This window comes from Dendrobates tinctorius, unplaced genomic scaffold, assembly GCF_039654945.1.
Source record: "Dendrobates tinctorius isolate UK_male_01 unplaced genomic scaffold, ASM3965494v1 ptg000032l, whole genome shotgun sequence".
NCBI lineage: Eukaryota > Metazoa > Chordata > Amphibia > Anura > Dendrobatidae > Dendrobates > Dendrobates tinctorius.
The window spans coordinates 43,340,347-43,484,525 of NW_027361700.1; the positions used below are offsets into that span (position 1 = coordinate 43,340,347).

The 144,179-nt window shown below is 44.6% G+C and overlaps 1 protein-coding gene across 6 annotated transcripts; it reads right to left on the minus strand.

Moving 5' to 3' along the window:
- Nucleotides 1-10,578: 10,578 nt before the first annotated feature.
- Nucleotides 10,579-80,324, minus strand: GPATCH8 (G-patch domain containing 8). 6 transcript variants are annotated; one of them, XM_073572847.1, is made up of 9 exons: nt 53,681-53,755; nt 46,703-46,720; nt 43,249-43,321; nt 28,851-28,895; nt 23,484-23,551; nt 22,872-22,958; nt 21,411-21,554; nt 15,560-15,690; nt 10,579-14,855 (listed from the first exon to the last, which is right to left on the minus strand). In XM_073572847.1, the coding sequence occupies exons 5-9, from the start codon at nt 23,508-23,510 to the stop codon at nt 11,297-11,299; spliced, it is 3,948 nt and encodes a 1,315-aa protein (XP_073428948.1). In that variant the 5' UTR covers nt 23,511-23,551; nt 28,851-28,895; nt 43,249-43,321; nt 46,703-46,720; nt 53,681-53,755; the 3' UTR covers nt 10,579-11,296. The 6 variants fall into 6 exon arrangements, with proteins under 6 accessions (XP_073428948.1, XP_073428944.1, XP_073428943.1 ...); XM_073572843.1 differs by lacking the exons at nt 28,851-28,895; nt 46,703-46,720 and adding an exon at nt 80,178-80,324 and having other exon boundaries at nt 10,579-14,852; XM_073572842.1 differs by lacking the exons at nt 28,851-28,895; nt 46,703-46,720 and adding an exon at nt 80,178-80,324.
- Nucleotides 80,325-144,179: the final 63,855 nt, after the last annotated feature.

The window sequence follows — 144,179 nt, forward strand, 5'->3', positions numbered from 1 at the left end:
AGAAAAACACTTTGAATAAGTCTATTTCTTTGAATCCAGTGATGTCAAATATGATTCCTGATTGCCCCATAAAATCAAGAATCAGTGGCTAATAATTTTCGGAGGCAAGGTCCATACGGGGTCACTGATGGGGAGCGCTAGTTCATCTTCTGACCTGGGGCATCTTTGTGGAAGTTCAGCAGCACCAGAGGAGGAAGAGGACGACTAGTCAGAGGCTGAAAAATAAAGAAAGGTGGAATCCTCTCCCTCACTGTTAATGACAGAGGCAAGGAAAGCGTATGCCTCCTCTACTGAATAGCGGTTTTGGGACGATCATGATTTTTTTTTTTACTTTATCCAGTTGTGTATGTATGAGAGAGTGCTTGGTGTAATTTTTTTCTTTTTTAAAGAAAAATATAAAATTTAAAAAAAGCAACAGCCGGGGAAATGTGTCACTAATAAACACTCGGTGGCTGATGGATGTGCGAACAGCGGTGGTGCAAAGGGGGATTGAAAAAAAAAAAAAAGTGAAACGAGCATGAGTGCTGATCAGTGAACTGTGCCACTAATACAATGCTCGGCGACTGCTGGCTATGCGCACAGAGTTGGTACAAAGGAGTGGTGGAGGGGGGTAAAAAAAAAGACAATGCTCGGCGACTGCTGGATGTGCGCACAGAGTTGGTACAAAGGAGTGGTGGAGGGGGGTAAAAAAAAGAGGGGAGAAAGGGGGATTGAGGTGTCTGAGGAGAGGAGAGATCAGGCAGAGCTCAGGGATAAAAAAAACAAACAAAACAAACAAAAAAAAAAACTTACAGTTGTCTACTGCTTAGACCCCCCCCCCTCCCATAGAAGAAAGAAGAGAGTAGAGGGAGATTGGGGTGGATGAGGGATATCAGGCAGGAATCTTCTTACAGTTATCTTGTCTTTTTTAGCAGGAGCAGTGAGCTATTGTGGTGTCACAGGCTTCTGTGGCACCACAAGGCCTAGCACAGCACAAATGGGACAGCATGGCCACCCTGTACAAATCCTCAGCTACTGTGAGGATGCACAGGGCAGTCACAGAGCGCTCACACAGCATCTGTGCCCTTGGATTGGTGCTATTGATATCATCGTCGATCGAACCAGAGTTGGCTGAGGTGACATTGGCATTACCAGGCACCAGCCTAGGATCCAGTGCTCTTATAGCTCCACCCTACGCAGGTCACAGGGTGTCTGTGCGCTGTGATTGGAGCGATAGATGAAAACATCTGATCACAGGTTGGGACATCAGTGTTTCAGGCAATTTGATTGGGATGTCACAGTGTAGAGGAATCATAATTATTCTCATTTGCACATGGAAACACGAGAAGCAATGGAATGAAACTGAAAGGGAGAAGATACAGATTACATAAACTTTTTGACAGTGAGGGTGATCAATGAGCAGAACAGGCTGCCACAAGAGGTAGTGAGTTCTCTTCCGATGGAACTCTTCAAACAGAGGCTGGACAGACATCTGTCTGAGATGATTTAGTGAATCTTGCATTGAGCAGGGGGTTTGACATGATGGCCCTGAAGGTCCCTTCCAAATCTAATATTCTATGATTCAATACCTAATAACTGAAGTGCAGGAGACCACTCAATTTCATACTAACACAACGTTTTAGCACCTTCCATAATAAGTCATTGTGTTGTGTGATCATTACTTTACCTTGGGTTGTGATAGAAACTATGGGCTCCGTAATTGTGGGATGCAAATAGGGTTAAAGCAGGAGCCTAGTTTAGTCCACCATCACTCAAGACAGTGGCATTAAGAGGTTTAACAGCCTCTATCAGTTGTAAAAACAGATCAGGACCAATAGTAGGAATTAGTCCTACCGGTAATGGTGTTTCCAGGAGTCCATCATGACAGCACCACCAGGAGGTAGTCCTTCTTATCCTTAATAGGGACAGAAACACAGATGAGGTTAAATAGCCCCTCGCCATCACCACCCTTTAGTGATTTTTCCTAAGCACCACACTAGGATGGATGCAACAGACATTTTTACTGAATTTTCTCTCTACATACATCTAGATCACATAGACAGGAAATCCAAGGGAGGGAATATAACGGGTGCTGTCGTGATGGACTCCTGGAAACACCATTACCGGTAGGATTAATTGCTACTTTCCAGGACGTCCCTTCTGACAGCTCCACCAGGAGAAATACCAAATAACTCCTGCTTGGAGAACTTTCCTCCCACAGGCAGTCTGTTGATTTGACAAAGCAACTTATAATGTTTGCAAAAAGTATTTAAATTTGAGCAAGTTGCAGCTCTGCAGATCTGATCCACCGATGCCTCTGCATTCAGTGAGTGAGCCTTGAGGTTTTCTGGCAGAGTTTCCCCCGCTGAGACGTACGCTGCGCTAATTGTCAACTGTATCCACCTATCAAGCGCAGATTTTGATGCTGTTTTTCCCCCTGTTCCTTCTGTGAGCTTTTGGTACTGTAAAACTGTCGCCCTCATGTCCAAGGAGTGGAGTGAGACTTCCTTTTTATTATAGGTTTGGCAGTGTATATATATATATATATATATATATATATATATATATACATACACACACACACACATATAATGCGAGCGGTGGGAAAGCATACGCCAGCTCCATATTCCAGCTTTGGGCCAAGGTGTCCACACCAGTTGGATTATCTCCTGGATTTAATGAAAAGAATTCCTTTGTTTTGCCATTTTTCCTGGAGGCGAACAAATCTATTTCTGGAGCACCCCAGCGCTGTCAACTGACAAAATACTTCCTCGTTTAGAGACCACTCCGATGGCTGAACCTTTTCTCTGCTTAGGAAATCTGCCATCTGATTTTTTGAACCCTCCAGGTGTACTGCCATGACTGATCTAACCATATCTTCCACCCAGTAAAATATTCCTTCTGCTATCTTTTGTAGTTGAAGGTGTCTCGGAGTTCCTTGATGAAGGATACTGTGGTAGAATTGTCCAAAAAAATTCTGACATGTTGATCCTTTAGCTGTAACTAACATCTTTGTAGTGCCTCCCATACTGCTCGGAGCGCTCTATAATCCGAGGAGCTGTGTGCACGGATGTGGGTCATGTTCCTTGCAGGTAACGCCTTTCTATGTGGGCTCCTAAACTCCTGTGGCTTGCATTTGTAGTGATGCTTACGCAAGGTGAGATTTTCCAGGGTCTTCCTTTCCTGAGGTTTGCTATCCTGGTCCACCAGGACAGAGACTGCTTTGCCCGCTCGGTTAATATCATCCTGTTGTCTAGTGGAGTCTTTGCCATCCCAGGCTGAAAGGACTTCTCGCTGTAGGCCTCTCGAATAGAATTGACTCCATTGAACGCTGGAGATGCATGAGGTAATTAGACCCAGGATTCTCATGGCTTTCCTGAACGGAAAATACTTCCGTTTCTGTATAGTTTCCTCCTTGATTGCTTGCTGTTTGTGCTGTGGAAGGAATAAGTATTCCTGCTCGGAATCTAGGAGTATACCCAGAAACACTTCTTTTTTCTGGTCTGAGGCTTGATTTTTTTAAAAAAATCTATTAACCATCCCAGACTTTCCAGGACTGTAATGGTTGTTAGATGCAACTCCATCTGCTCTGGCGAGAGTCTGCTACCAGGAGTAGGTCATCCAAGTATGTATCGATGAGGATTTCTTTTTCTCTTAGGAAGGCCATTATCTCCACCATGAGCTTCATAAAGATACGGGGCGCAGCGGAGAGGCCGAACGGAAGACATCGGAATTGAAAAGGATGCACCTTTCCCTGAACTTTTATTGAAAACCTGAGGTATTTCTGGTGCTAGGTATGAAAGGGCACATGATAGTAGGCACTATTCAAATCTAACGTGCTCATCACGGAGTCCTTTTTTTATCAACGGTATGACTGATTTCAGTGACTCCATTTTGAACTGTTTGTAATGCACCCACTGGTTTAGAGGTTTCAGATTGATTATCGTTCTGTGCTCCCCTTCTGGCTTTATTATGGAGAACCGACTGGAATAGTGTCCCTGATATTGTTGGAACTTTGGCACCTGAACTATGACCTGCAAGTCTATAAGTTCTTATATGTCCTTTAAGAGTGGTGGACCACTGGAGACTAGGAAGACATTAGACAGTATCTTCTGGGAGGTAACTGGGTGAACTCCATCTTTTACCCGTGAGCGACTGTCTGCAGAATCCACGGATTCTTGGAAATTTCCTGCCAGCCCCCCCAGGAAGTATTGAAGCCTCCCTCCAACACCCCTGGCATCATTATCTGCTGGGTCTTGGTCCTAGGTCCTGAAAGGAACCTCTTCCTCTGCCACCCTTGGGGTAGCTGCACTTGCCCGACTTCCCCTTCCCTCTATAGTCCTGTCTGGGATGAGAGTTTTCCGAAAGGTTGGCATCCTCTTTGGCTTTTCTTCCAGGAAGCCTTTTTATCAGACACCTTCTCAAGCAACTCATGCAGGACTGGACTGAACACGTATAGATCAGAGATGGGAATCGAGCATAATTTATTCTTTGACTGGGTATCCCCTGCCCATGATCTTAACCATAAAGCCCGCCTTGCCGCATTCAATAGTGTATTATTTCTTGTGGTGAACCGGACTGACTCTGCCGAAGCATCTGTCATGAAGTCGGTTGCCATTTTTAGTAATGCAGCGATCTCAGGATTTCTTCCCTGGGAGTCTTGTTGTTTACAGGACCTTCCAATTCATCCACGCATAGACTAATTGATCTGGCTACTGCAGTGGCTGCTATGTTCGTTTTGATAATAGCATAAGATAATTCCCAAGTTTTTTTTTGAAGGAGCTCCTCTGACCTTTTGTCCATCGGGTTTTTAAGGCCAGAGGAGTTTTCAAAGGGAATAGCTGTTTTCTTGGAGACCCTTGCTACTGGTATATCAATCTTTGGGACTGTTTTCCACACTTTGGTCTCCTCTGGATCAAAGGGAATACGGTATTTAAAATCTCTTGGGACAACCATCTTCTTCCCCCTCTTCCAATATCATCGCTATAATGTGAATATTTACTGTGAAGACACTGTTCCTACAGGTCCTTAGAACCCCAAACAATTCGTCCTGGACCATCAATGGTTCAGCAGTCCTCGATTTTCATGGTACTCCTGACAGCTTGTAAGAGTACATCCGTGTTCTCAGAGGAAAATAAGTATCTTGTCTTCTCCTCAGGAACCACTACAGAGGATCCCTCACCTTCTCCCATGACGGGATCAGAACAGCAAGACCATTCTCGTTCCTCTGAGCTTGGGTTCACGTCCCATCTGGGTCTTTTGGGTGGAGGGGCCTGGAACTTCAATAGAGAAATTGTACTCTGTAACTCTTCCGTAATCATGGTTTTCATGCTGGTTAGCAATGAGGCCTCCTCTTCTTTAAGTAATTTGGTACTGCAATTCTCAGAGATTTTTATCATAGCTCTCCTGGCAATCTGACATTATATATGGCACATCTATTAGCCTTACTTTTGGACACTGAGGTGGACGGCTTAGTTGTCTCCTTGTCCTAAAAGACAATATGAAAGACCCCTGTAGCTATTTGGATCTAGGGCAAGTAACGTGACTTAATATGCTTCACTCACATGATCCAAGGCTGGCTCTAAGGACTGGACGTCAGAAGGGCTAGCACTCTCCATAGTAAGGCAGGAGTGCTACCAAGCTGTCCCTAACCCTTATGTAGTCTGTCTTACCTGGCTTCAGGACATGATTTGTCAGCCTTCCGAGCCCCAGCTACTGCCAATTCCGGTGAGTGAGCCCTGCAGATGCTCAGCGGTATTGCGCGTACTCCACCTGGAACGCATGCTGGACTGCAGGAGGGAAACTATAGTATCCAGCGCCATCTTCCAGGCTGATCACATGATCCCATGTACACACCCCTGGAAGCTGAGTCACCAGTGCCGCCCAATGACGCGTTGCACCAGAAATTCACCCAGGGGCCCACTGTCAGCTGACTCCCCACACGAGACTCGGAAACTGACAGCTGACACCCAGAGCCCCCTGGAGAGGGATGCGGCTAATCCAGGGAGCACAGCTTGACCGATCCCTGTGGTGTGTCAGCGTGATACATCAGAAGCCCACCCGCTGGACATGGCTTCCGAAGTATAGAGTCCTCTAGAGAGGGATGCGGCTATCCAGGGGTATCTCCAGCTCGACTGGATGCTGATGGACACCTTCAAAAGAGCGTCTTCAAGGATCTGAGGTAGATAAAGCCTAGTCAGAGAATCCTCACACGTGTGCTCCTCTTCTGCGTCTGTCCCTGATAGGGACAGGAAAAACACTGAGGGGTGGTGGTGGAAGCTAGCTAACCTCTTCTGTGTTCCTAGTGTTGCTGGTAGGAGGGACATCCTAGAAATAGTAGATTACGTGCTGCCATATATAGCAGACATCAGCGGAATTTTCCAGCTATGGACGGGGGTAGAGCTATTGACTTATTCCTCAGCACTGTAAAGTAGCAGCATTGAGGAAGAAGGCCCCTTAAATTCAACTCAAAGTAGTAATGCTCCATCTCTGGAATTTGCAATGTCAGCATCAGAGATCAGTATGCTTCATGATCTTGAGATAGAGAAAGCAACTATAGGGCAAAAGAGAGGCGTGTTGCATATTTAACAAGGTCCTGTAACCAACCACTTCTGACATGGTCTTACTAAATAGATGTATTCCCTATAAAATAGCCAGTTCAGAGCTGAATGCAGTCCAGAAAGAAAATTAAAAGTAAACAATTCAGGCAGCACATTAACAGTCTCATGGATGTATGAATGCACCCCTATACCTACCAAAAAAATCTATGACTAAATTGACAACTTGATATTAACATTTTCCTTGTGTATATGGTGTGTCCCTATATTCTCCCTCTGTCCATTCAGTACCGACACTAACAAAGTATGCAAGTACAAAGCCAAAGTAATACCGCTATTTATTCCGTTACCAGGAAAACCAAATGCACGATAAAAAGCACCTTGGTGACTGCCGCCATGCCACACAGAGGCCGTGTTACATACCAGACACCAGAGATTAGCTAGCTCCAATCACAACAGCTTACCCCCTTCATTGCAGTGTCACAATTTTTATTTACCATATTCACTATAGGGTAAAACGTACCTGGCAATACGATTCTCTAGTACGATTACAGATACCAAACAAGGATGATTTTTACTTTTAAGTGGTGAAAAAAATTGGAAAATTTGTAAAAGAAAAAAATTAAATCCCTTTGCTTGTGTCGTGATTTTCTGACGCCCGCAACATTAACAATTTTTGGGATATAGTGCTGTGTGAGGGCTTACATTTTGCATCCTGAATGGACGCTTTCACGGATACCATTTTGGGGTCAATGTTTCAATCACCTCTTTTTGCTTTTTATGCCAATTTTGCGGCAGCCAAAAAAAAAAACAAAAAACATTTGGGAGTTTTTTTTTATTCTCGTTACGCTGATTGGATTAAATTACTTTATATTTTGATAGATTGTACTTTTACAAACGTAGTAATACCAAATGTGCATTTATTGTAATGGTGCAAAAGAAAAAGGTGGTGATTTGAACATTACACATTTTTAGTTTTTTTACTGTATTTAACCCGATCACGACGTGCCGCACATGTTGTGTTTCTCCCTTTGATGTGGGCTCCTGCGCTAAGCCTACATATTTCCCAGTACGTCAGCTGTTTTGAACAGCTGACTTGTGCCCCTAACAACCGCAGCTGGACTCGCGATCCACCAGCAAATGTTAACCAGTTAAATGCCGCTGTCAATCTGACAGCAGCATTTAATGAGATCGCGCAGAAAGCGCGTCACTAATCCCACCCATTGGCGCCCATTTCACATGACTGTGGGTCGCCGATGGGTTGGCATGACCCCTGTGGTTGTCATTGCCGGATTGCTATGAGCATTTCTGCGACACACAGGCGATCTGATCATCGCAGCATGAAAAAAAAGTTTTAAAAATATATATATATAAAAAAAAAAAAATATGAAAGTTCAAATCACCCCCCATTCACCACATTCAAAATAAAAACAAAAAATCCGATCGATAAACGGTGTAGAGGGAAAAAAAAAAAATATCAGAATTGTTTTTTGGTAGCCGCAACATTGCATTAAAAATGCAGTAATAGGCGATCAAAAGATCGTATCCACACCAAAATGGTATTAAAAACGTCATCTCGGCACGCACTAAATAAGCCCTCACCCAACCCAAGATCACGAAAAATGGAGACGCTACAGGTATTGGAAAATAACGCAATTTTTTTTTAACACTTTTTTCACCACTTAAACAACCTATACATATTTGGTATCTACGAACACATAATGACCTGGAGAATTATAATGGAAGGTCAGTTTTAGCATTTGGTGAACATGGTGAAAAAAAAAATCAAAACAGTTGTGCAATTGCACTTTTTTGCAATTTCACCGCACTTGGGAATTTTTTCCTGTTTTCGAGTGCAGAATATGGTAAAACCTATGGTGTCGTTCAAAAGTACAACTCGTCTCGCATAAAAAAAAAACCTCACATGGCCATATTGATGGGAAAAAAACGTTATGGCTTTGGGGAGAAGGGAAGCGAAAAACAAACGAAAAAGGGCTGCGGCGTGAAGGAGTTAATAGTCCCCGTAGGAGACTTGAAACTGTGATCATCTGATCACTTGAAACTGTACACAGCAGCGGAATAGCACTATGTATAGTTAAAAACACCATCTCGTATGAACACCAGCTATAGGCTGGCTCTTCACAGGAGAATCATGACAAGCACGGAGGTCTTCAGCAGACCTCTGGCTTTCATGACAACCCATTGCTGCCCCCGCAATCACGTCATGAGTGCATTTAATGAACTGCCCTCCTGCCAGCGTGTGCTAAATGCCACTTTCAGATTAAAAAAAAAAGTGCTTAAGCACCTACTTTTTGTGTCCAGTGCCATTCTCTGCTGACAGTCTTTCACGAATGTCACTTCAAGAGCATCAGTTTGTCTTCCAGCTAACAAGGCGGGACTACTAGTGCCGTGCTGATTGACAGATGGCTCTCCGCTACCTAATTGGGGGAAGCTGGCTGTCAATCAGCATGATGTCAGTAGCCCTGCCCTGTAAACAGGAAGAGAAACTGCTGCTCTGTTGACATGGAGTAGCTGAATATCTGGCAGGAGCGGTCAATTACCAATGCCAGGTACAAGACAGGTAGTTGACTCTGTTAGGCTAAGTTCACATTAGAGTTCGGCTGAGCTGCAGAGGGCTGCATACTTCCGCTTAGCTCCGCCTACTTCTGCATGCGTCCTGTGTACCTATCTTTAAAATTGGGTATGCAGGACATGCGGAGGCATCGTTTTGACGTGCCCGCCGAACGCACAGAAACGCAACATGTTGCTCAAGGAGGAGTCAATTCTGGCTTTACTAGCAGAGGAATACAGTGAGCATCATGTTGCCTCCATACTTAAAAATTCTAAGATGGTAGACCATTACAACAAGGTCACGCAGAAGACATTGGGGGAAACAAAGCTCACAGACCAGCAGAGTGCGAAAACGACTTTCCACTGAGAGGGATGACCGACATCTTATTCGAAAGTCACTCAGAACCGCAGGATGACATCAAGTGACCTACAAAAGGAATGGCAAATGGCAGCTCGGGTGAAGTGCACGGTAAGAACCGTTCGTAACAGGCTCCTAGACGCAGGGCTCAAGTCATGTAAAGCTGGAAAAAAAGTCATACATGACAAGCAAAGGAGAGCCAGGCTGAAGTTTGCCAAAGACCATAAGGATTGGACCATAGAGGACTGGAGTAAGGTAATCTTTGATTAATCTAATTTTCAGGGCTCTGGCAGTTCTCCTCCTGTTCCTACTTGCACAAAGGCTGAGGTAGCAGTCCTGCTGCTGGGTTGTTTCCCTCCTCTGGCCCCCTCCACGTCTCCTGGTGTACTGGCCTGTCTTCCTGGTAGCGCCTCCAGCCTCTGGACACTACGCTAACATTCTCAGCAAACCTTCTTGCCACAGCTCGCTTTGATGTGCCATTCTGGATGAACTGCATTACCTGAGCCACTTGTGTCGATTGTAGAGTCAGTCTCATGCTACCACGAGTGTGAAAGCACAACCAACATTCAAAAGTGACCAAAACATCAGCCAGAAAGCATTTGGACTGAGACGTGGTCTGTGGTCCCCACCTGTAGAATCACTCCTTTATTGAGGGTGTCTTGATAATTGCCAATAATTTCCATCTGTTGTCTATTTCATTTGCACAACAGCATGTGAAATTGATTGTCAATCGGTGTTGCTTCCTAAGTGGACAGTTTGATTTCACAGAACTTGATTTACTTGGAGTTATATATATTGTTGTTTATGTGCTCCCTTTATTTTTTAGAGCAGTGTATATCTATATATACCGCATATTATATACACACACTGCTCAATCAAAAAAATAAAGGGAACACTAATCCATTTGCAACAGGCTGTTTGTGTTAACTTTATTTGTTTGAGCAATATATGGATAATTATATATATATATATATATATATATATGACAAAGTCCATAATCATTAGTCTCGCATTTCTTTTATTACAAATGATCCACTAAAAATCATCAAGGTTCACAGAAATGGCCCAAGGCAGGATTATCCCTCCTGGATTAAATAACTTACACAGCTGATGTAACACAAACCGTTTGTTCTTTTTATTACACTTTATAATATTACATGTTTTCTGCAATCCTGACAGGTTTAATCTTTATTACTTTTTTTGTACATTGTATCATACATAAACCTCAACAAAAAAGGATTCTGATAAAATATACATGCCACAGCAGCAGAATTACATTTTGTTGCAAACTAGCTGAAAACTATAGTTTTGCCCTTCATATTATTATACAACTACAGCAAGAAAAAAGTATGGTACAAAGTGCAGATGTCTCACAAGACCCCCCCAAATCCATTTTGGACATGGAGGGGCCCACATCATTGTTAGTTGCATTGACATCTTTTCATTCCCCAAATCTGGGGAAAAGTCCAGTCTTATTTTTGCTTGTGGTAAGAGGTTGGTTTCATACATATAATACAGAATTTTGAGCAGTGAATAAAACTATTATTCACCTTCATGTGTAATTTTCTTTCATACAACTTGACCATTTAATTAATCTAGGTTTTCAAGACCATTTAAAACATAATTGGGCCTGGAAAATCAAATGAAGAACAGAAGAACTGGGAGATAGAATTATGAAAATGACCCAGAAGAGTTGGATAATTTCCTTCATTCAGCTACAGGTGACAAAAGGGCATCTTCCTTTACTGCCCACTACAGGCAAGTCTCAGCAGGCTCCAATCACCTATTGCACCATAATCTGTCAGGTAATAGTGCATACTCTAAGATCAGATCAAGTCCCATGGCTAGGTGGATGCTGCAGGTCTTGGCCTGAGAAGATGGGATGAAGGAGAGGATGTAGGTGTAAAGCGGTAGCAGCAGCTGAGGCTGGCCGCGGAGCAAGCAGAGTTGGGTAAAGCGCAGCATGAGGGACATGATGAAGAGTCAGAGGGCCAGCAGGGTGTAGGGCAGAGGCAGGAATTATGTGTATTGGATGACTAGCTAAGAAAGCAGCAGGGTGGGCTGGAATTAGAGAGTGGGTAAGGTGCGAAAGAGAGATAGGAGCTAAATGTGGCTGAGGGATGTGGTGGACCTGTGCTAAAGTTTGTGGGTGAGGTTGGATACCAATAGCCGCTGCAGCGGCCGCATGTTGGAGGATGGCATGCTGTACAGTGGTAATAGAGGCAGCAGATACTGGGGTTGGTGCCTGCTGAATATGTATAGGCTGGAGGGCTGGTGTAACAGACTGCAGGGCATGCGGGATAACTCCTGCTGGGAAATTCTTAACTTGTTTGGCTAACAGCTGCTGTTGAATATGCTGTTGAGCTGCTTGTTGGAGTTTGCTGTATTTTTCCATTTCTTCGGGAGTATAAGTGATGGGCTGGCTTTCTAAAGGTGCTAATGAGCCTTCATCTTCTTCATCCTCCTCTTCTTCCTCATCTTCCCCATCTGGCTGAATAGAATTTGGATCAACTGTGACAGCAGGATAAGTTGAAGCATGAAAAAATTCAGAATCGGGTGGTGGAGGCATCATTCTGCCATGGAGAGGTGGAAATGGAAGACTTCCGTTACCCAATAGGTTAGATGCAGTTCCTTCTTCGAGGTCTTGAGCAGGTGGCTCGCAACAAACTGATTCTTCTTGGGACAGAGGCTCCGCTACAGATGCAGGAGGTTCAGACTCTGGGACATTATTCACCTGGATGGAGGTCTTCTCTTCTTTCTCCTGTTCCCCTTCTAAGATAACTGACGTCCCCCCAGACTCATTGTCACCTTTCTGATGAACAGTGCCTTTAGAAACCACAGGCAGTTTGCCTATTAATGGGAGTGGAGCAGTTTTAGTACCAAGAGCAGGTGGCAACTTTGGACCAAAGTATCCCTGAGGTGGGTCTTTTACTTTTGAAGCTAATTTGGAGTTACCATCATCCATTGTGCTAGCTGCCTTCCCTAAACGTCGAGACTGGATTTTTTCTAGGAGTTGTTTTGCTGTTAAGGAACATCTCCCTGTATCTTTCTCAGTGCTACCGCGGGGGAGGTTAGTGCCACTTGCTCCTCTTGTTTCTGACCCTCGGCTGCTCTCTCTTCGGCTACCAGAACGTGAATAATGTGGAGATTGTGAACGATAAATCTTAGAACGATTAAAATCCCGTCTACCACTGCTACGGCTATCTACACTATCCCTCCCATGAGATCCTTTGCCAGAATGACTGCGAACACTTGTACTCCGATCCCTACTGTAGCTACGGCTGCGCTTCCAGCTGTGACCAGTTAGGCTGCGGCTCCTTTTGCTCCGACTCCGGCTACTACTACTAGATCTCCCTCTACCCCGACTTCTTCTTGAGCGACTTCTGCTCCTAGAACGACTACGGCTGTAATCAGATGACGAATATTTATGTCTAGTGGAATGTCTCTTAGAAGCCACAGAGTCTGAATCTGAACCGGGTGACCGTCGCTTAGATCGCCTCCTTGATCGACTGCTATAGTCACTGTAGTCGCTATCTGAATAACTCTGATCATGACTATATCGGCTTCTATCCGAAGACCCTTCTGAACTGGAAGAATAAGACCGTCGCCTCTTTCCAGATCTTGACCGACTTCTTGACCGGTCACTTGCAGACTCATACTCATCACTGTACCTAGACGTGGATTTTTTCCTACTAGCATTATCCTCACTATCATACTCTGCACTACTTTGGCGGTTTCTGGCCTTGGTGGGCGTATTTCTGAGAGAAGAGGAAGATGTTGGCTGTGCAGGAAGTAGAAGTGATTGCTTGGGCTCCGCTTTAACTTTTTTGTTCTCCGGCTCTTTGGAGGAAGCATGAAGGTCCGGTTTATTACTAGGATTACCCACACTGTCTTCTTTAGTCAGCAGCTTTCCTGGTGGCACTGTATCTTTTGAGCGACCTCCCAATGCAGGAGATGCAGTTTGCTCTGTATCTTCTACCTTCAATACGGTTCTGGAAGAAACTTTTGACTTCTTGTGCTTATGCTTCTTCCTTTTCTTCATTTTTGGTTCTGTACCTTCGTCTCCTTCTTTGTGTTTCCGTTTTCGCTTGCCACTCTTCTTGTGCTTTTTCTTTTTTTTCTGTTTATGAGACTTCCGCGTAGCTTCACCTTTGTTCCCATCTTCAAGGAGTTCAGATTTTACATCACTGGAAGTAGCAGTGGAAACTTTAGATTGTGCTCCACAAGTATGTACCACTGGGACAGATTCTTTTTTAACTGTGACATTCAGCTCTGTGCTTAAATCAGCATCAGTTGCACCATCTTTGCTTGTACATGGGTTATCTTTAGGCTTCTCCACAGCTTTGGATTTTCCATCTTTGTTTCGGGAAAGTTTAAAGTCAAAGTATAATGGGTTACAACTGTAGGAGATGGAAGGTTCTGCTTGGGTGAATATTAAAAGCTCAGAGGGCCACTGAAGTGTTGTGCTCTCATCCTTGCTTAAGACTGGGAAAAAAGGACCAGTTGGGTGCTTGGGCCTCTCCTGCGGTTCTTTTATTGGTGTGGGGGAACTTTTGGGAGGCTCTTCATTTGTAGCACTAGATGCTTCTTTGCCTACCACATCATCTTTCTTTTCAACTTTGGATAAATATGGAGAATTGCTTACAACTGGCTGAGACACAGAAGCCTTGCCATCGCCAACAGTATTCTTTTCACTTTTATTTTCATTCTGTTTGACAGCCTTGGCCTTGGTAACGATAGCAATTTTTTTCTCATTCTTCTGCTGCATATTTTCCACCTTTGTTTGATCTGTGGATCTCATGAAAAGCAAAAACTGGAAATTTGGCTTTACCTTACAGTGAGCAGGTGGCATATAGTGATAGTACTCTGGTTCACCAGCATGAGTCCCCCGTTCTTCGCATTTCATCTTCTTCAGTTTTGATAAAGTGCTTGCAAGGGATGCGCCATCATCTTCTTGAACTTCCTCCTCTTCCACTTTACTTTCATTCTCTTTGCTGAGCTCTCCATCTATTGACTTTACAGAGCATATAAGATCAGCTGGTACCTTCTCCTCTTCCTCCTCTGTTGATCTCACCTCTTCACCATGGTCCTTGAAGACAGCTGCAGAGGACTCTAACTTCAAAGATGTTTTTTTGGCAAATGAAAAGGAGAAACCTACTTTCTGAAGAGAGGATGGGCCAGAGGAGCTTTTGAAACCAAAGGTTATGGCTGGGGAAATGGGTTGCGTAGGAGCAGTGCTGACAGCTTGGGACAATGTTTCTTCCTGAACTAGTTTAGGACTGTCATGTGTGGTTGAGGATGTACTGACTGGAACATCATCGTCTTCTACAGAGTCATCATCAAGTGCAATAGTAGTTGTCTTGAACATGGGACCACTGCCAGGAGCACTGCTAGAACAGATTAAAAAAAAAAAAAATAAATAAATAAAATGAGTGTGAGCAATTGTGTGCTGTCCACATACTTGTTTAAAGTGAACTTGTCGCCTTGAAAACATTGTCCAATATGCAACTAGAAATAAGACATAGTAAGAGATGGTGAGTAGTTTGCAGTCTAACTTTGTGGCCAAGCATGCCTGGCTAATTCATTATTTACTACACAAAACTGGCATAAATTACAACAAAATTTACACCAGTCATGGCGTACATTTCTGGCAAAGGCTCATAGTGGTTGAAAAATATGCTGAATTAAGAAGAGTATGCCTCTTAATGAAATTGGTGCATCTTGTGCCAGTGTACTCTTCATTATGGCTGGATTACAAGATGGAAGTCATAATGAATCACGGCCATGCTGTAATATCCTAATATGTAGTTTTGAACTCTTCAGATACAATTTCAGCACTGAATATAAAATGAAGATAAATATAAAATTTTGACATAAAACAGTACTTTTGTAAAAAAAAAAAAAAAAATAATTATATATATATATATATATACACACATATATATATATATATATATATATATATATATATATATACACACACACATATATATATATATATATATATATATATATATATACATATATATATATATATATATATATATATATATATATATATATATATATATATATATATATATTTCCAATTCACCTTTCAGACTGCCTCCTCTGCTCTGCCAATTCAAGAAGGCGTCGCAGCGCTTTCTCCTGCTTGCGCTCATCTTTCCGTGACCGAGAAGAAACATTTCGGGCAAACTCCCTCTGTTTAAGGTCCTTCAGCCTCTGCATATATAAAGTGTGATACACAAAATAAAAAACTGCAACAATAAAAATCCATACACTTCTAATAAGGAGGCTGCAGCAACCCTAGAAATGATTAGTAAAAACACTGGGGAACATGCTGCGATTGTGGAAAACCAACCAGACTAATGAAGGGAAACTAGTATAATTGCATCACCAACCATTTCTTAGCACTACAGAGACACATCAGTTGCTTTTGACCTACAGACATTTTCCGCTTTCATGAATCATCAGCTGTGTTTTTCTTTATATTTATAAAGTAAATCTCTCAACATGTCATTTTCCTCAGTCAGCAATCCTTATAGTGAAATTCTCCTTATATGCCTCAGGCATGCCTCCTGGTCACAGATTTAGGTATGTAAAGCCAGGCTTAATCTCTCGACCAGGGTTTATCTGCTAAGCTGGCTGTGATGTCTGAGTTCTTCTGGGAAACACACCATCATGTGGGCATATAAATAAATGCAATAATAAAATGTGCCCACCACAAATGGGACAACAATGCCTGCAATGGTTAAATATAGGGTTTGTAAATCGTATCCACTAGCCATATTCTAAATTTCGATATGGTTAGGGCTAGTTTCACATTTGCGCCTTTGTGCGCAGCGCATCGTGTGCAAGTAGAAACGCATGCAAAAACCCACATGCGTTTTTGCATGTGTTTGCAATTTTATGCACATGCGTTTTAACCAGTTTCTAGCCATGTTTATTCTTAAAACGCAGGTGTACGCATGTCCATGCGCACGCCTGCGTTGCCATAGACCGTAATGCGTTGCTTTGATGCATTCCGTGTGCAAGCGTCGCATGCGGGTTTTTTTACGCCTTTGGGCGGACCCAAAATTGGAACAGGTTGCGCCCAGCGCCTCTAGACGCACATCTTGAAAAAAACACATGCGCACGAAAACGCAGACGAGCGCATGCAGATGCAAGACCATGCATACGCCATATTAAACATAGGTACACATGACGGATGCGCACGGATGCGCTGCGCAAAAAAACGCTAATGTGAAACCAGCCTTACTGATGTGAATCTGAATGATTCTCACATCAATGAACATGCACTTTTCCAGAAGGAGCATCAAACTTCTCATAAGACAACAGGATTTTTTTTTTTTTAAGAACGTTACGCTTCACATTAAAAGGAAAATTACGACAGCATTTTATATATTTTTTTGTATATTTACATAGTTACATAGGTTGAAAAAAAGACCTAGGTCCTTCAAGTTCAATCTTTTTCCACTAACTACATTTTCGTCACTAAATTATCTATAACCCATAATGTCAAGTTATGTCTACTGGGGAAATTTTCCAGCCTTTTTTTCACAGCTGTGTATTGTCTGCAACTACTACCTCTTGTGGTCGACATTGCACAGTCTGACTGCTAACTGTAAAGAGCCCTTTCCTATTTAGCTGCCGGAATTGCCTTTCTTCCACCTGTAATGAATGCCATACTTAGTATGGTCTTTGGAAGGAATAAGTTAAGTGCAAGTCCTTTATACCAGGGTTCCCCAACTCCAGTCCTCAAGGCCCACCAACAGATCATGTTTTCAGGATTTCCTTTTTATTGCACAGGTGATGCAATTATCACCTGAGCAATACTAAGGAAATCCTGAAAACATGATCTGTTGGTGGGCCTTGAGGACTGGAGTTGGGGAACCCTGCTTTATACTGACCACACATACAGTTAGGTCCATATATATTAGGACAGAGACAACATTTTTCTAATTTTGGTTCTAGACATTACCACAATGAATTTTAAACAAAACAATTCAGATGCAGATGAAGTTCAGACTTTCAGCTTTCATTTGAGGGTATCCACATTAAAATTGGATGAAGGGTTTAGGAGTTTCAGCTCCTTAACATATGCCACCCTGTTTTTAAAGGGACCAAAAGTAATTGGACAATTGACTCCAAGGCTATTTCATGGACAGGTGTGGGCAATCCCTTCGTTATGTCATTCTCAATTAAGCAGATAAAAGGCCTGGAGTTGATTTGAGGTGTGGTGCTTGCATTTGGAAGGTTTTGCTGTGAAGGAAACATGCGGTCAAAGGAGCTCTCCGTGCAGGTGAAACAAGCCATCCTTAAGCTGCAAAAACAGAAAAAACCCATCCGAGAAATTGCTACAACATTAGGACTGGCAAAATCTACAGGTTGGTACATCCTGAGAAAGAAAGCAAGCACTGGTGAACTCATCAATGCAAAAAGACCTGGGCGCCCACGGAAGACAACAGTGGTGGATGATCGCAGAATAATCTCCGTGGTGAAGAGAAACCCCTTCACAACAGCCAACCAACTGAACTACACTCTCCAGGAGGTAGGCGTATCAATATCCAAATCTACCATAAAGAGAAGACTGCATGAAAGTAAATACAGAGAGTTCACTGCACGGTGCAAGCCACTCATAAGCATCAAGAATAAAAAGGCTAGACTGGACTTTGCTAAAAAAACATCTAAAAAAGCCAGCACAGTTCTGGAAGAACATTCTTTGGACAGATGAAACCAAGATCAACCTCTACCAGAATGATGGAAAGAGAAAAATATGGCGAAGGCGTGGTACAGCTCATGATCCAAAGCATACCACATCATCTGTAAAACACGGCAGAGGCAGTGTGATGGCTTGGGCATGCATGGCTGCCAGTGGCACTGGGTCACTAGTGTTTATTGATGATGTGACACAGGACAGAAGCAGCCGAATGAATTCTGAGGTATTCAGAGCCATACTGTGTGCTCAGATCCAGCCAAATGCAGCTAAACTGATTGGTCGTCGTTTCATACTACAGATGGACAATGACCCAAAACATAAAGCCAAAGCAACCCAGGAGTTTATTAAAGCAAAGAAGTGGAATATTCTTGAATGGCCAAGTCAGACACGTGATCTCAACCCAATTGAGCATGCGTTTCACTTGTTAAAGTCTAAACTTCAGACAGAAAGGCCCACAAACAAACAGCAACTGAAAACCACCGCAGTGAAGGCCTGGCAGAGCATCAAAAAGGAGGAAACACAGCGTCTGGTGATATCCATGAGTTCAAGACTTCAGGCAGTCATTGCCAACAAAGGGTTTTCAACCAAGTACTAGAAATGAACATTTTATTTACAATTATTTAATCTGTCCAATTACTTTTGGTCCCTTTAAAAACAGGGTGGCACATGTTAAGGAGCTGAAACTCCTAAAGCCTTGATCAAATTTTAATGTGGATACCCTCAAATGAAAGCTGAAAGTCTGAACTTCAACTGCATCTGAATTGTTTTGTTTAAAATTCATTGTGGTAATGTCTAGAACCAAAATGAGAAAAATGTTGTCTCTGTCCAAATATATATGGACCTAACTGTATATTTATACATATAAATGAGATCTTTGAGGTGTCTTTTTTCTAAGCTAAACAAGCCCAGCTTTTCCATCCTCTCATATGAGAAGCCTTCCATTCCTTGTAATAATCTAGTTGCCCGTCTTTGAACTGACTAACCTATTTTTAAAATGTGGCACCCAAAACTTGATCCCATATTTCAGATGTGAGCTCACCAGTGATTTATAAGTGGTAACAATACATTTGAGATTGTGAGATCTCTCTCTTTGTAGTGACATCAGTTGGGGTGGCGAGGTGCGGTTTTGTCACCAATGGTTGCAGTGGAGGGATTCTGGGTAACCTCTCTGGTGTCATTCTTCACACCCTAAAATCTTGTCGGCTTTTGCAGCTGCTGCCTGACATGGAGTACTACTGCTCAGCTAACTGTAACCAGATATCCCAAGTCCTTCTCCTGTTCTATAGTAGTAGTAGTCCTGAGTATACTTCCATGTAAGGTTTATGCAGCAATAGGATTAATCCGTCATAGGTGCATTACTCTACATTTATCAACATTAAATCTCAAAAATGTCCATATTAAAGAACCACTCGCATCAAAATTTTATCATCTTAATATATTGCAATCATATTATATAGCACTGTGGACTTACAATAGCTCATTTTCCCTTCTACCCAGTTAGTTCTCTTTTCCATTAGGTCTATGACATCAGTGATTAAAAACTGACTAGCTGAATCCTTCTAAGCTCTATGTAGAAACAGGAGGTCAATTTTCTCTGCACAAGTCATAAGTCACTGCAAAATTCTATGACAGAGGGGAGGGGCAGATCAGCTGGGTCAGGAGTTGAAGAGGGGGATGATAAATGCAGGAATAAGATACTTCATGTTTCTACATAGAACAGAGAAAAGACGAATTAGCTGGGTAGAAAGGTAAAATGAGCAATAGTAAGTACACAGTGCTATATAATATGATGACTGCAATATATAAAGGGGATAAAAATGTTGATGGGAGTGGTGCTTCTTTAAGCAAAGTCTTAAAGAAAATCAAAGAAACAATGTCAATGGAGAATTAGGTCCTGCTACCTTCTTTCCTTGAAGGCTCCTCTCACCTGTCTAGGAAGAGCATTCAGGAGTATAGTTGGGATCTAGAGACACAAATCTAAAATATCTGTGGTATACAAAACCTACAAAAGACAAAATGAAACTGCTGTAATTAAATAAGTAAAAAGCAAAAGTGCATTTAAATCATACACAGTTCTTAGTAGAGTCACCTTGTCGATGGTGGGACGGCTTTTATGCTGTTTGATCAAATACAGTATTACTAATAACTCTGTATGATTTAAATGCACTTTTGCTTTTTACTTATTTAATTACAGCAGGTTTTTTTCATTTTGTCTTTTGTAGGTTTTGTATGCTTTTTGGCCATGTGAACATGCATTTATATGCTGCATGTGTACCAACTCAAACCAAGCTCAATTTTTGTGTAATATCTGTGGTATGAATTTCTTTGCTTTTCCTCTGCCAGATCTCTTGCCAATCTGATTAGTAACAGGTCTCTTATGTTATCCCTTTTTATATGGGATGAGTGGTGTAGGCTATTGCCAGACTCATCTGGTCAAAGCCATTTCAAACGCCCACACAATTGTGTGTTTGAAAGTAAAGCGATCCATACCGGAGATCCCTTTAAGAGAGGCCTGGGGTCAGAATCAGAGTACAGAGTGGATATGCCCTCACTTCTATACTGGGGATCCCTTTAAGAGACCCTGGGGTAAGAACCACTGAGCTGAGTGGAACGCTCCTAACTTCCATACCGGGGATCCCTTTAAGAGAGGCCTGGGGTCAAAACCAGAGCGCTTGATGGATTTGCCCTATCTTCCATACCGGAGATCCCTTTAAGAGGGAAGATTTGCCTATGGGATGGAGGATGTGTGATGGGTCTATGGGCATGGAAAGGGGGGGGGGGGGGGGGGGTTCATTTCTGTCATGTGCCCTCTGCTCCTTTCTGGGGGGCAGACAATGGCTGAGAGCTTAAGTTCTCGGGGATGCTAGATTTCTCCCACCCGGTCACTGTCTGCAGTGGTGTCGTCATGGAGTGGGGAAACACTTGCTCATAGCAACCAATCACAGCTCAGCTTCTTTTGAACAGCTCTGGTGAAATTAAAGAAGCTTCGTGATTGGTTGGTGAGAACACACATTATATATATATATATATATATATATATATATATATATATATATATATACACACAAACACACACACACACACACACACACACACACATACATACATACCTTTAGCAGCAGCCAGAGGGGTTTGGGGAGGACATATGGCTGTGTGAGAATGCTTAGGGGGCAGTGGCGTGATAAAGCTGTGAACTCTATTGATAGAGTGCGTCTTTCCTCACCTGTTTGTGTGCGTGATCATAAGAGTTTATGTGGTTGTCAAACTCCTGGTGCTTCTGATATTGCTTGTCACACAACTCGCAGTAGAAGTTAGCCCGCAGCTCTTCCAGGGCTTTAGCAATGGCTTTCTCCTTATCCACAAAATCCTGCAGACACATCTCCAATTAGTATATACATATTTAGAAAACCATATTAATCAACTACTAGGAAGAATAAAGAAAATCAAAAGCAGAGACCTTAATGCAAGACAGTGGATACAAATTAATTTAACTTTGATCAGGACATCAACAAGGTGGGAGTTGGACACATGACACCAAAATAATCTGCTGTCATTTCCTCCGACAGAGTGTAAATCAATGTACATATAGTTTAAATCTGGCCGCCGCTGCCAGAGTGCATAACTGATTGTTGGGGTGTGCATAGCCTATATTGATGACCAATCCTATGACTAGATCATTGGTATGTAAAGCATACACATTAGATGGCTGTTGTCTGGTTGAGCGCTCCACTAACAAATCACCCTGGGCCCCCATATGCATTAGAATGAAGTCTGAACACATCAATATCGGCAGGTTTGGACGACAATCTAATGTATATCGGTTGGACTTTACTTCTGGACAACCCATCACATACTTATTGAAGGTATTGAAGGAAGTGGACAACTAAAACACACCTGAAGGAAATGATGGGGCAGCAAGAGGAAAAATACACACGTCAACAACTGTTTAGTCCTAGGACAGAAGTATCTTCACAATATGCTGCTGAACTGGTGCACCATACCCGCACATGGCTCGGCTGTGTAAATATGTGATGTATACAGCCCATCAGTGGCTCTATTTCTTGACATGTAACATTGCTGTGTAAGTAACTTAAAGGGGTTGACCCATGAAAATAAATCACCAATTTACTACACATTTACCTGCAGCGCCATCTGATGAGTGCCCCAGCAATCATTTATCACCAATCCTGTACATGGTAATATATATATATATCAAAAAATAGGGCAGAACTACCAAAATAATACAATTGGTGCAGAACCTATTCAGCAGTGTCCAAACAACCAAATTAATAAATCAAGAAAAAAGTGGATACTTTACTGATCCTCAGGTGGTGACGTTTCGACGGTGACCTGTCTTTATCAAGCCTTGATCAAGCCACCTGAGGATCAGTAAAGTATCCACTTTTTTCACATTTATTTTGGAGTGCTGCCTAGCAGTATGTCTTTAGAATGTGGGAGGAAACCGGAGTACCCGGAGGAAACCCACGCAAACACGGGGAGAACATACAAACTCCTTGCAGATGTTGTCCTTGGTGGGATTCGAACCCAGGACCTCAGCGCTGCAAGGCTGCAGCGCTAACCACTGAGCCACCGTGCCGTATATATATATATATATATATATATATATATATATATATATATATATATATATATATAGAGAGAGAGAGAGAACAGAGACAATTACCTTATACTTTTGTCTTAATTCTTCAGTGTCTTCCTTCTCTATCTCCAAGACACGTCTTCGTTCTGTGGCATCTTCTGCATAGTCCAACTGAAATAGGAGGGGGATTATATGTTAAAATATTAAAACTTGTAACAATTAGAAAAACATAGAATTTGAATATTTTTTAAAACACAGCCTTAGTATCAATTAGGAACTATAGAGGTACACAGTTGTGGACCTTCATAAATTAGCCAGAGTAAAGAGCCAGTATAAAAAAAGATCTCATTCTGCAGAACCTAGTATGTCCTTGTAGAGCAGTCAATGGTCTAAACAGTTCTGCTGTAATGACTATTTTGCCGTATGGTGGCGCTGCAGAAAATTTTATTTTGAGGTTGCTGACGGTCTTGGGAGCAGAACCCTCTTGGGGGAACCATCCAACTACATAGGAATTTTCACAGCAGATAAGTTGCCTAAAATGTGATTTAGGTGAGTTTTTAGGCATTTTTCGGATTTTTTTTTTTTTTTTTTTATAACGAATTCTGTAGCTCCGCAGAATGACAATAACAGATTAAAGCCGGGTTTGGGCTAGTTTAAACCATACAGTGATTATTTTCCATTAACAAGAAAACATACCTCCATTTCCATACGTCCCATCCCCATTACGTCATATTTAACCACGATAGGGATAGGATCTGTCCTGCCTGGAAAAGAAACAGTTAAGGATGAAGGTTAAAAACAGTGAAAAGGATGAGGTGAATTGGTTATTCCATGGGTTTGGGTGGTTAGACAATTTTGCCTTGAAGTGCAGAGACCAGAAAGCTACAGTGGACCAAACAATAGTCATTCTCACAGCTTACCCAGTTGGCACCCATGATGGCATATAGTTCAATCAGGGGATGGCCTTTCCCTTCTGATATATACCATAATGAACTATTGGATTAACATTCTAGATACACAAAACAAAAGCCAAGTAAAAAAAGAAAAAGCACACGGACTCCGTGCTGCAAGCAGCAATACACTACAAGTGCATGATAAAAGGGAAGGAATAATTGACCCAAATATCCCTAGCTGATCGGCTCATGCGTGCCTGGTAAGCTGTGAAAAAGACCAGATGCAAATAAAGAGTTGACTCAACTAAATCAAACTAGCAGCAGATTGAATTTTATTTTGTTTTTCTCGCTTCGAAGAGTATCCGAAATCCACTCAGAACCAGCCAAAGCAAAAATGAGGCAACGGGGATGGGGTAAATTAGGGAAGAGCAGATAGGCAACTCACTACCACATCTGATCTCAGACTGGTGCAGATTCAGTTTTTTAGATTACATCACAATGGGATGTAAGTCTGGGACACGGGGGGAGGGGGACTTACCTGCATGGGATACCCACCTTGTGTAAAAAGACAGACTGTTAATGTGGTTGCCCAGGTACCTGGTATGCATGTGGCACACACCTGAATATTATACCATTGGGCTTGTTCTGAGTCAAACACTAAAGCTCAAGGTCCATTCAAAGGCATTACTAATATGCTGTACGTGCAGGCCTTGGGTAGAAGGCAGCGTTCTATTCTGTGGTGCAGTCCCCAATGTACTGTCAATAAGACACTCAATTAGGCTATGTGCACACATAGCAGAAAATTTCTGCTTAAAAACCGGACTCCCTTCCCAGAAACCACACTTTTTTTCTGCGAGTTTTCCGCACGTTTAGCGCAAAAACGCGCAGTTTATGCGTTTTTTTCCGCGCGGTTCCAGACCCATAGAAATGGCCAGAAATGCGGAAAAATCCGCGAAATTAATGAGCATGCTGCGTTTTTACCGCAAAGCGTTTTTTCGCGGTAAAAAACGCATCAATATGCACAAAAAGTGCAAAATGCATAGAAATGAATGGGAAGCTTATTTTTAGCGTTTTTATAGCGGATTTATTGGCAAATCCGCTAAAAAAAAAAACAGCTAAAAAAACGCTGTGTGTGCACACAGCCTTAAAGTGACTGTCAGCCTTGACATCCCTTAAGCACTAGGTATGGGAGGGTGTGGTAGTCAAGACACCTGTAATCAGAATTTGGGCGATTGAAGCGGGTTGACAGAGTATTAATACCACTCACTAGCTGTATTATATAGCTGGAAGACTAGCCACAGGGCAACTCAGGAGAGTACCCCAACACTTTTTTTTTTAAAATAACTTATGGGGGAACCCTCCACTTACTAGTAAATCTTGGCTGTGCCTTTCTGAAGAATCTTGGTCTGCTGGCTTGGAGGCAGCCTCAAGTGGCTAATGGGGATTGTCAAACTTCCAACGGCATCATATAGGGACAGAATATGCATTGGCTATGCAAAATTTATACAACAGCCGACACCTGTACGACAGTGCCCAATGCGATTCCACAGGGTAAAGTTGATTTGTGGCCAAAAGCTAAAGGCATTATCCAAATAGTTTTAAGTCGCTAAAAGTCAGGCTGTGTGTTCAGCACTGGACCCATGCCCTCATCAAGCAATTTGCTGAAACTTTTAACATGTTTTACTGACAAAAAAAAAATAAAAAAAGTTGAGATGTTCTCTGCCAGCAACGTGCACATTTCAACTTTACCTTGTGTGATGTACCCTATGGAGGTGGTGGTTGATCGGTCTGCTCTGGAGCAGGAGCTGGTGTCCCTGTTGTTACCTGTTATTTGCACACCATTGGGGGAGCATTATATCTGTAACCCCTTCCTTGCCATTTATCCTTGGTTTACGGTGCTATTTAGTGCCTTGTTTCCTTTTTATATGTAATCAGTATGTTTATTTCCTACACATGGGGGACACAAAATAGACAAGGTGAATGAAAGAGCTAAAGCTTCTTCGAGGCTTCCCTGAAATAGCATTTTATTAAATTTAAAGACATTCGCACCAGTCATACTAACATAACTTAACAGTGATTCAGGGTCAAAAATCAGATTTACTACTCCGATAGATGCCACAGATTTCGCTACTCCAAGCGTTTGTCTTTAATTAATGGCATTTGTGCTTTGTTAATATGGCATGATAGCTTGCAGCGCTGCTCATTTGTAGGCAAACTGCACTTAAAGGGAGTTCAATATTTTAGAAATATGGACACGAAGCAGATGGGAGACCACCGCAGTTAAAAAGTAAACTTCACCCAGTGAAAAAAAAAATTTGGGTTGACTTTACTCTTCTCATACCGATTACCATATGAGCATATAACACGTGGCCAGTTAGGATTTGGGACATGCACCATTGATACATTCTCGTAGTTGGGAGCCTCATAGCTCTTGGCTCTCAAGGTTACACTCGGATAGTTTGGCGTACAGGCTGTAGTCAGACGGCAGATATTACAAGACATAAATCTATAAGCCCAATGGTATAATTTAGAGAAAGCAGTGGCCACGCCATAAGGGAAAGGACTGAAGAGTGCGCCATGACTGAAAATGGTTTCTTGGGGAATACCATTTTTAGCTGGAAATCGCAAGCTTCCTATCATCTCACATTTACACCCATAATAGCCAAATCTCTTAAGCCCACCACCTTCCCATAATAAAAGGGTTGTCTCATGAGGACAACCTTGGTCCATATGTCTGATTAGGTATACGGATATCATAAAGGGCGTTTTCTTGCTTGAGGCTCCAGATCTGATGGACTTTTTGAGTAGTCCCAATATTTGTATTATCATTCTTCTTAATGATACAATATTGTAAATATAGCATTACACTTTCACAGGGAAAATGCCTGGCTTACCACATTAAAATCGCATTTGCCAGATGCCAAAAGCACGACCTGACAAAGTCAGCTGATCGCCCCAGCAGATGCATCTAAAACAAATCCCTGATGAGATAACCCTTTTGAGATAAAATTTATTAAAAAAAAAAAAAGACAATTTAATGAAAATGTTCAACTTTTTTTGTCCATTTTTTTTACATCTAAAAGTAACCCTTCTCACCCCATATTATGTAATTATAATGTATTGACTGGTGCCCACTCTCTTCGTGTCCAAAATAGTCACTGCAAACGCATGGAAGCGCTGTGCCTTTCTCATGCCAGAGATGAACACAGCATCACTCATCAGCACTGGGCCATCCCACACCAATGGAGAGGCATGGCTCAGACTTCCCACAGCAGTGCCCATGTCGAAGTAGTGGACACTTTGGACATGAAGAAACTGAGCACACTTCTCAAACTGATAAAGCAACAGCAGAGTAGAGGCTACTAGGCTCCACTGCACAATGAAGAGAAAAATCAGACTTTATAAGATGGACATGGGGCCTGTGTAAAGTAACGGGATGGGATGCAAATCTGTATCTGTGGCTAAGCATGAACGATTTCGACAACACTACTTGAACTTAACCACAAAAAAAAATATTTAACAAGGCAAATCAACTTCGTTTTTCCCACATTTGTTGCAAAAATGCAGGTGGTCAGCAGAAAGTAGCCTTTTTGGCAGTCCTAAATTTCTGATGTAGGATAGCTTAAAAAAGGGCCATTCATTATCATCTTAAACAATAACAGTATCTCCAACTGGTGCTGTTACTTACACCCATTCTGGAACAGGTTTTTTCCCCTTCTGTGCCTCTATTCCTAAGTTATAATCCCAAAAATATATACATTTTCCCTCTTCAGCCAATTAGGTGTATACCATAAAAATTTCTCTGTGGGCGTTTGCTTTTTCTCCTCTACCATTGCTAGCCAATCAAACCACGGCCACACCCACAGAGAAGTTGAGGTATATGCTCAATTGCTTGATGGGAAGCTTTGTACCTTTACTTTTGGGGGCATGATTTTGGAACTAAGGGGCAGAGAAGAAAAAGGAACACCGTTTCAAAATCAATTGAGTAGCACCAACTGGTGGACATGCTCTGTATAAATAAAAAAAAAAAATCTATTGAAATGTTACTGCTGTTGACTTCAGATTTTGTATTAGTCTAGCCTGATGAAGAGACCTGAGTAGTCCCGAAAGCTTGCAATGTATTACCATCTTTTCAGTTAGCCATTAAAAGGTATCAACTACTGAGGACTCTCAATCCTGAATATTTTGCTGTTGAGTAGACATTTTATTACAGCCAAGTTTTGAAAGAAAACAAATTGCAGTGTAGATTTCCCATTATGCTCAAAAAAAAAAAAAAAAAAACAACTCTGCATAGGTGAGGGCAGCAGAAAGGTCTTCTTCCTTCAAATCCATTTTAGCTGGATGCCAGGTACCGGACAGAGCTCTCAAAACTCTGCTACTAAGAGCTTAGCATGGGATACTTTTTGCACCTTCCATTTTATTTAAACTGTCTTTTACATGTGTAGTCTAGCTCTGTATCATACTATAAATGTCCAGGAACATACATTTTAAGGGAACAGGTTTTGGCTATAGTTTAAAATTTTGCAGATTCTTCTAAACTACAATGGTTTGAGAAATATGATAAAAGATATTTATAAAGCTATCGCATTCATGTATAAAATACATACAAAAACGAAAGTTGAACATTTCCATTATATGCATTATCTTAGTGTAAAATGAAGCCTTGCTGTCCCCTCAATTTTAAAGCCTGCTTTCCAAACACCTTTAGTCCTTTGCCTCTGTTCTGAGCCACAACCTGCATTTTATCATTACCCACTTATTGCAAATGCTAGTATTCAATCGTGTGGCGCAAACAAAAAAATTAAAATAATCAAAATCCACATTGAACAGTGTTAGAATTTCTAAAAAGTCACTTATAATTTATTTCCCACAGGCCTCCAGCTAACATTGAGAAAACTGAAGGGAAAGGGAAGAAGAGGAAAGGTCAGGAAGGGCGGAGGGCAGGCTGCAATTATTTATTTTAATGGAAACACAAAATAAAATAAAAAACGCCCCTTCAACATGTCCCTTATAATGGACAGGACCAGACACATGTGCATGGAAAGACAGAGGAAGAAAGGACGGTCCAAGCAATATATGAACGCTACGACAGAACAGAAAGAGAGGAAGCCTAACATTGGTGCACTGATGACAAAAAAGGTAGTCAGTCTGAACAGAAAGTTTCAATTACCACGGCTAAGTTTACCATCACCACAACAAGTCCTGGGGTATTATGCTGTAAAAAAGAAACACGGTTGGTTAGGCAGCGATCACGAGGTGAGGGGGTGGGAGGTGGCGAGCAGGAAGACAATGCTTCTTCAGGGAAGGAAGGGAAGAATAGCAAGAGGTTTCTACAGCTTGTGTCCTTCACCATAGAGGATGGGGAGAGAGGAAAGCCACAGAATGATGGAAAGATGGAAAAGACAGATGTCATGAGCTGCTGCACCCACAGGAGACCAACCTCCGGCAACAGTGACAGTCATCATTACTGGGCGAAGGCTGATAAACAGCACTAAGATAACTTGCTACAAAGTCAAGCCTCAGAAAGCAGATTACTTAATGTAGATCTGTCACCAGACTTCAGATAACAAACGGTATATGCACATCAAATAATGATCACACTGATCAGCGTGCTTAAAAATCCATGTCAGAATGACTGTATAATCATGAAATAAAAGCCAGAAAATTATTTTCAGGCAGAAACACTTAAAATAGATTGTGCAGCCATTCTTACACAGATGAGCAAAGTAAGTACACCAGGATCATCCAGTCAGAGAGCTATTTGATATGTGAAGTTTTGTATTGTGAAATCTGGAGATAGATCACCTTTAAAAGGAGTGGTCTTACAATGACAACTTCTGTCCATATGGTCTACTTGAGTATAATGACAAAAGGAGGCTTCCCCACCCACTCAGAGGCAGTACAGACAACCCGGCCACGCATTAGATCGGACATAAATGGATAGATGAAGCCAGCCTGGGGGTCATCAGTGGACAACTCTTCATATTATATGCCCAAGGCTGGAACACCACAGTTATATGGCTGGATCTCAGCATCTGTATAACTTGCTGACAAAACCACAGTGTTTGTACTGAACCAAACTCCGATCGTTACGCAATTCATAAGGGCTTGGGCGCTACTGATGTTAATATGCAGCTCTATTGGCAAGTATATTAGAAGTGTATACAGCCGATAAGTAATTGATGCCTCCACCATTCAGCACTATAACATTTCAAAATGTAAACTTAGCACCTCAAAGCATAAATGCACACACCTCATTATGCAGACAATGCCAAGGGCTGAGGCTTCCAAGATCTTGTCCAACATATCTCAATCACTTCCTCGCAGCATTGTCATGACACGCTAAGCACGAATAGCTGAAATGCCAATACAAGTGCCACACATTAATGTATAGAAAGCCGGCCAAAGAACAGGGTGTGTGATAAGAGTACACCTCACCAACCGCCAGATAAAAAAAAGAAAGAAATATGCTTAATCTAAAACCGCACATGTAGGACCAGACACTCCATGTTTTTATTTATTTATTTTTTTATTTTTTTGGGGGGGGGGGGGAATTTAATTTATACGACTGCTGAACGAACAATGATTTGGCAGATAGCCATCTCTCCCATAAGCAGAGCCTTTATTTGGGCAAGCATTCCTGATAAGTGTGGATGCACCTTACCTCCAAAAGAACAAAAGCAATCAGCCGTCCAAAATAGGACATATATAAATCAACATCTCCCCACTCAATCATTTGTCCAGCACCCCCATAACAATAGAGTCAGATGAAAAACTTGGATATTGGCAGGTGCCAATATGCGTATGGAGGGCTTAAAAAAAGAGCACATAAGCGCCAAAGATTCCCAGGGGACTGAGGTGTCCTGTCACAGACACATGAAGTCTATATACAAGTATACCATGGTAAAGTAACAACAGAAAGTGAATGTAAAAATGAAAGCAAAGCAATACAATCAAACCACTGGTTCTCCAGGCGTTGAGGGGTAAGGGCACTTTATTCCACCAGTAGTGACCTCTCCTGAATAAGCCCCTGCTGGGGATGTAACGCTTGGGGGGTGGGGAAAGTCACCCGTTTCCCTCCATAACTCAAGACTCCTTGGTATGGATCTGTCAGCAAATTGGTTTAGATTTTTCACTTGCTGCAATTACTTTGCTTTGTATATACTTGTATTAAATGCCTATATATTTTCAGGGGGTCCTGTGAATGGAATGAAAGGGTGTCTGTGATAGGGCATGTACTAGGTGAGCATCACTAGAGCTTACGCGCTCTTTATACTTGTTTTTAAGTGTCTGGTCCTATATGTGCCGTTTGTAAAAAAAAAAAAAAAAAAAAAAAAGCTCTGTGCTTTTATCATACATCCTCTTTTGTTTGGCTCTGAAAACATTTTTTCGTGTCTCACCCACAAGACATTTTATAAAATTGCGATCAGGTTGTGCCCGACTCCAGGAGGCTTCTGGTCCCAGGAATATAGTATTGTCAAATCATTCACTTCAATGTAAAGCAACAGGTCACTAATGGGAACTCCACCCTCTGGAAAAGAGGACCTGGCACTCCTGTTCTCAGAATCCAGTTACAAAAAAACTGATCAGCACCTCCATACAGAATAAAGCTAGTGTGAATATACAATATACAAACAGCATCCGTAACTGACAAGGTGTATACCAACACAGAATACGTGATCTGAACTACATTATTTCTAAATAAAATGTACTTACAAAAATGAAGGTTCTTAGCACATAAATTGGCTAATTCATGTGTGCCCATCAACCAGGGCAATGTGATCTTTCTTTGACGGGTACCTAACCTAATATTTATCATACCTGTCTCTCCAAGACTATAAGCATACATTTAAATTGGCAGATAGTGGTCAGTTTTTTATAGTTTACTATTGGAGGTTGTGACTGCCTCCCTTTCTGACTGTGCACTCCTCCCATCAGCCTTTAATTAGTGTTGGATGCTACCTGCCCATTTAAATGTAGGGTTATAGCCCAGGATACGCATGTTTGATATATATTAGGTACCCATCTAGGAAAGGTCAACTTTCCATGGTTGATGGGCACACATGAATTAGCCAATTTATGCTCCAAGAACCTTCATTTTTGCAAGTACATTCTATTTTGCAATAATGCAGTTCGGATCTTATGCATTCAGTGTCTGCATATATCTTAGCATTTACAGAATGCTGCTGTGTTGTCTTGTTTGTATCCATCTATCCTATCAAGCCAAAGCGCTAACGCAGAAGTTAATATGAGAGCAGGTCAAAAAGGTGGCTAGAACTCTGAAGGACCACACAACCATGTTTTAGGTGCCTATCTATTGCTTTCAACAGGCATCACGTGATTAAATGTCCTGTACTGTGTTACTGCCAGTTGTGCATGCAGTCACAGCTTGCTCTGCTCACCCTTAGGCTAGTTTCACATTTGCAGACAGAGGTGCTGTGGACTTCCTCAGTGAAGCTCCGCCCACTGCCGTACCTCCTGCGGACAGCTCCGCCTACGGCCGCATACATCTGCATGCGGCCTGCGTACCCTATCTTTAGCACTGGGTATGCAGGCCGTGCAACTGTATGCAGATGCCTCCGCATGCGTCGTTTTGACAATGTGGCGACCTGCGCCAAATGCAGCATGTTGGAATTTGTTTTGTTTGCCGCATCGTCAAAACGACACATGCGGAGGCATCCGCATATGTCCGCACAACCTGCATACCCAATGCTAAAGATAGGTATGCAGGCCACATGCAGAAGTATGCGGCCATAGGCTGAGCTGAACAGAGGAGGCGCGGCAGGGGGCAGAGCTGACCGGAGGAAGTCCGCAGCTCCTCCATCCGCAAATGTGAAACTAGTCTTAGTGAGATAGTTGTGAGTGAAGGGGGCTGGCTTGGCTATGAAAGTAAGGAGGTTCCCACACACCAATACGGTGCCATCATAGGAAACGCCAAACTGTGCCAAGCAGAGAATCAGAAGTAAGGCGACCAACACATGGCATGGAGTGGCTTCCCAGAGATGGGGGTACCTGACCTATTAGAACTACATCAGCAAGTTAAATACCTTACTATTTTTCCACGAAAAACCCCCTTTAATGTAGCGCCATTTTATCATGTAGACACGTTAAGTCATTGTTACACCATTATTAACTTGGTACGTGACCTCATATGTATAGGCTTTTTGCAAAATGTGAGAAGCTCAGGTGCTCGTTAGGAATCGAAATCTTCACCTACACAAGCTCCCATAACTGTCTTCCAGCTGGCAACCCTTTATGTCTGCAGACACCAGGTAACCTAACCCTGTGAGGCCTGTGTAAAAGACGAAAGCTTTAAATATATAATAGAAGTATTAAGTTACATTCAGGCCATGAATATTCCAGATGGGTCAGGCAGGGCAGCATTAAGCGTTACAAGGCAATGCACACCAGTCTATTACGCATATGGGGTATTAGGGGTGTCCTATTATATTGTAGGAAAACGATCTGCATCCTTCATCTGATAGATGCATTGACTAAAGTCCTATATAGGCAGTATTTCTACTGCAACAGTACAATTAGACATCTGACCATATTGGCATTTTCAGGGATCCATAATGGGTTTTGACATCGGGAATAGCATAGCCTTTCCAATAAAGATATTGCAACAGTGGAAAACCGAAAAATCCTATTGTAAGCCAATAGGGTCAGCGAGAATTCATCTTGATAGGCACAGCTTCAATGTGAGCGAAAACAGGATTTTTGGGTTGCTTACCGTAAAATCTGTTTCTCGGAGCCTTCATTGGGGGACACAGAGACCTTGGGTGTATGCTGCTGCCACTAGGAGGCTGACACTATGCACAAAAAAAGATAGCTCCTCCTCCGCAGTGTACACCCCACCGACCGGCAGAGAATTCCTCAGTTAGTGAGAAAGCAGTAGGAGAAGTAACAGAATAGGTTGACAACATAAACAACTCAACTGTAACCATTCAACCAAAGTAAGAACAGGAGCTGTAAAACATGGGAGGGTGCTGTGTCCCCCAATGAAGGCTCCGAGAAACAGATTTTACGGTAAGCAACCCAAAAATCCTGTTTTCTCGTTCGCCTTATTGGGGGACACAGAGACCTTGGGACGTCCCAAAGCAGTCCCTGGGGTGGGAAACAAACTTCCATCAGGCCAACGGACTCACCACCGCGGCCTACAGAATCCGTCTACCTAGGCTGGCGTCCGCCGAAGCGTAGGTGTGGACTCTGTAGAATTTCACAAACGTGTGAACCGATGACCATGTTGCAGCTTTGCAAAGCTGCAGTGCGGAAGCTCTGTGGCGCACCGCCCAGGAGGCACCCACTGCTCGAGTAGAGTGGGCCCTGATACCCGGAGGGGCTCCGCGACGCTTAACACGGTAGGCTTCCAGGATAGCCGATCTGATCCAGCGAGCAATGGTGGCTTTTGACGCCGGGTGACCTTTCCGCGCTCCATCAGGGATAATGAAAAGAGACTCTGTCTTTCGCAAGGAAGTCGTCCTAGACAGATAGACTCTTACCGCCCTAACCAGGTCCAGCTTGTTCAAGGACCGCTCTCGGGGATGAGTTGGATTCGGACAAAAGGACGGGAGCACGATATCCTCGTTGAGGTGAAACGAGGACACCACCTTCGGAAGGAACGAGGGCGGAGGCCGCAGAACTACCTTATCCTGGTGGAGAACCAGAAAGGGAGAGCGGCACGAAAGAGCTGCCAATTCCGACAGGCGCCGGACGGAGGTGATGGCCACCAGAAAGGCTACCTTCCAAGAAAGGAGAGAAAGGGAAATATCCCTGAGGGGTTCAAAGGGCGGACCTTGCAGAACCTCAAGAACCAGATTAAGATCCCATGGATCCACGGGCACCCGGTACGGCGGGACAGTGTGAGCCACGCCCTGAAGAAAAGTCTTAACCTGAGGACGGGAAGCCAACGTTTTCTGAAACAGAATGGACAGCGCCGAAACTTGACCCTTCAGGGAACTGAGGGCAAGCCCCGCATCCAATCCTGCCTGAAGAAACGCTAGGACTGAAGGGAGCGAAAAGGACATGGGCGCGACGTCATTGGTCTCACACCAAGTGAAATAGGCCTTCCAAGTACGGTAGTAAATCTTGGAAGATGATGGCTTTCTGGCTCGGATCATGGTCTGAATTACGTGGTCGGAAAATCCTGCTCGTTTCAGAACCTCGGTCTCAACAGCCACGCCGTTAAATTGAGCGGCCGAGAATTGGGGTGGCAAATCAGACCCCGAGACAGCAGATCTGTTCTGTCTGGAAGCTTCCAGGGGGCGTCCGCGAGAAGGTTGACAATGTCCGCGAACCAAGACCTTCTGGGCCAATTCGGGGCGATGAGAATGACCGGAAGTCCTTCTGCCTTGATCTTCTTCAACAGCTTGGGAAGAAGAGGCAGAGGAGGGAACAGGTAGGGAAGTTCGAACTGGGACCAAGGAACGGCCAGGGCGTCGGCGCCCACTGCCAGAGGGTCCCGAGACCTGGACACGAGTTGTGGGACTTTCCTGTTGAGGCGAGACGCCATGAGGTCTACATCCGGGGTTCCCCACCGAAGGCAGAGCAGATGAAACACTTCCTGATGTAGGGACCATTCTCCCGCCGCGAGACCCTCGCGGCTGAGAAAATCGGCGGCCCAGTTGTCTACGCCGCGAATGTGAACCGCGGAAATTGTCGGGACGGAAATCTCCGCCCAACGAAGAATCTTGGACACCTCCGCCAGGGCTGAAACACTCCGTGTTCCCCCTTGGCGGTTGACATATGCCACCGCTGTGGCGTTGTCTGTCTGAATCCGTACCGGCAGTCCCTTGAGGAGCCTTTCCCAGTGGACCAGAGCAAGATGGATCGCTCGAATCTCCAGAACGTTGATCGGTAGCGCTGATTCCAGATCCGACCATCGACCCTGAACAGTGTGGTTGCGGAACACAGCACCCCAACCGAGGAGACTGGCATCTGTGGTTACTATCTGCCAGTGAATGGGAAGGAAGGATCGACCCGATAGAATGAGAGGTGACGACAACCACCAGTTGAGAGACCGCTTGATCCGGTAAGAAAGATGGACAGGGCGATCCAGGGACCGAGGCGACCTGTTCCACTTCGACAGAATGGCCTGCTGGAGAGGCCTGGCGTGAAATTGGGCAAAGGGAACTGCCTCTATCGCCGCGACCATCTTTCCCAGGACCCTCATGGCTGTACGGAGGGATGGGAATCGCAAGGTCTGCAGCGATCGTACTTCCTGCTGCAGAGAGAGAATCTTTTCTTGTGGGAGAAAGACCCTTGACCGACGAGTGTCGAACAGAAGACCTAGAAAGACCAGGCGTTGGGTAGGAACCAGACAGGACTTTTTCCTGTTGACGATCCACCCGAAATTGGAAAGAGTGTCCAGGACGATTGACAAACTTTGGTGAGCCTGTTGGAATGAGGGAGCCTTGATCAGAATATCGTCTAGGTACGGGAAAAGAACGAGGCCTCTGACTCTCAACAAAGCCATCAACGCAGCCATGATCTTCGTGAAGACTCTGGGAGCGGTGGCAAGACCGAAGGGCAGTGCGACAAACTGGTAGTGGTGCTGTCGAATCGCAAAGCGCAGGAACTTCTGATGTCCGGAGAAAATTGGAACATGTAAATAGGCATCTTGGATGTCTATTGAGCACATGAATTCCTGCTCCTCCATGGAGGCGATGACCGAGCGAAGCGACTCCATGCGGAAGTGGCGAAGGCGGACCCTCTTGTTGAGCAGCTTGAGATCCAAGATGGGTCGAACTGCGCCGTCTTTTTTCGGCACTACAAACAGGTTCGAGTAGAACCCTGTGAAGCGCTCCGATTCGGGAACGGGCACAATCACCCCGGAACTGAGGAGAGCGGCGATAGCTGTAGAGAACCCCGGGATCAAGGCTGGATCCTTTGGAGGCCGGGATTCGAAGAAACGATCCCGTGGGAGAGAGACGAACTCTATCTTGTATCCTGAGGATACGACCTCCCTGACCCAGGCGTCCTCCACGGCGGCCAGCCAAACGTCCCTGAAGGAAAGAAGTCGATCTCCCAATTGGAAAGGCCCCTCGCGTGCCCGATGATAGTCATGCTGAAGTAGACCGTCCAGATCTAGATCTGGACGGTCTGCCCTGGGAGGAGTGGGGTCGCCAGGAAGGAGTGGGTCTGAAGGAAACTTTCCTTCTCTCCTGGCGAGCCTGCGGTCTCTGTTGGCTGGAGGAGTTGTCCGCCGTATTGAAACGGCGGAAAGTCCGAAAGGGTCGAAACTGATGCCTTAGTGGGGGTCTGCGAGGCTTGGACTGAGGGAGGAGTGAACTCGTGCCTCCGGTGGCGTCCTTAATAATCTGGTCCAATTGGGACCCAAAGAGGCGCACCCCCTGAAAAGTCAGGTTAGTGAGGGACTTTTTAGAAGACAAGTCCGCTTGCCATGCCTTTAGCCAAAGTGTACGTCGAATTGCAATAACGTTGCTTGACGCCTGAACTGCACAGGATGCAGCATCCAAGGAAGCGGAGAGAAGATAGTCCCCAGCATGGGAGATCTGATTGGCGAGATTGGCCAAATGCTCCGGTTGCGCCTTATCTAAGATGCCCTGCCGAAGGTCGTCTGCCCACGTGGCTATGGTCTTTGCTGTCCAGGATGAAGCAAAGATTGGACACACCGCCGCTGAAGCCGCTTCAAAGGCAGACTTCGCCAGGGATTCTATAATCCTGTCATTAGAATCCTTTAGGGACGCCACGCCTGAAAGCGGGAGAACCGTGTTATTGGATAGCCTGGACACGGGCGGATCGACCGAGGGAGAGGCCGACCAGTTGTCCGTGAGCTCCTTAGCAAATGGGTAGAGTATGCCGAGACGTTTTCCTCTTTGAAAGCGTCTGGTCGGATCCTCTCTTTCCTTGGTAAAAATTTTCCCAAACTGGGAATGGAAAGGAAAAACCCTGGAGGGAGTTTCTGCCCGTCTGAACGAAACCTCCTGATCTGAGGATTTCGCAGGGGAGTCAGCAATATCGAAGGTATGATGGATCGCAGCAATGAGGTCCTGCACTGTGACCTTCATGCTTGCATCCTGGTCTGAATCCAGCTCTAAAATCCCCTCAGATGACCTGTCCGAAAGCGCTTCCCCTGACTCGGGAGAGGAGGCCCGAGAGGGAGACTGGTGAGAAGGGCTATGCGGTGAGATGGGACTAGGAGAGGATTCCGGCTGGGAATCTTGCCTGGGTCTTTTGCGACTACCGCTGGCTGATTCAGATGGAACAATTTGGGACCTGCTTGGCCCTGCTGAAGAGTCCAGGGGCAACTTATCAAGAACGGCCACCAGGGACTGAGACACCCTGGTGAGGTCTGCCACTGATTGAGATAGCGAGGAGGCCCAGCCAGGCATGGGGGGCTCACTCTCACCTGGGGCCGCAGATGGCTCCTGGACGGCGTCAGGCTGAATTGGATTGCTACAATCCAGGCAGAGGGGAGTGGACTGGCCTGAGGGAAGTTTGCGATTGCACGAAGAACATGCAAAGTACTTGACTAAAGTGCAGGGGGGGGTGGTAGAGCGGGTACGATCAGACTTAGACATAGTGAAAAGCTGAGGTAATGCCGGAAGGTTGGGGGACAGAGGGCGGAGAAGGGTCAGTCTGCAGTGCAGAGCTACTCACGGTCCGGTGTCCCCAGAAGCGATGCTCTGCGACCTGTCAGTGGATGCAGGTCAGAGCGAAATCCGGCCGACAGACCTCCTGAAAAAAACAGCTGGAGAAGATGCTGTCCAGCGAGGAGCTGGTGCCCGGCTAACAGGCTGGGAAAATGGCGCCGTCCTGAGAAAAAGCGCGCCTTAGGAGAGGAGGGAGGGCGGAGCACCACGCAGGGTTAACGATTCACCGCCCTCTAGCCAATAACAGGCTGGGCAGGTGAAGGACAGGCGGTGGGAGGGCCTGGGAAGAGCGGGAGAGAAGCCCGCTTAGAAGAAAGGGGCGGGGGGCGCGGCCGCGACGCAGCGGTAGGCCCGAACTGAAGCCGGGGCCTAAATTAGTTGCGGCGGCCGCCTGTCAGCAGGGGGTCGGCGCGGAGGTCCGAAAAAGTGGGACGCCGCAGTCGCAAGTCGCTCCCAATGGGAAAAAACCCTGTGCTCCCTGTACCCAGAAAGGGGGGAGGGAAGGGGGGGGATGCCCAGCAACATTGAGCTGCCTATAGCCTTGTGGCGACTGCGAGCGACCGCAGCGCCTACCCCTGTGACCATTGAAGAGGTGACCGTCGGGAATGGGCAGCCAGGTAAATAAATATGAAGCCGGGGCCTAATTCTCACCCATCCACGATCCGTTACCTGTCTGAAGAAGTCTTGCGTCTCATCCAACCGACAGGCTCTGGTAGGCGAGTGGGAGGGAGACTGGCGACAAGGACCCCTGGAGTCGCTGGCACGTCTTGGTGTCGGCGTCCGTCTGGCTGGTCCTGCCGCGGAGAACTGCAAGGATACGGGGTGGCAGTACACGCCGTACTTGCAGACTCCATGTGGGAGTACAGATGTGACTTTTCACTCTGTATCCCTCCGTAGAACCTGAAAAGGAACGACGCACGACGAGGTAGATATGGGTCTAATAAAAGACCCGTGTCCACCTCCTACTGACACTAAGCTAAACTGAGGAATTCTCTGCCGGTCGGTGGGGTGTACACTGCGGAGGAGGAGCTATCTTTTTTTGTGCATAGTGTCAGCCTCCTAGTGGCAGCAGCATACACCCAAGGTCTCTGTGTCCCCCAATAAGGCGAACGAGAAAACCATAACACTAATGTGAGCCTTATAGTGCTGTGAATGGGAACTACAAATCATATGTAAGCTGCAAAAATGTGCATGCAGCTGAAGCAAGACCGCACCACTGTGGTAACATACCCTAAAAAGCCTGGAAGGACATCCTTGCCTTTACAGAACCAAAAAGAAGCCATTTGATTGTTCACAAGAAGGGCTGGATATGTGCCCAGAGCCTGCAGAGACAGTGCCAGGAAAATGTCACATGATTAAAATTATGAAATGTCTATTATTCGGCTGTTTCTTTAGCTGGAGGACTTGAGAAACCTTATCCAATAAGACCACCATTCTCATATCCTGCTGCTAGCACACAAGGACTTGGTAATGGTTTCTGTGTCCAAAGGTAGTGCATACTTAGGAAGTAATTACACTAAAGCCGCCCGATAGCAGCAAAGATTAAAAACCACTATGCACTTATAGCAGCTAATCCCAATTTTTAACTGTTTGCAGAGCGATCCTGGTAACAGTGCAGGACGACGGCAGTGGTCAACTGTACTGCGATCCTGGTAACAGTGCAGGACGACGGCAGCAGTCAACTGTACTGCGATCCTGGTAACAGTGCAGGACGACGGCAGCAGTCAACTGTACTCTGTATGGTGTTCTCCAAGAGGGTGTCGAAATTACCGCACACCCCCCCCCCCTTCCCTGTTGAAAATCATTTAGCAGAACACAAGCTGCCATTAAAGATGTTATTCCAGAAATCTTATTCACCACCTATCCATGGGATAGATGGCAAATGTATACTCTTAGGTGTCCAATGTTTGGACCCCCCACTAATCACGAGAAATGCGTGCCCAAGGCCTGATAATTCACAACGCTTGTAATACTAGAAGGTAAAAGGCTGAACAAAAATATAAAGTGATTTCTTCCGCAAATCATTTTTATTTTGCCGTTGAATAGAATATATTGCAGTAAATCGACGTGCTGCTCTGACTCTGACAATAGTGTGGTCAGTGTACGGGGTGATAGGACTGCCACCAGGGCAGGAAGACGCTCTCATACACAATACAACCAAATACTCTGTAAAAACACCCAAATGCCAACGCCAACTAGTCCCCACATCATGTGTAAGCATTGCTTGCTACTAGAAAATTACCCAACACAGACTCCAATGATTTCACTGCCATAAGTCACGTCAAGACATTTAGGCCAGTTCCCAATAACTACTTTGCACACATTTTGAGATCAGCCAACTTGCATATAACTCGCTGTCATGTAGCCAAGTTGTCCAGAAACTGCTGTGGAGAGTGACATCAGATTTTTGGAACTCTACATCATATAGTGTTTTTTGTTGAGCATTACATTTGTTTTGCCTTCTTTGCCAATTGCTTATTATAGGGGTTAAAGCTTCATTATCCCCAAGTATATATCTTTACAATATTTTGAGGATATCTTTCGTTCATAGGGTCGGTATTCGAGGGTTTATAGTGTTACCCTCCCCTCATACACCAATAATCTACATGTTACGTTTCACTATTGTGTTAAGCCTCTTTCACACTTCAGTCTTTTGACGTCAGTCGAAATCCGCTGTTTTTAGAAAAAAAACGGATCTTTTTTTGCGGAATCCGTTTTCTTCTCATAGACTTGCATTAGTGACAGATTGCGATGGATGGCTTTCCGTTGCATCCATGATTTGACGGATCCGTCGAAATTTCAGTGTCTGGATACAATGGATATAGTAACGTTTTTTGTCTGCGTTGAAAAGGCGGATCAGGTTTTTCACACTTTGACAGTTTGGAACTGACGTCAAAAGACTGAAGTGTGAAAGAAGCCTAAGTTCTTTGATCTGCTACTTATTATCCTGTTCACCTAGTGTATTGTGCTGTACTTCGTTTTCTTGCCGTGATTATTCCAGTCTTCCTTCAAATACTTACCATTCTGCCCTAGCCAACATCCCTAATCTTCAATTATTCGCATTACTTCAACGCATTTCACCGCTTATTATGATTCATCAGGGAGAATTTTTAGAGCAGACTGCCAGCATGACGGGATACAAGTCATTATGGAAATGGTGATGGCTGCATGATCGGCATCTTATTTAAACACTTGTTCACACCCCACATACAAAAGACCATGAATGGAGACGGTAAGTCCTATTATTCACAAAAGAAGATGATCACAGTTTGGACTGTTCAACCGGCAGTCAATTACAGGTACACTAATATGTTGATGTGGTAATGCATAAAGGGACTCTTCTCTGCACACTGTTCAAACCAAGTTCAGGGGCTCAGTGCTTCATGCCGGGCCAAACATTTAAGTGTACCTTCCCACCTGCTTGTTCTATGCCATATTCTCCTTCTTTGATTGGCATTATAAAGCCAGAGGTATCCGAAAGGGTGGAGATGGATGGAAAACAAGTACGGTAGGTGGAAAGGTGCATTTAAAGGGACTGTCAGCAAAGAATGATTGTTCACACAGGCACTCGGTGCTTCAAGGCGGGGCCAATCATATATATACACTGTCCCACCTGTTTTCCACTCTATTTCTACCCCCTTATTTGATTGACAGAGAAGGGAGGAGAGAGATGGAAACCAAGCAGGTGTGAAAGACGTATGTAAATAAATGGATGCCATGAAGCACCAAGTGCCTGTACTTGGCTTGAACAGTCATTCTGTGCTGACAAGCGTGCCTTTAAATGTTTGGCCAGGCCAAAGGGTCACTGAGCGCCTGGATTTGGTTTGAACAGTCAGTCATTCTGTGGTGCTGACAGTTCCTTTGATATGGAAAAGACATGTTGAGTATTTTTTATTTTTGCACTTTAATGATTTCAATTTTTTTTCTTGATACTTGAAAAATGTAAGAGCCAGATCGCTCATAATACACTACAATACTATTGTATTCCAGTGTATTTTGGCTGTCAGTGTAGTAAAATGGCAGTCCTGGGACACAATGATGAGATAGGTGTGAAGCTTTCTGGACTGTTGGGGAGGCAGTGGGAGACCCTCTCATTGTTTAACTTACTTGCCAATACAGATGGTACCTGCAAGGATGGGGATCAAAGCTCTGATCTTGGTTGCCGCTGCAGTAATCAGGTAGTATATTACAACCGATTACCACACCGTCCCTGGGATGTATTATTATAGCAAAGTCCTACCTACCATAATGTAATAGTAAATGACACAAAGGTGAGATGTTAAATGGGTTTTCCAGGACTGGGCTTGGCACCAGACTATCCGTATTTTGTAAATCAATTGATTGAAAGTACTGCACACTCCCTTCTTTTTCCAGGTCAGTGCAGTGTGCTTAACAGTGGCTGGGCAAGATATTGGAACTCAGTCCCACTGGTTGCAGTGACCCACAATAGCAAGAACAGCTGCTAGTCAGTGTGGACCTGCATAAAACAATGAAGAGGATATGGTGCTTGTTGAAGGTGGGAGTACTGCAAGTCAGACCCACATAGATCTAGTAGTGATGGCCTTTAAGGATAGCTCAACGATACTGAATTCTCAGAAATCCCTTTAAATAGATTTTATACCAATTCTTGCAGCTTACAAACGTAGACTAGATGCAGTAGTCACTGAAAAGTCATCACCGAGGGCATGAAACATAAAATGCACAGCAGACAACACTAGTCCATTTCCGCACCGGCTTTTGCACTACAATGTATAAGGCACGTCGGGTTTCATGTGAACTAGGCTCTCCAACAAGTCCCTGGTCTGTGATATTTAGCTCCTCTTGCAGTTGCAAAACAGAAGGGGGAAGTGGAAAAGCAAAAAAAGGCGAGAAGAGGAGAGTGCAGGAAGCACATGAAGACTGAATGATAAACATTTCAGAAGACAGCGAAATCTAACGTAGCACTTCACTTACCCTGAAGAGTTTTCCCCAGGCCCTGGCCAAGTTTCCATCCATGCTTCTGCAGCAAGCGATGTCCGATGTTATCCTGATGGATTGGGGAGAGAAGGAGGGGGAGAAAAAAAAACACGAAAATATTCCAGTAATAAAATTGACCCCCCCTTCCCTCCGTCATTGATTCTCCACCAGTGACCAAGTTTTGTGATAACTGGAATCATGCGATAAAAAGGATATATAATAAACAAGTAGCTTTACAATTTCAAAGCAAATAAGAAAAAAAAAAAGAAAGAAAATCTAGTGTATGGTGGCAAAACACTGTGCTCCCTACACTATGGAATTCTCATAAAATGGTGGCACTCCTAGTGACCCTCCAGCTATGTCAAACTGGGGGCAAGTCATCTGAAAAACAAGTAATAAAAGGTTGTGGCTTGTGGTGGGAACATACGTGGATATGAATCCAATATGGAACCGAGAAAACACAGAGCATAAGACAAACATCTATCCATCACCTGGACCGCAAGGCAGGTGCTATCCCACAGAGAGCCAACGAGAAGGTACGGAGGGGCTTAGTGCACAAATCTAGGCTTGATCTATATTCGATCACAGACATGCAGCCAATAGTGACGTGCCCTGGCAGGTTCTGCCAAGCCTGGCACTGGCAATGCTGTATAATCCTTTCTGCTGGTGACAAAACGAGGAGGGAAATGTAATCATCAGCGTGATCACGAGTGGAGCGCGGCTCTCGTTAGCACTCCATGGGACAGCACTCAATTTCCTGGGACATATCCACACAAACACGATTGTGGGAGAAGCCATAGTAGCAGAGTAGATTACGGAGGTCGATACCAGTTGGGTCCCAACCAGCTTCCTTCATTACAATTCTCTTTAACTCAGACGTAACTAAAAGCATGCAGCAAAACGATATTATTGAGATTTTGGAAGAAACCATTGTGTTAGTGTTATTTAGGTAGAGTAATAATAATCATGGGGGAGGAGAGGAGAAGTAAACAGGAGAGATACACCTGCAGGTCTGGCTTTATGAATGAGTTTCATGAATGATTGCATAGCATCTAATGCATCGGGTGAGACAGGACTAGAACGGGGTTAACAGCCAAGGACGTTCAAGTGCAAATGATAAAGCAAAACAGAGGCAAGAAGAGAGGTGGGGGGGGTCCCAGCAGAGTGTCTCATCTCCCCTTTTTACAAAATTAAATCGATCGCTAAAAGAGGCATGACCTTGAAGTGACCTTCAGTGTGGAGAATGGACAAATCGGAGGGAACAAAGCCCATTGGGGAAGACGTCTCCTTGAAACCTAAGTGTAGGTATCTGGCCATCTAAGACTAAGGACAGGGAGACATTGTGCTCATTACTGCTGAATGCATTTCGGCGTATGTAAGCTGCATACTGAGTGTGCAGACATCATTTCTGAGCAATGATGAAGGGGAGGCACTAAAGTCATAGGGAAAGGAGGAGGGAAACAACTGAGGAAGACTGAGGGAGGGGAGATGGGTGACTCATACTGCAGGGTGGAACATAGCAGGACATAGAAGGGAGTCTGGTTCTGCATTCCTATGCACAAAGGCGCACTGCAGCCCAGGACTAGGGAGGTGCTGACAAGTCCCCACTAAACACACACAACTCGGTTTGGAAATCATCTAATGGCTTAATGGTGCTACTAAATCACAGACCCTTCAAACAGATCCTACTGCTCAGAAAACAAAGCTGTAATCCTATAAACAGGCGTTCAGAATGGTGATACGGAGAGCAAAAATACAGTTATTACACAAGCACCAGGTTTGGAGCCCTAAGGAGCACAGAGCTCATATGATAGGAGAGCGCCTGAATAGGGGCGTTTGGAAAGGGCAGCAATAATGAGGGAAACCATTGGTAGCTCATACAATCTTCCTGCAGAGGCAACAAACGTCAAGAAAAATGCACATACAGGCCATGTTGTAAAAATCAGTCAACTATCAGAGGAAAGATGAATCAATTCCGCTCATCTAGTGCCATTCCTGGTTTGGAAGGTGGTCAACAGAACAAAGACAGATTGTAAGGGACCTGGAGAAATACTATAAATCTTGTATCCTGACTGCTCATACATGATGCCCGATTCACAGGCAGCTTGTGTCAGCGCACTGGCTACGTGATTTCAGCCAGCTATGTTTGATTCTGAAACACTTTAAAAAGCACCTGGGGATTGGGTGACAGGAGATTAGTCGCACCGGTGATCCCCAGCAGCTTCTTCCCCGCCTGCTGCCCTGGAGTGACGGTGCTCGCCATAAACACGCACATGAGGAGACCCAAGACCAATCCACAGGCAGCATGGATCAGCTGTTAGGTTCCCTTTAAAATGAAGACATCATCAAAAAATGAACCATTGTTTAAAGCAGTTGTTTTTATTTACTATTATGCTTTGCTTATATAGCGCCATCTTATTCTGCAGCGCTTTTACATACATTATCATCACTGTCCCTATTGGGGTTCATACTCCAAAGACATACTGATAAGAAATTTAGAGTGTGCGAGTAAACCCACACAAATACAGGGAGAACATACAAACTGTGTTAAGGTACATTTCGCACATTGTGTTTGCGCTTTTTTTCCTCCCGTAGCAAAAACTTTCCAGTTTTACAGCATACCAATTAGTTCAGCGCTTTTGCAGCATTTTACACCCATTCAAATGGGGCGGGGAAAAAAAGTGCGTCAAAAACGCATGCAAAAATGTGCGTATTTTTCCTGCCAATGACATCTACAAGGAGTTTACATGTGCTTCCCGTGTTTGGGTGGATTTTGTCTGGGTAATCCAGCCTCAATCTCACACTCCAAAGACATACTGATAGGAATTTAGATAGTAAGCCCCAATGGGGACAGAGATGACGTCTGTAAAGTGCTGTGGAACAAGCTGAAATTATATAAGCGAGAGAAGTAAACAGTAAGTAATTTTCTGATACTACCTTCCCTTTAAAAACCAGACTGACATTGCACTTTTCCTTACGGGGCACTTGAATGCGCTGCTCTTCTGTCCCCAAGAGACAGACCTGTCCATCAGATACATGGAGATTAGGAGAGCTCTGCAGTCTAAAGAAAGCTGCTCTAACAAGTGAGCGACACTTCATAAGAGGAGAAGATCGGCATTTCTAGATCAGCAAGTGCCACAAAATCCAACCCATTTCTTAAAATAAAGCCAAAGTGGACATTGGACAACATCTTTAATGCTTTATCTTTGCAGAGGATCTAGAAACTGCGGAGAAATTAGCAACTTCCCCCTTAATGAGCGAGTTGGGCATTTGTGCACAATATTGGTAAGCCTGTGGCAGGAATAGACTGCTGGGAGGAGGGGAGGCACTCTGCTTGGGCACAGGAAAGGATACTATGAATTTTCTACAAGAAAGGTTAAAAAAAGACAGACAAAATGGGGAAGCATTGCTAGTTTCCAAAAGAGAATACAAGTGGAGTGGAAATACGAACCTGGCTTTAAAAACAGGGCTGTCAAAGGAACAATTAAATGTAACACAGTAAGAAACACAGATTTGTTTTATTTTTGTATTTTTAAAGTTTTTTTTTTTTTCTTGCATTGTCACCAAGCCACTGCTTGCAAGTTAAAGGCTTAATATATCAGATAGGTGAAAGCAGGAAGGTGAAATGAAAAGGCATAGACAAAATAATTGTAAAATAAACAAATAGGTAAATCGAGGGATGAACTGAGTGCTGGGGATTACAGAGGAGAGGGGTTTGAAAGAAAAGACAGGAAAAATGGAGAAGTTAAAAGAAAAGATGGCACGGAGGGGTGATGGATGCACTGGGCAGACATTTGCGTCACTTACAGAGCCAGTCAAGAGCAAAGGCTGCTGGGAAAACATGGATCCAGCCGTAGCGCCTCCTGCTAACAGTACAGTCCCATCCCACCCACTAGTCAGTATTAGACCCAGCCGAGGAAAGGAATCTGTTCAGCAGCAAGGCGGATGTGGAGCTCGGACTGTGAAAAGGGCATAATGGTGGCACAGCCCCGGACATAATGACTTCTTGGTTATTGCGGGGATGGCAGATACAATGGGGATGCATTGTGTGCCGTCATCATACACGGAACCACTCAGTACAATAAATCTACTGTTATACAATATAGTAGTTGGATTTTCTAACAATACCGTACAGTAAGGGGATGGGGAATTTTACTTTCTGCAGACCATGAAGGGCAGCTGCGACTACTCAATAGTCACCAGGGAAATGAACTGTGACCATCAGATAAATGGCAGCTGTGTGGACAAGTATTTAGGCCAAGTGCTGGAAGGAGACATCAGACTGCAAGTGAACAGATGCCACCTCTATCTTGCACTCCTCACTCAATCCCCATCAGCTCTTGAGTGGGCGATAAGTTCGGCTTAGCGTGCTCTGTAGTAAGTACTAAATGCTCACTGTGGGATTCTCATGCATATTGCAGGGCTGAGAGACCCTGTTCAGCCCCTCAAAACCAAACCCTGCAGCTCACTACAAGTTGACACCACCAAGGCCGGACAGAGAGGAAGCAGTGGTGTTAGGCTATGCCAAATGGCACCCAGCTTGGCGCAGGTAACCTTTCTTACTGCCGGTTGGCTCACTACTTAATGTAGGCGCTGGTAAGAGCCTCTGGCAGTAGAAGGTTTAAAACCGGTCAAGTTGAGGCCAGTCGGTCTCAGAGTCCACAGATCCTGTCAGCTGCACTCAGAAGTCAATTGATGACCTCCCATTCATTCCCTCCAGCTGAGCAGATACAATACCAATTCCTCTGGGAGGCTACCCAGGAAGGAACAGGGAATGCTCCATTGGCTTACTGCTTTTTCAGAGAGTCCAATGTGATCACCAGCTTCTGCTATACCCAATGCTAGTGAGGCATTCCCATGAAGAGATCTGGACTTGTATACATACATATACTCAACTATCGCCATCCTTTCTAAGATATCAGAGGGGACTGCAGAGATCACACACTATATACATACGGAAAATTTACACATGGGTAAAGAGGGCACTATAAATCATAAGGATAGGCATGGTCTCTCACATTATTCTCTGGCTCTGAGAGCCCAAGGCTAGGATCTGTAGACTCCTGGAGCAGAAGCGCCATAGCCCAACCCTGCACTCTTCCTCACAGGTATTGCTGCAGAGGTTGGCTAACACTTCCACAAACACCCTCCCTGCATCAACACTATTGTACACCCCCTGCAGCTCAACACGTTACAAATGCATCTTACTGATGACATTGTACACAGATGTGTCAATCTGATATATGACTGGATACCATATCTTTAAAGGGGTGTTCTCAACTTGACTTGAGTACACCTCTCCCAAAGCTCTCAAATATCTGAATTGCTGCTGAGCATGCCAGCTCAAGACGCATATGTGTCAGCTGTGTCTGCATGTTCAACATCGATGCAAGCTGTTGGGATTGTGACAAAAAGCAGAGGTGATCAGACTGTGATCTGATCTCTCACTGTAGCTGAAGGGGGAGATCCTCACAACAGCAATTGACAACGCTGCAGAGAGCACCAGGAGCAGACTCATCTGATGTTCCCTACAGCCGATCAAGGGAGGAGATCGAGACACACCTATGATGGAGGAGGAGAGCAGTTGTGAAAACTTAGGCTGTGTGCACACGCTGCGGATTCTGCTGCGGATCCGCAGCGGATTTGGCCGCTGCGGACCCGCAGCAGTTTTAGCTGCGGTGTACAGTACCATTCAAATGAATGGAAAAAAAAAAAAAAAAACGCTGTGTAGAAGGTGCGGATTTTTCCGCCCGGTTTTCCTGCGGTTTTGAAACCGCAGAAAGAATTGACAGTCAATTCTTTCTGCAGAATCCGCAGCGGTTTCCTATCTCCACCATTGTGGAGATGGTGAAACCACAGGGCAAAACCGCAGGCTAATCCGCAGATAAACCGCAGGTCTTGTGACCTGCGGATTTATCTGCGGATTTTGCAAAATCTGCGCGGATGAATCCGCAGCGGATTCCGCAGCGTGGGCACATACCCTTAGACTGACTGCTCTCACTGCAGCTAACAGTGTTGCTCCTCTGGATTCTATAGAGATGTCTGCTGCCAGAGAGCCGAAACAGATCCGGAGCTATGGCTTATGAATGCGCACTCCCATGATCCTGGCTGGCCTCTAAGCTATGATGTAACATAGCTTATGTTCGGCCACCCTTCTGGCAGTCATTCCCCCAGGCAACAAGCTGTACAAAGTGAAACAAAAACTAATATCAGGAGAATGGTGCAACCTAGAAACTTCATATAAAGGGTGTAGTCTGATAGGCGTTTATAAAGGGCTTTAAAAGGTAACTTAAAGCGAATTATAAGAGTGGTCAGGGCTTAATTAAATTCCAGATACTTCTGCGTATCCTGCCATTTCCTGCTAGGTTTCGTTTTAGGAGAGTCTAAAATGGGACATCACAGGATGCTGGGGCTGCACTCACTTCTCTGCAGTGTCCATCACCCCTACTAGAACATGACGTCATCAGGGGGCAGCGCTGTGGTCACTTACCAGAGCTGCTGTCACCACCGCCCCTTGATGACATCCTGGTTCAGTAGAGGTGATCAAGAAGTGACTGCATCTTTAGTTGCGGCCATCAAAGTCACTACAGTCGCTTTCCTTAAGATGAATTGTCATCAAGGGGCAGTGATAGAAGCAGTGAGTGACACCAGCTGCCATCTGATCATAGTTCACTTGACAGCGGTGATAGAAGCTGTAGGTTGGAGCTGCAGTCACTTACCCTGCTACTGTCACTGCCCTCAAATGGATTATCATCAATGAGCATCACTGGTGTCAATCACTGCTTCTATCTCCGCCCCCCCGATGAGTATCCATGTTGGGAAAAGAGGCTGTGGTGTTATAAGCAGTGACTGACGACAGCAACTGAACGAGGTGGTCACCTCTATGGAACCAGGATGTCATCAAGGGGCTATGGTGATGGCAGCACTGCCCCTGTTCCAGGAGTGCTACCCAGCAGAGAAGCGAGGGCAGCCCCAGCTTTTTGCAACGCCCCATTTGAGCTGTCGCTCACAGGAAGAGTAAAAATACACATATAGCTATCACAAATACTATACCAAGCTCGCAAACTAATTGCAATGCATTGGTTCGATGCTCAGCCTCTGTCAATCAATGAATAAATCAGAACATATAGTTGAAAAAGGAGGCATATAGAAAGAGAAAAGCAAAAAATGAATTTGAAAATATATGGGCACACTGGCGGAATGTTCCAGGCCGACCGTCTGGTACATTGATGAGAGATAGGTTATGGCAGTTACTGATTCCAGGTTAGAATGTTACAGTACCCCCGGTACTGGTCAAAGGGGTTACTTCAGGTCAAAGCTCAGGGCCAGCTCTTGAATGTCAGTCAAGTCAGGATATATGTGGTATATTGAAATATGTCTGTACCAGTAGTTTGTTCTCATATGTTATCGAGGGGGAGGTTGGGGAGAGTGATTGGTTTATATTTTTATACTGAATAATAAGAGATTAAAATGTTTATAGCCTGGATAGTGCTTAAAATTAATGGATAGCAATACTGTGTTGGCCCATCATGTAATTATAAACATGTGATTGTTAATTGACTGTCATGTAATATTTTTATACATTTTCTCTTATCAATAAAAAAAGATCTGATTAAAACATACACATAGGAAATAGCAGGATAGGGAGAAGTACAGGGAATTGAATAATAAAGCTAATCACAAAAATAGTTAAGGCTTAAGAACACGTATTTATAAAGGGCTTTAAAAAGGTACCAGACCACCCCATTAATTAAAAAGTTGCTTACTTTCACACATTGCACTCAACTATGACAACTTCATAACATGAGAATAACCCTTTAAAGGCTGGTTGACAGTCAGGGATAGTGAAGAAAAACGGTCAACATAATCCAGTATCACATTTTTTCTGCAATCAGAGTATGTACTTTATTTTTCTTGGCAGGGATGTCATGTGTTACCGTTATTCTGCTTCTAGTCTGTATCTGAAACATTAAGCTGAACCGCTTAGAGTATAGATACACTGCAGAAAAAAAAAAAAAAAGAATCTGCGATTGTATTGGAAAGGGGCTTGCAGGGGTTTATATACTGCTGCCAAAACAATCCTATTCAGATAAAATTAACTGATGGAAGAAAATATTGCAACAAACCTGCCACACGAGAACCTTAAAGCAGTTGACCAGACTTGTATGACTTGCATTGATAACCTAAGACCGGTGGAGATGTAACCCTCGCACTGATTAGACAATTTTCAGTTCCGGCAGCAGCCAGAAGGGAAAAAAAAAAAGTGAACGGATCCAGAACAGTACAGCTCTGTACACTGTAGTTGCCATTGCAGAGACCTATTAAAGGAAATACGTTGTCAGGTTTTTGCTATATAATCCGAAACGCAGCATAAGTTAGGGGCTGAGTACGCGATTACAGAGATGCATCACTTACTGGGCTGCTTGGTGCAGTTTTGATACAATTATTCATTTCTCTACTGTAGATGTAGCAGTGGTCAGAATGCGGAGCTCTGTCTATCCCTGCTCACACCACTGATTGGGCAGTTTCCTGTGTACACTGTACACTGCCAGCAAGCTGTGAGTCAGTGGTAGGGGTGGCATTACACAGATTAGCTGGACTAGCTTGCACGTGACCTAGTCCGGCAGTGATAATATCCTTCTGATGAAACACGGATTGTATTACAACTAGATCACACAGCTTAGTAAGTGACACATCCATGGAATCTGCCCCTACATTATGCTGCTGTCAGAGTAAGTAAGAACCTGCTAGGAGATTACCTGATTTTTACACCAATGGACACTACACAGTATACAGAGCTGTGGTATTCCTGACCATTTAGTATTTGCATCGGGCTGTCGGAACTGAAAAAAAAACAAAACACTGTGGGTGCCAGATGTTTGACTCCCCCGACCAATCTAAGGTCATCAATATCACAAGCCTGGACAATCCCTTTAATGAAAGCTCTCCTGAACACACTGCTCACTTTCCTACACTTTAGACTCCACATTAAGGAATGTTTTTTTAACTACCACATTATTTCACCTGCAAGACTCTTTACATAAATGATAGCAACACCATGAAAGGCAGGTGGGTATAAGCTACAACGCCCACCCAGGGAACTAGCAATATTCATGATTCTGAAGTAGATACATTGCTAAACCTTGCCTGTGCCTGCAGCCTTGTGTGAAGCGGTGTCCTCCTCTGCAGCATTACCTTGTGCGCACTTTAGCTAGCAACATGCCAGCACATAGCAGAGAAAGGGGAGATAATATATACACACAAATATATATACATGGTGTTCACTGGACCATAACAGAAAGGAGAAGGGTAGAAGGAGGAAAGTAGTCCTAGAGTATTAACCCCGTCACTGCTGCGAGGAGAAGCAATACCTCACATTGCCAGACCCTCTAGCAGTGAGTGGTTAGAGGAAGAAAAAAAAAAATAAGAAAAGGAAATGTATAAATATATAGAAATATATAAGGAAAAAAAAAAAAAATTAAAAAAGGCAGAGCGTGCAATACAAACCAGGTCATGAGCAGCTTAGCTAATATTGGGATCAACTGCTGTGGAAGAGAAAGGCCAGATAGGGCCAAAGTTGTGTAAAGTTCTGTATTACCATCTACACAGACACACACACAAACACAACACAGACCTACACTTCAGCAGGGAGATGCACATTGTTCCTTAGCCAGGCATAAGCCTTTGTGTGATTTTAGTTTGGGCTACCCCTGTCCTCAATTAGAAGAGGAGGTGTGCTTCTAATACAGATAGATTTTTGCTAAAACCTAACTGCATGAAAAACATAAAATTGGGATTGAGGCCTTGCACAGTGCTGTGATAATAAGCTCTGGAGCACCTATGAACCAGAAGAGGACAAGGATTCAAACGTGACCGGAGATTCATACACCTTGCATTTGAGTCAGTGATCAAGAGGGTAAAAAGTCATGGGTTCAGACTGCGTGGCCCAGCTGAGGGCCAATGTGCATTTCACTTGTAGTGGGCCTATCATATACACAAGGAGGGAGCGGACAGTTTTTTGGGCTTAGCCACCTTGTAATCTCAGAAGGAACACAAGCCGACTTCAGACTGTGATAGGAGTTTCTGCGAAGGAGGTAAACTGTCCGCATCCGCCGAGGATAGGTGATAGACCCTTTTGTAAATAAAGAAGTGGATTTTGCCAGACTGGGCTACATATAAGCCATTTTTCCCTGGGCTATCCTAAATTATAAAAAAAATAACCAGCATGCCCCTAGCCTCTCAAGATAATGCAAAGTGTTTTCAATACGGAGATCAAATAGCACAACAAAATACAAATTAAAAAAAACAAAAACACCGATATTTGATTAAAGTGCTTAACACCTACATCTCCTAAATTCTAGATCTTATCTTGTGGGGCAAACAAAAAGGAACAATGCTATAAACGCCTGCCCAACGCGCCGCCTCTTACCGATTCTATGGGCTTGTCCAGGGAGGCTTGTTCAATCTCCAGATGTCCATCCTCATACTGGTCAAAGTGGTTACCCTAAAGACAAAAGCAAGACAATGGTAAAACATAGGTGGTCATTTGAATTCAGGCTAAACTATGACGAGTTGTCACAATTACCGTTTTCTGATCAAAGACTCATGGCATAATGAGAAGTCACAATTATCTGATTAGTCCAACTTTAAAATGGTGTGTTCACACAATCTTTGAGGATTTTTTTTTAGCTGAAACTTCAAAATATTCCTCAAAAACTACTCAAATAACTTAAGAGCTTCCGCTCCAAAAACTCAGCAAAAAGACTCCGTGTGGACATACCCGATACATGCACAGTCTTTCTGCTCAGTTTTCAGAGTGGAAACTCCAAGCTAAAGCGGTTACCCAGGACCATTTTATTTTTTTCATGGGGCTAAGAACTTACAGGCAGGGGTAGTTGCTAACTACTTGCCTGTTGTACCTGGCTAATCTCTGCCGCCACTGAGAAGTCATAGACCGCTCCTGTCAGCAATTCTGCAGCTTACGGTCACATCACGTCGACAGAGCTGCTGTTCTGTCGACAGGGGAGGACTGCCGATGTCATACTGATTGATCTGACTCCCCGTTGCTTAACTTCAGGGAGCCAACTGACAGGCATGACATCCGCAGTCACGCTCCGCCGATAGAGTAGCTTTTCCATGCAGCACAGTCGACAGGAAGCAGAAGTGGTACGTGACCGCTCTGAGATGGGCAGAATAGGCAAGTAGTTAGGAACTTATGTCAGTTCTTAGCCCATTAGCCCTGGGAAACCTCTACGTTTCGAGGAGTTTTACGATTTGGAGCGTTTATGGTCAGTTTATGCTGCACAAATTCATTCGAAAAACTGTGTGCATAAAGCCTAAAGGCTCAGTCAGAAGTCTGCGCAAATCCTGCAGAGTTAGGCTGCAATGCATGGACTAGCTGGGTCTCCTGACCAGAGGATGACAACTTCATAGAAATATATGAAGCCATTATACTCGGGTTAGGAGAGCAGCAGCCAGGCTGTACATTAATGGTCCATGCGCCGACCGATTGGCATGGACATCTGAATGAGCCATTAGGGGGCATTTACACCTGCCGATATTCAACAAGGTCATGTTTTTCCTGGCAACCAGGTGGCCGATCATCTAATTAAAACAAGGTATTTGATCTGCATTTTCTGAGTAGAAGTGGCTGTAATTTTACCATCACCCTTTATTAATAGTGAGAGAACACAGTCAACTTCTATTTTCAAGTGAACATAGAGTGAATGGACATTTGACCCCATTCTAAGTCTTAGTTTCTCAAAGTAGAAAAGACAATATGACTGCACTGTGTGAATAAATACAGTTAGGTCCGTATATATGTTGACAGACGACATTTTTCTAATTTTGGTTTCTAGACATTACCACAATGAATTTTAAACAAAACAATTCAGATGCAGTTGAAGTTCAGACTTTCAGCTTTCATTTGAGGGTATCCACATTAAAAATTGGATGAAGTTTCAGCTCCTTAACATGTGCCACCATGTTTTTAAAGGGACCAAAAGTAATTGGACAGATTAAATAATTGTAAATAAAATGTTCATTTCTAGTACTTGGTTGAAAACCCTTTGTTGGCAATGACTGCCTGAAGTCTTGAACTCATGGACATCACCAGACGCGGTGTTTCCTCCTTTTTGATGCTCTGCCAGGCCTTCACTGCGGTGGTTTTCAGTTGCTGTTTGTTTGTGGGCTTTTCTGTCTGAAGTTTAGTCTTTAACAAGTGAAATGCATGCTCAGTTGGGTTGAGATCAGGTGACTGACTTGGCCATTCAAGAATATTCCACTTCTTTGCTTTAATAAACTCCTGGGTTGCTTGCTTTGGCTTTGTGTTTTGGGTCATTGTCCATCTGTAGTATGAAATGACGACCAATCAGTTTGGCTGCATTTGGCTGGATCTGAGCACACAGTATGGCTCTGAATACCTCAGAATTCATTCGGCTGCTTCTGTCCTGTGTCACATCAATAAACACTAGTGATCCAGTGCCACTGGCAGCCATGCATGCCCAAACCATCACACTGCCTTCGCCGTGTTTTACAGATGATGTGGTATGCTTTGGATCATGAGCTGCACCACGCCTTCGCCATACTTTTCTCTTTCCATCATTCTGGTAGAGGTTGATCTTGGGTTCATCTGTCCAAAGAACGTTCTTCCAGAACTGTGCTGGCTTTTTTAGATGTTTTTTTAGCAAAGTCCTGTCCAGCCTTTTTATTCTTGATGCTTATGAGTGGCTTGGTCCCTTTAAAAACAGGGTGGCACATGTTAAGGAGTTGAAACTCCTAAACCCTTCATCCAATTTTAATGTGGATACCCTCAAATGAAAGCTGAGCGTCTGAACTTCAACTGTATCTGAATTGTTTTGTTTAACATTTATTGTGGTAATGTCTAGAACCAAAATTAGAAAAATGTTGTCTGTCCAAATATATATGGACCTAACTGTACAACCTCATCCTCAGGATAAGTGGAAGCCATTACTATAAAGTAGCCTAAATTGGAAATTCCTAGTCATGGCCGCTGGCCCACAAACAGCAACTCGTGTAATTGTACTCATGAAGTTGCCAACTTAAGATTGGCAGTGCTCAGTTGCTCATATACCCAGGACAGTTTCATGTCTTGGGAAGAACTTGATAGAAATATGGACCACCATGTTTGGCATCCTTGATCTCCCTTTCAGAGCTGTGACACAATTTTGGTTTTGCAGGAAGTCTGATGAGAATTTTCCATATACTCGCACATTTGATAAAGGTGGATGTTTTATGAATATTCTTCTGCAAAGGGCAGATATTGGTCAGATGTGAAATCATTTGAAGTGTGACATCTTTAAAGTGTTACATCAGAAATATACCAGAAATTGGTAATTCTAATTTCCTTTCTTTAAAGAGCAGGGTCAGTAACCATGCTCACATTTGCCCTCACCGTTTTTGCTCCACTAATCTTCACTCTCCCCAAACCCCTGCACCCTCGAACCAGATAACTATCTCCCCCTCTCTCTCTTACCCACCCACCTCGCTTCATCTGCAGACCTGCTCCTTAACCTAAGACCTCTCCTACTAAAATATAATACAAGTTTATCACTCTTTCACCCACCTGCTTTCCCTTTCTCTGCTTCTTCTCACTGTATTTCCCCCAATCCTGGCCCCCCACCGATCCTCACCCCTATCTTTCTTAAGGTACGGTCACACTTAGCGATGTACCAGCGATCCCGACCAGCGATATGATGCGGTCAGGATCGCTGGTACATCACTAAGTGGTCGCTAGTGAGCTGCCACACAGGCAGATCTCACCAGCGACATCGCTGGGGACGGGGGTCGCTACTTACCTGTCACACTAGGCGATCCTGACATCCTCCCGCCCAGCTCCACGCTCGTCTCTCCACAGGAAGCACCGCAGGAAGCTGATGACGAGAAGCGGTCCAGGACGTTCTCGCGCGATCAGCGATAACCAGCGGGGGAGCGGGTCGTAGGTAAGTATCAGACACAGCGATGTCGCTAGCAATATCGCTATAACGTCACAATTTTTGCTAGCGATATCACTTAGTGTGACAGTACCTTAACTCTAAGAGAAACTACCGCAATCCCTCACACTTAAAACCTGTGCCACTGACCCCCACCCTCCCGTTCCCTCTCTCCGAAGCATTTTGGAATGCCCGTTCCGTCTGCAACAAGCTCCACAACCTCTTTACCTCCCGCAACCTTTCCTTCCTGGCCCTCACTGAGACCTGGCTGACACTCCCTGACACGGTCTCCCCTGCCGCACTGAGTTACTGTGGCCTCCACTTTAACCACACTCCTCGCACTGGCAAAAGACATGGTGGAGTGGGTTTCCTTCTTTCAAAAAACTACTTTAACCCTATCCACCCCCCACCCTCCCTTATCCTCCCTTCTTTTGAGGTTCACTCTGTCCATATCTACTCTCCCTCTAATCTCCAAATGGCTGTCATATACCGACCACTGGGCTCAGCCACTGCCTTCATCGACCAATTCTCCACCTGGCTCCTCCTGTTTCTCTCTGCTGACATCCCCACCATCATCATGGGAGACTTCAACATCCCCATTGACACCCACCAGCCTCCAAACTCATGTCACTTACCTCATCCTTTGGACTTACTCAGTAGTCCTCCATAGCCACCCACACAGATGGACACACATTAGACCTCATCTTCACCCGCCTGTTCCCTACCCAATCTCACAATCTCTCCCTTCCCCCATCTGACCACCATCTACTCACCTTCTCATCCTTGTCCTCTTCACCTGCCCCCCCATGTCCAGCCACTAGCATATCCTCGCAGAAACCTCGCACACCTAGACACTCACAGACTCTCTTCTACCTCTGTCCTCCATGTTTTCACTCCACGATACGGACACCACCACCGCTTCCTACAAGGCCACCCTCACATCAGCCATAGACTCAGTCGCCCCTCTCATGCATGGCAAAGTGCGACGAATCAATAGGCAACCCTGGCACAACAACCTCACCAAAAAACTTCGACAAGCATCCAGGGTCGCGGAGCGGCGTTGGAAGAAAACACGCCTGCCAGACGACTTCACTGCTCTCAAACAAGTTACACTTGCCTTCATATCAGCCCTCACCTCTGCTAAACAGACCTATTTCACAAACCTTGCGTCTTCATTATCCCACAACCCAAAACAACTGTTCAGCACATTTAACTCTCTCCTCCGCCCACCACTGCCACCTCCAACTCTCCTCATCTCTGCTGAGGACTTTGCCACCAACTTCAAAAATAAGATCGACCAAACAAGGCAAACCTTTACTGTTTCACCACTCCACATACAAGACCTCTGCCCTTCTCTAATAACCTCCCTCTCCAACATCACTGAAGGAGAGCCTACTCATCTCCTTTCCAAATCACACCTCACCACCGGTGCACTTGACCCCATCGCTTCCCACCTGCTCCCCCTCACGAACACGCTCATTTCAGCCCTAACCCATCTCTTCAACCTATTGCTATCTTCTGGTACCTTCCCCTCTGCCTTAAAACATGCCAACATCACACCCATCCTCAAAAAAACAAACCTTGACCCAACTATGCCCAGCTATCGCCCCATATCACTGCTCCCATTTGCTTCCAAACTTCTTGAACAGCATGACCATGCTCAACTTTCCTCCCACCTCTCATCTAACTCCCTCCTCGACATCCTCCAATCTGGCTTCCGCCCCCACCACTCCACTGAAACTGCCCTGACCAAAATTACTAATGACTTACTCAAAGCCAAAGCTAACAGACAGTTCTCCATCCTCCTCGTTCTCAACTTGTCCTCTGCCTTCGACACAGTAGACCACTGGCTACTGCTACAGATTCTTTCTTCCCTTAGCATCAAAGACCTTACCCTGTCCTGGATTTCCTCATACCTTTCTGACCGCACATTTAGCGTTTCCCACTCCCATACTACCTCCTCATCCCGCCCTCTCTCTGTTGGGAGTCCCCCAAGGTTCTGTCCTGGGGCCCCTACTTTTTTTCCATCTATACCCTTGGCTTAGGACAACTCAAAGTCCCATGGCTTCCAGTACCACCTGTATGCAGATGAGATGTCACCTCTCCGCTGTCCAGAATCCCAGAGTGTCTATCAGCTAGATCCTCCTTTTTCACCTCTCGCTTTCTAAAACTCAATGCAGACAAAACTGTACTCAGGCTGTGTGCCCACAGTAGCGTTTTAGAAGCGTTTTTAGGGGTCAAACCACTTCAAAAATGCTTAAAAGAAGCTTCCCAATCCTTTTAATGCTTTTTAGCCTTTTTGTACCAATGGATGCTTTTTTTACCGCTAAGGAAACATTTACAGGCTAAAAACGCAGCATGTTCATTGAGGCTTAGTCTGCGTTTTTAGCTATTTCCTATGGTTCAGAAGATGCGCGGAAAACGAGTTTTTTTTTTTTTTGTTTATAGCAAAACCACGCGGAAAACGCTCAAAAAACCGCGCGTTTTCTGGGAAGGCGTCCGGTTTTGTGTCAGGTTTAAAACGCTACTGTGGGCAAATAGCCTTAATTTTTCCTCCATCTCACATATCTTCCCTACCCGACCTATCTATTATGGTAAACGGCATACGCTCTCTCCCGCACCTGAAATCCGCTTCCTCGGAGTAACTCTTGACTCTGCTCTGTCCTTCAAACCACACCTCCAACTCAAAAATATTTCCAGAATCCGTCCCTTCCTCAGCCCTCAATCTACTAAAACTCTTGTACAGGCCCTCATCATCTCCCGACTTAACTACTGCAACACTCTCCTCTGTGGCCTCCCTGCTAAGGCTGGGTTCACGTTGCATTGCGGGCAATGCGCTGACGGCATCCGTTAAGTAGCGTCACTATCGCTATGTAACGGATGCGTTAACGCCACCATTGCCCGCAATGACAGTAGCGCATCCTAACACATGCCAAAATCAGCATGCATTAGCGATGATGCGTTTCTTCATGACACACACTCGAACGCAGTGAGCAGCGTTCGGGGGTGCGTCGCTGTGCATAGACCTGTATGGGCTAACGCATGGTAACGAGCGGCTATCATGCGTTAATGCATACATTAGAACTATGGTCACAAATGATGTAAAAAGACATCTGAGTTAGAGCATCTGTTTAACGGATCCATTAAACTGATGCCACTAACGCAATGTGAACCTAGCACCACTCCAGTCTGTCCTCAACTCTGCTGCCCGACTAATCCAACTCTCTTCTCGCTACTCCCTGTCTTTCCCCTCTGCAAATCCCTCCACTGGCTCCCAATTCCCCAACGAATCCAGTTCAAACTACTAACACTGACCTACAAAGCCATCCACAACCTGTCACCTCCCTATATCTCCGAACTAATCTCCCAATATCTTCCCTCACGTAATCTTCGATCCTCCCAAGACCTCCTACTCCCCTCCACATTTATTCGTTTCTCACACAACCGCCTCCAAGATTTCTCCCGAATATCCCCCATCCTCTGGAACTCCATGCCTCAACAGGTCCGGTTATCTACCACCCTCGGATCCTTCAAACGGAACCTGAAAACCCATCTTTTCAGGAAAGCTTACAGCCTGCAATAACCATTCTGCCACCTTACAACCGCCCGAGCTGCTGCCTCATCACCATCAGAGCTGCCGCACCCCCGACTTTATGTCTCTTCCCCACTATCCCGTAAAATGTAAGTCCACAAGGACAGGGTCCTCCTTCCTCTGCACCAGTCTGTCATTGTACATTTGTTTACTGTTAACGATAGCTATAACTTTATATCTAATCCCTTTCTCATGAGTACAGCACCATGGAATTAATGGCGCTATATACCGTAAATAAATAATAATATTATTGAGGATTCCAAGTAACAAAAATATTTGAGTATCAATTTATTTGTACTATGTACTACCAATAGGACGACCTACAAAAGAAGGAACAACCATTGGCATGGACTAATTCTTGTGCACAAATCATGAGTGGGATTCCTGAGATGAGGCAGCTGGGAGACATTTTGCCTGCGCACAGCATGTGAGCTCTGCCTCCTACTCAGCAATTAAAAACAACACGAAAGAGGCTATTTTTTCCAAAAGACGTTCAGGACAAAAGTCTGCAGATGGTTTCAGAATGTTCACAATCTGGAGTCGATTGAGGACCCAAAGAAGAAACGACAAGAGCTATGGGAGAATACATTATTGTAAATGGCAACACCAACACTACAGGAGGACTAAGGCTTCAGGAAACCAAAAAAAAAAAAAAAGTTTTATACAAATGATCATAACTATTGTCAACGATCAAAACATCAGATCAGATCACAAGTGAAATGGGTGGGAGTTCACTTATGTACTGCGATTCCCTTTCACACAATTATTACACTTATGAGCTGGAGTGATTTGGGTAATAAAAGATCAGTAGGGAAATCAAATTCTGACAGATAAATTTGAAGAATGATGGAGAGGTAAGCGGGGGGGAAGAGAGTCATAACATGGTATCCTTGGGAGAATCCTCGATGAGCGCTCTATCCCCTCTTAGAAGCTCTTTGTGAATTATCTAACCCGCTTGGTGTGACTATATGGCAGCACACGTCATTTATTCATAGGCCCTTTATGTGCCACTGTTTACCACCAGTCACAGACTTTTAAAACAGCTCTCCTGTCTTAAATTCCCCTAATCCCTTCCAAATATTTACTATGTTCCCCTAAAATAAGACACTGTTTTATATTAGATTTTGTTCTGAAAGCTATGTCTTTTTTCCCCCATTAACATCAACATTTATTCATATATCATCACACACACATGTATATATACACACAGACACGGAAATATACACACTGCACATGCACATGTATAATACTCATATTACAAATACAGTGGTGTGAAAGTGTTTGCCCCCCCTCCTGAATTCTTATACTCTAGTATATACGGTAATATTAGACACAATAAAAATACAAATGCAGTTTTTAAATGAAGGTTTTATTATTGGCCTTTATTATTAAGAGAAAAAGAAATCCAAACATATGCCAAACGAGCGACATGGAGACAGCGCTCTCATTTTTTGGGGACACGTATAACAGAAAACATACGTGTGCCGCTTTATACAATCAGATTACAGTGAGTCATATTACAGACTATTTGTAACATGTCAGCAGGTGTGAGGCTTAACACTGAGCGCCTATAGGGCCTTGTCTCCTGTGTAGTGGGTCACATAATGACTACAGTAGCCATCGCCTAGACAGTTGCCATACATCAACAAAAAGCAATAAATAGGTGAACCATACTAAAGCCATCCTCACTGGTGTACCTGAATAACAAGCTAGGCAGTGTGTGTGTGTGTGTGTGTGTCTCTCTGGTCATTAAGGCAAGAACTGCAGTCATGCCAGGGATATACATATGTCCTCGACGAAACCCTCCCAGAGGTTACATGTTAGGCTAAGTGCACACGTACCGGAACTCTCGCGGAAATTCCCGCGAGAATTCCGGAATTCCAGTCCGCGGGAAAATCGCATTTTAAATTCCCGCGGAAAAACTAGCATTTTGCAAGCGTATTTAGCTTGCAGAATTGCTAGCGTTTTCCAAGCGATCTGTAGCATCGCTTGGAGAACTGATTGACAGGTTGGTCACACTCGTCAAACATAGTGTTTGACGAGTGTGACCAACTTTTTACTACTGAGGCCGCCTATGCAGCATCAGTAGTAAAAGATAGAATGTAAAAAAAAATAAAAAATGGTGTTATTCTTACCTTCCGACATCCCGCGCATCCGTTCCCAGTAATCCTTTGCGAAAATGCCCGCGATGACGTCCGTTCTCGCGGGATCGCGATGTCTCGCGGTTATTCGCGATGACGTCGCGCGAATGACCGCGATACTTCGCGATCCCGCGAGAACGGACGCCATCGCGGGCATTTTCGCAAAGGATTACTGGGAACGGGAGCGTGAAGAGAGGCGGGAAGGCTGCGCGGGACGTCGGAGGGTGAGAATAACAATATTTTTTTATTTTTAAATTCTATTTTTTACAGGGATATGGTACCCAAAGCCCGGAGGACAGTCTCCTCTCCTCCGGACCGTGGGTACCATCCGCAAATGTTCTGCTTACTTTCCGCATGGTGTGCACAGCCACATGCGGGAAGTAAGCGGAACAATGCATTCCTATGGGTGCGGGATCGCCGCGATTCCGCAAATTAATGGGCATGCTGCGGTTTTTACCGCAAAGCGATTCCGCCGCGGTAAAAACCGCAGCATTAGCACAGCATTGCGGAATCCCATAGGAATGCATGAGATGCTTATTTTTCGCGTTTTCGCAGCAAAATCGCGCGGTTAAAACCGCCGCGGAAACGCAAAAAAAACGCCACGTGTGAACTCCGCCTTACACTTAGCTCTGGTTTTATGATCTCCAAATGTGCAGCCTAGGCTCGGTCCTCTGCGCTCACATAAACCCCAACATAGGAGCGCCAGATCTTCTGAGGTTTGTGCTCTCCTTCGGCAATGCTCACATATTGAAGTTTAAAACTGGATGTAATGGGTATTTGATATAGCTCCAAGATGCAGAACAGCAGACACTGGCAGGTAGGCAGGTTATAGAGTGGGAGAAGGTAATGCAGAGCTTCATTAGCGCAGCATAGCAGATGGGCAGTGACCAGCACAATGGTGGGTCATGACATCTGAACTGTGACTTATAGTAAACCCCTAGGAGAGGACAGTAGCCGAGGTCCTCATGGGCCTAACATGTGCCTTTCACCAAGGCCTGGGGTGACCTGAACCTAATAGTTTTACTACATGGGTAACCAGGGACACAGCAGCAGCGAGCTACAGTAAGTAGGTACACCTGCATCATGGGGGAGTGGGGTAAATATACATTATACACCATTGCTTCCAAATCCTAATGGGGGAAGGGTATTGCAATATTATCCACCATTAAAACATCCACCGTTAGAAAAGAATGTAGTCTAAACAGCTGCGTTTAGACTTATTTGGGAGTGAAGGATCCCTTATCCAGGGGTTATTTTTTTTTTAGTAGAGTGGTGAAAAAATCTCATCATACAACAGCAGATATATGGACGTTTTCCTATAACGAGTCCGTTATACACAGTTATACCTGGGTCACGGGTGGGATTGTTTTTATATTATAATCACACTTTTCTCCATGACCCAGATATAAAGATGCATAACATAAGTACCTCCCATGACCCAGGTATAACCACACTATAAACCAGGTAAAAGATGTAACATATTACACCCTTTCGTGTAACCCAGGTGTAATGATGTATAATGAAGGGAACCTGTCGCTAGATTCCTTCTGGCTGAAGCCCAGGTAACGAAGCAGAGGCCGGCTGTGCAACTGCATCCAGGGATGTGCACTCACAAATTTGAGAAACCGGTCCATCAGCTGTAACAGGGCCACATCGGACTAGTCAGGTTTCTCCTTATAGTCCCCAGCAGAGACTTCAAACTAGGTTTTCTCTGAAACGCTCGAGCTGCTGTCCGTGGTTCAGATTAGATTAATCCAATGACCGGTTCCCTCAAACTGATGGGATGTATGTACAGGGGATTCATGCTGATTGAAGCTTCAAGCCTTGAAGTCACATGCTAATAAAGTGCAAGGGCTTCAGGGTGGGACATTGCACTTGCAGCTCTTCTGCTGAACCCCCTCATTTCCCTCCCACTTTCAGTGTCTGACAGGTTACTTTTGCTTTAACAACTTCCCTATAGATCTCACTTCCTGGGGCACCACTTGTGCAAATCGATACACTGAGCCTTGATATATCATGAGGGTCTTAATGAGCACGTGTCTCCTCCTCAGGCACTAAAGGAGTTTACGTGAGATCTTGGAAAGGGAAAGCTGGTCAATGAATCAACAGTGACATGTCCGTTAAGAGACAGGACGTGGAATAGGAGGGGAGGGCAGGAGTGCAAGTGCAATGTATTTGCATTTGATTTCAATGTCTTCAGTGAACACAGATTATCCCATTACTGAGATAATAGGAGATGACAGTAGGTGCTCATAAAGTTCTATAGAGAACTGTAACCGTTTCAGAACTTTCAAAAGATCGTGTGCCTCCTCCTGTCTACATAGAATGTTTTCAGAAGCATCTTCCACCTCCTATGTTAGTAATGGTAAAGTTGCTTATGCTCATGTATACTAATGATTTATGAAATTATAAGGATTGTTAATCTAGAACATATTTGGAGACTAAAAATTTTAGTTGGCTCCTATGAGAAAAAAAATTGTGTGTGATCTGGATCGCTGCAATGCGGTACATAGGCTGTAGACAGCAGCACAGAGTGAGAAAGCACAGTAAGAAAGCATAAGGGCATGTGCAGACGATAAGTAAACGCTGCATGTTGGACGCTGCATACTTGTGTAGCGGTAGCGTCAAACCCGCAGTGTCCAGATGTTACAGCATGGTGGATGGGATTTCAAGAAATCAGGCACTGCTCACCTGCGGAGACAAACAATTGGTGTTTCTCTCAAGTCTGCAGAACGTCAGTTTCTTTTGTCAAAAAGAATTTCACCCAGAGAATGTATTGGACAAGGTGAATCCGCACGGTTCAGTAAACACATGCGGATTTACCTGCATTCAATAGATTCAACAGCCCCCAATGTCCCACTTAGCTGCTCAGCCCTGTTCCTCCAAAACCAGCTTCTCCACCATGGCAAAAGATCAGCTCTCCAACCTCCTGCCAAGATCACATCTCACCACTTGCATGCTTGACCCGCTCCCGTCCCACCTCAACCCTAACCTCGAAAGTGTCTTCATCCCAACCCTAACACACCTCTTCAACCTTTCACTTATAAATGGTGTCTTCCCCTCATCTTTCAAACATGCCTCGATCACACCCATCCTCAAAAAGCCCTCCCTCTACCCCATCCTGTGTCTAGCTATTGCCTGATATCTCTTCTCTCTTATTCCTCAAAACTACTGCAACAGCACGTCCATCTTGAACTCTCCTCCCACCTCTCCTCCTGCTCCCTCTTTGGCCGGTTACAATCAGGCTTCTGACTCCATCACTCAACTGAAACTTCCCTAACTAAATTCACCAACGAACTACTAACAGCCAAGAGCAAGCGACACTACTCTGTCCTCCTTCTCCTGGACCTGTCTTCTGCTTTCGACACTGTGGACCATTCCCTCCTGCTACAGATTCTCTCTTTTCCTGGCATTACAGACTTGGCCCTATTCTGGATCTCGTCATATCTAACAGACCGAACATTCAGTGTCCCTCTCCCACACCACCTTCGCACCTCGCCCCGTCTGTCGGTGTTCCCCAAGGCTCAGTTCTAGGACAACTACTCTTCTCCATCTACATCTTTGGCCTGAGACTGGTCATAGAATCTCACAGTTTGCAGTATCATCTCTGCGTCAATAACACACAGATCTATCTGGACCTGACCTCCCTTCCTGACCTTACTTACCGCTTTCTCTCAGGAAGGAAATGTAACATCAACTGTTCTTCACTGTCCTATTAAGGGAATAGAAGAATCCAGGATATCTATAAACAGAAATAGAGTGAGGAAACTTAGCTAACCTAAATGAATTCAAGTCTCCAGGTCCAGATGAATTACACCCCAGAGTACTGAAGGAGATAGCAGAAGAAATTTTTGAACCCCTCTCCATAATCTTTGAAAATTCTTGGGAGAACAGGAGAAGTCCCAGAAGACTGGAGAAGAGCAAATGTTGTTCCTATCTTCAAAAAGGGGAAGAAGGTGGACCCATGCAACTATAGGCCGGTGAGTATGACTTCTATACCAGGAAAGATCTTTGAACAAATTATTAAACAACATGTATGTCAGTACCTGGATAAGAATGAAGTGATTAAACAAAGTCAGCATGAGTTTGTAACTAATAAGTCATGTCAGACTAACTTAATTTCCTTCTATGACAGAATCACTGATTGGGTGGATCAGGGAAATGCTGTAGATATAGTATATCTTGACTTCAGCAAAGCATTTGACAAAGTATCTCACACCATCCTTATTGAAAAAAATGACTAAGTATGGAATGGACAAGGCAACTGTTAGGTGGATTCAAAACTGGCTTAGTGATAGGACCCAAAGAGTGGTCGTAAATGGCTGCACATCCACTTGGAAGAATGTCTCAAGTGGGGTACCACAGGGCTCTGTCCTGGGCCCTGTATTGTTCAACATCTTTATCAACGATTTAGATGAAGAAATTGACGGTAAACTGATTAAGTTTGCTGATGACACAAAGCTAGGAGGGATAGCTAATACTAGAGAAGAGAGAGAGAGGATTCAAAAAGCTATAAATAAACTGGAGCAGTGGGCAGCAACAGTATGGTTTTTAACAGGGAAAAAAGCAAAGTACTACATCTGGGCAATAAACATGAAAAGCATATAGAATGGGAGAAATAGGGCTAAGCAACAGCACATGTGAAAGAGACTTGGGTATACTAATAGATCACAGACTGAATATGAGTCAACAGTGTGATGCAGCAGCAAAAAAGACAAATGCAATTCTAGGATGTATTAACAGAAGCATACAATCTAGATCACGTGAAGTCATTATTGCCCTCTTCTCCTCTTTGGTCAAACCTCATCTGGAATACTGTGTCCAGTTCTGGGCGCCACATTTTAAAAAAGACATCAAACTGGAGCAAGTTCAGAATAGAGCGACCAGAATGGTGACCGGTCTGCAAACCCTGTCTTATGAGGAAAGGTTGCAGGATTTGGGAATGTTTAGCATGCAAAAGACTTGATAGCTGTCTACAAATATCTCAAGGGCTGTCACATTGTAGAAGGATCATATTTATTCTCATTTGCACCAGGAAAGACTATAAGCAACGGAATGAAACTGAATGGGAGGAGACAAAGATTAGATATTACTAGAAAAAACTTTTTGACAGTTAAAGTGATCAATGAGTGGAACAAGATGCCAAGAGAGGTGGCGAGTTCTCCTTCAATAGAAGTCTTCAAACAGAGGCTCGACAGACATCTGTCTGGGATGATTCAGCAAATCCTGCTTTGGGCAGGGGGTTGGACCAGATGGTCCAGGAGATCCCTTCCAACTCTACGATTCTATGATCAAAATCCCACAATGTCTGCCTGCTATTTCATCTTTGTTTTCTGCTCGTTTTCTAAAACTGAACATGGACAAAACAAAAATCATCTTTCCCCATCTCACTCTACTCTTCCACCAGACCTATCCATCAACGACAATGGCTGCTAACTTTCCCCAGTCCCGCATGCTCGGTGCCTCGGGGTGATCCTCGACTCTGCCCTCTCTTTCAAGCCACATATCCAAGCCCTTACCTCCTCCTGCCAACTCAAACTCAAAAATATTTCCCGGATCCATGCATTCCTTGACCATGAAAACACAAAAAGCTCTAGTGCACGCCCCTATCTCCCATCTCCACTACTGCAACCTCCTACTCGCTGGCCTCCCCTCTATCACTCTTGCACCACTCCAGTCCATCCTACACTCTGCTGCCCTACTATTCCACTTGTCTCCTCTCTCTGCCAAGCCCTTCACTGGCTTCCTATTGTCCAGAGGCTCCAATTCAAAACCCTAACTATGACATACAAATCATCTACAACCTGTCTCCTCCATACATCTGTGACAGACTCTCCCGGTACTTACCTACAAGCAACCTTCGATCCTCTCAAGATCTCCTTCTCTACTCCCCTCTTATCTCTTGTTCCCACAACCGCATACAAGACTTCTCCCATGTTTTCCCCCATACTCTGGAACTCTCTACCCCAACATCAGACTCTCGCCTACCACGGAAACCTTCAAAAAGAACCTGAAGACCCACCTCTTCCGACAAGCCTAGAACCTGCAGTGATCCTCAGTCTACTGAACCGCCGCACGACCAGCTCTACTCTCACCTAGTGTATCCTCAATCATCCCTTGCAGACTGAGCCCTCGCAGGCAGGATCCTCTCTCTTTCTATAGGTGTGTACCTTGTTTAGCTCATGTTTATTGTACTTTATATTTGCCCCTTTCAATTGTAAAGTGCCATGGAATAAATGGTGCTATAAATATGAATAAAATAGATGGCAGCGCTTTGCACGCAGTGAACACTTCCACTGCCACTTCCAGATTGTGTGCACCCGGCCTAAGGACCACGAACAGCCACAAAGGCCAGGTCTACAAGGGCTAAAAGTGTAGAAACTGCCACAAGTTCAACATGAAAATCTGCTTTGAAAGTAAAGTATAACGTATTTAAGAGTGCTACAGAATAAGTCACATAAGGTGAAAACGCTCATTTTAAGACATTTTCCATGGATATCAAGCCATTGCCACAGCTGAACGTATCTGCAGTGTGCAAATGACTAAAGTATTGCAGCTTGCATCAAGCAGGGACACAATTTTGAATGCCTTTTCTTGCTCTAGACAGGACACATACAAAACAGCGCACAAATACACAGATTCGTTACAAACAATTCTTAGATGAAAATTATGTCGATTTACGCAAGACTACCACAAATGAAAAAAGAAAGTCAATACAAATCCCCCAAAAAAGGGAAAAAAATTGCAATATTACTTTTATTAAACAGTGTGGTTACACAAACATAAAACACATAAGGACAAAATTAAAAACAAACGGAGGAGCATTCAGTCCAAAAATATATAAAAATTCCCCGATACCTCAAGGGAGTACAATTTTCCATGACTGGTAACATGTTAAAAGTTTTTTGATTTTGCAGGTAAAACATCTAGAAATCAGACTGTGTGTGCGTGTCTCTATACACGAACCTTAGGGGGTGGCACTGACCTTATGCCACTTTGTTGTTTTGTTATACTTTTGAATAACTTTTCAACAATAAAATACTCATGTAGTCTATGTCCCGCTGGACTCCTTTTGTATTACCTCTATACTTTTCCCTAACTAGTAGCGGCCAAGGATCAGTCATTTTTTCTGGACATTACGTTCACAGATGGAATAAATGTGCACCCTGACAATGAAATCTAAGCTTCTGACTTACAGCCACAGCAGATAACGCTACTTGGAATGGTAGATCATCATCGATTACATACACGGCAACCTTTAGAGATAGCCTTGATTGGAGCAGGAGTGAAGATCTGACAAACATATGATGTTTATGGTTGTGTGCAAAAGCTTTGGCTCAATTATATTCCAAGAAATAAGTAGGTCAGTGGCTGCCGAATACTTCCGTGATCAGGGCTACACCCATAAGGAAGGACTTGGCCCCGGTGAGCATACTGACAAGAAAAATGATATCACACCAAGGCGGATTGGAAAGAAAAACAGGAAACGCAGAGAGCGAGAATGCTGCAGTATCAGACGCAAAAAGACTGGTAGGCGATTTACAAGGGAGCTGCAGGAACAGCAATGCACTAATAGAGTGATTAACTTTAGGCCTCTTTCACACATCAGTTTTTTGGCGTCAGTCACAATCGGTCGGCTCGAAGGATCCGTTGCAGTTTGTGAAAAACTGATGCGACGAATCTGTTTTTTTCTACGGATCCGTCGCGTCTTTTTTTCATCCGTTTCTTGACGGATCCGTTTTTTAAAACACAGACAGATAAGGGATAGACATATATATATGGCTATATATATATATATATATATATATATATATATATATATATATATATATATATCTCTATCTATCTATATCTATGGCTATATATCAGGGCTGTGGAGTCGGTAAGCCAAACCTGCGACTCCAACTCCGACATATATTGCTTATATTTAAGTGAAAAATGTATTGTAGTACAATGTGAACATCAGACATTTAATCATTTCTATGATCCAATAATCAACATATTTAGATAGAACATAATATCTATTTATTGGAATACAACTTTAGAACAAAAAAACTAATAAATTGTAAATATGTAATACACTGTATACATGTATACGGTACAGACCAAAGTTTGGACACACCTTCTCATTCAAAGAGTTTTCTTTATTTTCATGACTATGAAAATTGTAGATTCATTCTGAAGGCATCAAAACAATGAATTAACACATGTGGAATTATATAATTAAAGTGTGAAACAACTGAAAATATGTCTTATATTCTAGATTCTTCAAAGTAGCCACCTTTTGCTTTGATTAATGCTTTGCACACGCTTGGCATTCTCTTGATGAGCTTCAAGTGGTAGTCACCAGAAATGGTCTTCCAACAGTCTTGAAGGAGTTCCCAGAGATGCTTAGCACTTGTTGGCCCTTTTGCCTTCACTCTGCGGTCCAGCTCACCCCAAACCATCTCGATTGGGTTCAGGTCTGGTGACTGTGGAGGCCAGGTCATCAGGCGTAACACCCCATCACTCTCCTTCTTGGTCAAATAGCCCTTACACAGCCTGGAGGTGTGTTTGAGGCCATTGTCCTGTTGAAAAATAAATGATGGTCCAACTAAACACAAACCGGATGGAATAGCATGCCGCTGCAAGATGCTGTGGTAGCCATGCTGGTTCAGTATGCCTTCAATTTTGAATAAATCCCCAACAGTGTCACCAGCAAAGCAGCCCCACACCATCACACCTCCTCCTCCATGCTTCACGGTGGGAACCAGGCATGTAGAGTCCATCCGTTCACCTTTTCTGCGTCGCACAAAGACATGGTGGTTGGAACCAAAGATCTCAAATTTGGACTCATCAGACCAAAGCACAGATTTCCATTGGTCTAATGGCCATTCCTTGTTCTCTAGCCCAAACAAGTCTCTTCTGCTTGTGGCCTGTCCTTAGCAGTAGTTTCCTAGCAGCTATTTTACCATGAAGGCCTGCTGCACTAAGTCTCCTCTTAACAGTTGTTGTAGAGATGTGTCTGCTGCTAGAACTCTGTGTGGCATTGACCTGGTCTCTATTCTGAACTGCTGTTAACCTGCGATTTCTGAGAGGCTGGTGACTAGGATGAACTTATCCTCCGCAGCAGAGGAGACTCTTGGTCTTCTTTTCCTGGGGCGGTCCTCATGTGAGCCAGTTTCTTTGTAGCGCTTGATGGTTTTTGCCAATGCACTTGGGGACACTTTCAAAGTTTTCCCAATTTTTCGGACTGACTAACCTTCATTTCTTAAAGTAATGATGGCCACTCGTTTTCTTTACTCAGCTGCTTTTTTCTTGCCATAATACAAATTCTAACAGTCTATTCAGTAGGACTATCACCTGTGTATCCACCAGACTTCTGCACAACACAACTGATGGTCCCAACCTCATTTATAAGGCAAGAAATCTCACTTATTAAACCTGACAGGGCACACCTGTGAAGTGAAAACCATTTCCGGTGACTACCTCTTGAAGCTCATCAAGAGAATGCCAAGAGTGTGCAAAGCAGAAATCAAAGCAAAAGGTGGCTACTTTCAAGAACCTAGAATATAAGACATACAGTATTTTCAGTTGTTTCATACTGAAGACGAGCAATGCCTGTCCTGGGTGTCCTTTTGGGCAGCTATGAGGTGTACCTGACTGGTGCTAAAAAAAAAAAAAAAGGAGTGTTAGTCTGTGTGCTATCCGGCTTTCATTGTTTTTGGTACAGATATGATATGGATAGACAGATATGGATAAATGGATATATAGATAGCAAAAGCAGATTAGAAATCTGCTCTATTGAAAACATTATCTATGAGCTCAAAAACCTTTCAGGTGATGCGGTTTTTTAAAAAGCTGATCTGCTTTTGCAACTGAAGAACGTATCCTCAAAAAACGCAGGAAAAACGCTGTGTGTGAATGTAGCCTTAGATCAGGAATAGAACAGCCATTTATAGGACACTTCATAACTTTCCCAAATTCCTATGAAAAAATATTCAGCATATTCTGCATTGAACTACTGTACCCAATTTATTATATATTTTCGGAGACGGTCCATTTTATACCGACTCCAACTCCACCAAAATGAGCTCCGACTCCACAGCCCTGCTATATATATCTATGGCTATATATCTAAGGCGTCCATTTTAGCAGACGATGGACGGCGACGGATCCGTCGCTGTCCTTTTCGACGGAGATAGAAAATGTTCCTATGTGCATCGTCTCCGGCCGACGGACAAAGAATTTCCGACGGATCCGTTGGATGAAACGTGCGGCCATCCGTCGCTAATACAAGTCAATGAGAAAAAAACGGATCCAGCGGCATCAGTTACTGGATCCACTTTTTCCAAAATTCGATGGATTGTGACTGATGGCAAAAAACTGATGTGTGTAAGAAGCCTTAATTGCCATTTTTAGGGGCAAGAATGATCCAATAAGAAAAAAAAACTAAACAAGGGAGAATCAAAAATGCACCTATCAGTCCATCAGCAGACATGTCCTTTAACGACCTATCACAAGTCAGCCTGTCTTGGTTCATCTTCCTAGGTTAAGCAACCAATAGCTAAATCGGTAGAAAGAGGAGGGCGTCAAGGCTGCCAATCCATACCCGCTAATCACTAAAAAAGAGGCAATAGTGCCAAGAGACTGCTGCGCTCAGCTTTTTCAGAGGGGTTTCCAAGCTTCCATACCATTTTGCTTCACCATTTGGAGAGTCCATCCCCTTTGATGTGGCATATCGCCTAAAGAGGTTTTGACCTGAAAATTAAACCTGCATATTAAAAGGGAATTTGTCTGGAGTGTCAACACACTTAAGCCGTCTATATGGGCATGTAGGTCAAAGGAAGATGAATAACATTATATTTGCAATCGGATGTCTTATTTCAGAGAAATCCCTGTTTTCTTTACAGCTGAATTAAATATCAAGGAAAGATCTATGGGCCGGACATAGATTTCCATGAGAGTCTGTCTCCAGAGTTTAATTGAAAAGAACGTTGGTTTTACCAGTGTGAGACATGTAATGACTGACAGTCTTCTCTCATGATCTACATGTCTCACACTGGTAACGCCCTCTTTCATTTCTAATAATCTCTGGAGGCAAATTCTTAGGGAGATCAGTGTCCGGCCTATAGAGCTCAACAGCTCATTTATATGTTAAGAAAAAAAAGTGGATTTCTCTGGAATAAGACATCAGGTATCAAGCTATCATGTTATTAGGCTTCCTATGACCTACATGCCCATATAGACTGCTTATGAGGGATGATCCTATTGACAGTCACCTTAAATGGTAGTCTGTCACAAGTATATGCCATTACTTTAGGAATGGTGGTGGTCTGACCCCCATTGATCCTGAAAATGTAGAGTTTGTAGCACTACAAACCAGCATGGCCTCCGATTCACAATCAGGATAAGAACATGCAACTCCGTTATATTAGTGTCAAATTAGAAATACAAAATATATTAAGCATCCTCAAACAAGAGAAGTAAAGATATCACTAGTGTTGGACTCTGTGGCCAAACCAATAGCTAGAAAGAAGGGGTTTCTGCAGGAAATAGAACTGAGATATATCAGCCTAAACTTATTTCAATCCAGTAAGAAAATTGTATATCTATGTATGTATTATCCAACAGACACCCTTCACACACATATGGGGAAGGTTATTACTTAGCATGAAATCCAGTGGCTTTAAAGCATATTAATGTCCAACTGCAGGAATATCTGCTCATATAATCCACAGGATTATGGGACCAGCGCATATGCTCGGCCCACAGTACAAGCTGCTCCAGTGTCTAGGATAGCAGGGAACAGATTTCTCTCGGCCAGGTCCATGTAACAAAGACTTTTTGTCATTTAGAGGAGACGACTGCTGTAACCATTAGTGTTACATACCTAAAATACCAAGTGAGCACTGACAAGTCCTAAAATGGTTAGGCTGAAAACTATTACTCTGGGGCGGCCCATACAGACCTCAGGAACCTGGGGAGGCAACAGGTACAAATTGGAGGCCAATGGCCAATTTCTCTGGCACATATTGCAGGTTCTTACCAAGAGTGTTGGAGGTACTAACATAAGGAACCATCACTGGCAGCCACAATATGGAACTGCATTACCAATTTCCCAATAAAAGATGGCCATCCGCTACCCTTCGTGGAGAGATTCAGCCCTTCTTATAAACTAGGTTGCATCCTCTAGATATCAGTGTAGGATTAGAAGACAGTGTACGGGACAGATGTGGCATTCAGGAGTGCGGCAATGCTACGCTTCATGTTAAAGGGAACCTTCTGTAAAACATTGAGTGCTGTTGTGGCTATTCACTCCCCATTGCATCAATTTGGAGTGTGCGGTGCTCAACAAGCAGCGCTCTAGGGCTCTCAAGTCCCTAGAAACAGATACAACTGCTGATGTCTGTCATTACTGTAGATCGATAGAGGAACTAGCCACTAACCATGGAGCAGATAAGCTGGTGGAAAGTACTGTTATACATAGAGGAACGTGGCCTCCAGATCTCCGCACCTCCAGTATACAGACGGTTACATGGCACTGTGAGGGGCAGGGGGCACTGGCTGGGGAGCTTACACTGCATGTCATCGCCAGCTCCTGTGACATTCATTTACTTGACAAGTCAAAGCACAAAACTATTACTGGTAAAGGGGACATACCCGTGAACAGCTGAGGGCTAAGGGCCTCAAATAGAAGCAAAATGGGCAGCTTTTGCCAAGTGAATGTGTCTTATATTAACATGAGCCGCCATTGAGCCTGTAGTGTCAGTAGGGTCATAAGCCACAATCATCCAGCGAGACTAGCCCCAAGAACTTAGATGACAGTATTCTTCATTAGTATTTATAAGCCAAAACGTTCAAAATGTGCAAATCTTCCAAATAGGCTGAACTTTGAACTGTCTGAATGAGGTCTTCAGCTGCGGCACGCAGGGCAAAAATATCTGCCCAAAAACCTTCAGATTTAACATCAGAAGAAGAGTCATCCACATCGCTGGTGCTGGGATCATGGGTAGATTCCCTATTTCCAAATCCACGTGAATTTACATTATGGATCTAAAACACATCTGCATTTTATGAGACAAAAGCAGATGATTTCCATCCTACTTTAATTTGTTTTCCATGGACCCTTTGACCTTAAATGGGGTGACTAAGGCATTTAGACTGAAAGATCACTGAGCACAAGTGGCAAGAACGCTCATGTTACGACAATGTTTCTGTGTAAACAGGTTGCTGATCACCTAAAGAGCAAAAAGTGCTTGCTCATTGGGTGAAATGATCCTTTGTACAGCACACTCATTCTCAGCGGTACACCGTCCTATATAAACAGGACTCCGCACTGCATTAAATGACTGCCAAATGGTAAGTTTACTGCTGCCGTTTGCTCCATGTAAACAGACCCTGGACTAATGATCAAACATATGGGAATTCTTTTGAAAATCACATGTAATTTAGCCATTTGCTGATGCTGATATATAGTAATGGACAGGCATGTGCACCATCGCTCCAATCATTCTCTATAAGTCATGGAAGAAGCAGAGCGCCACATTCTGCAACTGAATTCAGATCAGGGGACCTGTGGGGCGTTTGTGCGCTGCAGGTCCGTACTCAAGAGAGCAAAAGATGGATGTGTGAAAGGTGTAGTCTGATGTGATGAATGGCACTGCCATTACTATGGCAGACGTTATATGTACATTGGACTATGTGCCCTATGTGTCCAATGGGTGCCATTATAGTATGGCAGACAAAAACTGCCATACTATATGCACAATATATGGGCTTTTCTATGGGTACAGAAAAACTATGGAAATAATAGGTATTGATGCACGGCTATTGCTCAGAGGCAACAAACCCATGCCAAATGCTGCATGAAGATGGGAACAGGAGGTACAAATATGCCCTCATTATTAGTATCTAGCCAACAACGAGCATCCTGTGAGTGGAAACGTCTCATGTGCACCAGTTTTTACTACAGTAAGGATTTCTCTGCGGCACATGACACTACTATGTAAAAACGGGCGGCACGGTGGCTCAGTGGTTAGCACTGCAACCTTGCAGCGCTGGGGTCCTGGGTTCATATCCCACCAAGGACAAAATGTGCAAGGAGTTCTTCTCCCCGTGTTTGTGTGGGTTTCCTCCCACATTCCCAAAGACATACTGAAGGCAAGATTAAAAACACAAAAAAAAAAAAAAAAAGAGATCATAGCTATTACACCATATCAGGGAGCCCCCACCCCCCTTAGATTGCTAAGTATTATGCATTTAGCCATGTGGATGGTTCTGTCTGCATTTAATTAACCTATTCGGGTCCTCTTAGGGTACCGATGCACCAGCGATCCCGACAACAATATGGATCACTGGTGCATCGCTAAGTGGTCGCTAGTGAGCTGCCACACAGGCAGATCTCACCAGTGACATCGCTGGGGTCGGGGGTCGCTACTTACCTGTCACACCAGGCGATCCTGATGTCCTCCCGCCCGCGTCCACGCGTCGCTCGTCGGCGCCACAGGAAGCACCCGACGAGAAATGGTCCAGGACGTTCTCGCGCGATCAGCGATAATCAGTGGGGGAGCTGGTCAGAGGTAAGTATCAGACATAGAGTTATCGCTAGCAATATCACTGCTGCGTCACAAAACCAGTGACGTTATAGCGGTATTGCTAGCGATCTCGCTGTGTGTAATGGGGGCTTTAGAATACTCTGTGACGTATCTTATTAGAATGCATTGTGCTGGCAGCACATCCTTTAAATAGAGTGTTTATAAAAGGGCTTCTGTGTATACAAAGATCTTACGTGACATCTGTGTTTTGTGCAAGTTGAGGGTTCACTATATTGATAACCTTATTTTCAGTGAGCTTAAATATTCATTTGGTTAGCGGGGATTGAATAGAACCCATTAATATTTGATGTTGCCCACTCCTTTAGAAATTGGCACAATATTGTCCTGATGTCAATGGTTTCGCATTTGCCAATGTGGAAAAAAAAAAGCCTCATTCCTAATCCCATTTCTAAATGCATTACCTGATACACAGCGTCCACAGCCCTACGGTCCTACAGGAAGCGACCCTCTAAAAATAGTCCAATGTACAGTGAGCGTGTCAGCTCTGTGCAGGGACAGAAATATCCAAGGACGCTGGCAGTCGAGCTGTCCGAGAAGTTTTGTTTACAGGGCAAGATTCCCAGGATTAGAGGGACGAGAGGACCAAAGACCAAATGTGCTGAGACGACAGCGAGAGAATGGTAACTAGGAAACTGTGGACAGAGACCTAGGATGACTGTAAATATTACCATGCAGCAGAAGAAACATGGAGGAAGCCATCCGCTGGGAGGGAATGGTAGAGCTGGCGCCCAAACGAGGTTCTGAGAAAGGGGGCACAGAGCCAATCCTGTGATCGCACGAAAAATTACTTATAGGAAAGGATGGGATAGACATAGGGGGGGGGGGGACAAGCAAACTGCAGCAGTGGGTGCACGAAGCATCAATGCGGGAAATAACGGGAGCAGGAGCCACAAAATGGGAGGCAGCGAGCACTGCTGGGGAGAATGGCAACTATTGTACAGGCTCAGACGGCAGCAGCGACCCAAGAACAGATATGCAGGGAGAGGAGACGTCACTGAAGACAATACTGGGGGCAACATCGGTTGATCCCTCCTGGGGGCCCAGCTAGGGACCACGGCGATCCCCACCGGGAGGTATAGCTGGGGGCAATCCAGGCAATCCCTCCAGCTAGGAGGGGACAATACCGGGCGATCTCTCCTGTGGGGGGCAGCTGGGGACAGTATCAGGCATTATCCCCCTAGGGGGGCAGCTGGGGACAATCCAGGCAATCGCCACAGACAGGGGGACAATACAGGGCGCTCTCCCCTGTGGGGGGCAGCTGGGGACAGTATCGGGCATTATCCCCCTAGGGGGGCAGCTGGGGACAATACAGGCAATCCCCACAGACAGGGGGACAATACCGGGCGCTCTCCCCTGTGGGGGGCAACTGGGGACAGTATCGGTCATTATCCCCCTAGGGGGGCAGCTGGGGACAATCCAGGCAATCGCCACAGACAGGGGGACAATACAGGGCGCTCTCCCCTGTGGGGGGCAGCTGGGGACAGTATCGGGCATTATCCCCCTAGGGGGGCAGCTGGGGACAATCCAGGCAATCCCCACAGACAGGGGGACAATACCGGGCGCTCTCCCCTGTGGGGGGCAGCTGGGGACAGTATCGGGCATTATCCCCCTAGGGGGCAGCTGGGGACAATCCAGGCAATCGCCACAGACAGGGGGACAAAACCGGGCGCTCTCCCCTGTGGGGGGCAGCTGGGGACAGTATCGGGCATTATCCCCCTAGGGGGGCAGCTGGGGACAATCCAGGCAATCGCCACAGACAGGGGGACAATACCGGGCGCTCTCCCCTGTGGGGGGCAGCTGGGGACAGTATCGGGCATTATCCCCCTAGGGGGGCAGCTGGGGACAATCCAGGCAATCCCCACAGACAGGGGGACAATACCGGGCGCTCTCCCCTGTGGGGGGCAGCTGGGGACAATATCAGGCATTATCCCCCTAGGGGGGCAGCTGGGGACAATCCAGGCAATCGCCACAGACAGGGGGACAATACCGGGCTCTCTCCCCTGTGGGGGGCAGCTGGGGACAGTATCGGGCATTATCCCCCTAGGGGGGCAGCTGGGGACAATCCAGGCAATCCCCACAGACAGGGGGACAATACCGGGCGCTCTCCCCTGTGGGGGACAGCTGGGGACAGTATCGGGCATTATCCCCCTAGGGGGGCAGCTGGGCACAATCCAGGCAATCCCCACAGACAGGGGGACAATACCGGGCGCTCTCCCCTGTGGGGGGCAGCTGGGGACAGTATCGGGCATTATCCCCCTAGGGGGGCAGCTGGGGACAATCCAGGCAATCCCCACAGACAGGGGGACAATTCCGGGCGCTCTCCCCTGTGGGGGGCAGCTGGGGACAGTATCGGGCATTATCCCCCTAGGGGGGCAGCTGGAGGACAAGCTGCAGACGACCCGAGCAGGGGCCATGGAGGCCGGCCTGCTGCGGTGGGAGGAGCCGCAGAGACGCTGACACTGGGAGTTCGCGTGAGGTAACGCCATCGCTGTGGTACGGGAAGGGGGCGCCGCACTAGGGAGCGCAGATAGGACCGGCGTCCTGCGCACACAGGTGACGAGAGCCCTATGTAACCCCGCTCGCCGTCTGACACGACCACCACACTCGCTAGCACTCCTTCCCGCCCACCAACCATCTCCCGTACCTGGAAGTCTCGGTCTTCGTTAAACCGGGAGAATCTATCCGCGGCCATCTTCTCGCGTCTGCGGGAGCGACTGTCGCCTCTCTAGAACCCCGCCCACTCGCTGCAAGACGCACAGGATAACCCCGCCCACACGACGGCAGCACGTACTAATTCTCCTGTCATACGTAGGGCTCCGCCCACTGGCTGCTGCAGCGCTCTGACGTCATGACATTGACTAGTGCAGAACTACCCTAGATCCCGTGCGGTCTGAGCGGGGTCACGTGGTGCTGCCCAGCCTGGGAAAGTCCTGTAATCCGCCAGCCGATAATCCAGAACGTGTCCTAATCCGGCGCTTACAAGGCAAACCTCATTGTTTACCAAGGTGAAAGGCGACGTCCGCTGTATCCCGTGACCGCGGGCCGAGCGCAGCCGCAGTGTGCGCACATCATAGTCATGTCTCGCCTGGTGGGAGAACAGCCCCTCCCTTGCCCATTCATGACCGGACAGGTCTCTCTAACCCCTTCATGGCCAGACAGGTTTCTCGCTAACCCCTTCATGACCTGACAGGTCTCTAACCCCTTCATGGCCAGACAGGTTTCTCGCTAACCCCTTCATGGCCAGACAGGTTTCTCGCTAACCTCTTCATGACCTGACAGGTCTCTAACCCCTTCATGGCCAGACAGGTTTCTCGCTAACCTCTTCATGACCTGACAGGTCTTTCTAGCCCCTTCATGGCCGGACAGGTCTCTCAATTAACCCTTCATGGCCAGACAGGTTTCTCACTAACCCCTTCATGACCGGACAGGTCTCTCGCTAACCCCTTCATGACCGGACAGGTTTCTCGCTAACCCTTTCATGACCGGACAGGTCTTCCACTAAGGCTGGTTTCACATTAGCGTATATGCGCGCAGCGTTAGATCTGCCTTTGTCATGCGTACATACATGGTGCCCGCAGGGACATGCGTTTGCGTGTGTTTGCATGCCATGCGTACACATGCGTCATTTCGCTGCTCGGCGAACGCAACATGTTGCATTAATTGAGTTGTCAACTATGCACAAGCATGCGGCTGAGTGCGTCAAAAAACCGCATTACTGTCTATGGGAGCGCAATGTTACGCAAGGACATGTGTACTTCAGACGGAACATGCCCAGGAAGCTGTTTTTCGCCACACTAAGGGGTTTATAAGGTGGTGAGGACACCGCAAGTTCATCCTCTCAAGACTCTGGATCCGAGCATACTACGCTGGATGGAAGTATAGAAGCTTTGGAAATGTCTGCCTGTCTTTGCATTCTATACTTCAAACCACTGAAGAACATAAACAAGTATACCATGCCAGGAAAGTTAATAAGTCTTTATTAGTAGTAGACTAATGTATAAAAATTAATATACAAAATACAATTTCAAGATCACTACAAACATATAATAGGAGTAGACAACGCCAAAAGCCCGACCTCCTGCTTATGTAAACATAGTGCACATTTGTTAATCACAGACATAACCATAAGCTAATTAGCATTCCCTTAGTATTGGCTATCAGTACACGAAAGGTTCCATTGTGTTGCCTAAAGGCCCTTTTACATTTAGCGATGCACCAGTGATCCGACCAGCGATCCGACCCGGTCAGGATCGCTGGTGCATCGCTAAATGATCGCTAGTGAGCTTTCACACAGAATCACAGCGATGCAGCAGCGACGCAGCGGACGATACCTTTCACACACAGCGATCCAGACGTCCTCCCGCCCGCCTCCACGCGTCACTCGTCACAGCAGGAAGCCCCAGCAGGAAGCGCCCGATGAGAAATGGAGCCGCCCGATCTCGCACGATCAGCGATGGCCAGCGGGGGAGCCGGTCGGAGGCAAGTATCACACATAGCGATATCACTATAACGTCACAAAATCAGTGACGTTTTAGCGATATTGCTAGCGATATCGCTATGTGTAAAACCCCCTTAAGAATGGCTACTGTAGTAAAAAGCTAAGTCTGGGCACTTACATGTGAATAGTGGTCTGCTAATGCGGTCCTCCACAAGCGCCTCAACGCGCTTTTCGTCCCTTTATCAGGAGGAGAACGCTGTGAGGAAGGGATGTGCATCTTAAATATTGTCGGCGGTGATTGTGAATCGGGTACCGCTGTGTGGCAATAAGATATCCGGGTCATTACGTATTCACTTCCCATAGTGTATCACGCATGCGCCGTGTAGCGATACCGCTGTGTAGCGCTGTATAGCGATAGAGTATCCGGGGCATTATATGATCACTTCCTGTAAGTATCGCGCGTGCGTCGCTGATATACTCCATCCTCCCGACGCCATGATTTGCGGCCGTGGAACGCAGAAAACGACATGGGCCGTCACAGTGATTGCGCATGCGTCCTGCCTCCAATGCCCGCTTGTCATGACATCGATGGAGCAAGCAACAGCGCACGCGTCATACAGGAAGTGCCAGTGAATGGAGCGGTATACAATCACAGTGAAAGTGCATTGTGCAAAAATGAGTTATATCAGTGTTACCAATTCCTCTATTATAACGTAATGAAAAACTCTACATATTCTCGCCTGGATATAATTCCCAGTGTACAAGAAAGTGTAAAATGTGAAGATTAGCGTGTAATACTATACTATGACAGTCAATACCAATGTATACCAAAAAATAAATATATATCACAAAAAGAAATATGTATTTTTTAAAGTGCAAGTAGTGCTTAAGTGATACAAAGATGATCTAAACATCTATTAAATACAATATTGTCAACAATATAAAAGATATGCAAAAAACATCAATATAATCACAAATGTGCATTTGCATAAGCAATAACATATTTATCTAATTTATACAAGAAATGCATATTAGTGTCATAATCCTCATGAAATAAGGTGAAAACATGAGATACCGCCAAAATATAATGCCAGCAGATAAATGAGTTCAAAAATGCAGGAAAAGATCCAGATGACATATTAAGTCCTCAGAACTTAGTCCCAGAAAATTCTTGCGGACCTGCTTTCCCATATTATTCAGATTGATTTCCATCATATATCATCACCCTGAAGGGACAAGAACCGCCGACATATAGCCAAGATGCATAGCCTAAGATGAGTGAAAAAGCATTTAGTATATAGGATAAAAATGGGAAACCCCAAAGACAATTAAAAAAACAAAACAGATTATAAATCGATACATAAGATACCCTACTCCCAGCAGAGAATAAATAAAAAATACCAATCCCTTAAAGGAAAGAGCTAAACCCGAAATTTTCATTTAATCCCAAAGGTGTAATTGTGCGTAAGCGGTAAATCCAGCGGCTTTCGATTTGTGCCAGTCTCTTAAACAGATCACCCCCCTTTGGCCCATCGATACCGGGTCAATAGCTCTCAATTTCAGGAGACTTGCATCAGAGTTATGAGGTCCCTGATATGTCTTGGCAAAGTTTTTAGAACTTGTTCTCCAGTGTCATTTTTTGATTTTTCTATATCCCATATATGCTCTCTTACTCTTATTTTAAATTCACGGGTAGTCATCCCCACGTAGATCTTTTTACACGGACATTGTGCATAATATATGACTCCCTTGGAAGAGCATGTAAGACTATGCCAGATATCAAACTTGCGTATGCCACTGGAATTGGAAAAATCCTTACATTTTACCAAATTTCTACAGGCCTTACATAGGCCACACGGAAAAAATCCCCGAAGCCTAGTAGGATCTTTTTCACTTGATTGTTGGTGAATCTCTGATGTATAGTGACTGTGCACCAAATGATCCCAGAGATTTCTTGATCTCCTTGCTGTTACCAGAGGTTTGGGGGATCAAGTTTTTCAAAATAGGATCTGTTTCCAAAACATTCCAATGTTTTCGAAGAATGTCCAAAAAATCTTCCCAATGGCCATTAAACGATGTAATAAACCTCAATTGCTCTGGCTTTTTATTACTATCACCATTAGCTGTTTTTTTATAGAGTAACATATTTCTGGATGATGCATTAACCCTATTGTAGCCATTACGTATATTTCTGTGGCTATACCCTCTTTCACGAAATCTCGAGTAGAGATCCTTGGCTTGTTTTTGGAAATTCTCCTCCGTGGAGCTTATCCGCCTAATTCTCAGATGTTGCCCTATCGGAATGCCCCGGATAGTTGTATTAGGATGTGATGACTCGGCATGTAAGATAGTATTCGTTGCCGTGGGTTTTCGATACACATCCATATTGAGCATGCCACATTGATCAGCCTGAATCTGGACATCTAGAAAATTCACTTGACGACCATATGTATATGTAAATTTTATGTTTACATCATTATTGTTCAGGTCGTCCATCAGATATTTAAGTTCCTCACTGGATCCCTCCCAGACAAACCAAACATCGTCAATATAGCGAATCCAGTGATGAACCTTGTCAACATTCCTCACTGGATGCTCTGGAAAATCTCTCGTTCCCATAACCCAAGGAACAGGTTTGCATATGATGGGGCACAAGTGGCCCCCATCGCTGTTCCCTGGGTTTGAAGATAAATTTGATTATTAAAAATAAAGCAGTTATGCTTAAGAATATAATCCAGTAATTCGACGATGAGGTCTATCAGGGGTTTCTCCAGATTGCTGGATTGGAGGAACCATGTAACCGCTCTAATGCCGTCTGTGTGTCTGATAGACGTGTAGAGACTCTCAATGTTAGCTGTTACCATGACCATATTATCACGTAATACTAGACCATCAAAATATCCCAAGGCTGCTGTTGTATCCTTAATGTAAGAACGCAGCGTAGATACCAACGGTTTTAAGTAGAAATCAATCATTTGACACACCACTTCACATGGTCCCCTAATCCCTGATACTATTGGACGTCCAGGTGGTCCACTGAATTTTTGTGGACCTTAGGGACCAGGTAGAATGTAGGTAGGCGTGGTTTGAGAGAAATGATTGTTTCCATCATCTTTTTGGGAATGATATTATTGTCATAAGCTCTAGTAACAATGGCAGTCAATTCCCCCTGAAATTTTTGCAAAAGGTTGTACGTATGTTTTTGATAGCAACTCCTGCCCAGCGATTGACATTTTTGTCAAACTGGTCACCGAGGACATTGAAAAAATAGATAATAAACGTAAACATCGATTTGATAAAGAAACTATGTCAGAGGTGAAAGAAATGCAATTATAGTCTGATGTCTGCTTTAAAACAGCGGACAAAGGCGGGAATTTGGTCATATGGCCTAACACGCTATATGAAAAACAAGCCATGAAATTGCTTTCTGACAGGAGTTGTTATTTGCAAAAATTTCAGGGGGAATTGACTGCCATTGTCACTAGAGCTTATGACAATAATGTCATTCCCAAAAAGTTGATGGAAACAATCATTTCTATCAAACCATGCCTACCTACATTCTACCTGGTCCCTAAGGTCCACAAAAATTCAGTGGACCCCACTGGACGTCCAATAGTATCAGGGATTGGGGGACCATGTGAAGTGGTGTGTCAAATGATTGATTTCTATTTAAAACCGTTGGTATCTATGCTGCCTTCTTACATTAAGGATACAGCAGCAGCCTTGGGACATTTTGATGGTCTAGTATTACGTGATAATATGGTCATGGTAACAGCTGACACTGAGAGTCTCTACACGTCTATCAGACACACAAACAGCAATAGAGCGGTTACATGGTTCCTCCAATCCAGCAATCTGGAGAAACCCCTGATAGACCTCATCGTTGAATTACTGGAATATATTCTTAAACATAACTGCTTTATTTTTAATAATCAAATTTATCTTCAAACCCAGGGAACAGCGATGGGGGCCACTTGTGCCCCATCATATGCAAACCTGTTCCTTGGGTTATGGGAACAAGAGATTTTCCAGAGCAATCCAGTGAGGAATGTTGACAAGATTCATCACTGGATTCGCTATATTGACGATGTTTGGTTTGTCTGGGAGGGATCCAGTGAGGAACCTAAATATCTGATGGATGACCTGAACAATAACGATGTAAACATAAAATTGACATATACATATGGTCGTCAAGTGAATTTTCTAGATGTCCAGATTCAGGCTGATCAATGTGGCATGCTCAATACGGATGTGTATCGAAAACCCACGGCAACGAATTACTATCTTACATGACGAGTCATCACATCCTAATACAACTATCCGGGGCATTCCGATAGGGCAACATCTGAGAATTAGGCGGATATGCTCCACGGAGGAGAATTTCCAAAAACAAGCCAAGGATCTCTACTCGAGATTTCGTGAAAGAGGGTATAGCCACAGAAATACACGTAATGGCTACAATAGGGCTAATGCATCATCCAGAAATATGTTACTCTATAAAAAAAGGCTAATGGTGATACTAATAAAAAAGCCAGAGCAATTGAGGTTTATTACATCGTTTAATGGCCATTGGGATGATTTTTTGGGCATTCTTCGAAGACATTGGAATGTTTTGGAAACAGATCCTATTTTGAGAAACTTGATCCCCCCCCAAACCTCTGGTAACAGCAAGGAGATCAAGAAATCTCTGGGATCTTTGGTGCACAGTCACTCTATATCAGAGATTCACCAAAAATCAAGTGAAAAAGATCCTACTAGGCTTCGGGGATTTTCTCCGTGTGGCTTATGCAAGGCCTGCAGAAATTTGGTAAAATGTAAGGATTTTTCCAATTCCAGTGGCATACGCAGTTTGATATCTGGCATAGTCTTACATGCTCTTCCAAGGGAGTCATATATTATGCACAATGTCCGTGTAAAAAGATCTACGTGGGGATGACTACCCATGAATTTAAAATAAGAGTAAGAGAGCATATATTCGCGTCCGACTACCGGTTAGCCAGATAGATGACCCTGGCTGCTGCATTACGTATGGACTGGAGAGGGGAAAGTCGAGTAGCGGGGAGGCCAATTAATAGAGCATTGCAGTAGTCCAGGCGGGAGTGGATCAATGCAACAGTGAGGGTTTTTGTTGTTTCCATGGTGAGTAAAGGGCGAATTCTGGAGATGTTCTTTAGGTGTAAGCGGCAAGTACGGGCTAGACACTGTATATGGGATGTGAAGGAGAGGTTGGTGTCAAACATAACACCCAGACAGCGTGCCTGCTGCCGGGGTGTTATTATGGTGCCACCCACGGAGAGGGAAATGTCAGATTTAGGGAGGTTAGTAGATGGCGGGAGCAGAAGTTGTTCAGTTTTTGAGAGGTTAAGTTTCAGATAGAGAGCGGACATGACATTGGAGACTGCGAACAGACAGTCACTGGCGTTCTGTAGTACAGCGGGCATAAGGTCAGGGGATGATGTATATAGTTGTGTATCATCAGCATAAAGATGGTACTCAAAGCCAAAACTGCTGATGGTCTGTCCAGTTGGGGCCGTGTAGAGAGAGAAGAGAAGGGGGCCAAGGACTGAGCCCTGAGGTACCCCTACAGCGAGAGGAAGAGGAGATGACGTGGTGCCAGCGAACAAAACACTGAAGGAGCGGTCAGAGAGGAAGAGAACCAGAAGAGAGCAGTGTCCTTAATGCCTAGTGACTGGAGCTTTTGGAGTAGGAGACGGTGGTCAACAGTGTCGAAAGCTGCAGAAAGGTCGAGAAGAATGAGCAGAGAGTGTTCACCGTTACATTTTGCTGTCAGAAGGTCATTGGTCACTTTGATGAGTGCAGTTTCAGTCGAATGTAGGGGTCGGAAGCCAGACTGTGAAGGGTCTAGGAGGGAGTGAGTGGAGAGGTAACAGGTAAGGCGGCAGTAGACTAGGCGCTCCAAGAGTTTAGAGATGAAGGGGAGATTGGAGACTGGTCTGTAGTTGTTTGTGCAGGATGGGTCGAGAGCAGGTTTCTTTAATAATGGAGTAATGATAGAGTGTTTGAAGGAGGAAGGGAAAATGCCTGAGGAGAGGGAGAGATTAAAGATTGTAGTTCGGTGAGTTGTGATGACTGGAGAGAGAGACTGGAGGAGTTGTGAGGGAATGGGGTCGGTAGTGCATGTAGTTGGGCGAGAAGAAGAGAGGAGTCTGGAGACGACTTCTTCTGTGATGGGATCAAATGTGGAAATGCAGGTAGGGATGGGAGTCACAGCATTTGATGGTTGGGAGCGGATTTCCTGACGGATATTATCTATTTTCTCTATAAAATGGGAGGCCAGGTCATTTGCACAAATTTCTGAGATAGGAGCTTGTGCTTTTGGCCTGAGGAGTCAGTGAAAGGTGTCAAAAAGTTTCTTGGGGTTGTTGGCTAGTGAGGAGATCAATGTGGTGAAGTAGGTCTGTTTGGCGAGTTAAAGGGCAGAGTTGTAGGTTTTTAGCATAAATTTGAAGTGGATGAAGTCTTCTGGTGTGCGGGTTTTTCTCCATTGGCGTTCAGCACTCCTAGAGCATCGCTGGAAAAATTGAGTTTGCGATGTGAGCCAGGGCTGTTTTACTCTGTGTTTGGAGGCTCTGAGGGTGAGGGGCGCTACCTGGTCAAGGGTGGTTGTAAGAGTGTTGTTGTAGTGATGAACAGCCAGATCAGGACAGGAAAAAGAGGAGATTGGGGACAGGGAAGATTGAAGGAAGCCTGAAAGTGTCTGAGGGTTAATGGCTTGTAGATTTCTGAATGTGTGATAGGTAGGAGTGTGCTGGGGTGGGCGAGGATTTGTGAGCGTGAAGGAGAGAATATTGTGGTCAGAGAGGGGAAGCGGTGAGTTATTTAGGTAGGAGATTGAGCAAAGCCCCGTAATCCGAACCTCTCACCTCCATCTCCAAGACTTCTCTCGTGCTGCTCCATCTCTCTGGAATGCACTTCCCCAGACGATCAGACTGATACCTAGCCCCGACCTATTCAAGCGTGCTTTGAAAACCCATCTCTTCAAACAAGCCTACCACATCAACTACTCCGTAAACTAACTTTGCCCTGTTCCCTCCTTCCAAATATTATTCTGAATCTGCACCCTACTATTCATCTCCACACGCTCCATGCACATGATAACTGCACTTGATACTTGACTATTGCACTTAAATACACGGGCTGTTGACCGGATCATGCAGCTTCATATTAAAATCCCTATTTATTATAATTGCCAGACCTGAATTAACAAGCACTTTTCACCTACTGTGTCCCCCCCCCCCCCATTTCCTTGTACATTGTAAGCTTGCGAGCAGGGACCTCACTCCTAATGTCACTGTTTAAATTGTCTTAACTTGTATTGAATTTATTGTCTGTACATGTCCCTGCTTAATTGTAAAGTGCTGTGGAATATGTTGGCACTATATAAATAAAAATTATTATTATTATTATAATGCCGGACAAAGACCAGGTCAAGGGTGTTACCGTCTTTGTGTGTCTCAGAGGTTGAGAGCTGTGAGAGGCTGAGAGAGGTGGTTAGTGATAGAAGCTGGGATGCAGATGTGGAAGTAGAGCTGTTAATGGGGATGTTGAAGTCTCCCAGGATAAGAGTTGGTAGTTCTGAGGACATGAAATGCGGCAGCCAGGCTGAAAAGTGGTCAACGAAGTGGGTGCGTGAGCCTGGGGGCCGGTATATGACCGCTACTCTGAGGGAGAGGGGACGGAAGAGCCTGATGGTATGGACCTCAAAAGAAGGGAATGAGAGTGATGGAACTGGGGGGATGACCTGGAAAGTGCATTGTGGGGACAGGAGTATGCCGACTCCACCACCAGGTCTGTTTGTGGGTCTCGGGGAATGAGTGAATTGTAAGCCACCATAGCAAATGGCAGCAGGAGAGACAGTGTCAGAATCCTGAATCCAGGTTTCAGTGAGGGCCAACAGATTAAGAGAGTTGTTCAGAAAGTAGTTATGCAGGAAAGGAAGCTTGTTACATACAGACCGTGGATTCCAGAGGGCACAATTGAAAGAAGGAGATGACGGAGTGCAAGTAATATTAATTAGATTATTTTGGTTTTGATGTGGGGTAGGGTAGGGGTTGAGGTTGGAGGATGGTGGACCAGGGTTGGGGGAGATGTCCCCTGAAATCAGTATGAGTAAGAACATAAAGAGCAAGTACGTAGTTATTTGAAATGTTAGCAGTTTTTTTGTTGAATGTGTTTGGGCAAGATGGACTGAGGTTTTTCAGGAAGGTGAGAAGTGCATGGGAGCTGTACATGGGAGAGGAAAGTATAGAGGGGCTGATGTGTATGAGTGGTGATGGGGGAGGGATGGGGCGGTGAATGTGGATGGCAAGGGAACACAGGAGGATAAAAATTAAGCACATGGCTAAAAATACAGCCAAGTGTGGGTTATCTGACTGCTGTCCTGACTAACTGTCATGGAGTAACTCTCTTGCTAGATGCTTAGCTAATGCGATGCTTTGCTTAATGCGTGCTGACCCCTCACTTGCGTGCCCCTAAGAGTTAGTCTACATTTATACACCCCACTACAGGGCCAAGAGAGAGGGATTGTGGGAGCTGCTTAGTTATAAATTAGCAACAGATGCTCAGCACCTCTTGGTGTGTAAAAGATGAGCAAAGAGCCAGTCCTGATTCCATCTCTATGCTAAAACACTTCTCCTGAGATAACATCTCCAGTGATTCCCCCCCATGGATATACAACAGTAAAGGCCCTTTTACATTTAGCGATGCACCAGCGATCCCGACCACGATACGACCCGGTCAGGATACTGATGCATCGCTAGTGAGCTGCCACACAGGCAGATCTCACAGCGATACAGCGGACGATACTTACCTTTCAGACGCCGCGATCCTGACGTCCTCCCGCCCACGTCCACACTTCCCTCGTCGGCGCCAGCAGGAAGCGCCCGACGAGAAATGGAGCCGGCCGATCTCGCGTGATCAGCGATGGACAGCGCGGGAGCCGGTCGGAGGTAAGTATCACATGTAGCGATATTGCTAGCGATATTGCTATGTGTAAAACCCCCTTAAGTCCTGAAAACAATGTAACAGATGAATTATAGCAAAGAAGTTGAATAATATGGTTACCATTCACACTGCTTGCTAACATTGAATGGAGATACATGGAGTCTGGTGCAGATGAGAAGATCAATATTATGGTTACCATTCACACTGCTTGCTAACATTGAACATCCGCTCTTCGCCAGTCCTTACATTGGCTGCCCATTCATTATAGGGTCCAATTCAAAGTACTTGTTCTCACCCACAAAGCTCTCCACAGTGCAGCACCCCCCTACATCTCCCTCATTTCTGTCTATCGGCTTAGCCGACTGCTGAGCTCTGCAAAAGACTTTCGACTCACCTATGCACTAATCCGCACCTGCCACTCCCGACTCCAAGACTTCTCCCGCGGTGCGCCAATCCTCTGGAATGCTCTACCCCAAGAAATTAGGATTACCCACAATTTGCACAGTTTTAGGCGCTCTCTCAAAACACATCTATTCAGAGCAGCCTATCACATTCACTAATCAAAGTCATTTTATGTGCAAGTGTGAGTATGTAGCCCATTCACTATCTCTGTCCCCCACCTTCTCAAGATGGCTGGACCATCATTGTAAATACATCATTGTAAATACACACCTGTACTTTGTATCTCCCCCACCTCATTGTAGATTGTAAGCTCTCACGAGCAGGGTCGTCTTATTTTACTTTAATTACTGTATTGTTAACGTTGTTACTTATGACTTGTGTTTTGAAACTGTTAACTGTAAAGCGCTGCGGAATATGTTGGCGCTATATAAATAAAGATTGTTATTATTATATAGAAAAATCAAAAAATGACACTGGGGAACAAGTTCTAAAAACTTTGCCAAGACATTTCAGGGACTCCATAACTCTGATGCAAGTCTCCTGAAATTGAGAGCTATTGACCAGGTATCGATGGGCCAAAGGGGGGTGATCTGTTTAAGAGACTGGCACAAATCGAAAGCCGCTGGATTTACCGCTTACGCACAATTACACCTTTGGGGTTAAATGAAAATTTCGGGTTTAGCTCTTTCCTTTAAGGGATTGGTATTTTTATTTATTCTCTGCTGGGAGTAGGGTATCTTATGTATCTATTTATAATCTGTTTTGTTTTTTTAATTGTCTTTGGGGTTTCCCATTTTTATCCTATATACTAAATACTTTTTCACTCATCTTAGGCTATGCATCTTGGCTATATGTCGGCGGTTCTTGTCCCTTCAGTGTGATGATATATGATGGAAATCAATCTTAATAATATGTGAAAGCAGGTCCGCAAGAATTTTTTGGGACTAAGTTCTGAGGAATTAATATGTCATCTGGATCTTTTCCTGCATTTTTTAACTCATTTATCTGCTGGCATTATATTTTGGCGGTATCTCATGTTTTCACCTTATTTCATGAGGATTATGACACTAATATGCATTTCTTGTATAAATTAGATAAATATGTTATTGCTTATGCAAATGCCCATTTGTGATTATATTGATACTAGATTATGGCCCGATGCGATAGCATCACACCTCTTGCCATGTTAACCCTCAACACACACACTCCTCTCACCTTTCACCATCTCCACTCACTCTTTCACTCCACATACGACCCTTTCTCTCACTCCGTCTCTCATACGCCGTCATCGCCGCTGCTCCACGATCCCTGACATCGTCTTTCGCCGGCGCCATCCTGGATCCAGACGTTGTCCACACCGGCGACATGTTCTTGCGGCGACGCCATCTTGAGTATCGTGAAATCCCGCGATACTCAAGATGGCGTCGCGGGAAGAACATGTCGCCGGCGTGGACGACGTCAGGATCCAAAATGGCGTCGGCGAAATCTCGCGAGTTTTCGCCTACGCCATTTTGGATCCCGACGCCGGCGACATGTTCTTGAGTATCGCGGGATTTCGCCGATCCAAAATAGCGTCGCAGCAGGAACATGTCGCCGGCGTGGAGGACGTCTGGATCCAGGATGGCGCCGGCGGAAGAAGATGTCAGGGATCGCGGATCAGCGGCGATGACGGCGTGAGTGTGAGAGACGGAGTGAGAGAAAGGGTCGTATGTGGAGTGAAAGAGTGAGTGGACATGAGTGGGAGATGGTGAAAGGTGATAGGAGTGTGTGTTGAGGAGGAGTGGTGTGTTGAGGGTTAACATGGAAAGAGGTGTGCGGTGATGTCACCGGTTACAACTGGACGGAAGTTGTTACAACCGGAAGCTGCTTAGGGCATTTATTATTATAGATGTTTTTTGCATATCTTTTATATTGTTGACAATATTGTATTTAATAGATGTTTAGATCATCTTTGTATCACTTAAGCACTACTTGCACTTTAAAAAATACATATTTCTTTTTGTGATATATATTTATTTTTTGGTATACATTGGTATTGACTGTCATAGTATAGTATTACACGCTAATCTTCACATTTTACACTTTCTTGTACACTGGGAATTATATCCAGGCGAGAATATGTAGAGTTTTTCATTACGTTATAATAGAGGAATTGGTAACACTGATATAACTCATTTTTGCACAATGCACTTTCACTGTGATTGTATACCGCTCCATTCACTGGCACTTCCTGTATGACGCGTGCGCTGTTGCTTGCTCCATCGATGTCATGACAAGCGGGCATTGGAGGCAGGACGCATGCGCAATCACTGTGACGGCCCATGTCGTTTTCTGCGTTCCACGGCCGCAAATCATGGCGTCGGGAGGATGGAGTATATCAGCGACGCACGCGCGATACTTACAGGAAGTGATCATATAATGCCCCGGATACTCTATCGCTATACAGCGCTACACAGCGGTATCGCTACACGGCGCATGCGTGATACACTATGGGAAGTGAATACGTAATGACCCGGATATCTTATTGCCACACAGCGGCACCCGATTCACAATCACCGCCAACAATATTTAAGATGCACATCCCTTCCTCACAGCGTTCGCCTCCTGATGAAGGGACGAAACGCGTGTTGAGGCGCTTGTGGAGGACCGCATTAGCAGACCACTATTCACATGTAAGTGCCCAGACTTAGCGTTTTACTACAGTAGCCATTCTTAGGCAACACAATGGTACCTTTTGTGTACTGATAGCCAATACTAAGGGAATGCTAATTAGCTTATGGTTACGTCTGTGATTAACCCCTTAATGACCAGGGGTATTTTTGGTTTTACATTTTCATTTTTCCCTCCCCTTCTTTCCAGAGTCATAACTTTTTTATTTTTCCATTTATATGGCCATATGAGGGCTTATTTTTTGCGGGACGAGTTGTACTTTTAAATGACATCATTGGTTTTACCATATCGTGTACTCGAAAACGGGAAAAAAATTCCAAGTGCGGTGAAATTGCAAAAAAAGTGCAATCCCACACTGGTTTTTTGCTTGGCTTTTTTGTTAGGTTCACTAGATGCTAAATCTGACCTGCCATTATGATTCTCCAGGTCATTACGAGTTCATAGACACCAAACATGTCTATGTCCTCTTTTATCTAAGTGGTGAAAAAAAATTCCAAAGTTTGCTAAAAAAAAAAAAAAATTTGTGCAATTTTCCAAGACCCGTAGCATCTCCATTTTTCATGATCTGGGGTCGGGTGAGGGCTTATTTTTTCCGTGCCGGACTGACGTTTTTAATGATACCACTTTTGTGCAGATACGTTCTTTTGATCACCCGTTATTGCATTTTAATGCAATGTCTTGGTGACCAAAAAAACGTAATTCTGGCGTTTTTAATTTTTTTCTCGCTACGCCGTTTAGCGATCGGGTTAATGCTTTTTTTTTATTGATAGATCGGGCGATTCTGAACACGGCGATACCTAATATGTGTATGTGGGATTTTTTTTTTACTGTTTTATTTTGATTGGGGCGAAAGGGGGGTGATTTGAACTTTTAGGGTATGTGCACACGCTGCGGATTCTGCTGCGTTTCCGCAGCGTTTTTGGCTCTGCAGAAACGCAGCAGATTCTGCTGCGTTGTACAGTACCTTTATTTCCTATGGAAATAAAAAAAAGCTGTGCACATGCTGCGTTTTTTTCCGCGCGGTTTTGCTGCGGTTTACAATCCGCAGCATGTCAATTGTTTGGTGCAGAAACGCTGCGGTTTTACACCTCATCCATTATGAGGTGTAAAACCGCAGGGCAAAACCGCAGAAAAAACGCAGATAATCCGCAGATAAACCGCAGAAAAACCGCAGCACTTTGTCCTGCGGATTTCCTGCGGTTTTCTCTACAAAATCCGCCGAGACTAAAAACTACGTGTGCACATACCCTTAGGTTTTTTTAATTTTTTTTTATTTTTAAACATTTTTTTTTTTACTTTTGGCATGCTTCAATAGCCTCCATAGGAGGCTAGAAGCTTGCACAACCCGATCAGCTCTGCTACATATGGGCGATGAGCAGATCGCCCATATGTAGCAGATTTACTGCTGTGCTTTCAGCGCCGACCACCGGGTGGCGCTGAAAGCCATATGCCTGGAACAACCATAGAGGTCTCATAGAGACCTCTGGTTGTCCAGGCAACATGACGCCGACCCCCGATCACGTGACGGGGGTCGGCGATGACGTCATTTCCGGCCCGGCGGCCGGAAATGCTATTTAAATGCCCGCTGTCAGCATTGACAGCGGCATTTCACTAGTTAATAGGCGCGGGCGGACGGCGATTCCGCTCGCGCCTATTGCGGGCACATGTCAGCTGTTCATAACAGCTGACATGTCCCGGCTTTGATGCGGGCTCAGCGCCGGAGCCCTCATCAAAGCAGGGGAAATGTCTGATGACGGACTGTGTCCATCATTGGACATTAAGGGGTTAACAAATGTGCACTATGTTTACATAAGCAGTAGGTCAGGCTTTTGGCGTTGTCTATTCCTATTATATGTTTGTAGTGACCTTGAAATTGTATTTTGTATATTCATTTTTATACATTAGTCTACTACTAATAAAGACTTATTAACTTTACTGGCATGGTATACTTGTTTATGTTCTTCTGTGGTTTATCACTATAGTGAGTTGTGCCATTTCTTTACCTATGGATTTTTGTGCTATATATTCTGTACTTTGTATTAGTTTTTCGTTCTGTCCCTTGTAGACTGCTGATCCGGTCCCGAGTTGCCCTCCTGGTGCTGCCGTCCTGGAGCTGCTGTCCTGGTGCTGCCGTCCCGGTGCTGCCATCCTGTTTCTGCTGTCCCGGTTCTGTGCTGCCTGACTCCTGTGCTGTTGGACTACTGCCTGTAATGTATTGTTGTCCTTTTTTTTTTTTTTTGGCTACATTGTGTTTGGCTCTTACCAAGTTTATTTTTTTTTTCTCTGTTCTTTTCTGTAGTGTTTCACCTGACTGCTGCCTGCTATTCCAACATGTTCTCCACTGAAGCTTCCAAAACTGGACATGACACTGATTATGTAATCACATTTGCTATACTGATTGGTATGTAGTGACTGGCAATACTCCACATGTGGTAAATCATGTATTTTCTTTACAGGAACCTTCCAGTGATGAAGAGCAGGAGCAGTCAAGTGGAAATGAAGCTTCCCGAGGTCATCGGCCTCAAGTTGCTGAGGAGGAAAGATGGGGTGTAAGTAGCCTTTATGAGAGTGGTAATTGATTTTTTTTTTCAGTTTTACTTACATATTCTTTTTCTGCATTTCATCTATGGGTTCCACAACGTGAAGAAGGACAGCGTGACATAGCTATCGACCTACTTATTCAAGCTGTGCTAGAGCGAGTAGCGTTGTGGGACCCCCGTGATCGGAATGATTCCAACTCAGCCTTGATCCGACAACTCTGGGAAGAAGTGGCCTGATCGCTACTGCATCATTGGGACCGTGCCACGCCATATGCCAGAAAGGATTCTGGTGAGTATTGCAATGTGGTCTGACGGAGCAGTGAACCTGTAGGTGCATAGCTTTACAATTTTTTTTTTTCCTTTTTTCCCCCTTTCACAGTGAAGAGAATAAAAGTTCGTTGGCGCTCGATGAAGGATCGCTTCAACAAGGACATGAGAGAGGAGAGTCGGGTTTGAAGTGGTGGTACTCGAAAAATCTGAAAATATAAGAACCATCAGCAGCTTTCTTTTTTGAAGCCTGCAGTTGCTCAACGAACGCGAGTATCTTTTGTGTTGTCTTACTATGATTTAAACTTTTTATTTTTTTTTTACTAATGTTTTACCGCACTGAACCTGGATCGTCCTCAGTTGGAGCGGCCCTTCATCGACCAGCCAACAAACCGGCACAATCCCAAACATCCACCAGCGAGGGAGCAACCTTGCAGGCTTCACAGGAGGCTGGAGAACAGGCAGCCGGTCTAGCAGGTTTACCCCTCTCCCAGGCCTCTGCCTCTACTTTACTTGGGTCTGCTCGCCAGCGGCAGAGGGCCTGGGAGAGGTCACTCATGCCCGAGTTTATTCACTTAAGCTTGACTTTCCAGGATGGGATGAAGGCGATTTTAGAAAGATTGGACAGTGGGTTCACTCAGGTGAACACACTCTTCCAGGATTTCCACAGATGCCTTGACCGCCTGGAAGCTGACCTTTATATACCGGCGCGACATTTTTTTCTCAATAGAGCGGTGCATGATGGAAAACCTACCGCCTGATCTCCAGCTGAACGTGATGCAGGCCTGCCAGGCAGTTTACAACCAGGCATTGCAGCAGTCCCGATATCAGCAGCAGGCACAAAGTTCTTTCCATACAGGTGTATACTATGAGTTATTTTTATATGGTTTCAACACTCCAATTAATTAATACCAACTATTGATATAGTTTCAATCAGTTATACTCAGCTCTTTGAACCTTCCTAGAAGGTCATTGAAACTTGGTCAAATTGTCCAAGCAGAGCAAATAACTGGCTTACACTTATCTACCAACAAAGGACCTTCATTGCCATAATTAGGTTATCTTGTGCTCCAAAGCCCCTCCTCCAGCTTGCTGTATTTTTGCTATGTGGCACACAGGATGCCCCCACCTCCAGCTTCTTGTATTATATACTGGTTAAAACAGGTATTGAGGGGATGTGTTTATAGCCAATGGACAATAGACTTGTGACATCATTCCCCACATGGTGGGGCTGGACACACCTTTTTAGCTGGACATTTAAAAAGAACCAGGACACATGTTCTCTGGCACTCTTGGCTCATGGAGGATGACTGGTCGACGTCTATCTGAATAATGTAATGTATGAATAATGCTTGTTTCTGATTAATGCATTTGTATTTATAGTTTTATACTGTTTATTATTTAATCTTATTTATTAAGTAAATCAATTTTTTTGAATCAGATCTTTTTTATTAAACATTCAGGAATCAATACAGAAAGAATATGACATCTTATATAGCTAGTAAAAATTACATTGAGAGCAGATATTATTTAAAGGGTAAAACTCTTCCTGTGTAAGAATAAATAAAAAGAAGAAATCTCAAAACACAGATATTTGCATAAAATTGAGCCTATAAACAACATGGCTCCACAAATAAACAAAAATCAAAATTATACATCAGTGCCTCATTTCAGCGGGAAAACCATCCCCGCCAGCCGCGCCACTCCGCATCATATTTCGCCCCCCCCGCATATCAGGTCCAATCCACCCCAGCCCCCTCCCACCGCGCCACTCAAAATCTACTTCGCCACAAAGGGCACTAGACTTTATTTTCACCCCCCAAGCATCCCCTCATCGCAAGCACAACAGCAACTGGTCCAACATTGCATCCCGTACCAGTGCGCCCGAGGGGAGACCCGGTGACTCCATCCATGGCTGCCAAATTTTGTAAAACTTTCTTAATGCATTTCTTTTTAAATAAGCCCCCCTTTCCAATCTGATGACATTATTTAGTTTATTTTTAAGCTCTGACAATGTTGGTGGCATAGGATCCAACCAATGATATGCAAGTATCTTTCTTGCCTGATACAGGATGCGTGCTATTCCCAGGGCCACTGCAGAGTCCGGGTCAACCCCCTCCTCCCACAAATTCAACAAACATAGACGAGGTGACGGTCGTATTGTGATATGGTATACTTGGGCTATGAGTCCCAGGGTCTGCCTCCAGAAATCCCCAATGTGCCCGCACTCCCACATAACATGCATCAAGTGGGCATCATCCTGCCCACACCTAACACATTGTGTATTGGGCCTAAGTCCCATTTTAAATAATAAGCTGGGTGTTTTATATACCCTGTGAATGAGATATATTTGCGAAAGCCGCTGGCACTCAGAAACCGCCATTTTAGGGACCTGTTCTAGAATATCGGACCACTGGTCCTCCGTCAGGGGGCCAACGTCCCGTTCCCACTTATTCTTAGCAGCAGTCAGTGGATATGTCTCCAGATGGGCAGGCAATAATCTTTTATATAATTCAGAGATAAGTCCCCTAGAAGACTCAGATGTAAGCAGCATATGTAGTGTTTGATTATGTGTCACTATCACCGGATTTGTCCTTCTCTGTTTTTCCAATGCATGTCTTAGCTGTAAGTACTGATAAAAGAAGACGTGCGGGAGGTGAAATTCTGTTCTCAATTGTTCAAAACTCTTAAGAGTATTATTTTGCAAAATTTGTGACACCAGATAAATCCCTTTATCTTCCCATCTTCCGAACCCCACCAGCTTTTTGATCTCTTGCAAATCCGGATTTCGCCACAATGGCCACAATTCCGTAGGCCCATTTATCTTCAAAAGAGACTTACCCCTATCCCACACCCTGAAAATCATAGCCAACGTGGGGTATCGTGCCCCATTTATCTGCCGTCTTCCCATCTCCAACCGGCACCCTGGATATTTCCATACCGATCCTTCCCTCACAATATCACCACCATTGTCACACGCCCCGTCTCTACCCCAACCCTTAAGATGTTGCATCTGGGAGGCCATAAAGTATATGAATGGGTTTGGCACCGCCAATCCTCCCTCCTCCTTCCCTCGCTGCAGTATCTCCAAGCGAATCCTAGCCTGTTTTTTCTTCCAAATTAATTCCCGGAATAATGTATTTATTTTTGCAAAAAAGTCCCTACAGATCCACACCGGAGAATTATGTATCAAATATAATAATTGTGGCATCATTACCATTTTGATTAAGTTAGATCTACCAATATTCGACAATGGCAGGCGACACCAAGTATGTACTTTTGCTCTAAATCGCTGCAACAGGGGCTCCAGATTCAGAGCCCGAAAATCCTTCGGGGCAGGACTAACAATTATACCCAGATACTTAAACCTCCGAACTCCAGGGACCGGTATCTGCAAATCTGAGAAATCCGCCGGGAGAGGGTCTATAGGCATTAAAGCTGATTTGGACCAATTAATCCGAAGACCAGACCTCAGCCCAAATTCTCGAATGACCTCCATTGCCGGCAAAATCGAGGAATGTACCTTATCTAAATATAGAAGTAAATCATCCGCGTACAATGATATCCTCAACTCCACAGTTCCACATCTGAATCCCATTATTTCTCTGGTCTTCCGAATTGCAACTGCCAATGGCTCCACCGCAGTAGCAAATAGCAAGGGCGAGAGCGGGCACCCCTGTCTAGTACCTCTCCCAAGAGGAAAAGACTCAGAGACCCTGCCATTAGCCCCAACCTTCGCCACCGGCGAGCCATATAACAGCCTCACCCAATTTATAAATCTGTGTCCAAAGCCCATTTTCCGAAGTACCGCCCACAAAAAACCCCACTCCAGACTATCGAACGCCTTAGCGGCATCTAAGGACAAAATTGCTCTTCCCCCCAACTCCCCAGAACTATGTTGAATCCCCAAGTATAGTTTCCTAAGGTTCATAGATGTGGCTCTGCCTGGGATAAATCCCGTCTGATCCTTCTGTATAACAGATGAGATAACTCGGGACATCCTATTGGCGAGTACCTTGGCCAATAATTTAACATCTGTTGATAATAGGGAAATCGGGCGATATGAATCCGGAACCTCTGGATCCTTTCCGGGCTTTAATATTAAAACTATCAAAGCTTCCCTCATAGATGGCGGGAGGACCCTCTGCCTTTCAGCCTCTTCAAATACCTTAAGTAGCTTAGGTAGCAGTAAGGGTGCATAGGTTTTGTAAAACTCGCCAGGCAGGCCATCCATTCCTGGAGCCTTTTCATTTTGCATCTGACCAAGCGCCTCCTCCAACTCCTCCAACAGGATGTCCCGATCCAATGAATCCCTATCGCTATCAGCCAATGCAGGGAGAGAGAGAGCATCCAGGTACTGCTCAATCTCAGTCTCCGTGAGACTGCAATCTGATGTGTATAGTCGCATATAATACCTCCTTATCTCACTCACTATGTCCGCACTGTCTGTCACAAGACCACCCGAGTCCGTTTTTAGCCTATTGATATATGAAGATCCGTCCTGTGCTCTAATGACCGTGGCCAATAAATGTCCTACTCCCTCCCCTTCTATAAAATATTTTTGTTTGAGGAAATAACGTTTATTTGCTGCCGCCGACATGAGGTTTTCCCTGAGCGACCCCTGTGCCTTCAAAGCTTTTTTAGTTTCCTCTGTCGGGTTGAGTATCACCGCAGCCTCTGCAACAGACACCTCCTGGATCAGACTCTGGGTGTAGCGTCTATTTTGGCTTTTCCGTGTGCATATTTCTCTAATATATAAGCCCCTGACATAGGCTTTCATGGAATCCCAGACTATGTGTGATGATGCAGAGTACTCATTAAGTTGAAAATATTCTGGAATGGCATCATGCAAAGATCCCCCTATAAGCTGGATCCAGAAGGGATTAAGCTTCCAGATAGGTCTAGATAGGGTGAGGGGGTGTCCCCATGAAAGTGTGACATGTAGCGTCGAGTGATCAGATACACTTCTAGGCAGGTAGGCCACCCCTCGTACATATGGGGTCATGAGTGTATTCCCAATGGCCAGGTCTATCCGTGACATAGCGTGGTGGGAGCTAGAGTAGCAGGAAAACTGTCTGGCTGTGGGGTTTCGGACACGCCAAAGATCTACCATACCCAGCTCCACTAACGTTCTAGCAAATGAGGTTGAGGCTGCATCTTCTGATATGTTTCCCGAATGCAACTTATCCAAATAGGGATGCAAATATGTATTAAAATCTCCTATTAGAAGAGTCGGCGCAGGGGGAAAGGAACCCAAAATAGACAAGATTCTTTTTACTGGTTCGACTGAATAGGGCGGGGGGATGTACATGGCAACCAAAATAAATTGTATACCGTATAACGTGCAAAGCAAACATACAAATCTGCCCCCAGGGTCAACCACTGATTTAGTACATGAGAAGGGGATGGACCTGTGCACCAGCACACTGACACCCCGCGCATGGGTCGAGTACGTGGAATGATATTCATGTGAAACCCATCCCTTTCTTAGCCAATGAATATTATCTTTCACCATGTGGGTCTCAGACATACACAGGATAGCCGGGAGAAATTTCTGCATATTAGTAAATATAGCACATCTCTTATTTGCATCCCCGAGCCCCCTAACATTCCACGCTACAATATTAAGTGATATCGCCATAAGAGCAGACTAAAAAATGAGAAATCGGAGCATACTCCACTCCCAAGGGAGAGAGGCAATCTCCACCATCCCTCAGTACAATGAATTGGGTGACACGGCTGACGCACATCACATCCCACAGAACAATTAGGGAATACAACAACAAACGAAAAAAACAAAGGAGGGAGAGGGAGCACTGCACACCAGTGCACAGCGCCCCTACCCCCAAACACAAGTGTAACTTGCACATTTCTCTCAAATAGAGAGAATCAGGGCTAGAAAACTCGCCCAGAGTCCATGCAGGGAGAAGGGTCCACAGCTTGTCACTGTAACGAGTGTCCACAGCAATCCGGTCAGCTCCTGCCCTGAATCCGAAATGGAATGAACAGTAGTAATTATACCAGCATAGCGTCCTAGACAAAAAGGAGTAACAACACCTGGTGGCGAAAAAAGGGAGAACTTCAAGTATTCTTCCTCCTCATGGACCTCTCATTAATATCCAGCCAGGACAGCGCCATTCCCGCCGTATCAAAAAAGTGCGTTTCTCCATTCACATCAATCCGCAGTCTAGCAGGGTACATCATGGAATATGTCACCTGTAAGTCACGTAGGCGTTTTTTAATCTCAATAAATTGCGCCCTTTTACGCTGCACCTCCAGGGAAAAATCAGGGAAAATGGAGACTTTCCTCCCATTAATAGCAAGTTCCTTAATGTCTCTGGATCTGCGCAGGATAGCATCTCTATCTTTAAAGTGTAGGAGCTTGAGCAAGATGGGATGCGGGGGTGCTCCAGGCGGGGGGGCACGCATAGGGACCCTGTGTGCTCTCTCAATAGTAAAGAATGGGGACAAAACATCTTTACCAAAGGTGTCCATTAGCCATTTTTCAAAAAAGCCCAGTGAGTCAGTCCCCTCTGTCCTCTCCGGAACCCCCACCAGTCGCAGATTACTTCTACGGGAGCGGTTCTCTAAATCATCCACCTTGTTCAGCAGTATTGTAATATTTTGCGTGGCTTTTCCCAGCTCCCGTGTTATTGGTGGCAATTTATCCTCCGTCGCACCAACACGCTCCTCCAGTTCCACCACTCTGGCAGTCACCCCCCGCAGCTCTTGTTTAATACAGGCCATGTCCTTGGTGACAATCTCCATTTGATTACTTAGAGTGGCCAGTGTGGTATTGCAGGAGTTAATTGCTGCGAGGATTTCTCCCAGCATGGGCTCAGCAGTCACAGACTCCGGCTGCTCCCCATCCCCCACTCCTTCCTCCTCCAGCACAGGCCCCTGTGTCTGCACGTGTCGGGCTGAAAGGGGGCCCAGTTTACTCACTGTTCCCTCCCTGGAGAGATGATCCTCCAGCTCCATGCTGCAGCCAGCGTCTGCCTCAGTCTGTGCACTGGGCGATCGAGCAGCAGCAGGAGGCACCCTTGCATATCGTTCCAGCCTGCCAGCAGCTCCCATCGCTCCACTACCGGCCGACTTGTTGTTTGCTGGCGCCATCCTGGATGTAGCAGAGGCGCGCCCCGGCGTCTCCTTATCTTTTTTACTGCTGCGGTTCGACATGGCCCAAGGATCCTCCGCTGTCTAGACGCCCAGGGAGATATTGCAGCCCTCCAGGTCAGTGGGACTCGTCAGCAGTGCCGGTAATCAGGATTTATTGTCGGATCCGGGCAGGAGCTCTCTCACTCCACGTCCTCCCTACATGAGGTCCAGGCCACGCCCCCCAAGTAAATCAATTTAGTAAATTCAATTCTTGTGTGAGCATTTTCTTATTCATCACAATCCATTGGAACCCTTACAATACAAATTGGTGTCAGAAGTGGGATTGTTTTGAATAAAAATGTTTGCAAAATTGAATAAGTTTGTTAACAGTAGGAAAGCAGTTGAGAGTAGTGTTAGACCTTTGCCAGAATGGGTGTTACCAGGAAAGTGGACTGAAATGGCACAGGAATGTAACAAGTATATGGAGGGACAGCAGTTATCAAATCCCCAGGAAGTGGCTGCAAAATTTGATCTCTCAAGGTATGATGCAAAAGAGCAGAAAGCTGCAGCAGCCGTTGGATGGATTTTTGTGCAAGTGTCCCAAAGATTACAGGAGGAGATAGACAGTTTGCGTTTAGAGCTGCATACAGCTATAGAGCAAAGGATTAGCTTGCAATCAGCCTTGAGAGACCAAATGAAACAGCATGACAATATGCAAAGGAATTTTGAAGCTTATGTAATGAAAAATGTGAATAAGAATAGGCGCAGGAGGAGACAGCGGCCAGTGTCAGATATTTGTACTGCACAGATTAGAACCATGATTGCATGTGAGAAATGGTCAGATTTGCTAGAATGGGAAGGCTCTGACAGCGAGACAAATAGGGAAGAAAAGCAAGCCAGACCGATTGTGACTACTAAAACTAGGAGAGAAGTCACACAGCGTAGTGGAGATAGGATGGATGCAGGAAACACAGCTACAGGAGCAGAAGCTTCAATGACCGAAGTAACTAGGAATTATACAGCAGGAGAATTATCAGAATTAGCTACCAGGTACAGGCAGCAAGCAGGAGAACCTTTGTTAGAATGGATTCTCAGATTATGGGATCAGGGAGCCGATACTATAATCTTGAACCGTCTTGAGGCAATAGGACTTTGTAGTATTTGTATTGATCCTATGGTGCGTCTAAAAATGAGGTGTGCAAGGGACACTGCAGAGAATTTCTCTTTGCTGCATTTGGTGAGGGATTCATAGAATCATAGAATCGTAGAGTTGGAAGGGACCTCCTGGGCCATCTGGTCCAACCCCCTGCTCAAAGCAGGATTCGCTAAATCATCCCAGTCAGATGTCTGTCCAGCCTCTGTTTGAAGACTTCCATTGAAGGAGAACTCACCACTTCTCGTGGCAGCCTGTTCCACTCATTGATCACTCTAACTGTCAAAAAGTTTTTTCTAATATCTAATCTGTGTCTCTTCCCATTCAGTTTCATCCCATTGCTTCTAGTCTTTCCTTGTGCAAATGAGAATAAAGTTGATCCTTCTACAATGTGACAGCCCTTTAGATATTTGTAGACAGCTATTAAGTCTCCTCTCAGTCTTCTCTTTTGCAAACTAAACATTCCCAAATCCTGCAACCTTTCCTCATAAGACAGGGTTTGCAGACCGGTCACCATTCTGGTCGCTCTTTTCTGAACTTGCTCCAGTTTGTTGATGTCTTTTTTAAAATGTGGTGCCCAAAACTGGACACAATATTCCAGATGAGGTCTGACCAAAGAGGAGTAGAGGGAAATAATGACTTCACGTGATCTAGACTGTATGCTTCTGTTAATACATCCTAGAATTGCATTTGCCTTTTTTGCTGCTGCATCACACTGTTGACTCATATTCAGTCTGTGATCTATTAGTATACCCAAGTCTTTTTCACATGTGCTGTCACTTAGCCCTATTCCTCCCATTCTATATATGCTTTTTTCATTTTTATTGCCCAGATGTAGTACTGTAGTAGATTCTGTGGCACAAGTGTATGACTCTCCCATGGAATTATTACCACAGACACGATGGGAGACTCTTGCAGATGGAGTTCAGAGATTGAGAGAAATCGCATGCATAGGTGGCATAACTCGCAATCCTTTGCCAGATCTGAATGATCACTTTGCTGTTGTTGAGGATTGGAAGGGACCAGATGCTGCAATATTGACAGTATTGATGAAGAATAAGTTCATAGAAGGTGCCCCAGCGTCATACAAAGCCCCATTATTCACTATGTTCAGTGCACTTATGGGAAATTCCACTACTGTATACACAGCATGCAACTTAATCTCCCAGCTATCTGCTCTAGAGAGAGCAAAAGTATCAAAAAATAGTACAGTAAAGAGAGTAGATCAAGAAAGGAGAAAAGAGGATGATACTCAAATTAGAAAGAGCAGGAAGGAGTTGTTTTGTGACCTGATAGCTAGTGGAGTTCCATTCCAGGAGATAGATGGGATCTCTACAAGTGACCTGTTGAGGAGATGGCAAGATCTGAGGAGAAAAGGTAAATTGCAACTTGCCAGACCCAAGAAGGTGGCGACAAATGAGATAGGGGGTTGGAAAGATAGAGGTGGGACACCTGATGGAGGCATGCAAAGCCCCCACTGTAACCGCCCCTTGCACTCTTCCAATACCATGGCATACTACACCCCCAGCCAAGATTCCCTCATGGACTAATTATAAAAGTTCTTGAATATCCCTGAAAATTGTTGTTTGAACAGTTTTGCCATTTTTTGATGTCTAATGATGTTTGTTTTCATTCTAGAGTTTCTTAGAGAAATGCTCCTGTGAGCATACTGTGACGTATGCGCTGGCTGATATATGATGAATTGGGTTTGGTCTTGGTGATGCATAAATGTGCATTCCTCTCCTGAGGGTTTGTAATAGACCTTGGTGTTTTAAAAGGCAAAAGACCACAGCAGATATAAGATGATTCTGTATGTGGGAGCCATTGTGGGAGAACCATACAAGGCAAAGAGGGAGTGTCATTACAGACAATGAATTTAAGACTGACCTAAAGTTAGATGACTGATAATATACTGGGGGTTGACAAGATAAATAGATGACTTATTTGTACTAAGTGTTGTATTGTCATTGTACTGTATGTGCTTTGTGTATTTGTCATGGATATCCCTTGATTAAAATTGGTTCACAGCCAAAGAAAAATCCACGTGGTATTTTTATATTTTTATTTGGTATATTTTTTATGAACTCCTTTTCTGAATTTTAATTGTACTGTGTTTATCATTCTTGGTTTTTAAAGGAATTGTTTTTTCTCTTTTCAGTCCATACATGTTGGATTGGGGGGTGGGGGGTGTAATTAACCTTTTGTTTGTTTGCAGGAGTGAAAGAAGAATTAGCATGTAAATACAGTGCACAGTAAATTGTTCATTCCTGCAGTAGTAAAAAGGAGTCCATCTAATATAAGATTATATTTTATGATTTATTTTTGAGTTTTAACATTTTTTGGGAGCTCCCGTGCAAATTGGGTTTTGAAGAATATATATGTTAAATGATTTCAATGAATGCTAGTTAATGTCTTGATATAGCTTTGTTCACCTACACCTGAGTCATGCAATGCAAATGTGTGGTTACCCAAAGTGTGTGTTTGTCTATATGTAAATGAGAATCTCTCCTGCTTACTGAATGAGTGCAATAGGTTAAGCCAGAGTGTGTGTTGATGTAATGTGTATATTATGTAAAAATAATAATTTGCTAGAATTGTGTTAATAGCAAATTGGTTTGGGTTCGGTTTTCCTTAACATGTAATTGTACTGATTTTGATTAGTAATAACATTATTTTGTGAACTCCATGAACATGATTGTACTGGTAATTATTGACATGAATTTGATGTGTTTGATCAGTGTATAAGTCCATACACATGTGATATATATTTTATGTAGTATTATTATCTAGTGTAGAAATATTTGCTACAGTAGAAAATTTCAAAGGTCATTCTGGGAACAATTAATTTGGCCCAACAAACCTACGGTAATTTTGTTTGATTCATTTGATCAAGGGGTGGAAAACAAGCCACCAGGACTGAGTTATTTTGGACTGTTGCTTTGGACTGAGTTAGCTCTGCCAAGACTTTGGAACTTTCAAGTATGATTGTGAACTTCACTTTCCCTCAGTGCAGGCTGTGTCTTGTGTGTAGACTGAAGATGTCCAATTGAGCGCTGAGACTGAGCCCAGATGATGCTGAACCGTCAACCAGGGTGAATCCTCATGACTGCCAGCTGATGCAAATGGCATATAAAGTGAGGCCCTGAACAGCTGCAGCAATAGAAGATGAAAGGTACTCTTATGCTTAGCCATGGACACCTGCACTTCCCTCACCCATTGCTTTGGAGAAACGAGGGGTTAATGTTATGAAGGGCAGGGACAGATTGCTCTTTAGAGTCTGTTCTTTTGCTAACCAGGGAAAGTAGTGAAGTCACCCCAAAGTGATGAGGGCATAATAATCCCCGTGCTTTCCCTGCAACAGAGACCCATTTAAAAATTGCGGTCAAGAAGATCCGAAGAAAGAAGATTTCTACAGACATTTGATATTTCATTACCTGTTGGTCCAATGTTGTTTTTGTTTTGATTTTTTCCGTTTTAAGCCCAGGATGTTATTTTTTACCAAAGCGGTTTTCTATTGGTAGCAAATAAATAAAATATATATAAATGAGCAATGCAAATAATAAAAAATGGTATAGTTTAGTGGCAGGTTAATTAATGCTGATTGTGGAGGAGGAGGAGCGCCGAGGAGATGGCTGCTCTGGCATGAGGCTCCTGAGTTTTTTTAGTTTTTTACCCCGTTTAATTGTTAATTCTCCCTTTGGAGCACTCACCATTGCGTAGCTACAGGATTCGGCAGAGCTGGGAGTAGTGTGGAGACCGATCAGCTGGGACTGGTGTCTTTCTGTCCTCGTGGAGCTCCGTGCCTGGATTCAGCTGGGAGAGAGTGAAGCTGCTGGCTGCCTGCCAACTTTCCTACAACTTGTAACCAATTCCAGAATGCAGATGATCCCGGGATAGGAAAGCTGGTGGAGTGTGCGGTGCTGGAGTTGTTCTGGAGATCTTGTGGTCCACGTGGAGCTGTAGGGCTACAGGATTCGGCAGAGCTGAGAGTAGTGTGGAGACTGCGACCAGCTGGGACCGGTGTATTTCTGTCCTCGTGGAGCTCCGTGCCTGGTTTCAGCTGGGGGAGAGTGAAGCTGCTAGCTGCCTGCCAACTTTCCTACAACTTGTACCCATTTCCAGAATGCAGATGATCCCAGGATAGGAAAGCTGGTGGAGTGTGCGGTGCTGGAGATGTTCTGGAGATCTTGTGGTCCAGGTGGAGCTGAAGGGGTGAGCTGGGCAGGTTTGGACTGACTGTTGGCATGTCCCCTGATGTCCCTGTCTTGTTGCACCCATGCCCTACCCCCCAGCAGTGCTGGAAACACCCTTTATGGAAAGTTGTACATTTAACTTTGCTAAGCTGTGACTGTTCAGTCTTTATAGCTACAAGCTGAGTGTAATCATGGCCACTGCACTCTGTAAACCTACTCTTATGATTTCAAGGGACGATTTATTATTCTGGAATCATCCGCAATTTCTCATGGACTCCCCTTCTTGGAGCATGATTGCTAATTCAACAATTGAGCACATAAAATCCATTACTTCTGTGAAACCTGTGGAGGTGTACTGCAAGAGAAGTAGGAGAGGGGGAGTCCTGGCACGCCTTGGGAGGAGAGGGTTCAGAACAGCTCTTCCTTCACTCCACTTGGCTAATGTCCGTTCCTTATCTAACAAAATGGAGGAACTGAACTTACTTTGTAACATGAGATCTGATATGGCCAATTCAGCTGCTCTTTGTTTTATTGAGACCTGGTTGAATGAGACCATCCCTGATTGTAGTCTGGATCTACCTGGTTTTGTTATCTACAGAGCTGACCGTGATTGTGTAGCTTCAGGTAAACAAAGGGGGGGTGGGGTATGTCTCTACATCAACACTAGCTGGTGCTGTGATGTTAACATACTGGGAAAAGGTTGCTCTCCAGATCTAGAGTACCTTGCACTCAATTGTAGACCATTTTACTCTCCAAGAGAGTTTTCATCTATGGTTCTGGTTGCAGTATATATTCCCCCCCAAGCATCTGTTAAAGCTGCTATTGGTGAATTAGCATGCAAAATATCAGAATGGGAGAAAGGATCTCCAGAAGCATTTGTGATTGTAATGGGGGACTTTAACAAAGGAAAACTCAACCTGGATCTCCCCAAATTTACTCAACATATAAACTGCTTCACGAGAGAGAACAATACGCTTGATCACTGCTATACAGTCATAAAAGGGGCCTACAGGGCAGTGAGGAGAGCAGCAGTGGGCTTTTCAGATCATTGTCTAATTCATTTAATTCCAGCCTACAGGCAAAGGTTGAAAACATCCAAACCTACAGTTTATACAAAGAAGACATGGTCTGAGGAGGCAAAATTGCAACTACAAGCATGCTTTGAATGCACGGACTGGGAGGTATTCCAGGAAACATGCTCGGGTCTGGATGAATGGGTTGATGCAGTGTCCTCATATATCCGTTTTTGTGAAGACACGTTTATTCCATCCAAATCTGTCCACTTTCGGGGAAACAACAAGCCGTGGTTTACAAATAAAGTCAGGTTGATCCGTAAGAGAAAAGAGGAGGCTTATAAAGCAGGCGATATTACTGAATTCAAGAAACTTAGGAGCTCGCTATCTAAAGAGATCAAGTTAGCCAAACACGAGTATGCAAAGATTCTGGAGGAAAGGTTCTCATCAAAAGATAATAGATCTGCATGGAGAGGATTAAGAGAGGTCACCAATTATAAAAGCCACGCCACTATAGTGAACCCCAGCAGAAGTCTGGCAGCAGAGTTAAATGAATTCTACTGCAGATTTGAGGCAAGCTCTACACACAGTGGCTATTCATCTCTAAGCTCCTCAGTCTGTTCATATAAAGATCATTCATTGTGCAACACCCAAGTAGTGATCTCCGAGGCAGAGGTGATACGCATCCTGAAGGGACTTAAGGTCAAAAAGGCACCTGGCCCTGATGGTGTATCTCCAATGTGTCTGAAAGTATGTGCTACCCAGCTTGCCCCTATACTGACAAATATATACAATGTGTCACTGAAAGAGTGCGTTGTACCTCAGTGTTGGAAAAATTCCACAATTATCCCTGTCCCCAAGAAAGTGGGATCCTCTGAGTTGAACGACTATAGACCAGTAGCACTCACATCTGTAGCTATGAAAGTCTTTGAAAGAATTATGATGTCCCACCTGATAAAATTCACGCAGAAGCTATGGGACCCGCTTCAGTTTGCCTATAAGGAGAATCGTTCGGCAAACGACACTGTCAATCTGGCACTGAAGTACATTTTGGATCATACAGATGAACTGCACTCATATGTCCGGATTCTTTTCATGGACTTTAGCTCAGCGTTCAATACCATTGATCCGAATTTACTTCATAAGAAAATGGTAGCTCTTGGAGTCCCTCTTAACTTATGCTTGTGGATTTATAACTTCCTGACAGCCAGGATACAGAGTGTAAAAGTTGGACCATTCACTTCGGACACCTTGGTCACAAACATCGGGGCACCTCAGGGGTGTGTTTTGTCCCCGTTACTGTTTTCTCTCTATACGAATGATTGCATCTCTTCAGCAGACTCAGTAAAAATCTTGAAATTTGCCGATGATATGACACTGATTGGTCTCATCAGGGGAAATGCTGAAGACTTGTATCGGAGTGAGGTGGAAAGAATATGTGACTGGTGTAAAGCCAATAATCTTGTACTCAACACTAAAAAAACTGCTGAGATGGTTGTGGATTTTAGGAAAGATCAACATGAGATACTTCCAATCTACATGCATGACGAAGTGGTTCTTAGGGTCACAGAGACCATATTCCTTGGTGTTATCATCTCTCATGATCTTAAATGGGGGAAAAACGTGGATGCTGTTATAAGAAAAGCACAACAGAGGATGTTCTTCCTGCGTCAGCTGAAAAGATATGGTTTGTCTAAGAATCTGCTGATCTTATTCTTTAATGCTGTCTTCAGATCTGTGATTTGTTCCTCTCTGATAGTCTGGTATGGGGGAGCCACTGCGCATGACAAACTCCGCTTACAAAGGACTTTCAGAACAGCAGAGAGAATTATAGGTTCCCCCCTGCCTAAAATCCAGAATCTTTATGATAAGAGTATTCGATCCCACGCATTGAAAATTTCATCCCATCCCTCTCACCCGGGACACTCCTCATTCCAACTACTCCCTTCAGGACGTCGCTTCAGAGTCCCCAAATGCAGCACCAACCACCATATGAACAGCTTCTATCCACTCTCTGTTCAACAATTAAATCGTCATGTGTAGACTATATACTGTATCTGTCTTGTTAGATGTTACTTGTTGTATCTGTTGTTATATATTATGTTGCCTCTTTGCCACAAAGAATTCCTTGTATATATGTAATATGTACTTGGCGATAATAAATTTGATTTGATTTGATTTGATTAATTAAAGTGATTGAAACCAAGGGGTGGAATGTATACTATGAGTTATTTTTATATGGTTTCAACACTCCAATTAATTAATACCAACTATTGATATAGTTTCAATCAGCTCTTTAAACCTTCCTAGAAGGTCATTGAAACTTGTTTCAACGAGATGGTCAAATTGTCCAAGCAGAGCAAATAACTGGCTTACACTTATCTACCAACAAAGGACCTTCATTGCCATAATTAGGTTATCTTGTGCTCCAAAGCCCCTCCTCCAGCTTGCTGTATTTTTGCTATGTGGCACACAGGATGCCCCCACCTCCAGCTTCTTGTATTATATACTGGTTAAAACAGGTATTGAGGGGATGTGTTTATAGCCAATGGACAATAGACTTGTGACATCATTCCCCACATGGTGGGGCTGGACACACCTTTTTAGCTGGACATTTAAAAAGAACCAGGACACATGTTCTCTGGCACTCTTGGCTCATGGAGGATGACTGGTCGACGTCTATCTGAATAATGTAATGTATGAATAATGCTTGTTTCTGATTAATGCATTTGTATTTATAGTTTTATACTGTTTATTATTTAATCTTATTTATTAAGTAAATCAATTTAGTAAATTCAATTCTTGTGTGAGCATTTTCTTATTCATCACAATCCATTGGAACCCTTACAATACAACAGGTCAACAAGCTCCAGCACAGCATCAGTGGCAGAATCCGCCAGCACCTTTCCCAACATCACAAGGACTTGGATACCAGTCTGCTCACCAAGTGACCTATCCACAACTACCGCTGGACATTAGGACTGTTCCAACAGTACCCAGCTTCACCATGCAACCGAGTGCAGTAGCCCAGCCTTCCACTTCAACCACGCAGCTGAGTGCAGCAGCCCAGCCTTCCACTTCAACCACGCAGCCAAGTGCAGCAGCCCAGCCTTCCACTTCAACCATGCAGCCGAGTTCAGCACCCCAAGAACAGGAATAAAATTGCCAAGGAACCAACAAAACGAAGGCCAGCAAAAGAAAGCAAGCAAAGAAACTTTACTCACCCCCTCCACCATCACCTCTGAATGTGTCTCTGTTTCCAAGTATCTCCCCACCTTCCCTTGGTTCCATCTCATCCAATGTGTCAATCCCTTTCAACTTGTATTCCACTCCTAATGTGTCCTCTTCCCCCAATGTGTCTTGACCCAATCCTCCAATTAACTGTCACTTCTCCGTAACAACTTCCCCAACCATTCCTAGCCTACCTTCACAGCCCGACACACCCCAGGTCCACAATGTAACTCCCTCCTGCAGATCCCATAAGTAAAGTCCCTTTTTTTCTCAGTGTTATGTTTGTTAATAAAAATTCTTTTGGTTCACAATCCCTGTGTCCCTGTGTTTTCTTTAGGTCTTTATTTAAACATGTGTGTATTGTTGAGTGAAGTATTAATGGTTGTTACCGTAAAGGTGTTTATTATTAAAGTTACAGTCAAGGTGTTAGTAGTAAAGTCAGCAAACATTACATGTACATAACATTACAGGTACATTTTACTTAGCAGCTTAAGCCATTTCGTCTTGCCATGCCACACGTCCAATATCTGAAACAAAGTAGGCAGCAAATGTATCCCTCATTTGGGCAACTTCCACTGTAGTTCTCAAAGGGTGTACTTGGAAATCCTGCAATGTGGTAGTAACAGGTTCCTTAAGTTCTAAGTTCGGTCGCTCTTTCACCAGGATGTAATTGTGCAGAACAACACACGCTTTCACAACCTCAACTATTGTCTGAGTTTTTAAATTAATAGCTGATCCCAAAATGCACCATTTTTATACCAGCAATCAAAAGGCACACTCCACGGTTCTCCGTGCCCTTGTCACTCGGTAGTTGTAAACCCTTTTTGTGTGATTCAAGTCCCTACTTGAGTACAGTTTTATGAGGTTGGCACATATTTGAAATGCCTCATCCCCAACCGCAACAGACGGCATTGGTGGGCCTTCAGTGTTTGGAAGAGGTCGTGGCTTTGGAATATTACAATTATTCCCAAACAAACGTTGGCCCATGTCAGAGTTTTTGAAAGTCTGTGTGTCATTTCCTCGTCCAATAAATCGACAGCATCTGCAATCGCCATGAGAACAATGGAAAAGTATTTTTATAATTGAAATCCTCGGACCCACTTCCAGCAGGTTTAATAATATGAATGTAATTTTATGTTTTCGTGCGGTCGCCACACATGTCAAATCGCCACATGCGGACGCATCCGCATGCAACGCATGTCCCTGCGTACCCAATGTCAAAGATAGGTATGCAGGGAAACGTAGGACGCATACAGAAGTAGGCGGAGCTTCATGGAGGAAGTAGGCAGCCATCCGCAGCCCTCCTGAACGCAAATGTGAACCTAGCCTAACCCCTTTGTGACCGGACAGGTTTCTCACTATCCCCTTCATGACCAGACAGGTTTATGTTTTCACCTCTTTTTTCTCCATAAATTTTTATTTTCCTGACGAGTTGCTGAATTGCTTTTAGCTTATTGTGGACTGACTAATGGGAGAAAATTCCCGGTGCAGTGAAATAGTGTAATAGATGCAACTCCGAAATAGTGGTAAAAAATGTGAAATTTTTAAAATCTAAATAAACTTTGTTTTGTCTCGCCTTCTTCCACACTCTGTACAATGTTTCCTTCTCCATCAGTGGAGTGTAGCCGTGGCTTGTTCTTTGCTTTGTGACCTTTGGGCCCATAAGATCACTTTTTATTGACCAAAAGACCAGCCGGAAAGAAACACCAGGGCCTCTGGGAAATGCTTCCCCACTGGACACCAATGTCCGATGACGACCGGTGGTTACCGGGTCTACATTGTATACCTTAACAGCCCTAACACATACCATAGACCTAAGTGCCAGAATAATTTACCTTGAAGATAAAAAAAAACCTCTCCTGGCTGTCTTTACTAATTGTTTTATGCCACAACCATTCTAAGCTTAAAGCCTTTGTCCATACAAGTGCCATACATAAGCAGTCGGTACACTGAAGAAGGTCAGGACATGACCGAAACATTTGTGTGACTGATGTACTGATCACGGACAACATTTAATTTCTCTTGAACATTTAAGTTGAGTACCAAGTTTTTCTACGTTATTTTTCTGGTTGGGGACCATACTTTTGCACCTTCATTGTAGTGCCACGTTTTATTCTAACACTTAAATGTTGCTGTCTTTAGAGATACAATGGCATCTAAATGGTTAATAGCCATGGCCAGAACTCTGCTCCATCTGTGGCTATTAGGAGACAGATGCCAGCTCATTAATATAGCTGGCATCAGCCACATGTCAGAGGGCTCAGTTCATGTTTCATTGACCTGTCAGGCAGGGAATAGGGGGAGAGGCAGGGGAGCAGTAGGTGCAGGGGCCGCCCACTAATAGGGGGAGATGCATGTGAGCGGTAGGTGCAGGGTCCATCCACTAACAGGTGGAGAGGCAGGCGAGCGGTAGGACCAGGGCCCGTCCCACTAATAGGGGGAGAGGCAGGCGAGCGGTAGGACCAGGGCCCGTCCCACTAATAGGGGGAGAGGCAGGCAAGCGGTAGGAGCAGGGCCCGTCCCACTAATAGGGGGAGAGGCAGGCGAGCGGTAGGTGAAGGGCCCGTCCACTAATAAGGGGAGAGGCAGGTGAGCGGTAGGTGCAGGGCTCGTCCACTAATAGGGGGGAGAGGCAGGCGAGCGGTAGGAGCAGGGCCCATCCACTAATAGGGGAAGAGGCAGGTGAGCGGTAAGTGCAGGGGCCGTCCACTAATAGGGGGAGAGGCAGGCGAGCGGTAGGTGTAGGGCACGTCCACTAATAAAGGGAGAGGCAGGCGAGCGGTAGGTGCAGGGCCCATCCACTAATAAGGGGAGAGGCAGGTGAGCGGTAGGTGCAGGGCCCATCCACTAATAGGGGGAGAGGCAGGCGAGCGGTAGGAGCAGGGCCCATCCACTAATAGGGGAAGAGGCAGGCGAGCAGTAGGTGCAGGGGCCGTCCACTAATAGAGGGAGAGGCAGGCGAGCGGTAGGTGCAGGGACCGTCCACTAATAGAGGGAGAAGCAGGCGAGCGGTAGGTGCAGGGACCGTCCACTAATAGAGGGAGAGGCAGGAGAGCGGTAGGTGCAGGGCCCGTCCACTAATAGGGGGAGAGGCAGGCGAGCGGTAGGTGCAGGGGCCGTCCACTAATAGGGGGAGCGGTAGGTGCAGGGACCGTCCACTAATAGGGGAAGAGGCAGGCGAGCAGTAGGTGCAGGGGCCGTCCACTAATAGGGGGAGAGGCAGGCGAGCGGTAGGAGCAGGGCCCATCCACTAATAGGGGAAGAGGCAGGCGAGCAGTAGGTGCAGGGGCTGTCCACTAATAGAGGGAGAGGCAGGCGAGCGGTAGGTGCAGGGACCGTCCACTAATAGAGGGAGAAGCAGGCGAGCGGTAGGTGCAGGGACCGTCCACTAATAGAGGGAGAGGCAGGAGAGCGGTAGGTGCAGGGCCCGTCCACTAATAGGGGGAGAGGCAGGCGAACGGTAGGTGCAGGGACCGTCCACTAATAGAGGAAGAGGCAGGCGAGCAGTAGGTGCAGGGGCCGTCCACTAATAGAGGGAGAGGCAGGCGAGCGGTAGGAGCAGGGACCGTCCACTAATAGAGGGAGAGGCAGGAGAGCGGTAGGTGCAGGGCCCGTCCACTAATAGGGGGAGAGGCAGGCGAGCGGTAGGTGCAGGGGCCGTCCACTAATAGGGGGAGCGGTAGGTGCAGGGACCGTCCACTAATAGGGGAAGAGGCAGGCGAGCGGTAGGTGCAGGGGCTGTCCACTAATAGGGGGAGAGGCAGGAGCGCGGTGGTTGCAGGGGCCGTCCACTAATGGGGTCATCCGTTGGATCCGTTTTTTTGATGGATCCGCCAAAATTTTGGCGTCCGCTGACTTCAGTGGACGGACAATGAAACGTTTTTTGTCTGCGTCAAAATAGCGGATAGCAACGGATCCTATCCATTCGTTATAATGGTCGCCTATGGGCAGCGGAAGAATTTCCTTGCCAGAAATTTAACCCCAAATTCCGTTCTGGCGGCAGAAAAATCTCTCTCTCTCTCTCTTTCTCTCTCCTCGTGTTCCATTAAATTTCCACCACTAGCTGATTATGCGGATCCGTCAATGTTTTTTCACATTCTGGCGGATTTACACTGACGTCAAAAAACGGAAATGTGAAAAAGGCCTAATGGGAGAGGCAGGCGAGTGGTAAGTTCAGGGGCCGTCCACTAATAGAGGGAGAGGCAGGCGAGCGGTAGGTGCAGGGGCCATCCACTAATAGGGGGAGCGGTAGGTGCAGGGGCCATCCACTAATAGGGGGAGAGGCAGGCGAGTGGTAGGTGCAGGGGCCATCCACTAATAGGGGGAGAGGCAGGCGAGCGATAGGTGCAGGGGCCATCCACTAATAGGGGGAGAGGCAGGCGAGCGGTAGGTGCAGGGGCCATCCACTAATAGGGGGAGAGGCAGGCGAGCGGTAGATGCAGGGGCTGTCCACTAATGGGAGACGCAGGAGCGCGGTGCTTGCAGGGGCCGTCCACCAATAGGGGAAGAGGCAGGCGAGCGGTAGGTGCAAGGGCTGTCCACTAATAGGGGAAGACGCAGGAGTGCGGTGGGTGCAGGGGCCGTCCACTAATAGGGGGAGAGGCAGGCGAGTGGTAGGTGCAGGGTCCGTTCACTAATAGGGGGAGAGGCAGGAGAGCGGTGGTTCAAGGGGCCGTCCACTAATAGGGGGATAGGCAGGAGAGTGGTAGGTGCAGGGGCTGTCCATTAATAGGGGGAGAGGCAGGCGAGCGGTAGGTGCAGGGGTCGTCCACCAATAGGGGAGAGCAGTGGGTGCAGGGGCTATCCACTAATAGGGGGAGAGGCAGGCGAGCGGTAGGAGCAGGACCCTCCACAAATAGTGGGAGAGGCAGGTGAGCGTTAGGTGCAGGACCCGTCCACTGCACTTGCAACTCATTAACATATAATTTCATCCATGAATTTCTCTGAAACAACAATATGGATTTCTACCAGAAAGGTGAGGTGAAACTGATTTGACTCATTCTGCAGTCTATGTGCTCTGATACATAGCGGATGTGGAAGGTCAAAAAAAAAGTCACGAAACCCCATTTTAAAAATGATTTTAGCCCAGAATTCAGGCTTTTAAGTAACAATTGTGTGGTGATAAATGAGTTCCTTTTGTGTGGTCTGTGTATTGCTGACACTTCTGGCTTCGGATATATAGTACGTTGGCAGCACGCCGTTCACAAGGTTTTAATGCAGTTTTTTTTTCAATCAAAAGCAGAAGTGGAGCCTAAATAGAGATGTAAAACTGAAAGAGTTAAAGAGTTACACCATGATCACCACTGCCCTGAGACTTTAATGCTCAGTGCAGATCATATTGTGTATCCTTAGCCCTGTACTACTGCTTACCACTCATTGCTAATAATCCAATTTTAATTTTTGCTATACAGTAATTGTTGGTAACCTCCACCAGGCCAAATTCACACTTGCGTAGTACCGTACATAGTCTGTGTTCAGGCCCCAATTAGCAGCTAAATTGTGGCTCCATTGACCTGAACTAGCAGCCGTACTTTACCTTTCAAAATTTTGGACACACTTGTTCTCACAATGGTTTTCGTTTTTGGAACGTGCACATTGTAGTTTGAGGGTAGCACATATGGAAACCAGGAATAAAGATGTATGAAACAAACCAGAATATGTGTTAAAACCTTAGATTTCTCAAAGTATTGCCCTCTGATGACAGCTTTACACCCCTGTGGCATTCTCTCAAGCAGCTTCATTAGGTCCTCATCTGGAATGGCTTCAGTGAGGGAAATGCCTCCTCTACAGCTCATTTGTGGAATCACCAGAAAGTGCAACCATCAGAGGTGTTTTATAGAGGCAGTGTTGGTGAGCAGTTCCATACAGTGCTGAGCCCTGTTCCACAACTGTTTTAAGCCAGGTTATGATGGAACCACTCAACAAAGTAAATTGAAGCGACAGTCCATCATTACTTTAAAGGGCCTGTCACACTAAGCGATATCGCTAGCAATATCGCTATAACGTCACTGGTTTTTGTGACGTTATAGCGATATTGATACCTCAGACTGCTCCCCCGCTGGTTATCGCTGATCACGCGAGAACGTCCTGGACCGTTTCTCGTCGTCAGCTTCCTGCTGGGCTTTTTGTGGCGCCGACGAGCGACGCGTGGACGCGGGCGGGTGGATGTCAGGATCGCCTTAGCTGACAGGTAACGACCCCTGACCCCTGCGACGTCGCTGGTGAGATCTGCCTGTGTGGCAGCTCACTAGCGACCACTTAGCAATGTACCAGCGATCCTGACCGTGTCATATCGCTGGTCGGGATCGCTAGTGCATCGCTAAGTGTGACAGTACCTTTAGGTATGAAGATCCGGCGCCTCCTCTCTTCTTGCTTCATGTGGATGACATGTTTTACACCATCATCACAGTGTCTGCACTTGTCTGCCAAGGGCAGAGCAAAGTACTGTAATACACATGCGCAGGGAACGGCCAAACGCTAGCGGATGCGCACTACAATACTTTGCTCTGCCTTCGGCAAGGCAGATCAGTGCCATTCTGCATAGGAGCAAGATGCCAAGGACATTGGATGACAGAACAAGTCATCCACACGAAGCAAGAAAAGAGGCACCGGATCAAGACCAGCAACTCCCATCTGACTGGACCGCCCCATAGGTAAGTATATTAAAAGCTATTTTTTGTTGTATGTAGAGCCCATCTGGGACATATAGACAGGATTCTAGCATTCTGTCACATAGGGCTTACAGGTGCTGGTCCTACTTTATATGGGAAAAACCTGATATGTTCCCTTTAAGAGAATGAAAACTTTGATGGGATCTTTAAATGATTGCCCCCCCCATGATGCACTCAACCACTGTACTTGGTTTGAGCAGTCATTCTGTGCTGACAGAGTCCCTTAATGCTTTGTAACACAATACTAACCTAAGGGTCATAAGTAGTGTTGAGCTTTCCGATACCGCAAGTATCGGGTATCGGCCTATATTTGCCTTATCGGAATTCTGATACTGAGTACCGATACTTTTTTCGTATCGGATACCGGAATCGGAAGTCCAAAATGCAATGAGCCACTTTTGTGGCTCTGATTGGCTGCCGAAATGATGTCATCATGATGCGCTGTCTGTGCGCATCATGATGCGCCGTCAGTTCGGGCCTTCGGGGGGGCTGTGCCGACTGTCCGGGGGTCTGTACCGGCCTGCCGGTGGTCTGTGCAGGCTCCGGTGGTCTGTGCCGGCCTGCCGGGGGGCTGTGCCGGCCTGCCGGTGGTCTGTGCAGGCTCCGGTGGTCTGTGCCGGCCTGCCGGTGGTCTATGCAGGCTCCAGGGGTCTGTGCCGGCCTGCCGGTGGTCTGTGCAGGCTCCGGTGGTCTGTGCCGGCCTGCCGGGGGGCTGTGCCGGCCTGCCGGTGGTCTGTGCAGGCTCCGGTGGTCTGTGCCGGCCTGCCGGGGGGCTGTGCCGCCCTGCCGGTGGTCTGTGCAGGCTCCGGTGGTCTGTGCCGGCCTGCCGGTGGTCTGTGCAGGCTCCGGGGGTCTGTGCAGGCATCGTCCGATGGGACTACAAGTCCCATCGGGCGATGCCTGCTACCATGACAGTGATTGACACATTAGCCAATGATGGGACAGTAGTAGTCCCATCATCCGGCTAATGTGTTGAATGTAAAAAAAAATAAAAAATTTACATGCTACATACATGCTACATACATGCTACATACATACTACATGTAACATACATACTACATACATGCTACATACATACTACATACATAATACATATATACTACATGCATGCAACATACATACTACATATATACTACATGCATGCAACATGCATACTACATATATACTATATATACTACATGTAACATACATGCTACATATATGCTACATACATGCAACATACACACTACATGCTGCATACATGCAACATACTACATGCATACTACATGCATACTACATACATGCTACATACATACTACATACATACTACATACATACACTACATGCATGCAACATACATACTACATATATACCACATGCATGCAACATGCATACTACATATATACTGTATATATACTACATGCATGCAACATACATATATACTACATACAATACATACATATAGACATACAGTACATATAACATAGAGTACATACTCACCGTCACTTGTCACTTTGATCCCCGAAGCCATTGTCGCCTGAGGAATAAATATCAAAATAAAAAAACACCAATATACTTACCCCGATCCGCAGAAGTCCACGAGGGTCCCACGTCCATCTTGCGTGGAGAACAGCAGCATCAGCTGATGCTACCGTTCTCTACCAGCTCCAGGAATACAATGACGGAAGGTAGGTATCCTTCCGCACTGTATTCCTCCACCACTGTAAAAAAAAAGTCCCTAGTCTCACTTTATGCCATTGCTGCGTGGGAATTTCCCACGCAGCAATGGCATAAAGTGAGACTAGGGACTTTTTTTTTTTAAAGTGGTGGAGGAATACAGTGCATTTTTTGCAAAACTTTGAAAAAAAACAAATCAAACTAAAGTATATAGAATTTTTGCAAAAAATGCGAATTTCAGTGTTGCATGCCTTTACGTTTCTCCTCATAACTCAGGCCAGAACCAAGATTCGGAAACAGGAAAAAAAAACACGATTCCACTGAGAACTGTACAAGCTTTCACACGATATATCACAAGAATATGTTTAATATTTTACCCATGTGGACACAAAATTTTGAAAAGAATTTCCAAAAAACTATATGATATAACATTTTTTAAAAATTCACATGTGCCCTCTATGCTCCTAGCCACATCAACATCCAAGTTCGGATCTCAAAAAGACCATACTTAAAAGTGTCAATTTGAAAATCTCTAATTCAGATCTGTTCAGCCCAGAGTCTGAAAGTGTAGGATCTATGTTTTAAAAAAAAAAAGTTTCATGACTTGTCCTGATCCTAAACCAGTCCTCCAGTAATGGCTCTCCAAGAAAAAAATATTACATTTCAAAGAGGCCACGGTAGATAGTATAACTCTTAAACAGAGGATATCTGGTGACATGGACTTTTTACACTTTCTAAAAGTGCAGAAGGCTTCGTAGAACGTGTTTGTGACCAGCTGATAGTCCTTAAAGGGTTAGACTGAAACCCAAAAGAAAAGTTCAATTAATAAGTCTTTAAAAACTAATAACTTTTGTAATTTAAGTCATGATAAAATTCCCTACCATTCACTCTGTACTGCAACTTAGGCCTGTTTCACACTTCAGTTTTTTTGTGTCAGTTAAAATCCACCAAAATGGCGGAAAGCGGATCCGTTGCTAACTGATGTGAACGGATGCCACCGGACCGTTTTTTGACGGATCCGATGAATGAAGAATTTTAAAGGAACCGCTGCCCGGGAAGGAAGGAGAGAGAGAGCGAGAGAGAGAATTTTTTGTGTTCACCAGAAATGATTTCAGGGTTAAATTTCCGGCTGACATTAATTCCTCCGGGCATGCGCACTATAAAAATGCAGATCCTGCAGCAAAAAAAACGTTGCATGGTCCGTCCAGGCATCTCGGCGGACGGAAAAAAATTGACGGATCCGCAAAAAAACGGATCCAACGGATGGCCATCCGTCAAGATCCGCCGGTAATGCAAATCAATGGAAAAAACGGATCCGCCAAAAAAAATGGCGGAACTGTTTTTTTGCAAAAACGGCGGAGTTTGACTGATGGTCAAAAACGGAAGTGTGAAACAGGCCTAAGGGTTCTATTTATATTACCCACTCCCTATGATGATTCGTTTGAGAATCCCCACTGCATGATGGAATACTCAAACAAATCTGCTGGCAGAAACTGCTGTCACTCCCCTTTCCGCCCTGAAACAAAGTGTCATCGGTTTGGGACATCCCAATACTCCCCTTGCTTCATTTGTCGCCCTGAAATGAAGCATAATGCGCTTAGACTTTTCAGAGAACTATTCCTTTGTTGTTCAGGATGAAGCACAGTCAGAAATAAAATACAAAAGTGTAGTTATGATATCTGAGTGTTTACTTCATGATTCAATAGATGTTGATTTCTTTAAAAACAAATTGATTTCAGTGATAAAAACTGGCATCCATCCTACCAAACTTGAGCAAGGTCTACTACTTCTCAGATGGCTCTTCTGCACAGTATAAAAACAGGAGAAACTTTATAACTGTATGCCATCACAAGAAAGATTTTGGAGTGGAAGCTGATGGGCACTTTAGGTTTAGGAGGCACGGTGAAACACCTTGCAGCTCGGGCTAGCCTCCAGAGACCATATTCAGACCAAGTATCAACACCCATGAAACTTTTCGACTGGAGTGAGAAAAATATTCCTAACATCCAGTTCATGTACTGTACAAACCAGGACTACGAAGAAGAGGAGAGTTTGCTACTACATTGGATACAGGAAGCAGAACCCATCAAAGGGACTCAGCAATACCACCCTGTCATTCCATGCAGTGAGACAGAAATAAAAACAGATTTTTTTCATTCAGCAACAGCAGTGTAGTCCATGAAGTGATTGAAGATGGTACAAGATTGGCAATGGATGACGTAACTGGTTATGTTACCTGTGAATATGATCTGCATTGCTGGCTGGTTAATGTACTCTCCAAAGATTATGATAATGAAGAATTAGAAGTGACTTTTCTGCACCTTCTGGTCCATCAAAGTCCTGTGGTGTATCCAAGAAAGCCAGACATTTTAAAAGTGAACAAAAATAAGATCAGATATTAACTCAGGTGGAGCCAAACCCCAGACAGACATACTCTGACACAAGGAAATGGCCATTGTTAGTAAAGGCCCCATCTCACATAGCGAGATCGCTAGCGAGATCTCTGAAGCGTCACCGATTTTGTGACACAACAGCGACCTCGCCAGTGATCTCGTTACGTGTGACACTTAGCAGCGACCAGGCCCCCGCTGCGATGTCACTGATTGTGCTCGAATGTCCTGGGCCATTTTTTGATCACTGGTGTCCTGCTGGCCATCCCACATCGCTGTGTTTGACACCGACGAGCGACCTCGTTAGCGACTCAGAAATCATGGACGCAGGCGGGAGTCTTCAGAATCGCTGCTGTGTGACAAGGTGCCAACGACGGCCGAGGTCGTTATACGGATCGCTGGATCGTTGCTGCATCGTTGGGTAAATCTGCCTGTTTGGCAGCTTACTAGCGACCAATTAGTGATGCACCAGCGATCCTTACAGGTTATATCGTGGTCGGTATCGCTGGTGCGTTGCTTTGTGAAATGGTACCCTAAGAGATTGCGGACACGATTACATTTCGCCCAGTAGAAGGGACAATTGATGATAAAATGTAATTTTAAAGATTTACTATTAATTGTATAAGACTAGTTCATATTGTTTTATTTTATAGCTTAATGATTTAACTACTGTACTATTCTTTTTTAAAACGGACACGTGTAGTGATATAATAATAAAAAAGTTACATATACAGTTGAACCTAGAAGTTTACATACACTATATAAAAATGCCTTTAAACATTCTCATTCTTGCATTTGGCAAATATTAATAATTATGGTAATCCTAATTGACCTAACATGGGAAAGGTGTATTGTGATTTCATGTCAGAGATTCAGAAAAATATGCATATGTGTCTTTTTATATAGTGTATGTAAACTTCTGGTTTCAACTATATATATATATATATATATATATATATATATATATATATATATATATATATATATATATATATATATAAGTGTTCAAAATATTGATTCTTTTAACTTAATATTAAATTCATATGATTAGGATGAGACTGCATTTCGAAAATCACGCATTGAAATATGACCCTATGGAGATCTCAACTTGAATCCCTGAACAAATGTAACCAAGAACACAAGTAACACATGCATTTAAAAAAAAAATTCTAACATAGGTTTTGCAAAATCGCCCATCAAAATTTAAAATTTGACTCCTCAAAAACAAAATATCAACAAACCTAGTCTTGTGAGTCGTGACATATCAAATTAAAGCCTGTACAATTCTGTTCTGTATCTTAATTTTAGCTACAGATTTGTAAAGTCAAACAAGTTCTATCACTAACAGCAAAAAGAGGACTTAGAGATCCTCCAAAAAATTGAAAAACCAACAGAAAAAAAGGCAGAAATGTTTACCTGCCCAGGCCTCCAAACAAATGCACTAACAGGATGCAGTGGACCCACTTAACACAGGTGAAAAAATGCCGATGAGACAACCACTCACAGCCTGCCAATCCATGGAGAGGGTGGATGTTTGGCATATCAATGCACAAAAAAAGTCTGTATGCATCACTGTTTACACACAGGCAATGCAGAGCATCTGACTTAAAGCATACGAAAGGACTCGCAAATGTGAGGACCCGTGACGTGGGTTGCGAGCTTGCATATTTTGGCCAGCTGCAGGAAGCCAGCAGTTGACACTGTGCTTGCTATTAAAGAGCAATGAATACTCACTGCTCTCCATGAACATAGTCCTGGTGTGGAGATCAGTGAATATTCCGGCAGCTGTTCTCAGCTTGTAAACAGCGCATGACGTCACTGCCATGTGCTGCTTACAAGAATAAAGCAGCTGCTGGCATCAGAACAAAATGCTGCGAGGGAAGGTAAGAATAATGGTTTATGGTTTTGTTATGTTTTTCTGATGGGGCCATGCATACCAGGACGGAGATGGGGTAATTGCATACCAGGATAGGGATGATGAGGATGGGGAGCAGTCATGCCAGGATAAAGATGGAGTCATGCATATCAGGATAGAGATGATGGGGCCGTGCATAGCAGGATGGGGATGATGGGGCCGTGCATGCCAGGATGGGGATGAGGGGACCATGCATACCAGGATAGGGATGAGGGGGTCATGCATGCCAGGAGGGGGATGAGGGGGCCATATATACCAGGATAGGGGATATTAAGTACAGAAATGACCACATTTTTTGTTTCAATTTTCTTTGTTTTATTTCCTCCTCTAAAACCTAGGTACACCTTATGGTCCGATGCATGTCATAGTCCGAAAAACACGGTAATGAAGATAAAAAAAATCAAAACTTATTATTTTTAATTTGCTAAAGTAGAACTTCAAAAAAACACCAAAGAAAATAAATATCCTAAGATGTCAGGTAAAAAAAAATTCAGATTTGGATCACTTGAAATGGAATGACCCGCCAGTCAATGTCTCACGTGGTCATCATCTGAATAGTTGGCAGATAATGTTACATTTCTTGTACTGCAAATATAGAAGAAGGTTCATTTGGCCATGCAAGTGATATTAGCTGATCAGCAGGGATTTTAGGAGCCAGAGCAACTAAGCTGAGAGTACTCGTATTCCCAAGAGTCTATGCCGGAAGACTGCTATGAAGAAGGGGAGCTAAGCCCTCACCCGAAGTCACAAGGAAGGAGATATTATTTTCCAGCAGGGAACTTAGAGGAAGTGAGAAGAACCATGGAGGTGGAGGAGGAGAGACCAGCACGTACTGTGCAGGAAGAGATTTTCGGGGGCCTCCGATCCAAATAGAGACTGTTCTTCCCAATACAAAAAATATCCGGGAGCTGGTACTGGAATAGAATTTACCTACTGCCCTCCACGCAGGGTAAGAGTCACCCGGCTCACACAGTCATCAGAGAGAGTACAAGGGTCAATACTCCAGACTCTTTCTAATAAAGAAGCCAAACGGATCCCACAGAGTGATAATAAACCTGAAGCCTCTGAATCAGTTTATTCGTTACAGAAGATTCAAGATAGAATCAGTCAGATCAGCAGTCCCCTGATAGGAAAAGGCTTCACCATGGCGACACTAGATCTTCAGGATGCATATTATCATATTCCGATTCATCCAAACCATCGAAAGTTCCTGAGATTTGCAGTGGCCAAGAGGGAGCAGATAGTTCATTACCAGCTCAACATACTTCCATTTGGACTATCATCAGCACCCTGAATTTTCACCAAAGTCATGTCAGAAGCCATGGCCTAGATCAGGGATCACCAGATTTGCATTGTCCCTTACGTAGACGACTTTCTGCTGGAGGCACCGTCAGTACAAGTGTTACAGGAACACATGCGAACAACTCAGATACTAACATCGCTGGGATGGTTGATAAATTGGCAGAAGTCAGATCTAATTCCCTCCAAAAGAAAAACCTTCATGGGACTCCTCCTAGATTCACATGCACAAAGAGAAACAAATCCAGGTGAAGGTGAAGATAAACATCTTGCAAAGCAGAAAATTGGTGTCCATGAGATTTGCTATGTCAGTCCCCAGCTCCATGACGTCTTATGTCAAGTCGGTAGCCTGGGCCCAGGCGCACACCAGAGACCTGCAGAGTAATACACTAGCAGAATGGGACGGTTCCCCCAAATCTCTGAGCAAGAAGGTGTCAATACCAACCCAGATACGAGCCTCGTTGTTCTGGTGGGTCAGTCCACAAGAACTGAACAACGGAGTGCCTTGGGTCCAGACCTCACTAGTCACCATGGAGGTTTATGCCAGCAAGAGGTTGGGGAGCCATGGTCTCGCCAAACATCCTTCCAAGGTCTCTGGGCAAGTGGTCAGCGGACAGTCTTCGAACTTTAGAGAATTGAAGGCGGTGGAAGAAGCCCTCAGGGCAGCTGCTTCGATAGTCCTAGGTACTCATGTAAGAGTCTACTTGGACAATATTACTACGGTTGCACATTTTCAACATCAGGGAAGTTCGAAGCATGAGGAGCTAAAAGCCATCTCAGCAAGAATATTCTCTTGGGCAAAGAAATACCTTCTTTCAAAATCAGCCCTTCACATAAGGGGAGTAGACAACAGACAGGCCGACTTCCTGAGCAGACTGGATATCCATCCAGAAGAGTGGAGTCTAGACCCAGAGGTATTCCAGATGTTGGCCAGGAGGTGGGGATGCTCAGAAGTCAATTTATTTGCAAACCACCAGAATATGAAGGTGGCTTACTATTTTTCACTAAAACCGGGTTACAGATGTCTGGGTATAGACACCTTAGCCCACCAATGGCAGTTCAGCCTAGCTTACGCCTTCCCTCCATTCCCCCTCTTGCCAAGAGTTCTTCAGAAAATAAGAGACGAGCAGTCCAAGGTCATTTTAGTGGCACCCCTGAGGCCAAAGAGAAGCTGGCATGGTATCATATCCAGCCTAAGCATAGATGGTCCTCTGATCCTCCCACCAATCAGGGATCTCCTGCACCAGGGACCAGTCTATCACCCAGACATAGAGAGTTTGCACCTGGCGACTTGGCTTCTGAGTTCTCGATCCTGAAGGCCAGAGGCCTCTGACAGAATCATTCACACATTCAGAAAAGTAGGACTGGTGACCGACGTGATATACCAGAAGACCTGGAAAAAGTTCATATCTTGGTGTGCACCAGAGTGACCAGATCCCCAACAAGTCAATATCGCCCGGATCCTAGATTTTCTGCAGGATGGATTGGAGAAGAGACTCAGACCCAGTACACTTAAGGTACAAGTGGCTGCATTGAGCTCATACTTTGACCAGACCTTGGCAGATCACAGATGGATAAGGCAGTACATGGCAGCAGCAACACAACTTCGTCCTAGAGCAATCAGTCTGATTCCCGCTTGGGACCGCAATATCGTCCTGAAGGGATTAACCCTTCCACCGTTTATGCCCCACCACGACAGCACGGGTAATTCCCAACCCTCTATTTAATCATCTGGAACTGGTAGCAATAAATATAGTTAATCATCCATACTTTGCGGTCCTTTGTAATAACACTGGAGAATGGAGGCAGGAGGGACTATTTGACCTGTTTCGTATTTCCTGTCCCTATTAGGATGAGAGGACATCCTCCTGGGTGCTGTCGTGGTGGGTTATTAGAAAACGAATTACCGGTAAGGCTAGTTTCACACTAGCACTTTTGAGCGCAGCGACGGCCTGCGCACGGCCGCCGCTAAGCCCCGCCCCTGCCGCGCCTCTGCCGGTAGCTCTGCCCACCGGCGCATGACGCTGCATGCGTCCTGCATCCCATATCTTTATCACTGGGGGCGCAGGCCTTGCGCAGTATGCGTTTGGCGGCGCATGCGTCCTTTTGACGGTGCGCCGACCTGCGCCAAACGCAACCTGCTGCAGTTTGGTTGCGCCGGCGCACCGTTAAAAATGCGCATGCGCTGCCAAACGCATACTGCGCACGGCCTGCGCCCCCAGTGATAAAGATAGGGGACGCAGGACGCATGCGCCGGTGGGCGGAGCTACCGGCGGAGGTGCGGCAGGGGCGGGGCTTAGCGGCCGTGCGCAGGCCGTCGCTGCGCTCAAAAGCGCTAGTGTGAAACTGGCCTTAGACTAATTCTATTTTTTCATGCGGATTTGTATGCGTTTTTTGTAAGCTAAATAAAGATCTATTATTTAACAAAAAAAATTGATGTCATTTCTTTATCCAACCTCTTCTTTTACATACTCCATTGAATACCATATCATCACATACCATGTTAACATATAATGTACACAAAACAAATATAAATAAATATATATAGATAGATATATCTATAAATAGATCCATCTATATATCTCTAGATATATCTAGAGATAGATAGATAGATAGATATATAATACCAAGGACGTTGTTTAGTTATGACCACATAAAGAGTTAAAGACACACACACAAAATCTGCATTAAACGCAAGATCTGTTTAATTTAAAGAAGGGAAAAATTTTCAAAACCAGAACAGGGTAAGCCGACGACTGTGGGCCGATGTTTATAGGCTGGGAAAGGGGTAATAACCATGGAGCTTCCCAGGCTATTAATATCAGCTCACAGCTGTATAATTAGTCTTTACTGGCTATTAAAATAGGGGAGCCAGCCACAAAATGATCTTGGGTCCCCCTATAATATATAACACTGGTCAACAGCATTTTTGGTGCCAAAGATATTTCATCGAATTTAGGGTATTTTTGGGGTGCTGATTCTGAATATGTCATCAGTTTTGCCAGATTGGCTCAAGTTTTTGAGATTTTTGGTATCTTATTTATAGCACTTGTTGGTAAATGCGACGCATCATCTCATTAATTTCTTTGGATTAGTACTTGAACTGAGCAGTTCTCAATATAGTTTTGTGTTAATTAGTGTTCTAAAAGTTTGTTCATAGCTTGATTTTTGCACTAACTTTATGTTGTTGTCTGTTTTCCAGTGAAAAGCATGAACTCATCAAGAAGAAGTTGTCTTAACGATCCAGACTCATTCTGTTACATTTGTGGTGAATACACACTGCCAAAACATAGAAGAAACATAACAGACTTCGTAAAAAAAGTGTATTTTGCCTATTTTGGGGTTATGCTTGGGGACCAAGACAAGTTTTGGGCACCACACATAGTGTGCAAAGCATGTATCGAATTATTACGAAAATGGAGCAAAGGACAAAGAAAAAGCTTCAAATTTGGTGTTCCAATGGTGTGGAGAGAGCCAAAAAATCATCATGATGACTGTTATTTATGGTAAACACAGGTACAGGCACATCTTCACAATGAGGGACAGGCCTTCTTGCAGATTCCATGTTACTCCCATTTTCGTTTCTTATGCTTATTGAATCCTTGCACTTGCACTGCACAGAAATAACAGTCATCATGATGATTTTTTGGCTCTCTCCACACCATTGGAACACCAAATTTGAAGCTTTTTCTTTGTCCTTTGCTCCATTTTCGTAATAATTCGATACATGCTTTGCACACTATGTGTGGTGCCCAAAACTTGTCTTGGTCCCCAAGCATAACCCCAAAATAGGCAAAATACACTTTTTTTACGAAGTCTGTTATGTTTCTTCTATGTTTTGGCAGTGTATATTCACCACAAATGTAACAGAATGAGTCTGGATCGTTAAGACAACTTCTTCATGATGAGTTCATGCTTTTCACTGGAAAACAGACAACAACATAAAGTTAGTGCAAAAATCAAGCTATGAACAAACTTTTAGAACACTAATTAACACAAAACTATATTGAGAACTGCTCAGTTCAAGTACTAATCCAAAGAAATTAATGAGATGATGCGTCGCATTTACCAACAAGTGCTATAAATAAGATACCAAAAATCTCAAAAACTTGAGCCAATCTGGCAAAACTGATGACATATTCAGAATCAGCACCCCAAAAATACCCCAAATTCATTAAAATATTTTGGACACCAGAAAAAAAAATTTTTTTCGTTGACCTGTGTAATCAGCTGCGGGCTGATATTAATAGCCTAGGAAGGGGCCATGGATTTTGCCCCCCCAGCTACAAACTCCAGCTTTCAATCACCCCAGAAATGGCACATCTCTAAGATGCGACAATTCCGGCACTCAGCCTCTCTCTTCCCACTGAACTGTAGCGGTGATATATGGGGTAATAGTTGTGGGGTTGATGTCACCTTTGTATTGTAAGGTGACATCAAGCCCAACTTAGTAATGGAGAGGCGTCAATAAGACATCTATCCATTACTAATCCTATAGTTGCTAAGGGGTTAAATAAAGACAGCCAGATTAAAGTATTTTAATGAAATAAAGCACAACACAGTTTCCCATATTTATTATACGCCTAATTCCTGCAACTTGCAAAAAAAAAAAAAAAAAAATAGACCAACATAAATGCTCCCTGTTCCAACGTAATCCAATAATGAGTGTCCCACGAAGATCTCCCATGTAGAGCTGTCACATCTGGGGCTTCGATGACACACTGACTGGAGATAATGCTCCTACAGTGTACTTCACCGGAGTTTGTGCTCTCAATTTACGGCAACACTACTGTGAGAATTTTCTCATGCAGTGGTGCCACAAGTGACAGGATGAACTCCTGTGACGTCTAGGTTGATGGAGTGATCCACTGCGGGAGTATTATCTCCGGTCACTGTACAGCAGAGCCCCTGTAGAGCGGTCAGATCTCCTGAAGTGACAGCTCTACACGAGAGATCGTTGTGGGGCAATCATTATTAAAAGGATTATGTCAGAATAGGGAGTATTTGTGTTGGTTTATTATTTTATTTTTGTTTGCAGGCGATCGAGGGCGTCAGGGATTGCTGTATGGTGAGTATGTCCTGTATGTGTGTATGTGTTTTTTTGTTCTTGTTTTTTTACTATTCAACACATTAGCCGGATGATGGGACTACTACTGTCCCATCATCGGCTAATGCTGTCACTGTAGCAGGCAAAGCTGGATGGGACTAGTAGTCCCATCGGACGATGCCTGCCTACACACAGACCCGCCCACATACAGACACACACACACAGACACCCACAGACAGAGCTGCACACATCCTCCGCACACAGTCTCCGCCCACACACTCTTCCTCCTCCCGATCTGCAGCATTTTTCGCACTCAACTCTGCAGGAAAACCGCAAATCTTTTTACACCTGCGGATTTGACTGACTCAATGGTAGTCAATGGGTGCAGAAAGGCTGCAGATCCGCAAAAAGAATTGACATGCTGTGGAAAATAAAACGCTGCAAATCCTCATGTATTTTTCCGCAGCATGTGCACACCAATTCTGAATTTCCCATTGACTAACATTGGTTGTGCACTACACAGGATTTGATGCAATTCCGTGCGTCCAAAAACGCTGCAGATCCGCATCAATATCCGCAACGTGTGCACATAGCCTTAATGTTACATCCCAAGAATGAAGATTTTTAGAAGTTCATTGGTTATTGCTGTGTGGATAATCATCTCACTCTTGTGGAAGGTCTTTAGCATGAAACAATGTTTACTTTTCAACTTGTTACTAGTAATCACTTTAGCAGCTTACCCCTAAATGACTGACCTATTTTGGCCCTTAGGAACATAAACACACACATATATACAGTGGGGGGAAATAAGTAATTAATCCCTTGCTGATTTTGTAAGTTTGTCCACTGATAATGACATGAACAGTCTATATTTTAAGTTAACATTGAGAGATAGAATATCAAAAATAAAATCCAGAAAATCACATTGTATAAATTATCTAAATTCATATGCATTTTGCAGTGACAAATAAGTATTTGATCCCTCTGGCAAACAAGTCTTAATACTTTGTGGCAAAACCCTTGTTGGCAAGCACAGTAGTTAGATGTTTTTTGTAGTTGATGAGGTTTGCACACGTCAGGAGGAATTTTGGTCCACTCCTCTTTGCAGATCATCTCTAAATCATTAAGATTTTGAGGTTGTTGCTTGGCAACTCGGAGCTTCAATTCCCTCCATAATTTTTCTATGGTATTAAGGTCGGGAGACTGGCTAAGCCACTCCATGATGTTAATGTGCTTTTTTTTAGCCACACCTTTGCTGCCTTGGCTGTATGTTTTGGGTCAATGTCTTGCTGGAAGACCAAGCCATGACCCATTTTTAATGTCCTGGTGGTGGGAAGGAGGTTATGACTCAGGATTTTATGGTACATGACTCCATCAATTCTCCCATTGATGTGGTAAAGTAGTCCTGTGCCCTTAGCAGAGAAACACCCCCAAAACATGTTTCCACCTCCATGCTTGACAGTGGGGACGGTGTTCTTTGTGTCATAGGCAGCATTTCTCTTTCTCCAAACAAGGCAAGTTGAGTTAATGCCAAAGAGCTCAATTTTTGTCTCATCTGACCACAGCACCTTCTCCCAATCTTTCACAGAATCATCCAGGTGTTCACTGGCAAACCTCAGACGGGCGTGCACATGTGCCTTCTTGAGCAGGGGGACCTTGCGGGCACTGCAGGATTTTAAACCTTTATGGCGTAATGTGTTACCAATGGTTTTGCTGGTGACTGTGGTCCCAGCTGCCTTGAGATCATTAACAAGTTCCTCCTGTGTAGTTTTATTTAGGTTGATCTCTCACCTTACTCATGATCAAGGATACCCCACGAGGTGAGATTTTGCATGGTGTCCCAGATCCATGTCGATTGACAGTTATTTTATATTTCTTTCATTTTCTTACTATTGCATCAACAGTTGTCTCCGTCTCACCCGGCGTCTTACTTATGGTTTTGTAGCCCATTCCAGCTTTGTGCAGGTCTATGATCTTGTCCCTGACATCCTCAGAAAGCTCATTGGTCTTGCCCATGTTGTAGAGGTTAGAGTCTAACTGATTGTAATGTCACGTGTGGCTGGATACACCACCTACAGCTGGGCGAATTTCTATAACACCCGTGAACCTGGATACACCACCTCCAGCAGGGCGAATTTAAACAGAGTTAGGGGAAACCGTTACATGTCCCCTGCAATAGAGAATGGGGACGTGGAGACCTCCTGCACTCCCCTGAGTCAGTGTCCCTACACTCCTGACGATCCCTAGGCAGGTTCCACACCTGGCGACGAGCTGGATACCTCAAATCCCTAGCTCGCCCTGCACCTATCCCTTTCTAGTGAACTGGACGGTGCAGAAACTAATCCCACCACTGCACTAATACACACAAGGAAAGTCACAAACAGGGAAAAACACCGCTTAGCTTTGCTGTGTTGCTATTGCTCCCAGCAACAGAGTACAACACCAAAGTTCAGCTTCACCCCTGAAGCTCGACACCTAAATTCAGCTTCCACCTGTAGCTATTACACCAGAGCTCCCCTGAGCTGCCAGGAACTCCTCTCTGTAGTTCCTTCCTTCACCAGACTTGGTTGGAAATGAGCAATATCACCAACCGTGAGTGAGACTACCTGCAACTCCTTTATAGATAGCAGCCAGGGAATCACACCTGCTTCATTATCACGTGCAATAACTAGCGGCCACCGGGGGCAACTAAACTAAATTAACCAGAGTGCAATGACCCAAACGGCCACCAGGGGCAAAACTAGAACTAAAACAACCACAGTGTAATGACCCTAATGGCCACCGGGGGCAAAACTAACTTTAAGCCAACAGCTTTCAGGAAAAAAAGGTTACTTGTGCAAAATCTGTCATAATCCAACCTGGACCATGACACTGATTAATTGAGTCTGTGGATAGGAGTCTTTTATAAAGGTGACTATGCAAGACATCCATCTTTAATGCAGGTAACGAGTTGATTAGGAGCATCTAACTGGTCTGTAGGAGCCAGAACTCTTAATGGTTGGTAGGCGATCAAATACTTATTTCTCACTGAAAAATTCTAATAAATTTATATAATTTATACAATGTGATTTTCTGGATTTTATTTTTGATATTCTATCTCTCAATGATAAAATTAACCTACCCTTAAAATTATAGACTGCTCATGTCTTTGTCAGTGGGCAAATGTACAAAATCAGCAAGTGATCAAAAATTTATTTCCCCCTCTGTATGTGTGTATGTGTATATACAGTATGTGTTTTAACTTAGTGGTCTGAAAGCTACCGTATTTTTCGGACTATAAGACACACTTATAGTCCGAACGCAGGCTTACCGGAGGGGGGGTTGCGGCAGTGGTGTAGCAGTGCAACCGGTGGCGGCAGAGGTGTGGCGATGCTGAGGCTCGGTGTCGTCAGTGGGCAATGCGGAGTGCACCTGAGTAGGGTCATTTCCTCAAGATGCGGGTGGCAGAAATGTGGCGACGCCGCAGCTCCGTGTCCATGGTGAGCAGAGCCGAGTACATCACTGGTTTCCCTGCGGCCATCTTCCTGAAGCTGAGGTGGCGCATGCGCAAATTGAGATTGCTGCTGCCTTCGGCTTCAGGAAAATGTCAGCCAGAGGCCTCGCGTGCGCAGATTGAGATCTTGGCGGCCATTTTCCTGAAGCCGAGGACAGCTGAGATCTCAATCTGCATACGCGTCCTCAGGAAGATGGCTGCCGAGAAACTGGTAATGCACTCGGCACTGTTCGCCGTGGACACCGAGCCTCGGCGTCACCACATTTCTGTCGCCGGCATAAAGAGGAAGGGAACCTGCTCTATGCTATTACTCACCGCCGACACCAGACACGCAGCATTGCACCCTGGGACTGCAGCACTGCCCCACTTCTGCCGCTGCCGGCTTCCTGAGCAAGGGACCATTCCTACTGTGACCCCGCTCTACCTCCGCCGGACCTCAGGTAAGATACCTTAAATTCGGACAATAAGACGGACCCCATCTTATAAAAAATCTTTCTTCTGCTATTTCCCACCCCAAAATTTGGGGTGCGTCTTATGGTCTGGTGCAAAAAACACGGTATATATTTTTTCTGAGGGCTTGCTGTTAGGGAAAGAGTGTCAATAATCATTTTGGTGTGCATATGTCTTATTTAATATGCAAATAGCCTCTTCAGAAAGGAAGAGGACTAGAACTCTAGTGCCACCTATTGTCAGTAGCGATCCTAAAAGTCAATATCAACCCTTTAATAAGCCTTGTGACATCATTTAGGATGAAAGCTAAATGAGACACTATATGAAGACACATGTTTAGGATTGTTTTCAACTCATCAGTGCAAAGTAAGCCGTCTGATTCGAGAAGAGACTTGTTCACAGGTGTCTTAAAACCCCTATTATTTCAGCCAAAAGAGTGACCACACCTCTACTGGCCAAATGGGAAAAAGAAGCAACTTATTGTTCCCTTGGGTTAATTGCTCTAATACTAGATGAAGAAAAACTGACTTTGGAACATCGTCCTAAGTCATTAGAAGAAGCTATTGAGATCACTAAGAAATTTTCAGTTGACCAAGAATATCCCAGAAAGAAATTAATATAGAGAAATACATGTATCTGATAAAGAATAGGAAACATCTATAATTTATGAGAGATCACAATTCAAAGAGAATAGAGCATATGACTAAAAAAAACTCTTTCCTTATCTGAATCAGAATTAACTTTTTCACACGTGGATAATTCTGATGCATCAGGTAATGTATCTCTAGAAATAGAATAAAGGAATAAAACAAGTGACCATTTAGTTTCTGAATCTTTTATAGTCTAAGGCCCTACTGTCACCTAGTACTTAGGAACAGACAGAATAGCAATGTGTCATAACCGTGTAATGAAGGCCATCACTTGTGAGGCTACCATTACCTTTACATTAAATCATAGTGAAGATAAATTCCAAATTGTTAATATTTCTAAGAGATGTAACAGCTGATAACATTTAACTGCTGTCTGAGGGCCTATCATTTGTCCCCATTGCTAACTTTGGGTTATTCAGTTTGCTTAAAGACATCTGTTTAAAAGGAAATTGAGGTGGGTTTCCTCTGGGTTCTCTGGTTTCCTCACATACAAGTTCAAAAAGGGGGTAGTGGTCAATTTACCCAGATGAAGGACAAAAATTACCTGTATTACTCCTAATATCAATGCTACTAACTTAGATATTTTTTTATTTATTAACTATTTTGCGCAACATAACACTCTGATTTAAGGGCATAAGAATTAAAAGTTTGAAAATTGCAACATTTTTGCAGTTTATGCCAAATGTTCTGCCTTCTTCCACGTATGATGCTGTGTGGATTCCAGCATACGGCTAAACCCTTCATCTACTCCCAGTGAAAAGACTGTATGGGTGCTTAAGTCTATATTTATTGAGATGATGTGAACAACAATGGTAGATGATAACGGATGATATAGTGGAGGAGATTGGTGAACACAATTGTGGACGAGATTGGGTAAAAACTATGAAGAAACAGACAGTACAATATATAATTACTGACAGAACAACAACAGCAGTAATACTGGATGCTATTACATCAGTAAAGGCAATGATACAGAGTGCTATTATATCAGTAGCAGGCATTATTACAGAGGTTGAGTAATACAACACACAATGCAGTGAAGAGAGATATCTAAGCAACTTAGGCTGCAGCATTGCACTACCTGAACAGGGATGCATCTACCTAACATGCAGTGCAAGAGCATTACAACGAGCTGGAAACACATTGCACATATCACAGGGCTGCATAATGTCTAGCTTACACAGATGCATTGCAAAAACCCATAACTGTACAGAACACATGTGTGTAGCTCAGGCATATGGAGAGAAAATGGCTACAACTTCCTAGCCCAGGAAAGATAAAGGGGTGGTTCTAAACAGAACAACTATTAAAGGGAAAGGATTCTAAATCCATGAACAAGAATGAGAAGGGCAACTGACATCTAATGGCCATAGCTGGAACAGCACTTAAGAAATTTCTTGCTGCACATGAATGGGCAGAACACTCCTCGCTTGGCATCAACTGATGCCACTATTTGGTTCTTTTGGGTTGAGGGCGGTATACGCATGCTTGCAGTGATACCAACCTTTACAAGGTCTCTGGCTTGCAGGTAATGCTGACTTGCAGGACTGGGCCACATGAAGTAGACAAGCAATGGCTCGAACAAGTGACTTCTGTTATGAATGAGTCACCGTAGGAGGCAAAAGCAGAAATACAAGCTAAGTCCAGAAAACCAGAGAAGTTGGCAACTATCAGATTGCAGACCCCTGAACCTATCAACACAACTAGCAGTAGCCGTGGGGTTTTCCTACGATGCCCTAGACCCCTCGATCATGGCCGGAGAATTAAATAGGCCTAAAGAAAGAAAGGGGAAATCTAAACTGCCCCAGAGCAGACCCCAAAGCAATAGGCAGCCCCCAACATATAATGACGGTGAAGCAAGATGAAAACACTAACACAGACAGAAAGATAGACTGAGCAAAGACGGGGCCCAAAACTACCTAGATAGGAAAGGACAGGAAGGCTGCTGTCTGCAATCTGCCAAAACCCTATCAAAGACATAAGCCAACAAGCTGATATGAAAAAGGCCCTGAAGCAGCTAGGCTTCAAAAACTAAATCAGCACTCAGGTATTTTCAGAAGACAGAGCTAAAGGAATTCAGCACACCCCAGCAGGGAATGTGTCACGCTGCTGCCGCCGTGGCCCCCGCCTGTACCTGCTCCTCTGCCGCACTCTCGGGCGGCCTCCACGCCACGGTCCCGGCTCCCACGATCCTGTCGGCGGTCCTCCCTCCTCCGTCGCACGGCCCCGGCGCCTGCTTCTTCCCGGTCTCCTGCGCCTCGTCGGGCGCGCACCCCGGGCCGGCTTCCTGCTCCGCAGCGGGGGCGCGCGCACACTGCTGTCAGGCGCACGCGCGCTCCCTATCCCTCCTAAGGTCGCGCGCGCTCCCCTCCTAGCTCTGGGAGGGGCCATGACCCGGAAGTCCTGCTACAACACCCTATATCAGGCCGCCTCTTCCTACTGGCGGTGCCTGATTATCACTGATGCCCTGCTTAGTGATTCTGGCCCCTGTCCCTATGCGCACTCCTGTCTCCTTCCTGCCGCTAAGCTTTCCCATCTTACCCCTGTACTCTCTCCTAGGTTCTGGAGGTCAAGGTCGCGTCCCGGTCTGTCCTGGTTCCCTGGCTCTGTTGTCTACTTGGCGCCCTCTTCCTTCCGTCTCGGCCGTGCTCCCGATCTGCCCGCCAACCGTGTTCCTGTTCCAGAGGAGGTCTTCCGCCTGCATTTCCGGTCTCTTGTCGGCCCTCCTGTACTCTCTCTGGGTATCAGCTGCCGTGGTGATAGTTACCCGCGGGCCTGCCCCAAACACTCCCTGTATAGGGGGTGGTCCACCTGGCCAGCTCGCCCGTGGGAGGTTCGTTGCCACGGTCCAGCGGGTCCATTCCAGGAGATCTATCATAGTCTCACATCACAGAATGGCAGAAATCCAGAAAAACAAAGTCAAGCACCGATGCAAAAGGCCGAGCAGCAAACTTAGCTTTAGAGGAGCAGGAATTCAGACTGGTCTCCAAGGATCCCACAGAGAAATCACCCGCAGGGCAGAAGGGCGTTGGCAGCCTTATATCCAGTCAGTAACTGCACTCAGCCAGTCATCATCATCAGCCTCAGGTGTTTGATAATCAGGCTCACTACCTTTCTTTACTAGAAGAGGGAGTTCCTCGGGCCTCAGTAATGAAGGGGAAAATGAACTCACAACAGACTGCCATGTTGAGAACCTGCTGAACCGATGAGGTTCCAGGTGATGACTTGAAATCCCTGTATGCAGAGCAGACACTTGAGGATGGAGCTCTTCGTCGGCATCTGGATCCACTAGTTCGAACGTATTGGGCCTGTCGATGTGGGGAATCGAACGGTACAAGGAAGGAGGGCATGTAAACCATGTAGTGTCCTTAAGATGACTTGGAGCAACGGATCTAGTTGCATGGTCCGCAGGATTTTGGTCAGTGGGTACACAGTGCCACTGATTAGGGCAGCTGGATCTTCCTATCCTCAGTACCGGTTGCTGACGTAGACATAAAAGCGTCGCGTTTTATTGCAGATGTATCCCAGTACCACCCTGCTATCAGTGCAGAACTCTGCTTCTTTGGTCTCCAGATTCATCACCTTTGAGATAAGCTCGGCCAACTCAGCTGCAAAGACACGCAGAGTTCCAGTCTGGGTATCGTGTGTTCACGGAGTGGTGCCAGTTTAGTCCGGCTCATCACAAACCCGATGTGCATCTGTTCGCTTACATCTATGGTTTTGAGGTACGCTACTGCTGTGATCGCTTTAACTGATGCGTCACAGAAGATTCAAAGTCTTTGTGTCCTTGACTTCTGTGGATGGCACAGGAGCATATGGTTGTTTCACACGAGGGTCAGTCAAGGTCTCGAGAGATCTCCACTCTGCCCACAGGTCTGCTTTTTCTGCTGGAAGTGGATCGTCCCAATCAGACGTGTCTTGGGTTAAGTCTCTTGGCATTATTTTTCCTTGGATAGTTACTGGAGCTATGAATCCCAGGGGGTTGTATAGACTATTCACAAAAGAGAGAACTCCTCTGCGCATGAAGGATTTCTCGTCTTTACTAATCTGGAAGGTGAAGGCATCTGTCTTCAGATCCCAAAGCAATCCAAGGCTCTGCTGCATGGGAAGGGAGTCGATGCTTAGGTCTAGGTCCTTTAGATCACTGGAATAGTCTTGAGAGGGAAAAGCTTCCATCAACTCTCGGCTGTTGGAGGAAATCTTGTGCAACCTTAGGTTAGACTGAGCGAGCATTTCTTGAGCCTTTTTAGTAGACTGATTACAGCCTCATTTGTCGGTGTGGACTTCAAACAGTCGTCTACGTAGAAGTCCTTTTCTACAAAGGATCTGAGGTCTGACCCATACTTTTCTTCACCCTCTTTGGCGGAATTTCGGAGGTCGTAGATAGCGCTTGCTGAGGAAGGGCTGTTTCCGAAGATGTGCACCCTCATCCGGTATTCTGCGATGTCTGTGTCCGGATTGTTGTCACGGTCCCAGAAAAACATCAAGTAATTTCTGTGTTCCTCTTTGACAAGAGAACAGTGGAACATCTGTTGTATGTCAGTCATAAATGCCACCATATCTCTGTGGAAAGAAAGCAGTACTTCCAGAAGTTTGTTGTTGAGGTCTGGACCCAACTGTAGGACATCATTCAATGAAACATATTCGCATTTGGTGCTTGAGTCAAATACCAATCTTATCTGACCTAGCTTCTTAGGATGGTATACTCCGAAGGGCAACTATGACATCTAATGGCCATAGTTGGAACAACACTTAAGAAATTTCTTGCTGCACATGAATGGACAGAACAGTTATATAGCGCCTCAAATCTATTTAGGGGGCTAAGGATGGTAGGATGAATTATTCTAAATCTTAACTTCATATATTATTTTATATTATATTGAATTAGTAAAAGATAGATTTATAATAATTAAGTCAACTGACGAGTGAGGGAGGGGGGCAGGGTTGTTTTGATGTATAAGCTGATTTATGGGAGAATATGCCTTGAGGTTTTGGAAAATCCTGAATGCTATAAGGTGTTAGAACATGATTTCACCAGCACTTTCCAGAGGGACTTGGGCGAGATTACAAAATGCATTGGGGGGAATAATTGATCAACAAAACAGAGTGTATAGTCCTATACCCTATATATTCCCAAACAGCACAATTCCCCCTGCCAGCTCAAAATTCATAGGAGGGTTACCCTCCAGGCTGATATGACAAACTGGCGCACCTGGGCAAGTGCCGAGGCTCTCGACAAAAGGTGGGGACAACTTACTTGGGAATTTAGATGGGAGGCGAGAATTTATTTTTTTTTAATCAGTGAGTACACGGTGGCCATACTACTACATGGATGACTATGGGCTGTGTATTATACTACACATATGACTATAGGTTGCGCATTAGACTACATGGATGCCTATGGGCTGTGCATTATACTATGCTTTCCCCCTCACTCAACCCCCCAACAGACCTATCCATCAAAGTCAATGGCTGCTCACTCTCCCCAGTCTCGCAAGCTCACTGCCTCTGGGTAAGCCTTGACTCTGATCTCTCTTTCAAACCACATATCCAAGCCCTTTCCACTTCCTGACGACTCCAACTCAAAAATATTTCCCGAATCTGCACATTCCTTAACCAAGAATCTGCAGAAACACAAGTGACTGCCCTCATCATCTTCCACCTCGACTACTGCAACCTCCTGCTTTGTGGCTTCCCCTCTAACACACTCGCGCCCCTCCAATCTATCCTAAACTCCGCTGCCCGACTAATCCATCTATCCCGCCGATATTCCCCGGTCTCTCCTCTCTGTCAATCCCTGCATTAGCTGCCCATTGCCCAGAGACTCCAGTTCAAAACACTAACCACAAAATCTTATGAAAGAATAGGAGTGCAAGCACAAAATATAAAGGACATATCTTTATTGAACAATTAATAAACATATACAATTTTAAAAAGAGAGTATCAGACAGGCAGAGACAACCTTCCTGAACAGTCAAAAAAAATCCATTGGTAATAATCAAACACACCTAGACATAGCAATAAATACAAAAAGATAAAATCCTCCAGCAATAGAAGCTAATGTGATAAAATTGATGTTTAAAAAAATTAGCCTTATTGTATCAATCATAAAAATAGAAAGCACTGGTCACCAAGAGATATCCATGGAAGACAAACCAACCCGTTTCAGCTAGGAATCTTAATCATCGTGTCATTATACTACTGTATATGAAGGACTATGTGCTGTGCATTACACTACATGGATGACTATGGCTGTGCATTATATATGGAGGTGCATTATACTATATGAAGGACTATGGGCCGTGCATTATATGATATGAAGAATGTGGGTTGTGTATTATACTAATAAGGAGGACTATGGGCAGTACATTATATATGGAGGTGAGTTATACTATATAGAAGAATATGGATGACTATGGGGAGTGCATTATATTATATAGAGGACTATGGACAATGCATTATATGAAATTAAGAATATGGGCTGTGTATTATACTAATATGGAGGACTATGGGCAGTACATTATATATGGAGGTGCATTATACTATATGAAGGACTATGGGTCGTGCAATATATGATATGAAGAATATTGGTTGTGTATTAAACTAATAAGGAGGACTATGGGCTGTACATTATATATGGAGGTGTGTTATACTATATAGAAGAATATGGATGACTATGGGTGGTGCATTATATTATATGGAGGACTATGGGCAATGCATTATATGAAATGAAGAATATGGGCTGTGTATTATACTAATATGGAGGACAATGGGCTGTACATTATATGCGGAAATGCATTATACTATATGGAGGATTATGGGCTGTGTATTATACTATAAGAAGGACTATGGGCCGTGCATTATATGATATGAAGAACTATGGGCTGTGCATTATATATGGAGGTTCATTATATTATATGGAGGACTATGGGGGGTGCATTATATTATATGGAGGACTATTGGCTCTCCAAACACGACATGGCATCCAGCAAATTTTGCATTCAAAAAGTCAAATGGCGCCTTCCCTTCTGAGCCATGTATTGGCATGCTGAGAAGAAATTGCACAACAAGTTTTGGGGTCCATTTTCTCCTGTTAGGCCGGTTTC

Bases quoted from the DNA above. Each gene is read 5' to 3' on its own strand.
- GPATCH8 (XM_073572842.1), bottom strand. From the start codon at position 80,225: ATGGCCGCGGATAGATTCTCCCGGTTTAACGAAGACCGAGACTTCCAG. The intron at 53,756-80,177 runs GTACGGGAGATG...TTTTGTCTTTAG, and splicing joins ACGAAGACCGAGACTTCCAG to GGTAACCACTTTGACCAGTA. The intron at 21,555-22,871 runs GTAATTGTCTCT...ATGTGTCTGCAG, and splicing joins AATTAAGACAAAAGTATAAG to GATTTTGTGGATAAGGAGAA.